At 41.7% G+C, this 144,179-nt stretch overlaps 2 protein-coding genes across 13 annotated transcripts; both read right to left on the bottom strand.

Annotated features, from left to right (window-relative positions):
- Positions 1–6,504: 6,504 nt before the first annotated feature.
- EDN1 (endothelin 1) lies at positions 6,505–15,934 on the bottom strand. The gene is made up of 5 exons (XM_035125325.3): positions 15,449–15,934; positions 13,448–13,610; positions 11,629–11,775; positions 9,161–9,268; positions 6,505–7,998 (listed from the first exon to the last, which is right to left on the bottom strand). The coding sequence occupies exons 1-5, from the start codon at positions 15,498–15,500 to the stop codon at positions 7,857–7,859; spliced, it is 612 nt and encodes a 203-aa protein (XP_034981216.1). The 5' UTR covers positions 15,501–15,934; the 3' UTR covers positions 6,505–7,856.
- Positions 15,935–30,469: 14,535 nt separating this feature from the next.
- HIVEP1 (HIVEP zinc finger 1) lies at positions 30,470–121,690 on the bottom strand. 12 transcript variants are annotated; one of them, XM_035124479.3, is made up of 10 exons: positions 121,552–121,674; positions 112,313–112,403; positions 111,311–111,440; positions 63,718–63,771; positions 53,907–59,806; positions 48,392–48,522; positions 46,582–46,757; positions 44,045–44,146; positions 33,771–34,285; positions 30,470–32,260 (listed from the first exon to the last, which is right to left on the bottom strand). In XM_035124479.3, the coding sequence occupies exons 3-10, from the start codon at positions 111,354–111,356 to the stop codon at positions 31,070–31,072; spliced, it is 8,115 nt and encodes a 2,704-aa protein (XP_034980370.2). In that variant the 5' UTR covers positions 111,357–111,440; positions 112,313–112,403; positions 121,552–121,674; the 3' UTR covers positions 30,470–31,069. The 12 variants fall into 12 exon arrangements, with proteins under 12 accessions (XP_034980370.2, XP_034980371.2, XP_034980375.2 ...); XM_035124480.3 differs by lacking the exon at positions 121,552–121,674 and adding an exon at positions 115,666–116,464; XM_035124484.3 differs by lacking the exon at positions 112,313–112,403 and having other exon boundaries at positions 121,552–121,690.
- Between the last annotated feature and the right edge of the window lie 22,489 nt (positions 121,691–144,179).

Genomic DNA, 144,179 nt, shown 5'->3' with positions numbered 1-144,179 from the left:
CTAAGGTTCACCAAGTAAAATTAGGTTTACTCCCAGGTAAGTGGCAGCCTAAATTGTGTTACCCTTACATTTCTTTTCTCAAAGATTGGTTTGACCTTTTGATCCTGACCCATGGATGAAAACTGAATGGGTTTAGAATATGAGGATGAGGGAAAACATCTGCTTAATAATATGAAAGCCTGTAATTGAATTAGGTTGCTATGGAAGTTCTGAACATTTCTGCCTTGCGAGTTTCTAGATGATGTTGGATTTTTAAGGTGTATTTTGCCGTGCTACAGAACAGCAAATTGGATAAAATGCTCTATTAAGTTTGCATTGAGCCCACTGCTCACGATGCCTTAGCACACCAACCTTGTAGCACAAATGGGGTGGGGCAACAGCAGTGATGCACAATCTCCAAATGCGGTACCACCAATAGAAAACTGATTTGTTGATTGTATATTAGTATATTAGACATAGCTGCCAAGTTTCCCCTTTTCTCGCGAGGAAGCCTATTCAGCATGAGGGAATTTCCCTTAAAAAAAGGGAGAACTTGGCAACTATGATATTAGATTGTATATTAGTCCTTGTATTTCTTCAGGAAATATGGGTAACCATGCTAGTCTTGGATTGGGATTTACTAGCTGCTCAACAATTGCTAAAAAAATAATAATACTGAAAAGGCCTAACTTTAAAGGTGTTCACAAAGCGAAAAGAGGAAGCTCTATGCAACGTGCAGCAGTATATAAAGGTCCCTCAGTTAATACACAAAATTCCCCATTGGCCAGATCTGCCCAGCAACCGAGGAACCACCAATCAGGTTGTCATAGCTATCCAATCACTCCCACCCACCCACACAGTGAGGTCAGTCCGGATGATCTCACCGCAACACGTGCCCTCTGTGAGGAGAACTCGATTTTCTATAACCTCCATGATGTTTTCAACCATGAGATCCATTGTAGGAAGTATATCAAATTATCCTAACTGACATATGAAGATGTTATGTAATGTTTCTTTTGCTGCAGGGCCAAGTTAAAAGGACGTTTTCTTCTACAGTGCATAATTTAGGTATTAATAGCTTTTTAAAAAGCAACATTTTCAACATATAAACACCACCACTTAAGCTGCAATGCACTTGGAGGGAAGTCCCACTGAATTCAGTAGGGTTTACTTCTGAGTAGACTTCTATAGAATTGCACTGTTAAAGTATTATCTAAGTCAGGCATCCCCAAACTGCGGCCCTCCAGATGTTTTGGCCTACAACTCCCATGATCCCTAGCTAACAGGACCAGTGGTCAAGGAAGATGGGAACTGTATTCCAAAACATCTGGAGGGCTGAAGTTTGGGGATGCCTGATCTAAATCAACTTTGAGAGATCTGTATTTTGGGGGGTGGGGCGTCCAAGGTGACTCAAAACCTTCCATAGCTATATGACATTTGCTTGCAATATTGCTTGTTACTGGGTAAGTTCAAGGTGTTGCTATTATAACAGCTTGGCACCAGTTTACTTGAGGGATTGCCTTACCCAGTAAGTGTCCACTTGGCTGCTTTGATCTGTGGCTGAATAGTCGCTGTTACAGGTGCTGCATGATATTAATTAGCATGGCAGCATGCCGACATCAAACAGGTGCCTTTTCAGTGCCCTTTTCAGTGTTGGCTAAAAACATTTTTCTTCAGGCAAGCCTATTTAGATATGTATAAGCTGAAAGTGATCTTAATATGTTTGTAGCTCACTCTTGATTTTAATTATAATAATTTGAATTGCTTTTTAACTAGCTGTCTTTTTCATCAATCTTAATGTTTCTTTAGAGGTGCTATTTGCAATCATGGGATATCAGTTTTGGTAGAGCTTCTATTTGCAATCATGTGATAGATCAGTTTTGTTAACTGTCTTCATTACAGTTTAATGTTGTAGTAGAGGGCAGAGGGAGCAAAAGGGGCAAAGTATAGGGGGTGAAGCTTTACCCTATGCTACATTTCTGTACCAGAAACAACAGAATATTTAAAACCAATCCCCCCTCCCCGCCTCAGCAGCTGAAATATATTTTCTCTGGAGTCAATCCTCTGGAGTCAATCCCCTTTTCAGTGTTGGCTAAAAACATTTTTCTTCAGGCAAGCCTATTTAGATATGTATAAACTGAAAGTGATCTTAATCTGTTTGTAGCTCACTCTTGATTTTGATGGACTTAATTTTCAAGTAGGCATTGGGTTATTTGAATAGCTATATTAAGATTTAATTATAATTTGTATGAGAAAAGTGCCTTTCCTCCAACAGTTTTATAAATGACACAGAACTGATTCTACCTCTTAGGTAGCAAATCGTCAATTATTTAGTTTTACTTGTTTTTACCCAAGGGTGTACTGCTTTAATTTTCCATCTCAAGCATCAAATCCCCTGAGCTAGCTTCGAATGAACACCACACATAGAGTTAGTAATTTCTAGAACAGTTGGCCAATTAAATGATTTTAGCTGATTAATCATCGGGCCTAAATTAATTCAAATCACTTTATTACATTCAGATGTGTTTCCATATTACCAAAATCCAAAGTAAGTGGAGGAGGATGGGGTTTAGATCCTGGAAGAAGTGTAAGATAATCTACACACTGTAATAAACAAGAGGTACCATGCATTGTTACCTGTCCTTAATATTTTATTTCTTCATTTCCTAAATAGAACAGCAACCCACAGCCAAAATCCAGCAACAAATGTATCCCAATAGCTCAGTAGCTTCCCCAATGAGCCAACTTGTTTTGGAGGGGCAATCGTATGACAAGTTCTGCTAGGGTGAGCAGTTTAACTGTGCAGCATATCTCTGAATGAGCCAAGAGATTCCTGGTTTAGCTTCTGTCAAATCCCCAATGCTGGTTTAGCTGAGTATATACCTATATAACTTGCTTATCCTAGCTCAGCCAGAACTGCCTAATTCAAGGCTGGCGTAAATCCCCCCAAAAGGGTGAGATGTGACCAGGAATTGAGGATTGAAGATGGATATGCAGTCATGTGACCTGGAAAAAAATGGTAGTGTGAGTTAAACTATTTTAAAGACTTGATTTCCCTCTGACAGGGTTGGGCCTCCTCATCCAGCAGCAGCCTTGGTCCTGAATGGGATTTGGGTCTAACTTTATGCTGGCTTAATTTTCACCAGTTTACTTTACACCAGTTTCTTATGCATAGTTGCTCCCTTAGGTGATTAATCTCCAATTTAAACTGTTTGCAGCCTTAGAATTTACCAAAATGAAAAGATAATTGTAACATAGCAACAGGTTTCCCTTTAAATAAATGTATGCACAACTTGTTTTTTGGTTTAAGTCTAAAGTGGTTTTTTTTTTTGAAAAATTCCATTGATGGAGCTAACCATTAAATGGAGCTAACCATTAAACACAGCCATATATGGCGTTAATATTGGTTTTTCCAGGAACATGACTCAAGATTTTCTTTTTAGATGGGAAAATACCAGTTGACCTATCTTTGTTTTTGTTATATATTTGTTATATATTTTGTTATATATTTGTTATATTTTTGTTATATATTTTGTTATATATTTTATCAGCTTCATTCTGTGCATGTTTGGAGGAGGAATGGCTACATTAAGCAAAAAAATATCAGCTATAAAAAGAAACAGCAGATTAACAAGAAAACTATTAATAGTGTCATGACACTGATGATGTCAACCTAGGAGCCAACACCATTAGAGTACACCCATCTATCTCCCCTCACAGAAACAAGAAAAATAAAGATTGTCGAGGATGCACTTATTCACCATAGTCAAAAACACTTGAGCGCACTATCAATGACACTTTCCTTATGACTTGGAGGGAAGATTTTGCTGGACTGAGCCAACTGCAATTTAGGAACATCCAGTGCTTTTTCTTCTTCTTCTTAAAATGTTTAGGGGTACTCTCATTTTCCTACTCATGTTGAAAATACTGCCCCTCAATGAGGCCAAACTTAGATTCACAAAATGTTTAGGGGTGTGCGTCCTACCAAAGAGAAAAAAAGCACTGGGAACATCACAAGAGCATCACATGGGCCGTGCCGTGCCATAATTTGGATTACTCCAACTTTGTTTGGATAAATTAAGCCCAAATCCTGTCAAACCAGTGTAAAATAGCACCAATAATTTCGCGAGCTAGGCACAGCCTCCCCTAAATGCATGCCAAATCTCACCTGAATTGCAAGAGTTGCATTTGGATTGCTGGCAATGTCGGGGTAATGGAAGAAAGGAATGAAGAGCGGGGGGAGGGGAACTCTGCCAGGTGCAGCTTCTCCCTTCACCACAGCGCTGTGGTGAGGAAAGTCTCTCCTGCTGAAATGGCCCATGAGATAGTAGAGAAAGCTGTCACAGTCTGGGCCTCCTTTCCTCTCACGCCTTCCCATTCCCTCAGGCAATGGGTTCCATGCCTTCCTCAGCATGCTTCTAGTCCCTTGCTAGGCTGCTCACTTGCTTCACCTCATGGAACCTAGTCAACTTCCTGCCAAGGCCTTCCTTCCTTCCTTCCAGCCTTTTCCAGACTGCAGGTGTAACGGTGAGAAAGGCCACACCTGTTTGAATTCTGACCTTCAAGGGGCTGTTAAAGGAGAAAAAGGAGGGAAAACAAGAATGCAGAAAAAGAGAGGAGGGAGAACTTGGGGAAGGGTCGTAGCTCAGCGAGAGAGCATCTGTTTGGCATGTGGAAGGTTCCAGGTTCAAGTTCCAGCATCTCCGAGTAAGACTGGGAATTCCCCCTCAGAAATTCTGGAGTGCTGCTGCCAGTCAGAGTAGGCAGTGCTGACTTAGAAGGGCCAATGGTTAGACTCAGTATCAGCCAACTTCCTCTGTGCAGCTCCCTGCCACTGGCGACGCAGATAGGTGGGGAGGCAGCAGTTGTGCCCTGCAGCCCAGCAGATTGTTATTTTTATTTATTTATTTGAGAAAATGTATATTCTGCTTACTTGAAAGTAGACATCTTAAGCAGTTTACAAAGGACAAGCTCAAATGTTTGTTTAAAATAAAATACTGATAAAAGCCAATAAGTTAAATAGATATAAAATCACCCACTTTAAAGCAATTATATCTAGTACAATTTAAGTATGTTAAAATCACATGCCCAGGTAGGCCTACTGAAAGAAAAAAGTTTTTAACTGAGCACCAGAAACAATACAGCAAAAGCATCTGTCTAATTATCTCTGCAGGGTGATTCTGGGTTTTGGATTCCACAGCAAGATAGGGCAAACATGCTGGCTATTTTTATACTTAAACTTTGCATATATATTTTTGAAGCTCATTTGTTTGTATTTATTTGTTATTTTGCAGGTAAGGTCAGTTGCTGAAATGGAAGAGTGGGTCAAGGGAGGAGCTTGCTTCTCCCGAAAGAGGTCACTAAATCCTATACCCAGAGATAGCTGGAGGAACTGTAACTGAAAACCTTTTAAAATTATATTTTTGTAACAATAATAAAAAGGGATCTTTTAATTTTTTAAACTAAAAATACTGAATCATGCGCTGTAATTAACGGTAATTAAAGGCACAGGTTAATCAAAGGCTGGGCTGCAACTCTCCAACAGACAGGGACGTTATTATTATTTTATTATTGTTTATTATTTATACCCGCCCATCTGGCTAGGTTTCCCCCGCCACTCTGGGCGGCTACCAACAAATACCAAAATACATTAAAATATCACAGATTAAAAACTTCCCTAAACAGGGCTGCCTTTAGGTGTTTTCTAGGTGTTTTCTAAATGTCAGGTAGTTGTTTATCTCCTTGACCTCCGATGGGAGGGCGTTCCACAGGGCAGGCGCCACTACCGAAAAGGCCCTCTGCCTGGTTCCCTGAAGCTTTGCTTCTCGCAATTGGGAGTTCAATAACATCTTTGCATTATTGCTCTGGTATAGTTGGAAATACACTAGCCTGGAAAGTAGCACTGAGCAAGAGAACCCAGTAACATTGATTCTGCTGATAATTTGTATTACAGACTGATGTTCAGTACAGACAAAATGTAGTATCAACTGATAATTTCTATTGCTTTAGAGCAGGCATCCCCAAACTTTGGCCCTCCAGATGTTTTGGACTACAATTCCCATCTTCCCCGACCACTGGTCCTGCTGGCTAGGGATCATGGGAGTTGTAGGCCAAAGCATCTGGAGGGCCACAGTTTGGGGGTGCCTGCTTTAGAGGAACAGGGAACCTTTAGCTCTCCATCATCTCTGACCACTGGCCACACTGGCTGGGACTTATAGGAGTTGTAGTCCAGCAACGCCTAAGGTTCCAGCCCTAGTTTAGAAAAAAGAGAAGTGACCTGAAAATAACTCAACACTTCTGTGTTGTGAAAAAGTTTGCCTGTTTTTCTACACAAACTGCTGTTAAAGGCATAAGAGCATCCCACACTATCCACCCCACCCCCACCCCGATCATTGCCAAGCCTCCCAATTCTTGACACAGAGCAAAGGTTTTGCTATTAAGAGAACACACTGCGTCCCTCAACTCCTGGAATGAACCTTGTAGCGTCTATAATGAAGCTAAATCACCACCATGAAGAAAGTCCAATACAGTAGTTAAAAATATTTATTTCTTATATGTTTACCTTAACAGACATAAGGCATTTCCCCCAATTTCATACAGAAATACATAAGACATGCATAGACCAATATGGCCTGTTTCAATGAATATTCAACATGGTAAATATAATGTCAGTTTCATGAGTATAAATACTGTACAATATATAGATTTAAAAATATGTCACATCATACAAAATTACAATCCAGACCTTATTCAGCAAATTGTCATATAGATAAACCCACTGCTATGAACATCCACTGCTTTCTCATCTTATTTTTAAGCCACCTGCTGCCATACAGACTCTCATTTCAAGAGATCACGCCAGTGCAGCATCTTATTAGGATATCAGTTATCCCCATCTCCACATTACACTAAACGCTGCCCGATCTCCTCTTGCATCGAGTGTTCATGCAGTTTATTGTGTTAAGCTGAACTTCATTTCTGCCGAGCTTGTGTACATCAACCCCAAGCTTGCTTATCTGAGGCTGCAATCTTGTACACACTTACCAGAGAGCAAGTCCCATTGAGCTCAATAGGAGTTGCTTCCAAGTTAAGACATAGGATTGTGCTGCAAAAGCAGAAAGCCAGTGAGATCTACTTCCCAGGAGTTTGTGCCGCCTTTAGGGTGGGGCCTGTTAAGTTTCTTTCCTTTGGAGCGTAGAAGACCATTTTTATCCACAGCCTTGAAAGTTCAGAAGGAACAAAATGGCGAGCTACTGGCATTTATGAATGATTAAAAAAATAAGAGGTTGTAACAGATGCTTGAAGGTCACACAAAAAAGTTATAACAATACTTCGGCAAGAGTGCAATATAAGAGCATTTGAGGTAGAGTTGTTATGTAGGATGTGTGTTCTGATCAAAGTAGCACAGTCATTTTCCATTTTAATTTAAGTCAGAACGTTGCAAGTCTTCTCTTTCAGATCTTGACCTCTTCATTTCTGATTTTCTTGATCCCAAAAGAGCTTGCGTTATATGTTAAGAGAAGCCTGCCAGACCAAATAAGATCACTGCTTCAGTTTTACCCTCTCTTAAGAAATGGGGCCCATATTTGCCCTTTCTGCATCTGTCAGCCCACCGAAAAAGAAAACCAGTTGAAGGGGTGTTTTTTGACCCAACCCATTCAATGGAATTCCAAGAAGATGGCAGTATTTAACTGCTTTGTCATCTGTCCAAAGGGAAGATTTATTTGGGCCCTCCTCTACTTTCAGAGAGTTAATATTTAGAACAACACTCCTTGATCTTTTCCTGGAGTGGAATGTTAAGAAGTCAAAACAGAGCTTCGGTAATGCTTTGTCAGTAATTCGTGATGACTCGAGGATTAGGGTTGGTGATCTTTCCACTAAGACGTCGTCTTCAGGCTTTCCCAAATATTTTGCTTTTGATATGTTCGGTTATGCTTCAGCTGCTTTGGTTTGTGCAGCCTGCTCTTCAGTTTGGCAATATTAAAAGATGCTTTGATACTATTACCGATGGCATCTAACCTGCAGAAACAAGAAACCATTAAATTAATTGAGAGAACATACATTCTGATCTTCCTATTCACAAGTAACCCAGATTGTATAGATGCTTGTACGTAGCAATTCTGCTACTTTTTCCTTCCCACCTTTTGAGATGTTAAACAAAACACACATCCACATATTCCTATACCAGGGTTTCCCAAACTTGGATCTCCAGCTGTTTTTGGACTACAACTCCCATCATCCCTTGCTAGCAGGACTAGTGGTTGGGGATGATGGGAATTGTAGTCCAAAAGCAGCTGGAGACCCATTTGGGAAAAACCTGCCCTATACTAATTCAAGTTGATTCAATATAACTCTAAAGGTCTGCCATATTTTATGGCAGGGACCAAAGGAATGGTAGAAGTCTCACTTGCTAAATCCCTGTGCCAGTCTGCAGTTAAAAGCAGCAGCAGTTTCAAAAAGGAAGAATGACAACTAACCCAATTTGCACCTCAATTTTTATTACGAGAATGTGCCTCCATGTACATTCAATGGTGTATATGCAGTATACTTTGGTGCCCATACGTAGAACTCTTTTTGCAGTCATCCACAACCAAGATTAAATTTATTGCGAGGGCTGCATAGGCAGGCATGATTTCTCCCCTGAAGAGACTTAGCACTTTGAAGTGCCAAACCCATTTTGGAAGCAGGATATTTACATAAATTTATTAAATGGGATTACTTTCTGCAAGATAATGCTCAACATTAATCACAAAAGTAAGAGATCAATATGCTTCAGGTAAAGTTAAAAGAGGGAAAAACACCCTTTAGGGTCACTGCCAGTCTCGTCTGTGAGAAAACTTATTTCAGGCACCATATTTGGTGCTTAATTAGATGCTTGCATATGAGCAAAATACATCTGCCAAGTCAGCCTAAAGGCAATTCAACTGAATGCAAATCTATCCGATCCAAGGTCCTGTTCCTAACACTTCCTGGTTTCCATGAAGCAGTCTGTTCCATACAATGAACAAACTGTGTAGGTAACAGTTGGGGAAATGTTATAGTGCAAAGATTCTACCCCAGCTACCAAAGACTTCACTTTTCCCAGATTTTTTAAGAGAACTAAACACAGCTTATACCCTCTTGCACAGACATTTCTTTCACTCAACCCTTTCCCCCACAGGGTATCAAATAACAATCTTACCTTCTCATTTTCTTGCTGTTAGCCAGTTGTCTGAACGCACAATCCAATCCTTTGCACCCTCTATCTTTATGAAGATTTCTCCAGCCTTTCTCTGTGGTGGACTGAGTCCTGTTTATATTTTTAAAAGGAAAGAGCAAAAGAGGTGCAGCTATGAGGACATTTGCATGCTTTACATATCATGAACAATTACATTTCTTTTTTTTACCCTAGCTTTTCTCCATACTTGTCAACACTCCAATTTTATCTTGACAAGAACCTAACAGGTATGGCTGAATGGAGATTTGAATCTTACAGTATGTGAGTCCAACACTCTATATGCCACTCTGGTTCTTTGGCTACACTTAAGCTTTTTTATAAAAAAAAATTGTGGCCTTTTACACACACACAGGTTTACTGTGTATAGTATACTTATCCTAGTACAGTAATACCTCCGTGAATGTCCGCCTCATCTAGCGTCCATTCCAGTGAATGTCCACAGCAAACCCAGAAGTACTGGAACAGGTTGCTTCTGGGTTTGCCGCTTGTGCATGTGCAGAAGCGCTAAATTGTGTTTCATGCATGCGCAAAAGTGCAAACTGCTCTGCATGCATGCGCAAATGTGGCGCTTTGCCCTGTGTCCTTTTCGGCTAGCGGCTGGGGCTCCGGAACAGATCCCGGTTGCAAAACAAGGTACGACTGTATCTAATAAACTGGAACCTAGCACTCCATTCATTATAGCACAGATGAAAGAGAAGAACAGAACAAACCGGTGGGGAATAAATTTGGATGGCATGCCTACCTGGTAGAGGATAAGGTCAGAGCGCATAAGGACTTCAACAACCATGTAATTAAAAGATCTCTCTTAAAAATTTGGACTAAATATAAAAGATTGTTGGAGCCTAAAACTCCCAGGTGGGCATCACCAATAGAAATAATCACAGTTAAAAAACTAAATTCTGGGGGAAAGAGGGGAAGTTATAGGGACCTATTAGAGGACAGAGAAGGAGAAATTAAATTAAAAGAATATGGGGAGATAAAACACCAATTAAACGGATGGTATCAATATCACCAAATTCATAGTAAATTTAAAGAACACAAACAAAAATTAGGTTTTCTGGAAGAACCCTCTTTATTGGAAAAGAACTTAATACAACCGGAAATTAAAATCATTTCAAAGATGTATAATCTGCTGTTAGAATGGGAAACTAAAGATGAAATGGGCAAGGAGGTGATGACAAAATGGGCTATTGACATAGGGAAAAGCATACAGGTTGATCAATGGGAACGCTTATGGGAAACTACATGGAAATTTACAGCCTCAGAGGGAGTAAGAGAGAACATGGTCAAAATGTTCTATAGGTGGCACTTAACCCCTGTCAAAATTCACAAGATGTATAAGACCAAAGATAATCTATGTTGGAAGTGCAGGGGGGAAACGGGGACATACATGCATGCATGGTGGCACTGTGAGGGAATTAAAAAAATTTGGAATCAAGTTTTTGAAGAAATAAAAAAAATACTAAAATATAATATAAAGAAAAGCCCTGAATCCTTTCTCCTGGGGATTATAGATAGTACAATCAAGCCACAGGATGAGACATTGTTCTTGTACGCAACAGCAGCGGCGAGAACTCTGATCGCATCCTATTGGAAACAGAAAGAAATTCCCAGCATACAGGAATGGCAGGAGAAATTATTAAATTATTTGGATTTAGATAACTTGACTAATTCAATTAGAGGTCACCCCAAAAAAAATTTCAACAAAATTGGGATAAATTTGGGGAGTACATGAAGGGACAGTGCCCCATGGTAAAGTCTTGGGTCTACTTCTAGCACCCCGTATTGAGCCAAAAGAAAATAAAACATATGGAGATGTGGGAAAGGAGAAATTCATTATCTTATTATTAGTACTATTATTTTATAATTTAAATGTTATTAATGCTATGAATCTGATACTTTATGAAATGGAAATTGAACATGTGTATTGAATTATACCTAATGGGGAATGCGGTAATAGGGAAAAATATCTAGAGAAATCTGAGAATAGGGATAAGTGGGAGTCTTTAGTGGGAGTTTAGATAACATCGTTACGGATTGTTTCTGGATGAGAATGACGAGATGAATGTATGTTTTCCCTTTTTCTTTCTTCTCTCTTTCTCTTTTCTTCTTTTCTCATTTGTCGTCCTTTATCTTTTTCCTCCTCTTTTTCCCCTTTCCCTTTCTTTTCCCAATGCACCCTTCCCCCCTTTCCCCCCTTCTTCTTTTTTTCTTTCTTTACTATTACATAATTTATATGGTTTTGTATATTATAATTTATATGATTGTGTATGATTTTGTACGTTATGATTTATATGATTTTGTATATTTGAACTTATGTTTGGTATGATTGTGATCTCTGAGTATGTGTGGACTGTATTTTAATTTTAAATCCTAATAAAGTATTTATAAATTAAAAAAAAAAGAGAAGAACAGAACAAACCAAAACGTACCAGTGTTCTTTCCCAGTCTCGCAAAAGCGTGTGCACTTCTTGTCTTTCAGGTTAGCACACTGGCATCTTCCAAGTCTTCCAAGAGGTAAATCTCCCAGTGACCGCCTTGTTCGGGAAGGACTCCCAAGCCCATATGGTACAATTCGCCTGTCATTGGAGGGAGGGGAGAGAGAGAAGAGGGAGAGAACTGTTTAATTTCACTCACAGAAATAAAAGTTAGGAGCATTGATTTAAAAGGACTCTGGCCAGACCATAGGTTGAAACTCGTGTTTGCTAATGACTTCTAACTCATATTTGCATAGGCTGGTGGAAAGAGCAACACCAGTTTGCATTTTAGCAAATGCTAGCTGCCCCAACCGAAACTTGAGGGAACCCATATTTAGGCTGACCCCTAGAGCCACTTTACAAATTTCATTTTCAGGAGCACAATAGTGTGTGACCAAGATAAATTTATGTTTGCAAACGCTGGCATCAAATATGTACACTTGTCAAGGAGACGTCCCTACTTGAAGGCAAAACCCAAGTTTGCTTCTACACACTGTGCGAAACATGTTAAAATTCAGAATTCAGTGTGCTGTGTGAGATGTGTTAAAATTCAAGATTCATTATGCATCTTCATCAGCATGCAATGAGCTCTCTCCCAATTCAAAATACTAATAAGTTGCACCATTCATGTCTATTTAGCAATGAAGCCCTCCTTCCAATTATTACACTATTAAGGCAACTAATTAAAATGCTATTGGCGATGTTAGTGCCAGATGGTGGTTTTTAAAGATACATTTCAGCACACTTATCAATGGTGCTTTTAATTATACAACGCAATTCTTTGGACAACAGCATTCCTGGCCTTTCTTTGCTAATCTCTAATGGTGATTAACCATGGTCCTTCTACACATTATGCTGAGCCAGCAAGGAGCCACAGAAAGAATTTTTGACTAGATTCTGTCTTAGCGGAATGTGCTAAAGATATTCCTCCCCCCTCCCTTCTTGGCTACAATCCAGTAACAAATTTCAGTCTAACGCTGCAAAATTATTTTGTTTCTGGGTGAATCAACTCTTTTACCCTACCCCCAATGCACACACAATCCTGAAACCAAGACAATTTAACTGGCTTTAACTTTTTAGCCATTAAGCAGCCTAGTACAAATTCTTTTCAGAAGAATTTAAAATTTGTTTAGGGCCAGGATAGCATGAAAAGCTGGAGTTAGTAAGTATGTTTATTCATAAGCAAGCCTTGTTTCATATAATGAGCCACTACTCGCTTGGAAGTAAAATGCAACCCTCAGCATTCTTCATGTTACTTCAAGTCCTCTGCTGTCATTAAGAAGCGTCCTAGAATACCCTAGGACCTTTTAAAGTTACTTAAATCCCACTGGTTTCAGGGATTGCAGTCGCAATCATTAAGGCTGCAATCCTACACACCTACTTGGCAGTAAGCCCTTTTGGACTTTGTGAGAGTTACATCTGAATCCAATATATTAGTGAAGTGATACGTTCAGAAAGCAATGCCTTGAGTTGTACTATTATTGCACCAACATGAAATGCTTTGGTGCTTAATTGCTTTTAAAAAAAATACTTAAGAGCTAATATTATGACATATTTTTTCCGGCTAGAGATAAGCAAAGTTTAAGATACACTTAGCCTTCCGCTTGGTACCAGACTGGTGCTGTGATTAAGGCCCAGAGAGAGCACCAGACAGATGAGCTGATGGAGTTACTTTAAAGGAGGTATTAGCCACAACCGCAAGCAGCAACCTCCCCGCGATGATAATAAAAAAACTGCATTAATGGCTTAGTTCCAAGGAGGAGGCAGTACTCACTCGGGAGTGTTGATCCAGATGATGTCCAGGTGGCAGAAATAGACACACTCCTTATCCATCAGGGAAGAGCAGGAGCAGCGCTTGGACCTGCGCAGCGGCCAGGGGGCGCTCGAAGGCTGCCTTTGGGCGCTCTCGGAGGCGCCGAGGTCAGAGTCTGCAGCAGCTGCAGGAGAGAGAAAGAGGAGCGCATGAGCGGCGCTTGTGCAAAAGGGGAAAGAAGCCACGAGACAGGCAGGCGTTCCTATCGGAGCTGGCCCGGGAGGGAAGGCGCGCTATTCGGAAAGGAGACGGGAGCAGCTGCCATGCCTGGAGGGCGGCTGGCAGGAGACGCTCAGGGCAGCGCAAGGTTTTTATCAGAACACGCGGCAATCGTCGTTACTGGGCTTTCTCCACGTGGCCGATAATAAAGATGCAGCTTTTTTGGCAGGCGTTATCAAGCAGAGGAAGGGGAAATCTAAGGGGGACGGAGCGCAAAGGCTTTTAAACCGGAGTGCTTCTTCTGTTTTATGGCGCCATGCAAGCTGCTGATGAGTCTTAAATCCATTTCACGCATTGTTGAAGGAACCACAGAGCCGGAGCGGTGGCTGCCTTGGGGATGCCCTCCGAGGGGGCGCACTGCTTCTGGGCGGCCATAGACCCAGTTCATCGCCCCTCCCCTCCACTCCACCTCGCTTTCCCTCAACTTCTGATCCTGCGCGACATAGGAACCAACTCCTAGGGGCAGAGGTCCCTTCGCCTCCCTAATAAAATATTTGAGGGGGTTGCCAGGGCCGCCCCAGTTGCCATTCATATGCTGTGTGCATGTGGCTTCTTGTGGAGGATCCTGCGGGACAAGACTTACCTGCCCCCCCCAAGTATTTTATTCAAGTTGGCACCTCTGGAAAAGCCGTAACCTAGCCTACTGGAAAGCAACCCTTGTATTCAGTGGGGGCTTATTCCCCAGTATGTCTAGCCTAGGCAGGGTAGGTCGACTCCTTGAATTCATGCAATCGCAACGAACTCCATTAAACGGTAGGCGAATCGAGAGTCCCTGCGTTTATTCTGAAGATGCTCACTAAAAGGGGAAATGAGATCCTTTAGCATCTTTCGAATAATCATGTGTGCGCAGCGTAGGTATAGGTATGCTACGGAGGCTAAAACGGAGCCAGAATCAGACAACTTGCGATTTCTAGGCAATGGACGGGTTGTTGTACCTTTTCATTATTATTAGGGTTTACTTCCGAGTAGGCATGGGCAGAGTCAGGCCGCTTGTAAATTTCACCGGCGGCGGGTGCCCCCCAACTGCTCCGGATGTGGAGTTTGTGGGTGTCTTTTCTACGAACGGTTAAGCGTGCCAAAGTCTGTTCAAAGGAATGGGTTTTTAGGAGCACTGAGCTCTGCAAAGGAGTGCGCTAAAGCCAGGATGCCCTTAGTCCGAAATCGCATCCAGGTTACCACCCCGGGCTCAACATGTCAATGCAGAATTATTCGTAGAGATTAAACGAGGTCGAGAAAATCTACTCGAAGGGATGAGACGGGGCATATAAAAGAAAAACCCTTTAAATAATCGAAGTTTCCCAACCACAAAACCAGTAGCGGCAGAATACTCGCTTACTGTATGCGTGGTGCACATAGCACCAAATATTTATCCGCCATAAGATCGCGTTAACTCTCAGAGGGAGGAATCTGGTTTCAAACCAGCAGCCACTCCGGGTTAACTGCCTTGTGGATCGCAGCCGAGGCGCTCCTTAACACCTTGGCAGCAAGCGAAGCGAAGAAGCCAGCGCTCAGGTAGAAGACGGTGGGCGGTTACCTGGAGAGAGTTTCAGACTAGTGACCTCAGAGCCTTATCGCTCTTCCTCGGCTAGACGCAGTCTACCAGCAAAAGTACACTCTTGACCTAGGCACGCTTGCAGGGGAACTTGGAAAAACGGGAGTGGAGGGGGTAGGAGTAGCATGCATTATCTCCCCCCCCCCCGGTGGAAAAAAGAAGAAGAAAGCGCATTGGATTCCTCAGCTTACCTGTGTGGCTGATCACAAAGAGCAAGGGAAGGATCAGTCGCGTGTAATCCATTCCGACGACTCTTCTGGTAAACCCAAGGCAAGCGAATGGAAATTCTCCTTTAAACCCCGTTTGCTCCCGCAGCAGGTTGCAGGTAGTAGCCGAGCGAATGTGCTTGCTCGCCAAGGATCCAAGGAGGACGAAAGGACTCCGCAATCCGCTAGGCAGCAGTGAGGCTGTGACTCCGTGTTGCAGCGAGGCTCCCTGCGAGCTTCTGCCTGCGCTGGCTCTCGGCGGCTCCTTTTATACCGCACCCCTACAGAGCGGAGTAAACAGCGCTCCTACTTTATTTTATCCCGAGACAATGTTATTGTGTCATTAGTCACCGAGAGGCAACGTGCAGAGCGAGATAAGGGCAGGCTCGGGAGGAAATCGCTGCGAGCTTCTGAGGCAGACGCCGTCTGGCAAGGCAGGGGCAGGGTTGCACAGGAAAATAAATACCCGGAGCAGACCTTTCGGAAAGACCGAAATCCCGCGGGCCAAGGGCGCCTCCAGTGCGCCTCCACCAGGGGGCGCACCGCCGCGGCCTCTGGTGGGCTTTGGCCCGCTGCCCGTGCTTAGAAATGGCAGTGGGGTTTCTTTCGGGTCAGGTTTTAAAAGGCGGGAGGGGAGGGAGGCCACGGGAAATTGCCCCCCCCCCCAATATATGCAAAAGACTACCTTCAATTCTGTGCATGAGTTAGCCTGAGGGAAATAAATCGCCATCATCAGTATCCTAAGCCATTCATTGATTCAGAGGGGGGAGGGGTTTCACTGCGGGGTCCCTCGAGATGTTTCTGGACTCCCATCATCCCTGACCATTGGCCATGCTGGCTGAGGCTGATGGAGGGCCAGCAAGACCTGGAAGGCCCACCCCTACCCCCTGCATTCATTAGCCACCCTTTTAACATTCGCAGCTTGCAGGGGGGCCTTGAAATGGGGGGGAGGCCTGTGGCCAGTCCCACTACTATCATGACCAGTGGTCAGGGATTATAGGAGTTGGGCTTATGCAACCTCTGGCAAGCCACAGGTTCCCTACGTTTTTAGTTCATTTCAAGGCTCCAGGTCTACGCATTGCAAACGTGCCTGGGAGTATACAGCTGGATAGTGAAATACTGTAAGAACTTTTTATGTATATATATATATATAATAATCTTCCCAGATCAGACAGAAGCTCCATCCAGTCTGGCGCCCTGTTCTCGTCAGTCGCCAAGCAGCTACCCTTGGAAACTCGCAAGAAGGATACAGAGAGGGAGCTATCTTGTCTTGGCTCCAGCATGTAGCAATCCGAGCGACACGGCCTCTGAGTACAGACAGCAATAGTTCCATTTTTAGCTAGCATGGCGAGGGGTGGGGGGGTGGGGGTCTAATCCCTGTGGATTTGTCTAATCACCTCTTAGCAACCAACGACACCAGCTACCACCACTGCAGTTTGTGGTCATGAACTCGTAGAACCGCAGAATTGTAAGAGTTGGGAGGGACTGTGAGGGTCATCTAGTCCAACCCCCGGCAGTGCAGGAATCTTGTGTCCAACGTGGGGCTCGAACCCACAACCCTGAGATTAAGAGCCTCATGCTCTACCAATGGAGCTATCCCAGATCCATAAACTATGGTAACTATGCCTGGTGTGTGTGTGGCGTACTTCCTTTTGCTCATTCTACAAGCAACTTCTTTGTAAAGGAGGAATGAGATGGAGGTAGCAACTGCCCCATTTTCTATGTGTATTCAAGACCAGAGTGGATTAAATCCAAGTCCTTTATAACAGGTGTGGTTCACCTGTGGCCCTTTAGGTGTTATTGGACTCCAGCTCCCAGGAGCCCCAGCTAGTGGTTTCAACAACCATGTGAGTTTTTGGGAGGGGGGGGAGGTTCCCCCAGTTCTGGTATATTGCAATGGGAGGTGTTTTAAATTAATGGCAAATGGGCTAAAACACTACTAAACATGCAACTACTTAAGAACATCAGAAAAGTCCTGCTGGATCAGAGCAAAGGACCATTTAGCCCAGCATCCCATTTCTCACAGAGAGAAGCCTTGCAAAGCCTGCAAACAGGACCAGAGGGCAAAAGCAGTCTCCCCACTTGTGAGTCACAGCAAATGGCATTCAGAGGCATTCAGAAGTAGTGCATGGCCAACATTGCTATTAGCCACTGATAGCCTTTGTTCTATGACTTTTTAAAAAAATATTTCAAAAACGGACAACACTACTGAATGTTGTTGTTGTTTAGTCGTTTGTCCATGGAGTTTTCTTGGCAGGGATACTGGAGTGGCTTGCCAGTTCCTTCTCCAGGTACTTAACCAAACTGCGGGAGGCAGTGCAAGACAGGAGTGCCTGGTGTGCTATGGTCCATGGGGTCACGAATAATAATAATAATAATAATAATAATAATAATAATAATAATAATATTTATACCCCGCCCATATGGCTGGATTTTCCCAGCCACTCTGGGCGGCTTACAACAGAAAAATGAAATAAAACAATTAAACATTAAAAGCCTCCCTAAACAGGGCTGCCTTCAGATGTCTTCTAAAAATCTGGTAGCTGTTTTTCTCTTTGACATCTGATGGGAGGGCGTTCCACAGGACAGGCGCCACCACCGAGAAGGCCCTCTGCCTGGTTCCCTGCAACTTGGCTTCTTGCAACGAGGGAACCATCAGAAGGCCCTTGGTACTGGATCTCAGTGTCCGGGCAGAACGATGGGGGTGGAGACGCTCCTTCAGGTACAGTATACTGGACCGAGGCCATTTAGGGCTTTAAAGGTCAGCACCAACACTTTGAACTGTGCTCGGAAACGTACTGGGAGCCAATGTAGATCTTTCAAGACCGGTGTTATGTGGTCTCGGCGGCCGCTCCCAGTCACCAGTCTAGCTGCCGCATTCTGGATTAAACAACAACAACAACAAAGTCATTTAGTTGTGTCCAGCTCTTCATGACCCCATGGACCAGAGCACGCCAGGCACTTCTGTCTTCCACTGCCTCCCACAGTTTGGTCAGACTCATGTTCATAGCTTCGAGAACACTGTCCAACCATCTCATCCTCTGTCGTCCCCTTCTCCTAGTGCCCTCAATCTTTCCCAACATCAGGGTCTTTTCCAGGGAGTCTTCTCTTCTCATGAGGTGGCCAAAGTATTGGAGCCTCAGCTTCAGGATCTGTCCTTCTAGTGTACCTTTAATTAGTACATTAAAAAAACCCATAAAGAAACAAGAGTACAGTACCTCTAACCTTAATCAGTTTTCTGTGTCATAAGCATGTTTGAACTTGCCAAGTCTGTTGCTTAATGATGTGCCATATTTTTTTTATGGTGTTTGGGGTTGCTTCCAAGATTTCTTATTTCAGGAAATGCATCTAAAATCCAAGTGAATCATCAATGCATTTCTTTTCTTTTGGAATGGATTGGACTTGCTGGAGGAAAGACTGTGCATTGGCAAAGGTATTTTTATTGCACAGCAATGTATGAATATTAGACAAGGAAGGAGGAAAAGGCATTTGTGGGTTTTTTTATTATTTTGAAAAGGGTTACATTTAGATGATGATAAATATTTTGTTTTGAAACTACCAATGGGTGATGTTGGGGCAATTTGCTAGGGGCTCCAAGAGCAGCAATAGAGCCCCTGCCCTAAGACCAAACCTTGAAAGAGGCAGTTAGTCCTTTGCACCAGTTACTACACTTTCTTCCTCTCTGTATGGCTCATTTACAGTAAATGGCTGCAAGTTCTCTCCGGTTTATCACTGTGGTATTATTCCTCCTCCACTGTCATCCCAGCTTCACATTTATATTATTATGAAATGCAATCAGGGCCTTTTTCAGCTGAAAGTCACCGGAACTCACATCCATCTCCTCTCAGGTGAGCGCACTGCCATTCTAAGAGAACGAGGGAGAAGTTTGTAGTGACCTCAGTCACCTCTTTTTCTAGAAAAATAGCACTGGATGTTCTACATGTTACATATACAGTCTTGGTTTAAGTACGCTTCGGTTTGAGTACTTTAAGTACTCCGCGGATCCGTCTGGATCGGATTAATCCACTTTCCATTACAGTACTTTCAATGGGAAAGTTCTCTTCAGGTTAAGTACAGACTTCCAGAACCAATTGTGTACTTAAACCGAGGTACCACTGTACGAACTATGCTGGAGAGAAGGCTTAAACTTCTCATCCTCACTCACTGTGCCCTCCTACCTTTAATTAGTACATTAAAAGACCCACAAAATGCTTGGGAGGGTCACAATTAGCACTCAACTATACAATCCAGTTTCTTACCCTCCTGCCACCTCAGTGCTCTCTCTCTCTCTCTCTCTCTCTGTGTGTGTGTGTGTGTGTGTGTATCCTGTAAAGTTACAAGTTCTTGTGAAGCTGGATTTTTTTAAAGTATTGTTTTGATTTGCAAACTTCTCTACTTCAGCATAACTAAGGAACCCTCAAAATTTGTAGGGGCCACTACCTTCTTTTCCAATGACCATCTTTTGCCTCAATAGCAATATGGCAGGGATGGGGAAGCTCTGACCTGCAAAACCTGTCCAGTCCTCTTCATGGGCCTCGCACACACACACCAAGTCATGCTCCCACCACCTGACTGGGAAGAAAGGGTAACAACTTTAATCTTCGTCGCAGGCTAGTTGAGAAAGTTTCGCCCAGGGATGGAAAACCTGTGGCAGCTTCAGGTGTGGTTGGACTCCAGCTCCCATCAGTTCCATCTAGTATGGTTAATGGTCAGGACGGGCAGGGTGGGATATGTAGTCCTGCAGTGCAGCACCAGAAGCCTCCTTCACTTCTAGCTCCTCTCCCACAAGGCCATTGACAACCACCTGCCCTGCAGGAAGAATCCTTCTGACTTATTACATGTTGCTGTGGCTGTGTAGGTGTGCATGGTGCCTGTTTTAACAAGCTCGGAAACATTTGTATTCTGAAATACAGGATATAAATAACCGGGGGATAAAAAAATGAATCGAATGCCTTGACTGTGGAGTGCCCACAATGTTTGGCCACTGTGGGAAATGGGGATACAGTACTGGCCTAAGATCTTTTGATCTTAGCAACTTGAACATAGAGCAATGAGAATAGTTTGGCCTGCTAATTCCTGCAGAATCATAGCTGCTGTTAAAGACACAACAGCAGAAACTGATGGAAAGGCTGCAGTCCTACGGTAATTACCCCTGAGCACCCCTTACTTTAAAATTGTTATCTGGCTGCCCAAAGATGGCTATTTCCCCCACGCCCACCCCACTTTTAATGAAGCTACTTAGCCCTTAGCCCTTGCTCCTGTGCTTTGAACAGCAGCCTGAAATTGCTGGTGTAGTGTAGTGGTTAAGACTGCTGGACTAGGACATAGGACACCAGGGTTCAAATCCCTCCTTTGACCCTGGGCCGGTCGCTGCCCCTCAGCCTACAGCCTAGCCCACCTCACAGGGTTGTTGCGAGGATAAAACAGGGAGGAAGAAAAATATGAAAGCCACCTTATGCCCCTGGCAGGGAGTGGGATAGAATGTAATAATAATAATAATAATAATAACAATAATAACAATAATAATAATAATAATAATAATAATAATAATAATAATTATAGCGACAATAAAAGATTAATTGCATGGGGGGGCGATGTGTAGGGGGGGAAACGAGGCAAAGAAACCAAAGCTCTCTTGCGTGGTGGGCAAAAGCCCAAATCTATTGTGCTCCACTGCATTAAAAAAAAAAACATTTTCAGCTGGAGAGCCAGGGGCTCAAAAGCTTCGGCCATGTGGCCATTCCAAAGTGCCATAGTCTTGTCAGTTTGCATCACTTTCAGGGGGATGCTCACCGTTTGAAAACCGGGCCGACCTCTCCTCCACACAAAAAAGTAGGCTGCCGTGTCCCGCTGCCATTTAAAAGCTCAGGCCCTGCAACGGCAACGGCTGTAATTAGGGACCGAGCTCCGCAGATGTTTGAAGTTGGAAGAATACCCATGTGCAGCCTTGCTCGCGAGGGCGGGCCTGGAGCCCGGGAAGCGACTTCAAAGCCCCGCTAATCCCGCAAGTCTCCTCACGGAGGTGCTGCAAGGAGACAATAGGTGAGAGAGGAGCTTCAATTGGGGGACAATTGGCCGGGGCGGGGGGGTCGCCGGGAAGGAAAGGACTGACTGACAAGACACCCTAATTATGAGGGGATGAATGCTCCCCTGACTTGAGGGAAAGAAAGAATGAGAGTGGTTTCAAAAAAATACCATGTGTATTATTTCGAGCCTTTTCAGGCAAACAAAGGGAGAGCGGGAAGCTCCAGAATTCAAAAGAAACACAGAGATAAGAAAGGGAAACCAAAAGCGAAGGCGCTGCGGGGCTTAGCTGCGTTGCTGCATTGCAGAGAGAGAGAGCAAAATGGCCACTGTTTCGACGGGGCGGGAGAGGTGTGGAATCAAGGGCTTATTATAGCATGTATGGTTCAGGTTTGGCTTATCCCTCTTGTCACTGTTGTAACTAAGCCTAAGTACAGGCAACCGAAGGAGTCACATGCTTCCCTCCCTCTTTCATTTCACTGTGCTTGTTTTAGAGTCCCTGTTGGGGCAGGGACCTGACATATCTGATCTTTGGAAGGTGCCATTTGTGTGTGTGTGTGTAATATCTCTCCCCCCTCCCTCTCTTTCTCTCTTATATGGGGGATAAAGAAAATAGATAAAAGGCGGTGGGGCTCCAACTGGCCTGCTTCTGCTGTGAAGTGATTGCTGCTAAATTGCAAACTATTGGAAAGGTGCTTACCCGTACGTTTCCGAGCACAATTCAAAGTGTTGGTGCTGACCTTTAAAGCCCTAAACAGCCTCGGTCCACTATACCTGAAGGAGCGTCTCCACCCCCATCGTTCTGCCCGGACACTGAGGTCCAGCGCCGAGGGCCTTCTGGCGGTTCTATCGCTACGAGAAGCCAAGTTACAGGGAACCTGGCAGAGGGCCTTCTCGGTAGTGGCACCCACCCTGTGGAACGCCCTCCCACCAGAGGTCAAAGACAACAACAATTACCAGACCTTTAGAAGGCATCTCAAGGCAGCCCTGTTTAGGGATACTTTTAATGTTTGATGGATTTCTGTATTTTAATATTTTGTTGGAATCCGCCCAGAGTGGCTGGGGGAACCGGGCCAGATGGGCGGCGTATAAATAATAAAATATTATTATTATTATTATTCCCATGGCAGCCAAGGCCTTCTGATCCTCAGAGGTCTTTTTGGTCTGCATGAAATATCTGTTTACGAGAGAGTCAAGTTCTTAGGGCCTTATCTGTCATTGTATGTCAAGAGCTATTGATGGCTCTATATCAGTATCTTTAAAAATGGGGTACAACTGCTGTGATTCTGTAACCTGTAACTTGCATTTATCACTCTCCACCTGCACTCTTCCCCCCCCCAATGCCTTTTAAGATTGCAGGTTGAAGCAGAAAAGGAGCTGCCGAAACCTTCCTCCATCACTGTGTTTGCCTCATTAGCTGAATACCCGCTTGTGTCACAAGTATTTAAAGGATGGGGCTTGCCAGAGAAAGGTTGGCATCACCAGAACTTAGCCAAATAAATGTGTTTATGGAAAGATGGAAGGGGTGGCAGGGAGTGGGGGGGGAGGAAATTGACACTCACTCACTCACTCACTCACTCATATACCATGTTTATCCCATGCCAGTGTGCTGATAAGGCACCATGTCGTTCTGAAGCTATCTGCTCAGCCTTTGAAAACCCCAGATGTAATACTGTGTTTCCTTGCCAACAAGTATGTTTCTTCCCACGCATACATTCTTGGGTGATATCTCTTCAATGCTCATTGCATTCCTCCAGGACCACAGACAAAAGGATGATATACCTCTTGTATAAGAGCAGTATCAGGCCCCTGGCTCACCCAGTCCAGCATCCTGTTCTTACAGTGGCCAATCAGATGCCTGTGGGAAACCAAGCTGAACATGACCATAAGCGCCTTCTCTCCTCCCATGGTTTCCAGCAACGTTTTAACTGTCCTCAATCTTCCAACATTCAGTTTCATTGGATGCCCATGAGTCCATGGGCGTAGCCAGGATTTATGCTGGGAGGGCAGGACTTATGGGGGGTGGGGGGCAGAACCAAGCTTTAGTCAAGTATTTTTATTTATGTCCTCCCTGGCTATGCCCATGCATGAATTATAGTGTCTGCCCTGCTTGCCGCCATTGTCGGCTGTGTCCACACCAGGGCATTTATGCGTTGTTGTGTCTATTCTTTCCATTTGTGTGCATTTGTCCGCACAAAAGCGGTTTCAGCTTTAAGCCTCTGAAACCTATATCGGTATTTCCCCTCCACGCTCATGGGCCGTGCATCTCTCATGCTTGCCGCAGGAAGCAAAGAGCTAGTTCTGCCCCCACAGCAGGAAGATAGGGAAGAAAGGAGGATGGAGAGAGCAGCAATTGAAGTTCTGGACTGGTAGACCAGCATGCAAGAGCCGCTGCATCTTTTCTCGTGGCTGTAGAGCAAGGCTGGCCCTCCAGATGTTCCTGGACTATTATTATTCATTATATACCTTTAGGCGCCAGGCAAAAACATTCCTTTTCAGCCAGGCCTTGGGCTGATTAACATATACCTCTTTTAAATGTGTTTGTAGGAGGGGGGGGGTTGGTGGTTGTGGGTTTTGTTTCGTTTTTGCATTGTAAGGCTGCCTGTAGCTATGATCTCTCTCTTTTTTAGGCCTGTGCCTGCTATTACTGTACGTTACACCTAGAAAAATCAAAATATGCTATTCAAGGGACTCTACTTTAATCTAGAATTTGGGAGTGCATCAGCAGCAGTGGGATTTGTTTACAGTGCTTTTATTGATGGGATGTGTGGCACTGCATTCTTGCCTTGCTCATATATCAGCAGATGATGGGAGAGAGGATCTGATAGGTTCCTGGGTGTTTATAGCCAAGGGCTGGTTGGTATCCAACATAAAATATATTCAGAGTAGACCCATTGAAATACAGCAACTTTTGAGAGGTAGTATGGTTTGAGAGTTGGACTAGGACTGCGGAGACCCAGATTTAAATCCCCATTCAGCTATGAAGTTCACAGAGTGATTTCAGGCCAGTCAATATCCCCCTGGAAGACCATAACACACAGGGTTGATGTAAAAAGGAAAAAGGGAATAGCTAGTGTATACGGTCATGAACTCCTTGGAGGAAGGGTGCGATATAAATGCAATTAATCATAATACTTTAGAGAAAGGCACTTTGGAGAGTGCTAAAGTACATTTAAAAGGCTTGTCACAGGGGATGGCGACATCAGACAAGCTGGCAGAATAATCTGCTCACTGAGCCTCCTCTTTTAGCAGCGGTTATATGTCTTTTGGTTAATCAGTCATTTGCCGCAGACCTGTGTTTTCAGACCCTGGGAACCTTCTTTGACCCAAACATGCACCTGGGGATTACCTTCTACCATAAAATTGTATGGTGCTAGTGCTGCTGTCAAATTGCATCTTAGATCATGCTGGGAGCCTTTAGCGGATCCCAACCAACCAGCTGAAGACCAGTAGATGCCAGGTACCACCCAGTTATTGATGCCATACAAAATAGTAGGGAGTGCTTTAAAAAAGAAGCTGCCTTACCACAAGCCATCTAGCTTGGTATTGTCCACACTGACCTGCAGCTGCTCGCCAGGATTTCAAACGGGGTTTTTCCCAGCCCTACTTGGAGATGCTAGAGGTTGAACCTGGGACCTTGCAAAGTAGATGCTCTACAGCTATTTTGCTACAACGCATTGTTGCTGGCCGCCATGCACCTAGGTGGGTCACAAATTGCCCAGACCTGCAAGAAGATCTAGGGGACAGTGTGATGGGACACATCATGGAGAGAAAGATCTCTAGTGTCTGTCCATGAGGCAGGGAACGTTCTGTCCCAGAGCTAAACATCATCCAAAACAGACCAGGGATGAGCCCTCCGATTTGTCTGTCTGGTTGATCTTGTGGTAATGGCTTTGCATGGATTCAGGTTTGCTTTTCTCCTGGAGGCCTTTGACCTTCTAATCCTCCTGAAATAATCCTCCCCTTCCCCCTGTTTGTTTTTTCACTTCAGTGCATTTTTAAGAAGTTCGCAGTTCCTTCTTGGATAGCCCTAGGTGTTTATAAGCCCTCATTGTGGCTCTTTAGCTCACACTAACTGGTAATGGGCAGGGATCCATAAGGAGCCTGATGGAAGGAAGCAGAGAAGGCTGTTCAAGGCTGTCTCTTGCAAAGCTGGCAAGTGGTTGAAGTTCTGTCCATAAATTAAAGGGATTAACTTCCAGCGCTAGTCCTGCTCCGGCAAGTAGTCTAGGAACATTGAACATAGATGTGCAGTGTGTGTGTGTGTGTCAGATTACAGCAACAGCCCCCCCCCAACCCCTAATCTTGTTGAAAATGTTCATAGACATTGCAGGCCCTACAGGTGTATAAACTGGGTGGATGCAATTAGGATCCCGTTTGTTTGTTTGTTTGTTTGCTGTTTTGCAGAGTCCCTGATTGCATGAGGGGACTGTTTAAAAAGCCTTCTACTGAACATATATAGGGCAGTCTGGGGTCCGCTGTCCTGATCCCAGTCTGCCCCCACCCCTCCAGGCATAGTCTTTGTCCTTTTTATTCTTTTTTAGAACACACTTTGAAACTTTTTTTTTTTAAAAAAAAGCCCAGAAGGCTTTTTATGATTGTCTGCTAATGCTGACTTGTTTATTTTGGGTGTATGCTGCCTGTTACCATCTGGTTTGTACTGATTATATTTTATTATCCTAGCTGTTAGCCACTTTATGATTTTTTTAAAAAGAGATAAATATGTAAATAAAAAAAGCAGGGCTTTGGTCTCTTTGATGCCACACCACCACTGCCCCGTGAAGCAATTGACCAATCACAGGGCTCTGGCTGCTCACCAGCATTCAGTAGTGTGCCCCAAACTTGTGGTGCTCCTTCCCAACTTATATTAGACAGGCACCCTCCATGCTGAACTTCAGGCACATGACTTCAGACCCCATCTGCACTATACATTTAAGGCTGTATCATACCATTCCAAATAGTCATGGTTTGCCCCAAAGAATCCTGGGAGCTGTAGTACCTTGGTAAGGGAGTTCTTAGGAGACCTCTATTCCCCTCACAGAACTGGTTTAATAATCCGTTCCTCTTCCCAGGTAACTCCTAGATACCAGGACAGATTACCACTTTATCATCTCATAAAATCCAACAAAATAATTTAAAACAAATGAAAGACTGTGCATCAGACAACAGAGGCTGCCCCACAGAACTCTTTTAGATGTTAAGGACCAGGGTAGAAAGTTGCATCTTGGCAAATGACAGAAGCTATTTAACACGGATGCTTGATGCGCCTCTGTGGGGAGAGAATTCCACATTTTGGGAGCTGCCAGAGAGACTGCACTCTCCTCCATGCTGCCCAGAGTGGAGGAATTACCAGGAGGGCACCCTCTGTCCATCTTGACATCTGAAATGGTCTACTCTATAGGGAAGGAGGTGGTCCTTCGCAAAGGACCAGACTGATGCAGAAGCTGGGGAAGGCCAATGGAGTGTAGGAGGGGGGGATTCCAATTTTCTCTCTGTTTCTCATTTTTCCAGTCTTAAATGTGGTTTTCCACATTGGTTTGTAATGTATTTTTTAAGTCAATGAAAATCCATCTGCATTTGAGTGTGGATATCTCCTAATATGCACATTTTATATGCAACTTTGCCAAATAGATCACAGTTTTACAAAGCAATTCCCCCTCAATATGACTGGAGAACGGCACTGCAAAAATTTGGAGAAGTGTGGAATTATGAAGGATGGCTGTGTTTCAGTTCATGTCTTGTTTTGGAAAACAGCAAATTAAATAAGTTCACCTTTAAAGGTGACCTGAAGCAAATTTCTCCCCCATCCCTAGTAGATTTCTACTATTGCCACTAAATTGTGCCATGAAAAGCAACAATGCCACCATATTAACTGGTTTCTCCAAATTTGAGAGGGGAAAAAGACGCACATGTATTCCAGACTGTATCTCCAGCTTTAGACTTAAAACTAATTTTTCTGGGTTGGATTCTTTCTGGAGCTTTGTGTTTTGAAAGTTTTAAAAATAATTCTCTCCCAAATGTGCACACTTAAGCCTGCAACTCCATGAATGAATTTAGAAGAAACCCCTGCTCCCCAAGCAGCTGCTAGTTTCTTGAGTGCTGCAGGGGATCTTATTAAAACGAGTACATTTACATGAGAGCTGCTACTGAGGTGCTTCTTTAATGGTTTGTGGGAAAAGAGGTTTGTGCTGAGCTATTTGAATGACCGATTATTTCAGTGGCTCAGCTCTAAGAATGACTGCCTCTGGATCCAAACCTCTTTAATGATATTAAAGGTCAGCAGATGGGGTCAGGGATATAAGAAACACCAAAGAAACGTTCATTTTTGATCTCACACCATCTGAATTGATTGGGTCTCATGTTTCTCAAGTCAGTCAAGAAAATGAAATTGCACAATAAAAAGTTACCAATCAAGATAACAACAAACACTATATGCAATAATACAGCAAAAGCAAGGTAACAACTAGGAGAACAGCAGCTAGAAGGTCAAGATGTTTGCTCAACACAACCCCTCCAGAATTGCCAGCTTCCTTTTAATTGAGGTGTTTCTCCATCTGCCTTGAGCGAGGTCCAGAGGGTGGCAGTATGAAAGTGGGCCTTTTCAGTGGTGGCTCCCTGGTTCTAGAATGCTCTCTTTAGGGAGTCATTGGCTACTGTTAGATGCTAAGCAAAAACATCTCTTTTCAGTCAGGCTTTAACTTGGAGAATTCAGATATTGTGGCCTCTTTTAGTGGATGGGATATGCTAGATTGCTTTTATTTATTTTAAAAAATGTTTTTAGCTTTTGCTTTGTTTTAGCTTGATAGTTGTTTTAATATTTGTATTATATTGTAAGTTGCTTTGAGTTTACATTTTGCAAAAAGAAGCAACATGCAAGTAAAATTAAGAATAAAAACGTTAAGTCATTATGACAAAGGAGGCACCTTCCTGTGATACAAGTGACTTCATACAAACTAAGGTTACTTACATCTTAGCAGCAGCGGTGAATCAAACAAGCCTTAACATTTGACCTTCTTGACCAAAACAAACCTTGTATTACAAAATCAAGCTAAGCATGCCTGGCTAATGAACTCATCTCGAGATAGGCTTTTCCTTCCCTGAGTGAACTCTAGGAATGCAGCATCTTTCCCCTTTTTCGCTTCAGAGGGAATCTCTGTGTGAATATTTCTACACTCAGCTGCACCAGAGTTATTCACAACTTGCTGGCCAAACCTTGCTGTCTGCCCCCAGACAGACCCATATTAGTGTAATCCTGGGAAATTAGTGGTGGTTCTTTTTTAAAATCTAAACATCTGGTAATAGTCCAGAGCATCCAGATAAAAGGCAGTTCCACTGGATTTTTGAAGTTAGATGCTGCACACAGGTAGGGCTGGATGAATCTATTTGGATACTCTTGAGTTCCTTGTTTCTCCAACCTAAAATTTGTTGCTCCACAATTTGTGATTTTTGAAAGAAACTATCATGAAAAGTAGTCAGTATGTTAGTGCAAATTTCTCCCAATAAACATGTTTTTGTATGCACTTTTGACTAATATAGTAATACATCAATTAAAAAGTGATTTTTCATGATTGTAATGCATTTTGCTTGTTATTTACACAAATATATGCATTTTACTGCCCCTAGTCTCTGTATTTTTGTGCACATTGTTTGGCTGGAGAACTACATCACAAAATTGGGAGAAGTGTGGATTTCAAAGGATTGGTTTGAGAAGTGTAAATTAGGTGGCTTCTCATTAAAATGCAAGCACAGTCACATTTCTCTACCATCTTTCTTCCTCCTCCCTTACTTTGAAGATGGGGGTTTCCTACATATTATAAGCACTGCAAGTAATGCATGCCTGCTGGAGCTATGGGAATAGAATTAAGCTAGGGACCAAAGGCTGCGTGCATGAAACTAAATCCAGGCAAGAGAGAAATTCTTCGGTTTGAATGTTCAACAAGTGCTGGAAGGGGTTCACTCCTCCTAAAAAAGAAGGATCACACATTGGGGATACCCTTTCAGACCTCAGTTGCAGCAAGGCACCACTTTATTGGATGTGTGTAATTAGCCTGCATCTTATAGCCTCAACTGTGATGCATTTTTTGTTAAAAGTGTTGCTGCCGTTGCTCTTCATGAAATTTCCAATTTTATTTCACAAAGGCGAGAGGCTGTAACAGCACTTTCTAGGATAATCAAAGATTAGGCATTAGTGGCCGATTTCCCTTACCATATTTAGCAATTCACAAAGGTTATGTAATATATGATACAGAAAGACCCTCCCCCCCCCACCTGCAGTCTACAAATCTATGTGATGACTATTCACTGTCTGCTTCCTCTGGGATACAAAGTCGGTGGGAATACATGCTTCCTACTGACTTGCATCGCTGAATGAAATAAAAAGTGCTTTCGAAATGGAAATATATTCTTATTGTCTAAAATATTCACCTGTGAAAGGCTCTTTGGAAACTATAGGGGGAGCTTGAGAAGATTAGCAACTGAAAAAAAAGGCTACAGCAACGTGGTTTTCATTTACTCTTGTGAATGAAAAAAGTGAGACACAAAAGCTATTCTTTTCTTTCTTAACCATATTTTAATTTAATAAAACATGGCTTTATGCTTCTGTTGGACAGCAAACATAAGAAAAATAACACGAAGTTTTTTTCATAGTCACAAATGTAAATATGCTTTCTTGTGACAGGCAGGCTTCAATTAAAATAGCTTTAATTTTACTTAACAGGTCCCTCAAATATGAAAATTAGGAGACTTGTGTCCCTTACAAGAAAAGGAACATTTGTTCCTTGTGATTTTTTTTAAAAAAAAATAATGGTGGAAAGAAGGAAAAATGCCGCTTCTGGAAGTTCTCTTTAAACCACTGCTAATAGACAGGTTCTTTAAAAGCTTTAGAAAATGGATGAACTAATGGTTGGGGGGAGGGCGCTAAGTGGGAAGTTAATTATTTCTTGCTGGCTCACTTGCATGAAGAAGGCACAACTTGAGCAGTGATAAAGTCAGTAAACAAATTTTTTACTGAAATAATTCAATAACACAGATACGGGAGTTTGTTTTTAAGTGTAAAGCTAAAGTCATACACAAGAAAGATGGACATACCCTTTCCCCAAGACTAATATGGATACAATAAATATGGAGTTGTACATACTCAAATCTGTACACACAAACTTCGCCCCACAGCCATAAAAATTTACATTTAACAGTGCAACATATAATTTAATCATTTATTTCATCCGACGTAAGATTTTTTTATTTATTTTGTTTTACTTACGAAACACAAGTAACTACTTGGTTTTAATATACATATAATATATATATAATTTTGACAATCTGTACAGTATTCTAAAACATAAAACTCCAAAAAAAAGGCACAATTGTCTATACAACATGTACAAAAATGGCCGGAGCTGACAAGAAACAACAATTATTGGTCAAAAATTCATGATTGCACAAAGATTAGTAATGAGTTTGTGTCAGAAAAAAAATGTGCTTTAAGTAAAAGGGAGGTTTGCAGGAAAACCTGTGTTACTTTAAAAAAAACGAAAAACAAACACTCACACACACACACACAACCCAACGTAAAACCAAAAAACCCTAGGTTTCTATTATAAGTCTGTCCTCATCGTCGCTGCTGCCGTCACTAAACTCCACAGTATTTTGCCTCTCGGGCAACCCTTTCCGCCTATGCGCTTGTCTATCTAGAGAGACAGTCCGATGTCTGGGGCAATTGGGTAAAACGTCAGAATTCACCTTCATAGGAGGCTCTGAAGCAGAAGCCTGTTCGACCTGAACAGAATTGATATTGCACTTTGGTTTCGTATGACTCTGTGAGTCAGGCTTTTCAGTGTCCAGTTTACCTGGGCTATCGTGCCGTTGGTACCCGCTTGAAGGATCAGCCTCCAAACGACTTTCAATGCTGTACTGCTGGTCGGTGGGTCCCACCTGAGGAGATGTAGCACTGGTGACTGGAGCAGCAGCAGCATCGCCAGCGACACTTGCAGGACCCTGATGTAGACGAGTTTCGGAGGCCTTGCTACTAGAAGCTGGTGTTTCTGGAATGCCCTGCCCATCTGCAGTCACAGGGCTGACCGAAGGGATTAAAGTCGGCAGTGCTATGTTTAATATTTGCAGACCTGGAATGTGCGTCTGAGGGCTTGAGTTGCTCTGAGGGGAAGGATTTGCAGTCAACACTTGTAGGCCTACAGCATTCAGCGTTAATCCCGAAGGGTGTATTTGCGGTGTGATGTTGGTGTTCGTCAGGCCTAAGATGTTCACCGTCTCCATGCTCAACGACGGAAGAGGCTGCAGGGTTGGTGCGCTCAGGCTCTGGATTCCTGGCACATTGATCTGGCCTATTGGGATGCAAGGAACAACGCTGTTCATTTCAGCAACGCTGAGATGATTTGCAGTGCCGGACATTGCACATGCTGGGTCGCCAAGTGCACTTGTAGTTCTGTGGATCACGCTAACGGCAGGAATAGTGAGCTGTACTGGCCCAGCCTGAATGGGGAGGAAAGTCGAGTATGTGGCCAAGCCAGCAGGTACCACATGGATTCCCCCCACTGGAATCATCCCGTAAGGGGTCTTGGTTTGTTGCTGCGAGTGCAAAGGGAGGTGGCTAAACAGGTGAGTCTGAGGAGGTGCTGATTTCATGATCTGTTGCTGATGCTCCTCGGGCTTCTGCAGTTGCATCTCTGGGAAAGGCGAGGCCATTGAAGGAACAACCGTGGAGGTTTGTGTACTCTGGTCAACGGGTGGAGAAGGAAGTCTTGTAGAAGTTGTGCTCTAGTGTAACAAAAAGAATATTTTAAAAACCATCAATAAGAAGATACAGCCAGTTCAACATTGTCTAGCTTTTTATTATTATTATTATTATTATTATTATTATTATTATTATTATTATTATTATTACTGAAGAAGAGGAGGAGGAGGAGTTTGGATTTGATATCCCGCTTTATCACTACCCTAAGGAGTCTCAAAGTGGCTCACAATCTCCTTTCCCTTCCTCCCCCACAACAAACACTCTGTGAGGTGAGTGAGGCTGAGAGACTTCAGAGAAGTGTGACTAGCCCAAGGTCACCCAGCAGCTGCATGTGGAGGAGCAGGGAATCGAACCCGGTTCACCAGATTACGAGTCCACTGCTCTTAACAACTACACCGCACTGGCTCTCCATTGTCTAGCTTTATTTCTTAAAATGTGAGAGCAGCCAACCACAGGAGAGTTGGGCATCCGCTAAAAAACACTCCTCCCTAAGTGCTGTGTGTTTATTATTTTTGACAGATTCTGCTGGGTCTCCTGTGTTTTAGTTCCATTTGTGGCTCTTCTGCTTTGAACATTTGGAGCATTCTTTGCCCTTGGCAGCCCAGATTGCTTCCTCTATTGGCTAAAGTACAGCCACCTTTGTTTCAAGTTAAATACAAGAAGGCCCAAACCATTCTCTCCCTTCCTCCATCCCAACACAGCTCAAAACCTCTTCTCAAAAAGAGATGTTTGCTAATATTCTACTATTGTTAAAAAAAATTACAAGTCAACCAGAATGTGCTATTTCGTTGCATTTGATTTCCAAAGAGTCACATAGGTCACATGGATATATAGCAGCTTTAAAAGTACATCTATATGGTATAGTTTTGCAGGCTCGTCGTTCTTTGCATTGCTAGCTATGACAAAATTCACACTCTTTCCCCTTCTATTGCTGGAAATGAGGAAGCTCTGTTTCCAAGCATGGGTCAAGCCTCGCTGAATAGTAGTTTGTGAGTATTTATACATATATATGGATATTTACGTAAAATACACATGGCTATATAGTTCTACAACAAAGAGTTACATGCAGTCACAGCAGTGTATTTATTGGGAGACGGAATCCCATTAAATTCACTGTGCCAACGGTCCATGGCTAATGCACAGAAGAAATTTAATCGTGCAGCCCATTTTCACTGAAATCCTTCTAGGTCAATGTACTTAACAGACTAGAACACAGGTAGCATTCTTTGCCTCCCAGCAATGAACTTGGAAGAGTGTGTGTTAATCTGCTCTACATGAGCATGTGTGTTACTCTATCAATGGCTACTAACCATGATGGCTATGTTCTGCCTCCACTGTTGGAGGTGGCATGTCTCCGAATAACAGTTTCTGAGGATTAGCTGTAAGGAGAGCCCTGTTGTGCTCATGTCCTGCTTGTGAGCATCCCATATGGGCACCTGGTAGGGTCTTTTGCAGGGTTCGAGTTAATTCTATAATTTGTGCAATTGGTGTACAGATTACATCTAATACAAGTGAAATGAATTATCTGCTCACCTTGGAAGTTACTGTCGTAACAGTAGGAGCAATAGCAGAACTTCCCAATGCTTCTTCTGGGTAGTCCACGTACATCTGATGGCATGGAGACTTGGGAACAGTCTCAGAGGAGACAGCAGGATCTGTGCTTGTTGCTCTGTCTTGCACATTTCCTTCGTTTGCTTCTCTGGGAACAGCTGTAACCAGTGGCCCTGAGCTCCTGCAGTCCGACTGCACTGTACTAAGTACCGTCATCTTTGTGAGAAGTGCTTTGGGCAGCCCATCCATAGAGTCTGTGTGAACCCCAGCAAAGCAATCTGCAATTCTGATTTCTTCATCAGCACTTGAGATCTCCTGAGAAATGTTTCTAGATGGATGATGTTGTGGGCTGGCTGAAACGGAGGGAGTGGCAGATAAAACTGATTCAGCTTGGCTGTCTTCGTCATCATCTTCGTTATCATTGTCATCGTCATCTGGCCCTTCTGAATCCTCTGCATCAAATCCGGACCGATCATAACCCAGCCGCTGCTTTTCACCTATGAGAGGGCAAAATTAAATGCACACATTTAGAGCATGATTCAATATAATCTTGTTGCCTAAAATTTAAGAGTCTAGTTATGTTTAAAAATTATAACAAGAGGGATATAGTCTTTTTCATTTCGCAACTTAACTGCATGTTAGTGCACTTACACCCATAGTCACCCCATTCAGTAGAAGGTCATCTGCTATTAGACCCCTTAAAAATTTTTTTTTAAGTGCCCAGCACAAAACCCCTGAACCTACCATAATTGTCTGTAATCTGACAGGCTTTGCCAACCTTGGAGAAGCTACTTTGACTGAAATTTTCATTCATGTCTGCCAAAAGGAAAACAGTCATCTTTTTCTAATTATTATTTCCTAGTAACAAATTGGAGGGGGGGCAGAGGGGAGAGGGCAAAGCCTTGTTTCCCCAGGGACAGACTCGAGACCAGGCTGGATCGAACAACCCCACAGTGCCTTGGACTGAGATGGGCTGTTTCCCAAAGTACTGAACAGGGGTCCAAACTCTGGTCTGTGCACACCCCAACAGGTTTGCACTCATGCATTTGTGAATATAATTTCTGCACATCATGTTTTAGCTCCTTTATATGCATTAGCTGGAACAAGCCCAAGGAAAGCCCCCTTTCTTGGTCTTCCTCCTCCTGGGTGGTTGGAAAAAAGGCTTCTATGGTGGTCAGCTTCACTTGCCACAAGCCATGGCCTATGATTCATACAAGCCATGTATGAATGAGAGATCGTGGTTTACAACAAAGTGGTTGGTTAAACAACCCAGCTTCATATCCCATGTTTTTCTATCTTTCTATCTTTTTTTGTTGTTGAACTATTTGAAATGTAAAGAACTTCTTACAATATATTGCTGTTAATAGAAAAGTTACTAAGGAAAGCAGACTGAGAACTTTGATCACACAGCAGAAATGCTTTCACACCCAAAGGCCAGGAACTTATAGATTTCGAGTAGGAACAGAATTAAGCGCAGATTTCAATGTTTACTTTTCTCCCCTACAGATTTTAAAATTAAAACCTCACTTTACCGAAAAAGAAACCCCAAACACCTTAATTCAAGCTGTAAGTTTTTATAGTTCCCAGGTGCTCAAGCTCATTCTATACAGGAACTACTCACAAATCTATTCTAGTGACTTTTTAAAGAGACCATAAAATATGGATATGTAAATGAGGGAAGGGTTGTATGTTATCTTAAAGGTGATTTTCTACAGGTGTTGCAAATTACAAACCAGAACAAGTTTCATTTAAATTGCTTGTCCTCCACAGTGTAACATGTGACCGTTCAAATGACAATCAACACATTAAGTACAGCAACAGTCTACGTGGTTCCTTGGAGAAAACAAGAAGGAATGATAAAATATTTCAATTTGAATTAGCTTGGAGGGAAGTTAAATTACAACAGGCTGGGGGAAAAGACACATGGATCCTGCACTATTGAGAAATGGCTATTTATTGCTCACAAACCTAATCCTAAATCATCTGAAATGATGAAATGACCTTTATGTATATTGCTACTTGTATCTGCCATGACAATTCTGAAAATAAGAATAATCCTTTAAATGCAGCACTGTTGGGCAGCAGTAAGTTGTGAAGCTCTCTTCTTGCTGCAGGTGTTTCCACTGATGTCTAAACTAAGCTGCTAATAATGGTGTTCGAAGACTTTGAAGCCTGTTCTTCCCTTCCAACTGCCAAAGCAACCCTTACAGCAGAGCTAAAAACATTCTGCTTAAAATTATCAGCAAAGTATTAACGGCTTCTGTTAAGCATTAGCAAAGATTGAAAAACACAGTGTTCAAGATATGGTATGTATACAAATGGATAAAGCAAATGGTGTAGTACAGTACTTATGTCTCTTATATTTTTCAACTATTTTGATAGAGCTCGCAAAGCTTTATTCTGTATTAAGGCTCTTTGCAAACCTCAATAAATTGAGGCATGCTATTTTTTTAATTTAAAAATCCCACGGAAGTGGAATCAAAACTTTTAAACACTGTTACCCTCATTTTATATAGCCATTAAAACATAAAATTACCTACAGAATATCAAAATGAAGGTGTGCAGCTACCAATAACTATTTCATTCTGTATTGTTAAAAAACATGTCCACTGCAAAACACCTGACTGAACAGCAAAAGAGCCGTGAACAAGACAAAAGAAGGATCAGGCAATGGGGAAAAAATGGCAACCCTATGTTTAGTCCTGATATATCCAGCCAAATATAACTGGCTAGTCAAGGAACATCACAAAGCGTATTCTCTCCCTGCCTGCTCCTTCATTAGTTGTATCTATATTATTTAGACCAACGTAGTGCCCTCCATAAGTTGCTGGACTCCAATTCCCAATCAGCATGGTCAAGATCATGAGCTTATGGATAATGATTGGGATATTTTATTTATGTTTAGTATAAAGTATACATTTTTAAATAAGGGGCAATGATGACAAACTTCCAGAAGAGTAAGTCAAAGAAACCTATTAGGCAGCAGCAGTCACATTAGCACCAGCAACAACGCCACCAATTTTGGACACTATCCTTTGAAGAGAGGACATGGTGTAACGCCCAATTTAGCTGATTGTAAATAAATTGGTATGTCTTCATATCCTCTAATATAAACAACATCTACTGTCATGGAAATATCTTCTCATGCATTGTTTTAGGCTTTCAAAGCAGGCCTTTTGGAATATCAGAATGGATAGTTTGGCAGCCATATCTATTCTAGAGACTGGTTTTGGTAATAAAAGTCTTTTCTTTCATACACATAATTGAATATACCTAACCACTTAAGATTACACTTACTTTTAAAGCCTACTGACCAAATTATTTATTTTGATATTATCTTTACTGCATCACAGACTTATACTGACATCTGCTAAGGAAGCCCAGACTGGGGAAAAACAAAAAGCCCCTGATGATTAACAGGCTTTGATGTTTGCCTTGAAATGATAATAAATAAAGGGCTTGATAGCTGCAGAAACTCTTTTTCATAAAAAGGAGTTTAAAGAGTTGTTTGAATGACTCCCTACTGACTGCTCTGTGCAGGCCTGCATTAAACAAGCCAAGCCCTTAGTCTCCTCCAACACTGTCTGTGCACCTGGCAGATACGGATCTCCTCACATAACTGTCTTGGTGGGGAACTGCAGCATACCCCATATCTATATCATAGGCTATTGCTGAAGCTACAAACAAACAAACCATTATTTATACCCCACCCAACTGGCTGGGTTTCCCCAGCCACTCTGGGCGACTTCCAACCGAACATTAAAATACAATAATCTATTAAACATTAAAAACTTCCCTAAACAGCGCTGCCTTCAGATGTCTCCTAAAAGTCTAGGATTATCTACAGTGGTACCTCTGGTTAAGAACTTAATTCGTTCCAGAGGTCCGTTCTTAACATGAAACTATTCTTAACCTGAAGCACCACTTTAGCTAATGGGGCCTCCTGCTGCCGATTTCTGTTCTCATCCTGGGGCAAAGTTCTTAACCCATGGTACTACTTCTGGGTTAGCGGAGTCTGTAACCCGAAGTGTTTGTAACCCGAGGTATCACTGTACTGCCAGTTCTCTGCTGCTGCTGCTGCTGCTCAAGAGTGTATCTGTACAAGATTATCTTGTAAAGAACAAATAATAAGGATCATATTCTGTTGATTTAGAGTCCATCTTTATACATATATTTTTTTAAACTGCCAAAGTCCATTTGTTAATTTACTGCTGCTACCTCTAGATGCCAGCAGCTGCTCCTCCAGGCCTGTGCACCCACTGGCAACTCTTATAACTTGAACCCCCTTCTCATTAATGTTACTGATTGCCTTCCCAAATGCATTTACATGCAAAATACAGCTGCCTTCATATCCTGCCAGCCAAATGTTCCCATCATTCAGTTCTCTTCCTCCTCCATTGGCCACATCCTTCCTTCCTTGGCCAAAATGCAAGAAAATGGCTGATTCCATACGCCTGCACTGACAATTTTAGGGGGCGGCGGTAATGTTGAGGTATGATGTAGCAGCAGCTTTTTGAAAGTCAGACCATTTCCCCTAGCCTCCTAACACTGCAATAAATCTATAAAGGTCTTGTGGACCACAATAGGGACACTAAAAGGGCCTGCTAAGTCTCCTGGGCCTTATGTTTGACAGCTCTGCCCTAAACATTAGGAAATAAGTTTCCCTGATAAGCGCCTTTAAGCTGCGATCCTTAACATACTTACATTGAAGAATGTCAAGTTCTACCAAACAGGACATTCCCCCTCAAAAATGTACACAGGATTGGGGCATTAATCACCTAATTTAGAGGAACACATAATGAAAACTTGGGCCAGCACTGTGAAAACTGATATCCCTAAGCTGAAGTATGTCACACTGAATGGTTCACCTGGCCTGACAGCATAGTTCAGAAGCCAGCATTCCAAACATAGTAGCCCTGTATTTTGGGCGTAAAGGGCATTCTTTGGATTAGGAGATGAAAGATGCAAGAGTGATTTGGAACATAAAAGGTGAAACTAAGTGGTATTCACCAATACCCAAATGGTGGCAAATCCAAAAACAAACAAAGAACACCGCCACAATCCACCCAGCCCTGTTGCCATAAATCTCCAATTCATATAGTGCTGAGAAGCCTCATGGAAAATAAATGGAATCGGTAGAAGTGTTGTTAAAAGAGCTTCACATAAATGCTCTCCACAAGCTATATTTGCCCCTTTCTGCCAACTGTCTCTGACAAACTCACATTCAAATTCTGTGCAACCTACCAAGTTTAGAATGAAAGCTATTACACTACACTGCCTTTGGCAGCGAAAATCAAACAGCAGAAATCTGAGTGTGTTGGAGACATGTGGATACAGTTGTTTTAATTTCTATTATGGTTTTAACTGCAGTCTGTTCCTGTCAACCCAATATTTTGCTACTGGGTTAGAACTTGAGAAAGGAGATATTCAAGAGTTTTATGTATCAGTGTATTTTAATAAAGCAATATTATTAACATTTTCATCCACTATGATGATGAAGTATTGCAGGAGGTCTAAAAGCTTCCAGGATACTTTAAAGTATAATTGGCTCAATAAAAATACTGGCAGCAATTCAGATAATTGCATGTGCAGCAGAATTAGATTGTTGGCTGCAAAAAAAGAACTTTGAGAGCAAAAAGCCATCCCATAGCTTACAATGGGAAAGCTCTAACTATGATCAAGATTCTCATCTTGTCAAATCGTGACCTATGCAAGCCCTCCAATATCTAACACAGTAAACTTGAGAAGGAAGCTAGTATTTTTTCGCTTTAAGGTGGAGGTCTCCTTGCAGAGTCATGAAAGTGCCTATTGGGATACTTTTCAGAATGCAATGCTTCTATTAGTCTCTAAAGGAATGGTTTGTCCACTTGTTTTAAACTACAGGTATTGTAGTGACGTTGGGATGTGGGTTAAACCACAGAGCCTAGGACTTGCCAATCAGAAGGTCGGCGGTTCGAATCCCCGCGACGGGGTGAGCTCGCGTTGCTCGATCCCAGCTCCTGCCAACCTAGCAGTTCGAAAGCATGTCAAAGTGCAAGTAGATAAATAGGTACTGCTACAGTGGGAAGGTAAACAGCGTTTCCATGTGCTGCTCTGGTTTGCCAGAAGTGACTTAGTCATGCTGGCCACATGACCTGGAAGCTGTACGCCGGCTCCCTCGGTCTATAGAGTGAGATGAGCGCGCAACCCCAGAGTCGGTCATGACTGGACCTAATGGTCAGGGGTCCCTTTACCGTAGTGACACTGTAGCCAAGGAGGAAGAGCTGCTTGCGCCTGACACCTTGGGATGCAACAGTATACAGTCATACCTCGGTTTAAGTACGCTTCGGTTTGAGTACTTTCAGTTTAAGTACTCCGCGGACCTGTCTGGAACGGATTAATCCACTTTCCATTACTTTCAATGGGAAAGTTCGCTTCAGGTTAAGTACGCTTCAGGTTAAGTACAGACTTCCGGAATCAATTGTGTACTTAAACCGAGGTACCACTGTACATACACAAATATTTGCCCCAAAATCTCACAGGAAGTCGCCAAACCATTAAAAAAGATATGGAGAGTTAAACAGCAGTCTCATCGTTCTGTAGCACAACTGTCTACTGTGTCAAGTGGAGTACAATATCATTTGACATTTACAATTTCTAAAGCTAAAAAAACCCTAATGATCAATACAGCAAAAATCCAATTGGGTCTGCTGCATTCGCAAGCTGAAAAGATGTAACCTGAAGCAGACGCAACATGAAGTATGACTGTAAACAATTTGACACAAATAAGAAAAATACTTAGAAGGGGGGTACCCCCCCCAAAACAGAAGCAATGGTATCATATCATATTGACAAAAACATGCACCAAACACACTGAACTCATGGTTTGCTCTTTGTTTATTGTCCAGGAGACCTAAACCACAAGCCTGGATTCAGATGACATTCTAAACCAAGGCATGGCTTATCTCAGCACGGTGCAATACAAGACAACTAGGGAAGAACAGAGTGGTCAAAGTCTCCACCCTGGAGGCCTAAACACTCACAAATTTTGCTAAGCCATACCTTGGTTGAAAGTTGGTTTAGAATGCAAACCTAATTTTAATGTCCTTATTTTGTTTCTTAAATTTCAGAAAGGTCAGCAAAATAATGCAGGCCTGAACATCTTTTATTACAAGCATGTAATAATTTTGATGTTCATACCCCATCGTTATGACAATGTAATTTATTTGAATGAATTAGAATGCATTTTTCACAGATAGGAACTGCGCCGTTTATATAACCACCCTAACAAAAATGTTATGTGACATGTATCCTCTTACATACTCTATTCTTCTCCAGCATTCTGGGGACTGTGCCAGTTTTCCAATTAAAATTCAGTGCACAGTAAATCCTACAGAAATCATTGCAGATGAAGAGTGCCTGGTCTACATGAAGTGGAAGAGTAGACCATACAACTCAAGACTTGAGGTAGACAATGCAATTTTTGAATGCTCCCCTAAGAAAGAAAGAAAATCGACTTCCGGTCTGCCGCGCTGGCAGAGAGGCGCAGAAAACTCGAGCTCCGAGGTTTCTGGCTTAGTGGAGGGGGGGAATTCCGTGGGGGCGACGCAGACCCCCATAGAACCCCAGGTAGAGCATCCCGGGGGCAAAATAGCTCGGCAGAGCTCCAGGAGCGACTCCTCCGCTGCCCGGTAAGCTTATAAGAGCCCCGAGAGCCAGCAGAGTTGTAGTTGCGGGAGCCATTTTGAGCACCAACGTTACCTCCACGAAGCAAAGCTCCAAGCCTACAGCCTGCAAGTGGCGGATTCTTCCCTTCAAAAAGAAGAGATTTGGATCAAGTAAGTCAAAAATTTGTGAATTGGATTGGATAATTGGCGCTGGGAGGAGGCTTAAAAGGGAAGTCAGCCCCCCCACTTGAGTAATGGACGATGCAGTAGGGCTGTGGAAAGCTCAAAAATTTTCTTTTAAGAACTTTTTTCCTGATGCAGAGTAAGGGAAAAAGATAAATTGTACATAAATCTCTGCAAAAGACTGTGATTTGACAAGGGGAAACCCCCCCCCCGTGAACTTGGAGTCGGGTCAAAGGAAGGACCGGCTAGCAGATTTTATGGTGTCACAATAGAAAGGAATGTGATTGTCTGTATGAGTCTCAGACTGAGAGCTGTAAACAAGCGAAAGAGGAAGCTTTAGAAATAAATTTCAAGGCTACTCAGTGTTGAATTTGAGACTGAATAATAAGGAAAAAAAGTAAAGAAATAGAGGTTGGATCCAGTTCAGATGGGACTTTATTCTTTTTATACTTGGAAAATATAAAACAAGGACAACAACAATACCACTTCCTGCTCTGCCACAATTATGGAGGTGGAAAGCATCAACAGGAAGGAAGAGAAGGTTCTGGACTGTGAGAAGAATGGTACACAGTGGGACTTGATTTTGGCAACAATTCTGGAAATGACAGAGGAAATTCGCAATCCTAAAGGTGTTGCAACAAGCATGGATGAGAGGATTGCTGAATTAATAGAACTGAATTTTGAAATGGATGATCCATATGAATACACGGAGGAAGAAGAGGAAGAAGAATCAGGGGAAGGAGTAGAAGAAGACGCATGCTGTGATTTGATTTTAGGGGAAATTCTGGAAATGACAGAGGAGAACTGCAACCCTGAAGGAAAAGCAACAACTACGGGAAAGAAGACTGCTGAACCAACAGAACTGAATTTTGAGATAGAAGAGGAAGAAGAAATCACTGTTTCACCGGTGGGAGGGGTGGAACAGGAAAGGGACTTGACTCAAAAGTCCCCCCAAAAAGGGAAAAACAAAAAGGTTGTTATCCCAGTGAGAGAGGGGGAGAAGGAAGCATGTGGGGGGCAGAAGGAGAATGTGATTGAAGATAAAATGTCGGGAATACAGCAGGGGGGGGGGAAGGGCTGAGCAAAGTTTGGATTGGGACAGAGCAGGAGTGGGATGAGGAAGATTCGGGGTGATTTTTATAGGTGGACAAAACACGGCCTGAACTTGGAAAGTATTAAGGAGCTGGCTGAAATCTCTGGAGACATCGATTCCAAGGAAAGGGGGTAGATTTAGTTTTGAGGGTGGGAATAAAAAGGGGGGAAAGATTTTGAAAATTAATTATGAATATTTTTGGGTAGAGAATAATGGGTAATAAAAGTAAAGAGAAGTATGAAGGGTAATTGATTAATAAGAAGTTATAAGTTGGGAGAAAGAATGTTATTTTAGATTTGGAAACTGCAATAATTAGTTATTATTAAGGAACTCAAGAAGGGGAAATGAGGAAGTCCGAAATGTTTTCCACTTTTCTATATTGAATAAGAATTATTTAAGAATAAGGTTATGAATTGGGAGATAGGATGTAATTTTATGATGTTTAACCAAGATTTGGAAATGGTAAGAATTAATTATTAACAAGGATTGTAAGAAGGGGAAGTGAAGTAGTTTGAAGAGATAAGATGTGATAATATTGTCATTTTTGCCTTTCTTATTTCTGTATTTTTTTTACAGAATCTTTTTTTTCTTTTTTTCTTTATGTAAAATTCAATAAATATTATTTTTTTAAAAAGAAAGAAAGAAAATCTACTACCTTGGAGATTGACTTATCCTTTCTATGCTAGTTCTTTACTAGCAGGGAAGTTAAAAAACAACAACAAAAGATAATTCAAAATCAGTATCCCCTCTCTCCTCTCCATCTCCTAAAAGCAAACAAATCTGCAGCCAGAAACAGCTAAGCCCATTCAATTCTGTTAACTGAGAATTCCACCACCTCATTTGGGGCTTGTGAATAAATAAGATAATTATCTGCAAATTTGGCTAATGTATTCCTCTAGACTTTTTAGATGGATGTAATCAGCCAATTGATACACATATTCCATAGTGCATAGTCCCTCTAATATGTTGTTGGTACTAGGCGACATCATTAGGTGTAGAATATATTGGCTGAATTGAGAGATAATGAACATGGGTTCTGTTGTGATTCAAATGAGATCTGGCTTCAGAGGAATCTCATACACATATATATGTAGGATCTCCTGGTACCGACACTACAGTATATGTGCATAGGGACTGAGAGGAAAGTGGGTTCCCAAATACCTTCTAGAACGTTATCATACAGGGAAAGTTAATAGGTGAGTGAAAATTTTAACTCATAAGGCCTGTTCTGTGAAAGCAATATAATAAAAGGTTAGAACAGAGGATGGGAAATATTTAGAAAAGCAAAGCAAATACATGAAAAGTTCTAAATATAAAAAACTGATTTTTTTTACCGTATTCTTCTACATCCTGATCATCTATTAATCCCACTGAGACTCCCAGATCCATGCATTTTTTGCTATGTGCCTTGGACTTCATATGTTTTGTCAAGTTTCCTTAAGAAAAAACAAACAATGCACATTTTTACCAAAACCACATGACCGTAACATTCAGCATGTCACTCTCTGCAGCCAATGACACTTGGGCCATTATTTATCTGTTATTTTATTTAAAAGGTTGACACAAAGCTTTTACAAAGCTTCCAGAGCAGTCGGTATAAACACACAAAATATATAATAGCATGTTAAAAATCATAAAATGCATTTGAAAACTTGGGAGAATAAAAAATGGCCTTGGGTTGCATCCAACTAAGTTATTGTATGGGCAGAACAATTTCCGCTCATGTGGTGGAAATCCCCTTCTCTCCTCCTCCTCCTGGGTGGCCCTGCAACCCCCAAATGTTTTGGGTCCCCCCCCCAACTCTCTGGACCGGGGGGGGGGAGTGCAAGGAGGGGAAGAGAGGGAGGGGAAGTTCAATTGTGTGAATGGAATACCTGCTTGTGCAATGACTTTGTTGGATTCAACCATTTGACTTTTAGGAAAACAAGTTCCAATTTGCATTAATAAATAGCTTCAACAGATGTTCTGCTATTTCCAACAAAAGACAACATTGTAAGAATCCACAATACCTAAGAGACAAATACTTGCTAGGCACATTCTCTTCTGACATGCTACTGTTGAATGAACACATACTAAAATGGCAGAAGATGGATGTGGTAAGAATTGATGTATTAGGTGTGTCTTGTTTCTCCCCTGGATACAAATAGCAGCTCTAAAAGATTTGATATATTTGATATGTTGTTTGGTGACTTAACAATGAATGACAGTATTGTTCAGAAAGTTAGAAAATGACTTTCGCTCAATGGCTGCAACATCCATTTTGTTAGAGTACATACATAAACACAGTAAGTTTGAGCTTGGCCAGAATTTAACCAGGAAGCTGGTAAAGGAAGGCAGCGAAGGCTACACACAAATCATTTTTGTGTGCATTAGTACATTAGATTGTACTGAGAATGGCAGTGTAATAATTATAAGACCAAATCTTACAGTGATATGGAATGCATATTAATCTACAATCGTATGAAATGTAGTTTATATTTATGTTACATATATGCCAATCTTTATTAATAATATTGACATGAGGAAAACGTCATTACGTTGAAGCCCTGATATCTATTTCATCAAAATTAAATCATTTTAATTTAATTTTTAATATTTAGGCTTATAGTTGAGCATATAAACACAAGCATGCCATTAACACCAGTGCCTGCTAAATCTGCTCACAGGATAATCCATGAGCATAGGGAGAATGATTTACCGTATATTCCGGCGTATAAGACGACTGGGCGTATAAGACGACCACCAACTTTTCCAGTTAAAATATAGAGTTTGGGATATACTCGCTGTATAAGAAATACGACCCAGGGTGTAAGACGACCCCCGAATTTTGAGAAGATTTTCCTGGGTTAAAAAGTAGTCTTATACGCAGGAATATACAGTAATACTGAGTTCCTAGTATACAGAAGAGTTGTACAATATTCATGACCTTTTATTTATAAACATCTTAGTAAGGTCAGTTCAATTAAAACTAAGAAACAAGGTGTGTGACACATCTAGAATCTGAACCTATTTGCAAAAAAATGCTATCTCAAAACCAGTTCTGAAGGTATGTCTGCTTAGCAGCTGTAAAGGTAAAGGGATAAAGGGACCCCTGACCATTACGTCCAGTCGTGACCGACTCTGGGGTTGCAACACTCATCTCGCATTATTGGCTGAGTGAGCCGGCGTACAGCTTCCAGGTCATGACTCATGTGGCCAGCATGACAAAGCTGCTTCTGGCGAACCAGAGCAGCGCACGGAAACGCCGTTTACCTTCCCACTGTAGCAGTACCTATTTATCTACTTGCACTTTGACATGCTTTCGAACTGCTAGGTTGGCAGGAGCTGGGACATGGTGCCAATTAAAACATGATGTGTCCTGGAAAAAGACACTCTTTTTCTCTTCTGGGACACATCCTTGTCCCAACAACTGGTCATGCAAACTTCACAGCCTTCACTGGCCTCATCATTGGCATCAGTCAGGAAGGAAAAGGGAAGTCAGTCAAATTCACACCAGTATGAAACTCAAAGACGGCAAATGTTAAAATGCTTTTCTGCAGGATATACTGCACCTTCCCTGCAAAAGGGCTTTTGACTGCTCATTTCCTCCCCATGTCCTACCTCCCACCTTGCCCAATCTGATCTAATGAAGAGATTTGGAGAACTTGAAAGCTTGCATTTGAGAGTGTTACATTTTATCTGGTCTAAAAAGGATATTGCCCTTACTCTAGGTTTTGGAATATTTCTTACAAGCCAACATGGTTCTCCTTTTATTTTTGCGATTTGTTTAAGTTCCCACAGCTTTATTTTATACTTCCAACACGCTTATTGGAAAAGCAACTGTCAGCAGGTTGAAAAAGAAAATCTATAAAGTCATGACAAGCTCACTTACCTTTGGTTTTGAAGGAAAAATTGCAATAGTTGCAGTGGTAGGGACGGACGTCTGTGTGTGTGCGAATATGTTTCTTCAACATACTGGGCTTTTTACAGCGTATTCCACATTCTTCACATATATATTTCCCTCTTCCTCTCCCACGAACATAGACATATTCTTCATTTGACTTGTATCTAATTTAATCAAAACATACCAATAAAATCTATAGCAAACGACAGTGCATTACAGGTCAAGACAGGTTGCACACCTAATTTCCAGACACAGGAACTACCCACCCACAGCACTTCTGTATTAACAGGATTCAGCCCTTCACAGCCTACAGACCAGGGGTCAGCAAACTTTTTCAGCAGCGGGCCGGTCCATTGTCCCTCAGACCTTGTGGGGGGCCGGACTATATTTTTATTGGGGTGGTGGTGAACGAATTCCTATGCCCCACAAATAACCCAGAGATGCATTTTAAATAAAAGCACACATTCAACTCATGTAAAACACACACTGATTCCCGGACCGTCCATGGGCCAGATTGAGAAGGCAGTTGGGCCAGATCCAGCCCCCGGGCCTTAGTTTGCCTACCCATGCTACAGACAGTCCAACACCTTAACAGCCTCTTCTGATTCCAATACAATGGAAAGAGAGAGCCACATATCATCAATGTTTTGATGGCACCATCCTCCAAATCCCTGGATGGCAGCTCCCAGAGGTTTTATATACGGTAATGTTAACTAGCATAGGTAGGTGAACGCACCCACATGAAATCACACATTCTAAAAACTGAGCAACAATATCCTAGTACTAATTTCTGGTAGAGATCCTGGTAGGAGCAGAAACCAAAGTTATAGTTTGCAGGTCCTGTTTTCTAATCACAATGCATTCCCAGGAAATCGTTCATTAGGTGACAATTTCCATTATTTCCAATGGGAACATTTCTAATCCATGATCTCTCTCCCCTCCCCCACCATGGTTTTGTCCTAAAATGGCTGCAGCCAACCAGCAAAAAAAGAGGGGGAAACTTATTTGTCCAATCTCTCCTACTCCCTGATGTGTCTGTTCTCTCTCCCACATCCCTCTCTCCATGGTTTCTGCTTGAAAATAGGTGCCATTGACCAGTGAAGCACAAACAAGTAAGGAAGGGGGCAAACTCTGGTTGTTTGAATATCTGAATCAGCCATGCATGTAGCGATGTTTGGGCACAATTCTTTATTTCCAGATAATGGAATGTGCAGATATTGAGTGTTCTGATGGCGGGAGCTGCATGTTCCTTCAACTACCACCTCCAAGTCAGTGCAGAAGAACACCATTGTCAATACCATCAAAAGCCACTGAGAGGTCAAGGAGAACGAAATGCCCTCTTGTCTGCGTCTACTGTTTTGATCTAAACCACCTATGGCCTACCACACAAGTAGTCATGATCTGGTTTCATCTGGTAAATATTTGTAGGAAATTAGTTGTTTAGAACTAAGGCTCTTGCTGTTTTGGTTTGCATTTGGGATATTTGACTCCAAGCTCACTAAAAAATCAGGTTGAAGAATTAAGTGTTAAAACACCAGGAGGGAAAAATAGCTATGTGGGTGAGAGATTTGACATCACAAGTGCTGAACGAAGGCCAGGGGTGGGAGGCAGGGGATACTGTGGAGCAAGTAATTTTGAACATACCAAGCCATTTTGGTTGTTTGTATGACTAGAATCTGGATCACGATCTAATCAGGTTCACAATAACACCTTATTCTACTGAGCTACCAAGAGATAATGACTTCCATACAAAATATTAATAAAGTATTGCATTACTTTTAGGGGGGGGAATACTTACCCTCCATCAAATATTTTCACTCTTCTTGGCTCACTTTTGGCTAAGGAATTATCATTATCTTGATCAGTGCTTATTTCAGAGTTTTCTTTATTGCTGAATTCCCTTGCTGCCTTTTGTTTAACTAATGCCCGCTGAAAAAAATGTAAATTGTTACATTTCTTATTATAAGCAGCTTAATGTATCTACCGAAGTAGTATTGCTAGTGAGTATCTGGCAAAATAGGAGTTGAAGATTACCATTTTCAGGCACAGTTGTTTATGTGTTGACAATAAAACTAAGTTTTATTTTTGTGACAATTGCTACACCCAGTTCAATATGCTCATTAGAGGGAGAACAGGAAGAGAAAGTAATTACAAAAATGTTTATATGGTTATATACTTGAAGGAACATGTGTTTATGTTTTTGTCCAGAAGTAGCCGTCTGTAAATGATTTAGGAGTTATTGGGGAGGAGGGGGGAGAGATTCCCCAATGCAGTTTTTCAAGCTTATATCTATTGCCAGAGAAAATCAACATGCCAGTTGTATAAGGAAGTGAAATATGTTTAATATACTGCATTTAGGCTACACAAATAAAAGAAACAAAAACAAGTTTGTTTGGCAGTTTTCAGTCTGTTTTACAGTTCTATAGTTTTCAGTCTAGCATCTATCTTGGAACTACTCCCAAGAACACAAACCCTGATCATGCTCAGTTCCAACCCTCCTCAAGAAACACTTTTGAATTGGGGCTACTAGGTAGCAACCGCATAAAGGTATCTTACACTCCTTCCCCTTTTGTTTATACTGTCAATATATACTGTAATCTATATATTGGTAGTAAGAATGCAGAAGCCAGTGGGAAAAACAGAACAAAACAATAATTTCCTAAATACGAGACACTGGTCTTAACCCACAAAATCCCTTGTTTTTATAAATGCAACCTCTCCCTGGGCTTGGGGATTCTGTCTGAATGGCATAGTGCAGGCATCCCCAAACTGCGGCCCTCCAGATGTTTTGGCCTACAACTCCCATGATCCCTAGCTAACAGGACCAGTGGTCGGGGAATTGTAGTCCAAAACATATGGAGGGCCGAAGTTTGGGGATGCCTGGCATAGTGTAACTGTGAGTGTTTCTGGCTCATCCAGATGTTCTATCTCTGTGTGTGTCTCAGAGACACACCTGAAACAGTTCTACGATCTGATGCAGGGGCTGTGGACTGGCATAATCAATGTGAAGTCTTGCCCAAGGTCATTATTATCATTCCCTTGGGTGTAAGGGTGCTTTTGAAGGAGCATGACGGATAGATTGACAAGCACCACTCCACTGCACTCCTGTCTCAATCTGCTGGTGGCCATCACACATAAACTACATGCTAATCTTTTCATACAATGCCAGGATGGACTTCATGCAACAAATTCAGCACAGCAGAAATTGCATAGTACAATTCCCTGGTAGTACAACAATCTGAGAGCCCAATAATACTCATCCATCCTGGATAGCCAATGACTCCCTATGCTGATAATTGGGTGTTAATATGTGCTCCCCCCCCACACAATCCAACCACTAATTATCTTCACCCTCTAAATAATAGAGAATCTTGGGTCAGTCACCCGTTTAATATTTGCTGGATCAGGGATGTGGATAGCAGTTCAATAAGAAAAACGGTTTCAGTAGGCTGAGGTACTGACTTTGATCGATCTGGCAGTGGAAATCTGCTAAAGGGATCAGCATTACCCAGGGCTTGACCTGGCTTATATTCAAATTTGTAGTCCTATGCAGACAACGTCAAGCCCATCTTGGGATTCTAGCAGACAGCACTGGCTTGTTCTCTCCCTGCAGACCCCGAAGAGGTTTATGATCAGATTGTATGACAAAACACCTATCTAGATACGAATGGGATTTCTTTTCAGAAAACACTGTTAACACTTTACATTCTAGTTGTGAATAGTTTTCTCCCCCTGCTAAGGCCAGTGACCTTGATGCAAACTAATGGAGTGTTCTGATCCAGTAGGCATTTGGTGGGCTAAAAGTGTTTCTTGAGAAGAACTGGAACCTGTTTATGTCATTCATGCTCCTTATTCCTTATAATGCCCATAAAGGACCTCTTTTGTCTTGTGATGCTTTGCCATATGAAGTTCTTTATGGTTATTATAATGGATAAGGAGCTTGGATGACTTAAATACAGTAGGTTCTATTTATGCCTTGTGGCCACTAGGTGGCAACCACATAGCATTCTCCTTGATTGATGTTTCTCTCTCTCCCCACCCCCACCCTCCAACATTTCTCTTTGTATTGGTCAAACTCTACACTGACAAGCATTTGTCAACTGAAAACTAATCCTTACAATCCTTCCATGACTGTAAAATGTCCAATTATTTGTCATTCAACAAATCTGTTGAAATTAATAGACAAATAACTTAAATCCATTTATTTCAATGGGTCTAGTCTGAGTATCGGTAACACGGGCTATCTCCCCATGGACTTGCTCTGCATCCAGCATCATAAAACGACATAAAACGTGTTTATTAGAAATCTAGTGACAATGTAGACAAGAAATCCTGGTTGGTTGGATTCAACAGAATAGGTCATCATGTATTTCCATCTTCTGAACAGATAGCAGAAAGATCACAGGAAGCATAAACCTCAAGTCAATGTAGAACACAAGCTTTTGATGCCTTGCAGCGAATTAGACAGAAAGCATGAAGTGCTAACTATACTATACATGTTGTATATTTCAATGGTATGACTTATAGCATTTACTACTGGTCACTGATGGGGCTAGCTGTGAACATCAACTGGGAACATGCTCTTTTTGCTGCTGCATAGCTGATGTCACATATGACATCCATGTTTGGGGAGAAATGGTCTTGTGGACTAAATTAGGATCCCTACTGGGTCTAATGAGGGCCATGGGCCTGAGGTTCTCCACTGTTGGACTATACCAACCAATACAGTACAGGAAATTTCATGCAACAATGCATAAACTTTAACAACACTGAGACTTACACATGGTTTCAGAAAATGAAACATCACAAAAAATGAACTGTTTATGTAAAGCACCAGTAATGTTCATTTTTACACCACCTTGTTAAGATTCAAGTAATCAGGGCAAATATTTTTAAGGGTTACATGACCAGGCTGCAAGTGTGTTACACTGACTTTTTTGGTCAACTATTCCACATCTCAAAGAAATTTGTCTTGAGCATCAATGGCTGATAACTTTTCAGGCCAATTCAGAGATGGTTATGATGGAGCACTCTCTTTTACTCAAAGTGAATTCCTTCCTCATCTGTTAAATACTGTGAACGGGACAAAAATTAACTGAACAAATGAAGCCAGTTTTTTTTTGCTTAACAAGGACTGAAGTAGGTTAAGGACCTTGGTTAAGTGAGGAACTTAATCTTCACTTCAACTAACTTTGGCTCCAACATATCCAAAACTAGTTAAAACATGAGAAGAGGTAACTTCATTCAGGAGATGATGTGTGTGAGCCACTCCTGATCTCAAAAATTATGTCTGAACAAGCTCTGCATACACAATTAAGATTTTGCCCACCCCCCAAATTCTCTTCTGCATTCATGGTCCATAGTTATAGTTTATAACTGGTTACAATGCTAAAAGTTTCCCTGTTTGCATTCTGAAAAACCCTTAAATAGTTGCAGCTGTACAATGACAACAGATTCAGAGTCTTTAAATGTGCATAGTCAGACATAAGATCTGGAAAGCTTCGCTGCAGTTCATATGCATCAGACTACCACACTTTTTTCTGAGGTAGGGGAAATTTATGTTGGACGTGTACTTGAAAATCTCTCTTTAGAATCTGAAAGATATCTGCTTTTCGTTAAACAAGTTTCGACCCTTTAGGGATGTTGAAAATATCTTACAAACATGAAACTTTGAAAATGGCAGATAAAAGAATCTTACAATTATTTTCTCGCATAGCTAGTGAGAAATTTGGCATGTTCCACCCAAACTTGTAAAAAATATGTTTATCTAATAGTGAAATACAACAAAGGCACACATTCAAAGATTCAGCATATGGCTCTGGCAGAAAAACTGCAGGTAGTTTCTGAAAGGAGGTTTTTCTCCATTTAGAGAAGCTGGAAAACAGCATCTTTTATAGATTTATTTGAAGGAGAGCTTAAATTCTCTCTTTCCATTTTCAGACTTGCACTAGAAAATGAACTAAAGACACCAATTATCAATAACTGTGTTTTACTGCTAAGATTCACTGGCTCTTGTACTCTGGTGAACATCTAGAGCTTTGTGTATGCAGGGCCTGCCCTATTCTTTTCCAAGTTAAGAAATGCTCAAAGTGTAGAATGTGAATTTCTTCTTGCATTTGTAGAGCATTTCTGGGCTTCTGGACCTTGTGTGAGGTCTGGTCATTCCTTCAAAATCTCTAAATGGCACATCCTACTACAAGGAAATACATAGTTTTAGATGCTACTCCTCATGTTGTAAGATCTGCAGGTGAAGTATTAGACTGGGTCAGAAAGTAAGAACGATGAGCTTATTCAATGGAAGTGCCACATGATGTAAATACAGTCATTGGAATATTAGATATTGGGATGAAGTAAATATAAAAGGATCATTGGATGCAGGAATTCCTTCTGTGAGCGCAAGTGGATGAATGCAAAAAGGGATTTCATTGTCCCACTAGTTTTCAAAACCTAAAAATCCAACTTTGGTTTTTTTAGGATCAGGCAGGGATTTCCATTCATCTATTCCACTGGCTTCAAAATTAATGCCCACATTTCTCTGTAAAATAAATTCTATTCAATAATACAACTCCCCCCCAAAATCTTCTCTTTTCCTTTATAAAAATTTTCTACAAGCCAACACAGTGCAGTACTATAATAAGATGTAAAAATATTTTAAAGAAAAGGAGCCCATGCATGCCTTTTGTTTCACAGACTCATGGCAAAGCAGAATGTCAATTTTGTTTTAGCTATATGCATAAAATGCCTATTGCATTTTAGTGCAACTAAAACTTTCCTCTTCTCTGAGGTTTATGTAGCTAAACCTCTTGACCCCAATGAAGTGTTCATACAGAAAACTCCTCTGCAGTTCTGACATGACAGAACACTGCTATTCCTAAAGGATCTCAAGTTATGTGTCACTGTGTGTAGGCCTTGCCCTGTGGGGAAATGAGCTGTGAAGAAGTATAAGACACCTTAACATTACATTCCATGAAATTCAATAGAGGAATTTTAAAGAATAATATTAGCTCTTCTGGGAATTTCAAGTGTCCAAACAATATCCAAAAGCTCTTTACACAATTTTTTCTGCACAATTTTTAAAATTAGGATATGGCTTTCATGAGATGTGATAAATCTCTAAAAATTTAGCTAGGTAAAGATAGCTCAACATTTATACAGTGGTGCAATAAAGCAGTATTAACAATGCACCAACAGAGTTCAACGAGTTTTCCTCCCAAATGCAAATAAGTTATCCACATTTTTAAGAGCCTACGTATATACTTTAGTATAAACACTTGAATTCCCCCCTTAAAATAAATATGTTTTATGCATAGTACCTTAAGTAAGTTGTTCTTCCACTTGCTTGAGTAGACCAGTATGTCAGATTTGAAGTTGGTACTTATTGCTAGAGTATAAGATGGTTTTCCAGCTTTCTGTTTTGAATTCAGAAGGGAAAGAGCAAGTTTTGTCGGCAAACCAAGTGGATTGGGATTGTCAGGACTGACAGACCAAGAAGAATAAACTGAAGTCTTTTGGTCATTTTGCAACAGATGCACAGGCTTCCTTTTTAACAAGTAACACCATGTAAAGTTTGTTGTAGTCTTTAGGCTTGGAAAAGATAGTCGCTGTATATCATCCGCATTCACGACGGACAAAGCAGCTCCAGATTTTGCTTGGCTCAAAACACTGGACTGCTTATCATCATTCACTTCTGGGGACATCCTCTCTTGACTGTTATCTGGAACCTTTAGAAAGGAAGTCTGACTATTCAGTGAAGTAGATTCAGCTGACTTTCTGACTGCAAACCTTCCAGTTTCAGAGATCGATGGGTTATCGTATTCTAAAGGCTCCTTTATGAGTGAAGAAGCCCCACACCGAGCAGATTCAGCTGAACCAGGCAGCAGAAGATCTGACGAATCACCAGCTCCAGTGCTTTTATCATCTAGATCTAATGAGAAACCTTCTAGGGGCTCAACTGTGCAGATCTGCCGCACTAAGAGCGGCTTTTTTTGCTTGTTAGGTTCGCTAGCCTTTACGGTCAAAGGATGCAGTGAAATAGTACCTGTAGTGCAAGCAGCTCCACTTTCATCTTTAACACGCTTCTGGTGTTTTTCCATGGCAATGTCTAAACTATTGGCTGGCGAGAGCATGCGCTTACTTGAGGCTGTGGCTTCCTGCTGAGGGAAAAGTCCACCAACTGGCACTTTCTGAATCATATTTGAGGACCCCAGGGAAGCTGAATTTTTGCTTTCTGTCTCACAAATCAAATTTTCAAACACAGATGCTGGCTGTGAACTTGGCAAACACCTCAGATGATCTTTGTGGGATTTTGGCAGCTGAGTTTGATCTTTGACTGTTGGCACTGATGCAGTGTTTATTTTACAGAGAGACTGGTTTACCTGATCCCGTGTTACCAAAATTTGAGGAAGGGGTGCAACAGCAGCCAAACCATATGATGGAATATTACTGTGAATGCGCACGGGGATGAAGGGTGCAACATGATACATTCCACCACTGCAATTATTGGGAGCAGTTCGTTGCAAGGGTGGTGCCACATATGGCTTGGACACTTTGTCATTCAGTTTAGTATGTATTTCAAATGAAGACCCAGTCTGCTCTGTGCCAGCTGCACCTGGAAGACCTAAAGGATATTGCTTTCCTATGTGCAGTGCTTTAACTTGAAGCTGATATTTGGGAGCAAAACAGTCTTCTTGCATACTATGCTGACCAGCAACCATGCTCATGCTTTTCTGAGTTCCAAGTGATGATCCCTTGAAAGCTGATTGGGAATACTGATTGAGTGAAGCTTGCTGACCAGGATGATGTAAACTAGAGCCTAAAGAGCGTTCACTAGAAGGCGGGTTAAGAGAGTTGTTGCTCTTCGCTGACTGCGACTCACGCAAAGGCTTGATGTAAGTCTGGGGGTTCTGAGAACTTGAAGACAATTCCTCGGGTTTCCCAGAGCCCTGCAACCTCTGCAAGGACACTGAAGAAATATCTGTTGCAGGACTTATTTGAAAAGAAGTACTTGATATGACATCAGGCTGATTCTTTTCTGGAGCAATATTTAAAGATATTTGTCTTACAAGGGGGCCCCTTCTCCTTTCTAACAAAGGTACATGTCCACTGCCAGAAGTCAGTTTAGAAGTAGATATCTCTAGAAGTGAGGCAGGCTTGGATGGAACTGCACTTCCACAGTCAAATGACTTGCTTCTGTAATCGGCAACTTCCATGGACGGCTGGGTACAGTTAATTTGTTCAGAAGCAGCACGTCGCATTTCTCTGAAATGAGGACCAGGCACACCAAGCGTATTTGAACTTGTAGGAATTGTAAGAAATTCCAAGGATTTATTTGTAGGCTCTGCTTTGGAAGCAACCTCATTCTTAGATACGTCATCTTTATCAAAAGAATTTGAGAAACTAGATGCACGTGACAAGCTACTCTCCCGACTGAGACTTCTAGAAAGCGTAGATTCAAAACTCGACTCAGCAGAAGAATGCTCCATTTCAGCCAAGCGAATTCTTTTCTTTTTTGGTGGAAGTTTTTCTGTGGGTAGCTTTGATAAGGTTTCACTACGCTGCGGCCAGTTAAATTTTTCTGTCTTGTCCTGATCACTGCATTGGCTTTCCTGATCTCTATCAGGCTCTTCTGTCACCAGTATTTCAGGAACCTGGATGTTATGCTGGCGAACAAGTCTTAGTGGTTGCATTGGTGCACTCTTTTCATTAGAAGTGACTTGACGTTCATGCAGCTGAACTCTTGAGGCTTCTGCTACTTGAGGACGGTGGGAGGGACTCAGGAGAGAATGTTTCTCCTCTTGAGCTATAATGGTACTCAAGGAATGGAGCTTCACAGCTTTGTTAGCATCCTGAAGGGAAACTGGTGATACCCTTTCAAATGAATCTGATTTTTCAAATGAACTAGGTCTGCTTAAGGAGTTTGTGTGCTGAATTACTGAAATCCCGGCTTGTCTTTTCAGTTCTTTTTTTTCTGGTGCCACTGGAACAGCCTGCTTCTCCCCATGCAACATCAGCTTTGGCCCCACAGTCTGCTCTGCGCCATGAGTCTCCAGCTCATCTTGTGCCAGTTTCTGTAGGGAAATACTACGTGAACCTAGAACAGCGGCAGTGTGTTTGGAGACACTGATTGTATTTCCGAGTTTGTTTTGACACTCTGACCCAGCTATGCTCTTTGACAAACTACTACTTGTATCATTTGTCTGCAGTTCATCATCATCATCCCCCACACTTTTCATTTTCCTCCTTTTTCTTATCTGAGATGTCTGCTCCCAGACACCGGTTGAAGTGGCAACTCGATAGTGAAGAATTTGGGGTTGTGTACTGTTCAAGACCGTCTTGTGCTCAGAATCTCGTATAGCTGCCTTGGTTTTTGGTCCATGTAACTCTGAACAATAGAACTTTTTGTGGTTTTCAAAGTTTTCCAGTTTTCTATATCTGTTTCTGCAAGTCTCACACTCAAACATTGTCCCTCGGCCTTGTTGTGACTTTTTTTTATCCATAGTTGACCCTTGTACAAATGATTTGCTTCTTGACATTAAAAATTCACTTGATGTGCTGCATCCATAACTTTCATCTACAGATCGTGTTTGTCCAAAAGTGTGCCCTTCACTGACCGAAGAATCTTCTATTGCTGCTTGCCGAACAAGGGTGCGAGGGTGTCCACCTTGGAGCTGTGGAGTAGCAGGTCCTGGCACAAAGACATCATCATACAAGGAGCCAATTTTATCATCGAAAGACTGACTTCCACGTAGGGGGTGAGGGGGAGGTATTACATTTGTAGGTACAGCTGAATAACTGGTAGTTGGCATAGAATTACTTCTCGTTATAGGTAAACAGTCAAGAGTTGGTACAGACAGCAGAAAAACCTGCTTTGATTTCTCAGTAGGTGTAAAAGGAGACTTTGGAATATCGGAGCTTGAGCTAGTCCTTCTACTCATAGGCTTTAGGTCAAACTGAAATGAGTCTTTAAAAATGTAGGACTTTGGAGAATCAATACTGCCTCTTCTTGAAAGGGATGTTCTCCGTGGCTTCACACTATCCAACTGTTTGTCATCCACTACAGCCTCATTATCAGATATTAACTTTGAAATGCGTTCTTCAAGTGTTTTTGTGGCCAGAGGCGGTCTCATCTGGCCAGATGAAAGCAAGGTCTTGTCAGCACAAATGGTTTGCACAACAGATGCCACAGTGGTGTTCATTCGTGGCACACAACTTTTACTTGAGTCTTTTTCGGAAGAAGGCAGTCCTTTCATAAATGGAGCTGGTGGACTCATGGTCTGATCAGCACTTTCTGAACGTGAAAAGTAGCCTGAATCAGTGCTACCTAAACTTCTGGGGCTCAAGAGACATTTTACTTGCTGATCCTGAGAACAATCTGTCGCCTGCTGTCTTTGTAGTTGTGCATGTATTGCTGTCCCTACAGGGGTCCCAAGCTGTTCCTCGGAAACGCTTGTTTCAGTTTTCTGATGTTGCTTAGCATCAGATTCATTTACCAGCACACGTGTTAAATTTGGTTTCACATTTGTTACTTTCAAGTCCCCTTGTTGTTGTGTTTTAGAAAGTGTAGAGGTGGGATCTGCTACTTTGGGGCTATCTGATCTCAAAGGAGATACATTAGCAGGGCAAACAATCACCTTGGGTAAAGCTGTCCTTGGTTGCATAGATGAGTCCTGAAATGAGGAGTCACCCAGCATATATTCCGGATTCCTTAAAGAAATGGGACTACCTTTGTGCAATGAGTCAGAATTGGAAGGTATTTTCACTACATGCACAGGTTCAATTTCTAATGATCCTTGGTCTTCTTGTCTTTCATCAGCTGTGCCTTCATCATCACTGTCACCACTTTCTTCCACATCTGAATGGATGCTAAGTGCTTTGTCAGATTCATGGGAGAGAAACCCACTAGAATCTGGCTGGAGGACAAGTCCAAGTTTGATAGCATGAGCATGAGACTTCTTGTGCTTATACAGATTGCTTTTGGTCTTAAATGAAAATCCGCAAGTCTCACAAGGATATGGTCGTTCTCCTGTGTGGGAGCGGATGTGCTTTAGGAGAACACTGGGCTTGGCACAAGCCCTATTACAATACTCACAGACATATTTCCCTAGTTTTTTAGGCTTCTGGACTTTTAGAAGGTTACATATTTGTTCTACACCATGGCTGACAACTGAAGCTATCTGGGCTGAGTTGTACAAGGGAGCTATAGATAACTGGGTGGTAGAGCTAGAGGGATGAACTGACAACGGAGATTTTGCTACTAGCTGGTTTTGAGAAAAAGCCTGAGTAACAGAGGATTGGGGGCTCATTATTGAAGAGGTTACTGCTATGCTGTATATATTCTGGACTTTGAGATTTTCCAGGTTCGGGTGTTGCACCAGAGAATTAGTGAAGCTCTGACATGGAGCAATTTGTTGGTTTTGTTGCCCAGCTTTAGCAAGAACTTGCTCTTGTGAGTGATCAGCTGAGGGCATCTGTGCTTGTTCACTCTTCCCTGATGTTGCTACATGCACAGTCTGTGAAGTGCAAGGAAGAAATTGAGATCCAGCTACAAATTCTGGCTGCACCAAAGCGACATGACTTTGGACACTCAGTGTATTGGATGTGAGACAAGAAGAGGCGCTTGCAGTTTTATTTGGTCTCAGTTTTTCTATTTGCATCCCACTGAAAGGGCACTCTTGTGCTAAGGTGTTCAGCTCAGGCTCCATAGCTTTCAGTAAGACATCGAATGCAGTATTTGTACATGAGGATGAATGACTACAATCAACAAAAGTAATACATTCATTATTGTCAGCCTTGGCTGCACTTGAGCTAGTGGAACCCTTCTTCACTGTTAAGTTTAACTGGGATGAACTGTGGTCTTCTACTGGCCATTTATTCAAGTCCAAGGATTGAGGTAACAGAGACAATTTGGGGTGCACTGAAGTCTCAGGTTTGGATGTTTTAATAGCTACCTCACTGCTAAGCACCCCCTCATTTTGTTTGTTTTGTTTCCCATTCTGCGTTGCCAAACTGTGCACTTCTTTTAGGAGCTCTGAAGTATCAGGAAGGATGTTAGACAATGAAGAAGGCTCTTCTACTTTTTCTTTAGGCTTTGCCCGAGCTGGAGTTCTCAAAGGCGATTTTGGTATTTTCGTCAGGTGATTCTCAGTTACAATCTTTTTACGTTTCACACCTTTAACTGTGTCCGTGCTCCCTCTTGTAGCAGCCTTGGAGATTTCTGTCAAACACAAAGAAATAAAAGTCAAATGGTGAGTCTGCAAATATTATCAGCATCATTTACATAGTACTTTCAACATATTAAATGTTGCCCAGTCTTTATCCACACCTTGCTACCTATTTAATACCATTCCATTTAGCAATTTAGGAACTGAGGCAGAAGATAGTAATTTGCTCAAGAGCACCTAAAGTTCGTGAGTCTGACTGAGTTTGAGTTTAATACAGCATTTCACTGAATCACACTAGTTTTAAGTACATTCTTAATTTACAGAATTTGCTTCAGAGACCCCTCTCAAACTTATTTCAGTTCTTGTACATATTAATTCTATTCCAATTTCATCATGTTTTCATTACTACTATACAAACCATTTGCTCAGTTAACTGAATTATATATGAATGAAATTCATTAGGATGAATCTTGGTCCAACAATGTTCCCTCATCTTGTCTCTGGGTGTACTCAAGAGTAACTCCATTAAAACCAATGCTTTTAGCTCATGATTAACTTAATTGATTTCAGTGGGTCTATCTTGAGTGGATAACATATATACTAGTTCAGTTTGGACACTCTGGTCCTTGGTCCCCTCCAAAATCTATTATACAGGCCCTAGGGTGATAGATTGATAGATTGTCCAAAAACAGTTTGAAGTCCATATTGTGAAATTGGTTTCATAATTTTTGACCCGTCAATATATTGCGAATCATGGAGTGTGTGGGTGTGAAAAACCGTGAAACCAGCTAATGCCTTTACATAGCTCTATCCTTATTTTGGACATTGTGATATATCACAAAGTTCAGCTGGTGATATATCGTAATGTTGAAAACCGGATATTGCCCAGCCCTACTGTTCACCTCTACACAGTTCCATCCTTATTTCAGGCATCGTGATATATTGATATATCACAATGTTTAACTGGTGAAATGTTGTGATGTTGAAAACCAGTTATCGTCCAGCCTTAATGGGCCCACCTTCAGCACATGGGTCTGTTTCTAAGCTGCTCTATTCAAATGGAATACTTCGTGAACAAGAAATACTACGGTAAAGATGGGGAACCAGTGGTTCTCCAAATGTTGCTGGACTCCCACCATCCTTGATGGCTGGGACTGCTATATTTGGAAGGCCACATTTCCCCCATTCCTAAGAGAATACAAAACATAATTCTGCAACCAAGTTTTCATTTGAGTTAGGTGGGGAAGGCAAATATCTAAAAGGCATTTGCACTTCTGGCCTCTAGACCTTTAAAATATTCACTTGAAAACATTTGATTGGAAGTTTCTTTTGTTGAGACGTCGTTGTACTCAGCAAAAATCAATGCATTCATGTATTCTTTCTTCATGTTTAAGACAGAATTGTCAGAATAGCTTTGAAAGATTAAGTGCTAAATTAAGCATACTCAGTGTGTTTTCTTCTCTATTGTCAAAACAATCCCAGCTCTGCTGGGTCTGGCACCCGTTACTGATTTTCTGAGTAGATTTCAACAGTGAGAGATTTAAAGCATATGCACTTACAAATGTTATGTTTTCTTCAAGAATCATCAGCAGAAATTAACTTCTCCATTCAGAGAAGAAGTTAAGAGCAATTATCTTGAATTAGAATTCTATGTCAATGGTATGGAAACAACTAAGACACTGAATTTAGATGGGGGAAAGGCAGCCGGGACTGGATATCAAACAAGTTGCAGGAAGACATGGCCTCAGTGAATACAATTGTGGACAACCCAATGCTTCTGAAAAGATATGAGCCCTATTCTTCCTCAGGCACAATATGTTTCAGCCTAGAAAACATGTAAAGTTGAGCAGTCAAAGGAATGAGGACTGGCTGAAATATACAGCAATATAGAGATTCACCCAACAAGAAACAGAATGGGATGAATGAAGCCTGACTGAGACAGAAGGAACAACCAGCTTGCTGTAGCCTAGGTTACATTGGGGAAACTGATACCTGTCAAGAATTTATTTTGCTTTTAAAATTAAGCTATGATCTGGGTTAGCAGAAATGGACAACAGTACATATTCATGCTTGGATAAAGCCAGTGATGTATAAAAGAAAGGATTTGATTACCTAAATACCCTTTAAAGTATTAACAAAATAAAAAAATCCTTCCAGTAGTACCTTAGAGACCAACTAAGTTTGTCATAGGTATGAGCTTTCGTGTGCATGCACACTTCTTCAGATACCTCTTCAGATACTTTAGATACTTCTTCAGATTTCATGCATGCACACGAAAGCTCATACCTATGACAAACTTAGTTGGTCTCTAAGGTGCTACTGGAAGGATTTTTTTATTTTGTTTTGACTGCATCAGACAAAACACGGCTACCTACCTGTAACTTTAAAGTATTAGTTATCTTTACTGGGCCATCACTGTTAATGTGGCACTAAATAAAGGTATTGCTGTATGTAGAGGTAGCTAAGGCTTATGTAAGTTGTGCCCTAGTACTAAAAGTGCAAAATAATATAAGTTATTCTAGGCGATTGATTTTTATTGAGTACTAACAAAATGCTGTAAGTTATATGTATTTGGAGGCGAGGCTTGCATATTGCTGGCAAATCACATTGAACTTTCTTATGCAACCCCTTTCAATGAGAGCCAGGCAATCCAGTGTCAGATACAGAGGGCAGGGTTTGGTTTTAAACCTGGTAATAATTTACAACGTAAAAGACCATAAACTAAGGGCTGATTTCACTTTTTGTGCTCTGGGACATATAACCAAGTATTCAATATATGCTGGCCCTTACAAGATGTTTGGAATCAGGGGAGAATGTGTGTCTTAAATTTAAAAGCCCTGAAGCTGTAGATTGAGCCCTTTCTGGCAGCTGCTCCAAAAGGGTTTATTTGGGTGTATGTGTGTTTTTAAAGAGACATACACAATGCAACACTAATACCCTTACGCAGAGACCTCAGCATGGAGGCCTTAGTTTCCTTCCCTTTCAGAGCTCTGCGAAAAATTCCCTGTGATGATCATTTACCAGTAACAGGTTTTTAGGAAACTTGAATGAAAATGGTCAAAATTTAAATTCCAAATCAACGCCCAGGTTTTCAAGACTGGTGGATGCTGATGATGGAAATACAAAATAATGATTAAGGAACATGGTAGTAACAACATCAACATATTCAAAGCAGCTAAAAGTATTCCAAGCCAGTTCAAAATGACGCACATATGGAGAGAACTTTAATAATTAAGAAACTAAGCTCACTGGAAGGACAGATTGTGAAGCTGAGGTTCCAATACTTTGGCCACCTCATGAGAAGAGAAGACTCCCTGGAAAAGACCCTGATGTTGGGAAAGATTGAGGGCACTAGGAGAAGGGGACGACAGAGGATGAGATGGTTGGACAGTGCTCTTGAAGCTACGAACATGAGTTTGACCAAACTGCGGGAGGCAGTGCAAGACAGGAGTGCCTGGCGTGCTCTGGTCCATGGGGTCACGAAGAGTCGGACACGACTAAACGACTAAACAACAACAACAAGTTCTTTCAGTCCATTTAGCAAGAATACTTTGAGGATAAGGTAATAAGATTGCACCATCAACAGCTGCTTAAAATTTAGGGAAGAGAAAACTATCACAGTTACCGGTAGTTTATTAGTCATTATAGCTCAGTGAAATCCCCATCTTCTTAGACATTCTGCTCCTGAACAATTTATGGTGGACAAGAACAAGGGAGGCATCTGATTGGCTACTGTGGGGAACAGGAGGTCGGAATGGGCTAGTCATCATGGTGCCCTCCAGGTGTTGTTGGACTCAGCCGCAGCCAACATGTCCAATGATCAGGAATGGCTGGCCACTGTATCTGCAATGTGAGCTGATGGTGGTCTTTCATTATTAGTATTATTTGCATATAATTATTTATCATTATTATTATGGAATTGCTGGAGAAAGGCTGCAGGAAGAGAAACAGTGGTGTGTTTTACCTTTCTGTGAGTCTTCCGTTTCATTAAGTTCTTTTTGTGCTTCTTCAATTTTGTCTAATGAAAACAAAAAATCAAAAAAGAGGGGAAAACATACTTTGATCACAAATGGTTTTAATTTCTTCCCCTCACTTTGTTGAAAAAGCACTTGTAAAGAAACCCAAAAAAACCCACCACTCTTTTTAACATTATTGAACAGTTTACCCATCCTCATATACAATGCAAACACTGTTCATTGGAGGTGTGAGGAAGGCAACCAAAATGATTTTGGCAAAATGATGGATGAACTGAAGCAACTCCCCAATGAGGAAAGTTTACAAGGCTTGGGGCTTTTTAGCTTATTATTTTTTATCATTTATTTTTATTACATTTCTATCTTGATCTCCCCCCCCCCCCAAGGAGTCTGGAGAGACAAAAGCATGGACAAAATGGTAAGTGGGGAGGGTATTGTGGGAAAAGTAGATAAGTACATAAAAGTGAAGGCCCATTAACAAACCAGAAAAAATAGTTTGCCATCTATCCACCCCAAATTTTCTGGATTATTTTCCAGGCCTTCACATCTCTAGACAGGGATATGCTTTTTCATCTCTCATAGTGCACAGTACTTCTTCACACAACACATAGTCAAACTATGGGATTTCCTCCCACAAGATGTTGTGATGTGTACCAACTTGGAAGGCTTTAAAAGGGAATTAAGATGAGCTCATGGTGGATAAAGCTATTAATGGCTACTAGTCATGATGACTATATGTTACTTCCAGTGTCCGAAGCAGTATGCATCTGAATTCCAGTTGCTGTGAAACATGAGGAAGAGAGGGTTATTGTGCAAACAACCTGCCTATGGGCTTCCTGTGAGAATAGAATCCTGGACTAGATAGGCCTTTGATCTTATCTAGCAATGCTCTTACGTTCTTAGGGAAAACCATCTTACTCCAAAAGCTTAGGCCATGCAGCCCATTTAAAACTACATTAATATTAATGTCAATTAGCGCAGCCCATTAGTGGCTTTGCTTCTGGCTACAAGTGTATGTCTGAAGAAATGGGGCTTAATGATGTATCCATGAAAATACTCAGGCTGTAATAAAAATCCAGGAGGCAGGAGTTTCATGTTAAGGAATAATCACAAAGACTGATGCTATTCAAACACATAATGTGGGTGGGATTATGCGGTGCTTTCAGAGGATGTAAAAGATCAGAATGTGACAAAGGAAAATAGGTGGTTACAAATATATGTAAGATTCAAGTGGTCTGGGATTTCAATCACTGATACTTAAACTACTGGAGTAAAATCTTCAAAGTCTTAGTCCTGAAAATAAGAGGTGTCAGAAGTTAAGGGCCCTTACATCTGGATTCTACAGGAAAATGTTACCAGATGTCAAAATTGCAAGTAAGATATAAATGGGGGGGGAGGAGAAAAACTTTAAAAGTTCTCCTCTGCACATCTTTGAAAATCTAAATGAACATAAGGTTTAAATAAATGCCTCTTTTTCTGAACAAAACAGTGGGAAACTCCTCAAAAAAGTCCCTGTAAATTTACTGGGTAAAGATCAGTAAATGTTAGTACCGTATACTTATAACGTCTCAATCACAATTGTTCTGGTACTGGCCGGAGTAACCTCAATATATTAACATACTGATCTGAACATTCACGCTGGCACAGCATCCCACTTCAGGTTATGGTACCAGCATTGTTGTAAGCATGTCCTCATTGTAAACACTTTCTGGCGTGATCCAGAACCTCATTTAATAAAAGTAATATTCTCACCCATCTGTGTTCACTGAATATTAACTGTCTCCTTCCTGGTTCTGATTATGGCAGAGAACAGATATGATGAAGAGTGGGTTAGAAATATTAGTATCATAGAATCGTAGAATGGAAGGGGCTCCAAGGGTCATCTAGTCCAATCCCCTGAAATGCAGGAATCTCAACCAAAGTGATGGCCAGGACCGTCTTAAGCATATGCGGCGCTGGGGTGCAAAGATCCGCCCGGTGCCCCTAGGGAATAGTTGTTTAGAACAGTTGTGGGACACAGGGAATCACAGCGCCAACCAACGGGGGTGCCCCATGCACAGGGCCGTATGAAGGTGGGTGCAGGTTCCATGTTGAGGGGCAAAATATCGGGTGGTACAGTCACCATGCTGTCTGCCCGCTGCCTTCCCCCCCCCCAGCTGCATGGCGGCTAACTGTTTTGGCTGTGTGTGCAGCACCCAGAACACCATGTAATGTTGTGGGTGCTGTGTGACACATCCTGTTGCGTGTGCCGAGCTGAGGGTTCCTTTGCTGGCTTTTCTGCTGTCGGCGGACACTCCCAGCACCGCCCAACGTGGGCTGCCAGCGCAGAACGACGGGGAATGCAAGCGGCGGCAGATCCCGTCCGGAGATGTTTCCTCTGCTGCCGCTTGCATTCGCCATCGTTCTGTACTGGCACCCCACGTTGGGCGGCGCTGGTGATGGCCTCCCAACCTCTGCTTAAAATCTCCAGGGAAGGAGAGTTCACAACCTCCTGAGGGTGTCCATTCCACTGTAAATAATAATAATTAGAGAGAGAGAGAGCGCACTACCATTATTTGTTGTGTATGTTTTCCAAGTGCTTCTGTCCCCAAAGGGCTCCCTTTCTCAGTGACTTTTCGGCACTCCTTGCGAAAATGTTTAGCTTTGAAGTGCCCTCTTGCCTATTACAATAAAGTGACAGAAGCTTTGTTTTGATCCAAGCCAAGGAGTATCTAAATAGTTCAGTGAACACTTCTGGAGAAACTTTATTATTTCTTATTATTTGATTTTCTAGTTGCCTTGCAGTCCCTGTTCTAACTCATCCCCATGACAACCACAGAGACAGGTTGCTATCCTTTTCATATCACCTTACAGAGACCAAAGAAGACTCGTTCAAGGTCATCCATGAAATCCCTGTCTGAGCTGGGATTTGATTCAAGACCAGGGACCAATGTTCTTTCCACATTTGCTGTATATGTGAGTGTTATAATCTCATTTCCAGAGTATGTTCACATTTATAATTTTTATTGATTGATTGATTGATTGATTGATTACGGTTCTTGACCAGCACACATAAATATGCAATACATAAAACAATAAAAGAAAAACAGTAATAATCTAAAAATAGGCAATAAATATAAGTTTTTAACAATTGTTTAAAAGAAAACTGATTAAAAGGAGTGTTACTACTTAGGGAGGTAGACTACAGCAATTAATAACACTGGGTCCTCTTTAGCTAGTCCTGAAGATGTTCTGAAGATATTTGGGCACTGCTAATTAATTAGACCGAATTTTTATGACTCTAGCACAGAATTTGGCTACCTTCGAGTTAGCGTCGGAAAGAAGCCACTCTATATAGAAATTATCCGAGCGTCCAGGTAGCTCTGCCAGTATAGTGTGGATAAGCTCGCCTCGCACCTCCTCGTAGAAGCAGCATCGCAAAAGTATATGGCCGATAGATTCCATTTCTCCTGATCCGCACAGGCAGCATCTCTCACATAAAGGGATCCATTTGTACTTCCCTTGGAGAACTGCTGAAGGCATTATGCGGTTACGGACCAAAGTGAATATGAGAGGGTATTTCCAGGTGGAATAAATATCTGGCTGGGCGGGCCAAGTATCTCCTTTCCTCCTCAATTAGAAAGTGAGGTACTTTACTCAAATCCTTCGGTCTTTCTATATCTATAATCCTCTGTTTAATAAGGGTCTTTGCTGTATTAAGATCACGTGACATAAGGCTGGATGGATTGAGGCCTATACTCAGCATCTTATTCACTATGGTCTTGGTCCAGAGGGATTCATAGTTATCTTTCACTAGCAACAGAAGTAGGCCCTGAGGGTTCATGTTAAGTTTCAGCCATAGATTACAAGCCTGCATTCACACTCTGGCCTCCACGCAGGTCAGGCCTGTTTCTAATCGTATGGCAGCGTTTGACACACACGGGGGCATTTGTAAAGCCGCTCTAAGGAATTTGGACTGTACTCTTTCGGCTGTCGTCAGATTAGGTGGCGGGATGTTAAGGTTGGCCCCAAAGAGCAGCTGAGCCATCACCTTAGCCTCATACAGTTTTAAAGCCGCAGGAATATACTGTTCCCCCCTTTGTTCTAAGAAAGCTTAGAATGGCTGTAGAGGATTTGTGGGCTGCTGTTACTGACTGTATTAAGTGGGCTTTCTTTAGCCCTTTATCATGAAAGACGACGCCTAGATATTTTAGGCAGTGGATCTGTTCAATTTTCTGGCCGCTTATGCTCCATGTATACAGTGGAACCTCGGTTTATGAACACCTCGGTTTATGAATTTTCGGTTTATGAACACCGCAGACCCATCCGGAACGGATTAATTCACTTTCCATTACTTTTAATGGGAAAGTTCGCTTCAGTTTATGAACGCTTCAGTTTATGAACAGACTTCCGGAACCAATTACACCCATGTTTCAGTTTATGAACGCTTCAGTTTAAGTACTCCGCGGACCCGTCTGGAACGGATTAATCCACTTTCCATTACTTTCAATGGGAAAGTTCGCTTCAGTTTATGAACGGTTACTCTGCGGACCGTCTGGAACGGATTAATCCACTTTCCATTACTTTCAATGGGAAAGTTCGCTTCAGTTTATGAACGCTTCAGTTTATGAACAGACTTCCGGAACCAATTGTGTTCATAAACCGAGGTACCACTGTAGTTCTTAGGACGTTTGGCGAAAGACATTGTTTTTGTCTTTTGATAATTAATAGTGAGATGGGCTTCTGTACAGTATTCCGCAAATGATTGTAGTGCCCTCCGTAGCCCAATTGGGGTATAATTTTCATTATTTTAAATTGTGGTAGAGGGGGAAAGACTGTTGAAGATTTGGATTTAATAATTAAAAAGTTTTATGAACAGTGAAAACAGACACACTACCTGTAGAGAAGATTATAGTCTGGGATAATCAAATCCAGCAAAAGGAAACCATACCTCAAATACTGATGTCCACTGTGTTTCAATATTACTGTGGGTGTGTAGGGCAGATACAATGTGACAGCATTACATATCTGTTCAAAACTCATTATACATCACCAATGATTTCTGATGGCAGTTGAGAGCACAACCCATTCCAAAGTGTTGTCACTCAAAAACAACTGGGGTGGGGGGAGCCGTTGTATTGTGATACCCGAAGAGAGCTAATTTTACCGTTATTAAGGAAATTACCTAGCCGCTCAGAGGAAACTTATGCTAAATACCTTCTTGCCAATAAAGATCAGGATATCATCAGGCCTGTTGCGAAATTCTGTTTTATAGCACCAAGGACAAGACAGGCTGTGGTGACAGTGATGGCCAGCGAACGAGTACTGATTTTAATCTCTGGCATGCAGATTTTAACTGAAGGAGGTTTATTTTTAAAGTAAATAAGTTTATAGGGAAATTTTAATTACATCCCCTTCTTCATGTGGTTGTGGCATAAGTTGTTGTTGTTGTTGTTGTTGTTGTTGTTGTTAACTTTGCTGTCTGTCTGGTCTTTGACCGCAATAAAGATTGATTGATCAGGGGTAGGGGATCTTTTCTATTCTGAGGGTCACTGTCCCTTCTGTGAAACCTTTCGGGGGCCACATGCTGGTGGGCAGGCATGAACAGCAGAACAACAAATGTAATTTTTATATCTGTACAACAAGCTAGTTTCTACATTCTCTCTCTCTCTCTTTCCTCCATTCAAATAATAAATACCGTAAGCATTATCAGAGTTCATTCTAGCCAGGTCGTGGGTTACTTCACTTGGGTTGTGAAGGAAGGCCAATGCAGGGTGTGGCCAGGGGAGAGCTCTTTTACTGTTCTTTTGAATAATGTCCAACACTTTGGTACCCTTTACCTGTATGTGTTCTAGGAAAAGTATATCAACAGCAGAGCGATAATTTCACTTCACAAGTCTTAATAATGATGCTGCTGTGCTGGTGTAGCCTTTGTAAATGTCATTTTATCTCAGCATCATTTTGTCAACTTGTGCTGAGGTTTTTACGTTGTATGTCATCTGTATTTCTCGCAGACGGTCTGCTGCCTAGTCCGTGATTTGCCATATTATGCTTGTGAGTTCAATTTATTTATCTCAGCTGAAAGCATTTAAAATCAACAGGAGCACATCAGCACAGCTTTCCAGTTTGCTGACATCAGTTTCTGACTGAACCTCTAAAATGTCAGCACTGTTGAAATTACTTCGGAGTAGTCGTTTAGAGGATTGCACCTTCCTTTTTATCCATGTAATCTCTAGACCAGGCACCCCCAAACTGTGGCCCTCCAGATGTTTTGGCCTACAACTCTCATGATCCCTAGCTAACAGGACCAGTGGTCGGGGAAGATGGGAATTGTAGTCCAAAACATCTGGAGGGCCGAAGTTTGGGGGTGCCTGCACTAGACCTAACACACACCATGACACTAGTGCTCACAATTTGAGTTTCTAAGTTTTTTGAGAACGAACTTTGGCAACCTGGCACCTTCCACATCCTTTGGACTACAATCTCCAACAGCCCTAGCCAGCATGGGTTGGTGAAGGCTGTCCTTGTGTTTCCAGCAGATAGAACAAATTACACTAGCAGTAAATAGAAACGGTAAATGAGCAAAACACATACAGTACTTCCAACTTCCAGTGCCCATATCGCCTATGCCGAATTTTAAGGATGACAATTAGCAACAAAAGGTAAAAGATGTATTGGGAACTGCACTTTCAAACTAGCAGACTAATGAGCAAAATAATTAGTCTGGAAATGCTAATTTGTACTGCTAGACAAACATTTGTTATAGTTAAGAAGAGAAGCCAAGGGAAAATGTATCCCTCCTATGTTCCGTATTTCTGCTTGTGACCTTGAATAAACTCTATACAAGAAAACATGTGGACTGCCCACATACAGCTAATTTGCAGCTGATAAGCAAGCATAATCATTCAGAGAGAATTTGAGAAAAGTGGACTCAAAAACTTGACTTATCTCTGAATCTGAAATGTGAAATGTTTTGATAACATTTTTGTTGAAACAATGACAGATGAAACTACAATTTCTGGGAAAGCTAAACAGCAACATTTAACAAGTATCTAGTCTCATATGTACAAGTTATTTAAAGCAACAAAAACAACCCCTAAATAGACCATTGGACATAGACCAGTGACGATGATACCAATGTAACTATGTTGTCAAAAGAACTGGTCTTATATGTGATCATGGCAACAAGAACAGTAATTGCAACTCAAGGGAAAACAGCTCAAAATCTTACACTGGACACTTGGTACCACTTACTCTGGAATAAATCTATAGCAGAGAAAACCATGCATAATCTGAAATTTTGGAAAGGACTAGAAGCTCCAGACACTTTTTATGTGATTTGGCATTCCTTTATGACATCACACCTGGCAAATCTGGAACTAGACTTGATGATCTGATAAAACTGATAATCTTTACATGCACTTCATATGCAACTACTCACTCTATGTGCCTATTTCTTAGTTTTGTTTCTAATCTTTTAATTTTTGTCTGCTGTTATAATGAAAAAGTTAACGAAAAAGAAAAAGAAGATAAATCACTGCTCATTCTCATTGGTTTAGAAATGGAAACTGCAGCATCTTCCTGAAAGACACTGTGTCTGTGTTAATTGTTTTTTAAAATCTGACAAGCAGCCATTGGGTAGCAACATGGTAGCAAAGAAGGTGAAAGGTCACTAGTTGAATCAATAGATTAAGACATCCGTTTACAGCACACAAGTAGCATTACGTAACGGCTTTACTTCTCATTACTGTGAGCAACTCTTATATGTTTCCCAGAATAGGATCTGTTACTATATTCAATTCAGTAAGATATTATCTATAGCAACAAATGTTTTTTATTGATAATTTATTTTAATATTATTTCGATAATATAAACTACTCACAAAACTTCAAGGGGAGGGGGGAATTACACATGATAATGTATCAATCTATCTCCTAAATGACAAGTGTTTGAGAATAATGACATCTGGATGATTCCCAGGCTATAATCATGATTCCACTTGAGCTCATAGAAGTTCTATCGTTGATTACTGTAGCAATAGGAGTGATTCTTTGGTGTTTAAGAATGCACAACCAGGATGTACATCTGTGCGGGTTCCTTCCTGTGCTTACATTTGCTAACTTATTTTTAATTATATAATAAATCCTATTTGTGAAACGACAGGAATGAATTTCCTGGTGACATTACAGTCACCAAAGCCAGGTAAGCTACCTGCAAAATGTGTAAACCAGCAAAGTAAAAATAAGCAATGTGACTTTTTTATAAAGAGCAGAAGGTATCAAAATGCACCTACAAAGGTCAGGCAGGCATCTGCACAATTTATGATGGAAAAATTCCTACATGTGTATATTAATGATTTTGTTAAGTATACAACGTCTGTTACTAAGATGGTCTCATGTCTCTGTGGTACTCAAGAGCTTGTATTCCATTAGCAAGAAGGCTGTCATGATTTGTGGATTCAAAAGCCTTCTCTATCCTATTGATAGCAGGTTTATCAGGCCCCGCATGGATTGGTAAACTCATCTTCTAATTTTTGAGGGTTCTAATTTCTGCCTTATGTCAAAGGTTCTTCTGAGAAGAGGAATAGCAGTCTACCACCTAGGTCTTAAGTATCAACTTTTGGCACCTTAATTCTTGAAGATGTTGTCCTAAGGGAGAAAATGATGTTGTTTTTAAGAACTGCATATGAAGGCTTAATTACGGTACGTTTTTGATGGTGGAGAAAATAAATTAGTACCTGTATAGTTCCATGGGAAACTGTGTTACAGTTGACCATGATCACAATATTATTACATTTTTTGCCCATCTTTCCTCCAGGGAGCTCAAGGTGGCTTACATGATTCTCCCCCTCCCCATGTTATCCTCACAACAACCCTGTGAGACAGATTAAGCTGAGAGACAGACTGTGAATGGCCCCAAATCACAGCTGAGTGGGGGGGGGTTGAATCCTGGACTAAACCACCACACTAAACTAGATTTGAAATATTTCATATGTAATTTTACATTTAAAAAAATAGTCCCCGTTGCTACTGGGTTGGCCTTTCAGATGGAGTTCATTTTCAAATACTAGCATGCCACATAAATGTGATATTCATCCATGCAGCTTCCCTTTTTCCTATAGAGAATACAACTTTGCTTTCTAATCTGAATATATATTATGCAACTTTGCTTTCTAATCTGAATATATATTATGCAACCTACTTGATAACAATCAAGTGCACATCACAGATGTATCTTACAATCCTACTAACACACATTAAAGTTACCTTGAAAACTGGCCCTCAGTTCAGTTTTATTAGCATTCAAGAACATACACCAAGCAGTCTCCAACCTTTCACATATGAAAACAGGGGAACTCCTGTATTCAAATGAATGGGGCTAGAGTCTATCAGCCCAGTTTAGGCCAATAGTAGGCTGAACACAACAGCAGGCCAAAGAAAATCCAGGCTTAAACATGCCAAAATCATAAAGTGGGAATTAAAAGCACAGACAAGCAGGTGGTTCATTTTATTAACAAAATTTGTCTCAGTAGAAACATATGTTTGGGCACCATAAGAAATATAAATATATCTCACAAATGCTTTACAGAGTTAGTTACTTTGTGATGCCTGCTTCCTGGGCTTTAGCTACAATGTGTGTTTATTAGTATAAAAAAATGATTTAAAAATCAACAGGCACTTGGCTCGCTATAGCATCAACCGGTGAGAAGGGTGGAGAACCACCCTGCCAAAATTCAGCAGAAAGGAGGGCTGAGGAGAACTGCATGTTGAAGGTGCATCACAAAGAGTCCACCTAGATCAAGTGGGAAAAGAAGGCCTAATTCTATTAATCTCATTATGGAATTTCTTAGGAAAAAAGCTTATTTCTAAGAGGAAAGTATCAGATTCACTATGATCAAAGTGGCTACCTGGCAAAGCTAAATAGTCCAGATCAAGAACCTGCCAGCTATTCTGTACCAAGGGCACTGACTATTTTGGAGCCTTTTCAGAGGAATGTTTTACTACTTCAGTGTTCTTTTTTCACCAAGGGTAAAATTGTAAATATTTGTGTAAGCTTCCCAGAGCCCTTCAGAATAGCCCCATCAATTAGTCTAAACAAGCATTTGTGTGCACATAAAGGAAGCAAAGGTTTCCATTAATGACATTTACATCTATATCTTCCATCTCAAAAGGTTCCAAATGGATATATACAGGAAAGAGTGAAAAAAAATGGTGCATCAGGCCAATATCTGTAATTTTACTGTTGTTGTTCAGTTATTGACCACCTTAAGTACAGTTTCTGTAGAAAGGCAAAGTATAAATTGTAACAAATTAAGTTAAGAAGGAGGAGAATTACACTGAGTACATTTCCCTATCCTGCTTACTATAAGCATACATAGAAAATGTTACACTGCATTTGGTCCACCCCAGATAGGTCACTCTGGTGCTGCAAACGCAGCAAAAACCACATGGGAGGCAGCAGTTATGAGTTACCAGTCTCTGCTGCCATAGCAGGCACTGTGATTCTTCAGTGGTTTGACTTCACCCCCGGAAGTATGGTTGTCTCTCAAGACAGATGTCAACAAAAATTTGATGCTATTCTTGGTAATCCAGCAAGGTGTCAGTGGTCTGGTTTGTACATAAACCATTGGTTAATAACATTGGTATGAACCTTGCCCAGCAAATTAACTATGATTTATTAGCTATGGTTAAGGCTTGCTTGTTAATCAAGGTTTGCTGGTTGATAAAATTTAGTTACAGTTAACCGTAGCTTAGCATTTTGAGAACCCGGACATCCTCCTTACTTATGGGAGCTGTCACCACTCAAAAACTACAAAAGCTGTGATGGAAGAGAGAGAGAGAGAAAATATTATTTATTGAATTTATATACCATCCTAAACCAGGTGGTCTCAGGGCGGTTCACAGAACAAATTCAAACCACTCTCAAGGCTTGACTGCTCTTGCTGCTGTTCTTAATTATTATGTGATATACAACCTCAGGTTTAACTCTGGTTAATATTAACTATGGTTAACGTTTACCATGGTGTTGTTATGTGTGAACCAGGCCTGTATCTGCTAGTCACCCAACCCTCATTACTAACAGACCATAGGGAGGGGATTTCTGGCTTAGCATTACAGTCATGTGGCTACCCCCTGGCCACAATGATAATGATATTTGCTTTAGTCAAATATGCAGGGGTTTCACATCACTGGCCACTACCTCTATTTACAGATGCTTGGTAATTGCAATCTAAACGGAGTATTTAGAATTGCACTTTTAGTGATTTGTCACAGGTTGAGGGGAAACAGATGGGATCAAACAGATGGTGCTTCAAGAATATCTTGAAACTCTCATACCGTCAAGACGCATAGGTTCTCTATTTTCAGCAAGTGCTCCCCCATTCAAGGGACTACATAACCATAGTAACAAGCCTGCTGACTAGGTACCACCCAAAACCTGTCTATACAAGAGTCCACAGAAAAAACCTTATCCCTCTATTCTTCATAATTACTTAAAACCTTGCACTATGAGCCTTTCCTTTTCTCCCCATTCATTCTAACCGGCAAATACAAATTCAAACATATTCAAGAAAGGTCCAAATGTTTGCAGAAAGAACATAAATTGTTAAGCACAAATTGTAAGGTGTTTTTTTTGGGGGGGGGGGAAACAACCCTATGGCGATCATCTATTTGTCAAGACTTATGCATTTGGTGCATTAGATTTATGCCTTTTGCTTATTCTGTTTTGTATTTGAATGTCTAGAGCACACGAAGCCAACACAGGGTCCTCTAGATATGCAACTAACCATGCTAGCTGGGCCAGAGGAGAGTTGGGAGTCCAATAATATCTGGAGGGCAACACGTTGTCTACTCCAAGCATAGGGATTCTTCATGCTTGTTTTAATTCTGTTTCTCCAAACAGGATTTCCTACACCATTGTGATAATATTTATATTTAAAAAATCAGAAGATTAGCTCCCCCCTCCCCCCATTCATACATAACACACTGACAAAATATGCTCTCTGATACCTGAACAGGAGATGGTTCACATTAACCAGAATAACGTAACTTGGATCTAAATCCAAGTGTAGTGTAGTTATTATAAATTAAGACTTCTCCCATGCCTATTGAAGCATTTGAAAAAATTGTAAACTGCATGTATAGTGTGCATGTTTTACTTAAAAGCTAGGATTTAAAGGCTGTATTTGTGTATAATACAGGAATTAAAGATGGTATCCAAAACAGACCTGACTCTGGAAACAAAGAAACCTGTACCACCTTAGATTTACCACTAGGAGTCAGCTTTGCACAGGTCAGAATGAGCACCAGGCTCTAATGTACCTAATATATGAAAAATAGTGAATAAGCTAATAGTACTGAGCATTTAATTAGAAACTTTTTACACACAATTCTGTTGTCTTCCTAGCACTGTAAAGAGATTATCAGTCTACACTCGACTGAGCTCTTTGCCAAAAACACTCTTAAATTCCTCATCTAGTAGAATTCATATGCCAATTCAGAAGCAGATCATGTCCACAACTTAGCTTAAATCTGCTTGAGACAGAATGCACAAATTTTGCTTTGAGACTAAGTAACTTGCCCAGTTACCAAACTGTGGGAGGCAGTGGAAGACAGGCGTGCCTGGCGTGTTCTGGTCCATGGGATCATGAAGAGTCGGACACGACTAAACAACAACAACTTGCCCAGTCTGGTACAGGAATAGTCCTGGGGCCAAACTGGTCATTTCAGTTGCAGAAAATTCTCTTTGCAGGGAAGAATTGGGGTGCTTAATTCTCCTGAAACTTCCCCCCGTTTCTACTTATTCCTGGCATTAGTGCTACAGATTGGTGCTGACCTCACAAACATAGGTACAGAACTTGGGGTTGGGGGCAGCATCTGGGAGAAAAAAATGTGGCAGGAATAAAAAAAATCCAGCCTTTCTCATTAGCTCAGGCTTCCTCAACCTCGGCCCTCCAGGTGTTTTTGGCCTACAACTCCCATGATCCCTAGCTAGCAGGACCAGTGGTCAGGGATGATGGGAAATGTAGTCTCAAAACATCTGGAGGGCTGAGGTTGAGGAAGCCTGAGCTAATGATTACATGCCCAAACAGTGTAATATGTAGTTTGATCTTTGTTACGAATACTGCTGCAGTTCTAATAAATAATATTTATTTATTTATTTATTTATTTATTTATACTCTGCCCATCTAGCTGGGTTTCCCCAGCCACCCTGGACAGCTCTCAACGGAATTAAAAAGCTATAAAATATCAAACATTAAAAACTTCCCCAAACAGGGCTGCCTTCAGATGTCTTCTAAAAGTCATAGTTGTTTATTTCATTGAAATCTGATGGGAGAGCATTCCACAGGGCAGGCACCACTACCGAGAAGGCCCTCTGCCTGGTTCCCTGTAACCTCACTTCTCGCAGTGAGGGAACCGCCAGAAGTGCCTTGGAGCTGGACCTCAGTGTCCAGGCTGAAAGATGGGGGTGGAAACGCTCCTTCAGGCTGTTTAGGGCTTTAAAGGTCAGTACCAACACTTTGAGTTGTGCTCGGAAACGTACTGGGAGCCAAGTCCTTGATGGCTATGTTTGACATGATGGCCAGTAAGCTGAACAAAACATTGGACCTATACTAAAACCCCAATACTCTACAAAGGAGAGGTTATTCCTAGGAAGAACACTCTTGTTCCAAAACCTATTTCCATATGAGTTTCGCTAAAGCAATAAGTTACTTAGCAGCAGCTGTTACATGAGCACACCATGAATGTATGTGTACTAGCTCTAGCAGAATCATGGATGCAAGTACATTATCCCTCAACTGAATGCATCTCTAGCCCTAACTGCCACCATAAGCATTACCACAGCCTCTGCATCTCCTCCATCCATGGCTTCAAGGTTTCTCCTCTCCAGGGGCCGATGAGCTCTGGCATCATGAACAGATATCAGAACTCCAAACATGTGCACACATAGGTAAAGGGACCCCTGACCATTAGGTCCAGTCGTGACCAACTCTAGGGTTGCGGTGCTCATCTCGCGTTATTGGCTGAGGGAGCCGGCGTACAGCTTCCAGGTCATGTGGCGAGCATGACAAAGCCGCTTCTGGCGAACCAGAGCAGCGCACGGAAACACTGTTTACCTTCCCGCTGTAGCGGTCCCTATTTATCTACTTGCACTTTGACGTGCTTTCGAACTGCTAGGTTGGCAGGAGCTGGGACCGAGCAACACATACAGAAGCATATATTTATAAATGGAAAAATAATTATTTTAAAAAACTTTGACACAGGTGGCTGAGCCACCAAGTTTCTGAAGCTGCTCTAACCCTGATCACAGCGAGCCTGAGGGAAAAAAGTAATGTAAACATTTTCTAAAAAAAGAAATGCCAGCAGTGTTGTGCTTCTTTACACCCAAAAATAAACATGTGGAATATTGTCTATTAAGTCTTATGAACACCTTGGGATAATGCATGTGACATCATCACTGATGTTGTCTGACATGCTTTAAAAAATTCTAATTAAAAATTGTCAAGCCTGCTAGAGTTGTTTCTTAGAACGGGTGATTTTATATACATGTACAGGCAAAAGTGGGACTCAAAAGCATGAAAGGCAAGTAGTATAGTCCATGACAACGCAAGATAAGCCTAAAATTGTCACAGGTTCTTCTTTGCTTTTTTTTTGTTCTTGTTGCTATTTTGCCATTTCTCTCTCAATTTCCCATGTTTTTTCTGTATGTACATACAAAATGATAACACTTCCATGCATCTGATGGGAGTGCACAAAGTGTATGAAGAAGGGGATTCTAGTGCACAAAAGCTTTTGCCACAATCTATTCGTGTTCAACGCGCCACAAGCCTTTGTTGTTTTAATATGTCATAGAGAATGCCATGCTAGAAATCTCCCTAAGATGCCTAGTGTGTGTAGGGAGCCTTTTCAAATGGGAAATTGCTCAAGCATTCCAAAGTGGTAGTGGTTCTCCAAAGGGCTGTACCATGCAATTTCCCCCCTCAAAAGTACAGATTGTTTTTTACCTTTTTCAGCCGGTCCAATGTACCTCAGACCATGTGGTGGACCGGACTATATGGGGGGGGGAACAAATTCCTATGCCACACAAATAACCCAGAGATGCATTTTAAATAAAAGGACACATTCTACTCATGTAAAAACACGCTGATTCCCAGACCATCCATGGGACTGAGAAGGCGATTGGGCCGCATCCAGCCCACGGCCTTAGGTTGCATACCCCTGGGTAACATTCTGCTGCAGTTGCCACTGAATTACCTGTGCTTCTAGAAGACTAAGATGTAGTCACTCCCTAGGAACTCCCTTTGGTTCCTATGCCTTTTTAAATGTGTTTGTGGGAAGGGATAGGGGAGTTATTTGTGTGTGTGTGTGTGTGTGTGTGTGTGTGTGTGTGTGTGTGTTTTTATTATGCATTTTGTATTTTTATGTTGTGAACTGTCCTGATATCCACAAATGAAGGGCGGCATATAAATTTAATAAACAAATAAAACATAATTAAACATCACAAGTTGGTGCTTTACAGCCTGCACAAAGGCAATCTTTAAGCCACTCTTTAGACACAGACAAAATATTGGAAAGAAGGCAGATGGACAAGGTACTTGTCCTTTTGGAAGTTTATTGTTTATTTTATTTATGAATCGCTCCCCACGAGGCATCCCAAAGCAGTGTCAGAAACTCAGATATATAAGCTAGGCTCCAAATGGCTAATTAAACCATGGTAACAATTGCCAAAATGGAATGTCTAGTTGCCATTTGGGGGCCAGTTGGCTCAAAAGTCGTATTTTTCAATACAACTGAAAATTGTTCTGATTGTGGAGACAAAATATCACAGATAGGATTCTAAATGATGTGTTGTTAGTGTGTGAAAACAGGAAAGAGTCAAGGATCCCCAGGCATGCACTTCCAGATGGTGGAAATATCAGGTTACTCATATAAAAACAATTAAAACATTTGCATTTATAAAAAAGATTTTAAAACAACAACGGCACATACTTAAAATCAATTCAAATCCCAGTTGGGATAAGGATTTTAAGAAGCTTGTTGAATGAAGAATATCTTTAGCAGGTGCTGAAAAGGCAATAAAAATGGATGTGTAATATGCATTACTGGGGAGTTCCAAAGGATAGCTGCTGCCACATTAAGGGCCTGATTCAGACATCATGCGGAATAGACCTCCTGAATAGGATGGTATATGCAGAATGCCCTCTCTTGCACAAGGCAGCAATCAGTTGTTTGTGTAAGGGATAAGGTGATCTTTTAGGCAAGACGTTAGTGACAGGAATATCATTCATCCACTAGTGGAAAGGCTCTCCTGAGAAAACATGCATTTTGATGTTTATATCCTACCTTTCTATTAAAAAAATTAAAATCAAGGCACCTATCAAACATAAAACTAAAATTAAAAACATTCCTAACAAACGAAACTGGAATTATTGGATAATATAAGTTAGAGGCCACCTTAGGGCTTACCCTATGGTTGCAATGGAGGCAAAGTAATCCTCCTTTCTCTGTTACCATTGTGCCTGCACAATTAACAAGCAGAGCTATTAGTTGTCCTGTGGACTTTGATAATATGATTGACTAGGAGCTCTTCTTCAGGAAGACATCTTCAAAATTAGGGTTGCATCCTAATCTCCTGAAAAGGTTCTTTCTCCCTGTAACTGATGAAAATGTAGGTACAGAATGACCAAATTTAACATTCATGGTTACAAAAGGAGTTAAAAGTAATTGGTAGTCCGGTATATGAAATGTGACAACAGAGTGGAAAACAGCTGGCTATGAGAGTAGATTGAAGGTGCCAATAACTTTCAACTCTTGATGGGCATTTTTATGCTCTGGCCAAAACCTGAATGGAAGACCTCAAGGAAATGCAATTTTCTATTTTATTTCCAGATTACCAAGTAGAAATCTTTCTAATGCAACTTATAAGTGTTACCATTGAAATTTAAGCTTTAGATGAACAAAACAAATGGCAACAGAATAAAAATATGAAGGGCAACAAAGCCCAAACTGATTGCTAAGCTGGACAGAACAGGATGCCTGCCTTTATTTAATAGTTTATGCTAAGTGGGTTGTTGTTGTTTTTACTGTCACTTCATTAGCAGTGTATCTATATAACCAGCAGTGTTAATTTGCATAAGCAATATATATTTCGTATTAGACTTTTTGTATATGTTCACAGCTAAAGCCAAACCAAGGCCAGAGAAGATGCCAACTTTATCTTTAACAGTACATATTGGGCTTAAAAAAACCAGTTTATTACAACATATGTCTAAGCCTTTTCATTCCTTTTACATCATACAAATTTTCTCACTCTTCTCCTCCAACTCATTCACCAGGCACACCCAGCATGAACTAAAACAGACTGTATACGCAATAAATATATGATGAAATATTATTTTCAACATGGTTCATCAGATCCTAGTTTTAAAATATTCCAATCATGTTAATCAATTAAGGACCCCTAAGCATCAAGGTGTCTTCACAGCTGTTAAGGCAGAATTTCATAGAGAATGTGCATGGAATTCCCTTCAGACAAGTCTGCAGGCTGGCAAAGGATGGAGAGAATAATCTCTCCCACCTTTACTAGCCCGTGGCTTCTCTCCTGGCCTTGGAGGAAGGGAAATAGAACGTCATTGGATTGGCCAAAGAGCAATGGATTGATCTGCAACTCAGTTGTCAGTTCACTGAACTTTTATGCATATAAATCAAGTGGGCTACTGAGAAGGCAAAGAGTGCTCCATGATTCCTCCACCACCCTGTTGCATTTCTAGTCCAGCCAGTGCCTGCTTTTTACTCATAAGAAGGGCCCACGTTTTGATTAAAAAGCAAGCAAGTAAAAAGTGTGCAGCAAGTCATTTGCGGGGGGCTAACTAGCAAGTTCCACAGATTTTTGGCTTCATCTTCTGAAGTCTACTCTTATGTTCTCTAACTCACAATTGTTTGAATGCACAAACATTAAACCAACCTACCTTTCTCCAGTCCATTGACCAGGAAACTTCTAAATTGATTAGTTCAATAAATTTGTATTTGTGAGATCATTCATACAGTATGCAACTAAATCAAAAACAGGAAATGGGTAGCACGTTGTGACAATAGGGGCTTAATATTAGGTAAAATAGGGACAAGGAGAAGAGGGTTTCTTTTATAAGGTCTTAAGGGTTGATATACTTGAAAAATTGTTCTGTTTCAGGGAAAAAATATGGTGCTACAACTAACAGCATAATTTTACATGTGTGCTTGGAAATAATCCCCATCGGATTTTGTGGGTTATACTGCATACAAAGATGCCTGCAAGATGAAGAATAACTAACACAGAGAGACACTGAAGTACTGATAATCTGAAACATTAATAAATGTGAACCAAGCTTCACAAAAGGATAAGATACACTGGTCACAATGTTCATCTGGTTACATAACTTTATCGAACACATAGCAGATGAGACATGAAATTCCCAGAAGACCCCGTTTATTAAGCTGATCACTCATTATATATTTGACTTTATAAAAATTAGGTCAATGGCCTCCCCAAATGATGATGTAATCTAGAGAAACACCTTGACCAATTACCCTTATGTGGGAGGAGATGGACAGATGACAGGGAAAGTATGCAGTTCTTATCAATTCTGACCTAGCTGTGCTGTAATTAGACTAGGACATGAAGCATTTTCTTAATTGTTCAATCAGTACCACTCACTCATCATTCTAATGAGTGTTTTTCCTGTTCCAGGAAACAGTAGTCGTACATTTTCCATATACTTTTTGCTTCTCCTATTGGTCAGAGTATGCTATATGTAATGACTCTTCCCCACCCCTTTTCTTTTGACCAACATAATTCTGGGTCATGAATAAACAGTTGGCATGGATAGAAATGTCAATCTTTATGAGAGATAATTTGGGCAGCAGTCAGTTGTGGTGATGCTATTTTAATTTAGGGATGCTAACCATGAGAAATTTGCACATTTCTCTTCTATGTGAAAGGCTAAATAAAAAGGACACCAAGTCCCTGTGCCCCACAAGTACCTTGCAAATCAGTAATAAGATCTCCAACAAACTTGTAATTTCACATTCCCCTGTATGAATTCCAACTCTAGCAAAAGAGTCAGATTTTTAACAACTAAAAATATGTACACTTTCTTTACAGAATAAGAATATTTTTGCTCACATTTATGCTTTTAATTCACAAATTCTATCAACACTTTTTCTGAAGAGGCACTTCAGAATTTGAAACTTTCGGGAGTATGTTCAGGGGGGTGCAAGAACTGGATTTCTAGCTTCTTAAAATGGCCTAGAGAATGGCAAGTGCATTGACCCAGGATGACAATATTTGTATGGTACACTAACCAGGCACTTTTTGTTTCTAAACTATAGCAAATAAATTCCCTGCAATTATTTGTTTTTCATTAGGTCATCATGTAGTCTAGGTACAATCTGTTGTTGTTTTTTTAATTAAGATGAAGTTCTAATACGTTCTGCTAGAATGCCAGAATTCACAATTTACTATTTGCTATTCAATCTCAATTAGATCTGCAGAACTACCTCTTCAAATATAATATATAACATGGACAAGGACCTTCGACAAATCCATTAAGCTTCAGAGGAACTTTGGAACTAAATCAGGAGATGTGTCATGCATTGCTTCCTTTCCACAGGAAGTATTTACTGAAATCCTACACTGTCAAAGGTCACTGTCAAACAAACAATTCATTTTTTGCTTTCAGCTGTATAGGGCTACTGCAGCCAAAAATAATTTTAAGGTCAAGTAACACAATCTTGATTTTGATCCATTTGCCAAATAACTCTCATAACCCTAGCTAATATTCAGTCAAAAATACTTAACAAGAGATGTATCCCAAGAAAAGCTAATATCATAGAACTGTGTGTCCTTAACAAGCGTTGTAGTAGAGTATCCTGGCTTTGGAAAATGTTATATTTAAAACTGAATCTTCCAAAGGTAACAATATAATACAGACAAATGAGTTATAAAAAAGGAGCTAGTCGATAAAATAAAGCAGTGCTATGTTTCATAGAACTACACAATATCCCCCATCACATCACTGAAGCAGAACAGTTGGATATTAACCTTTAAATAGCTGGAAAGAATCACACCACCAAGCACCAACCCCCACAGTATTTAAAATGGTAATATTCCTAATACTAGTTTTATACTTGAACAAGTATCTGCAGAAATGATAAATCTGATTGTTACTTAGGTAACTTGTTGAATGACAAGTAAAAGCATACATTCTGCTTTTAAACAATTATCTATTAATAATCTCAGTCTCTTTACTATATCATCCCACCATAACCAAACTGTTCCTTCACTTCTCTTCCACACTACTTAGACCATGAAATATTGCATAACACTACTGCAATAAATCAAAGAGTTTCTGAGCCACCTTCTTGCTAAGATTCATGCACCTTTGTCAACATTTATTTCATCCTTTTAGAAGTATTGTCTATTAAGATCTTCAATATGGCTGGAGTGGCAGGGCAAAAAGTAAAGCAACTTTGGGACATTTATTTATTTATTATTGTGATTTATTGTTATAGATTTTTATTCAACTTCTTTCTAGCTATAAATACCACCTATTTTACCGAGAGAATTTCAGAAGTCTACACTTGTTACTCTCCCTTTATATATATTACATATACACACTGCACAAATTCAAATATCACTTTTCACATGGAGCACTGGAAGGTTCCGTCAACAAGCAGCATGACACTATTCCACACAACAATTTTAGTACAATGAAGTCCTACTAGTGACTGTTAATATATAGACAGTGGATTAATCACCATGCATTTCACAAAGTTACACCTGCACTGTCTACAATATTTCTCAATATTTGTAGTAAGGAAAGCAAAAGCTTTCTAAATCCAGGATGAAATGCTAATATGCTTAACCTGCAGTTTCAATCACACTGGGAAAAGATCGGGCAATTAATTGTCACCAACAGGAACAACAAGGTTATAACTAATGTACAGTAAAATGCTATGTGCTCTCAAGTTTATTGCCCACCATTCCATACCTTTTTTCATCTGATTGCCACCATTCCATACCATTTTTCATCTGATTGCCATAGGATTAATTTAGTGTTTTGCATTCACTTATATAGCAAATCAAAGTGGTATGAATTTGCCGTATGCTTATGTTATACCCAGGAATGCCCAAGCCACAAGATATGAAGAACTGATTCTGATTAACATCAAAACAATTTAAAAACATTCCTAACTAATTTTAGATACACAAGGCCAGTGTTCTGTTGTTGTTTCTACTGTTACTATTTCAAGAGATAGCTACTGGAGAAAAAGGTTACAGGGAAATAATTCCCCCAGACCCATAATAATTTTGAAGGCAAGAATTTACTCATGACTGGAGAACTCAGAGCTTTAAAAAGATCTGATTAGCAACAGCTATTCTTATTCTAACGCCCAGCCAGAGCCCAAGTATATGACTGAAGAATTCAAAAAATGACCAGAAAAACTTACCAAAGCAGACAAAGCCTTCCTCTGTTCCTGCTTCCATTCATGCTACAAATCCCTCAATGACTAGCTCTTGGGCTGGCACAACATTTGCTGCACTGAGATAGTATTTACTAACAGCCTCCACATAAATAGAGATTTATTTCGGGTTACATGCACTTATAAAACTTTCACTATAGGCAATTACCAAATGTAACCTCTTACGAGATTGAAAACAATTGAACTACCATCGTAAAATCTGCAGATTTTAAAGTTTGACCATGTGACAGCCAAATCTATAACAAGTACAAGATAGAGGCAACATAGGTGTGTTCTCCTTTTCCTTATACCCACCACAATATTGCAAACTTCTCCATTTTACCCAAGGAATGCAACATTGTTTAAGAGACACCCACCAACACAACAATTCATAATCCTCTCCCTTTTGAAACCAACTCATATGCACGGCTTTATTCCTTTCCCCATTTTCTATTACAATAGAGCATTTGATAGTCACATTACCCAACAGCTGACAGGTCATTCCCCATTATCAGTGCCATAATACACCTGAATTGCCCTGCCACTTCTCATGCTATATTCGGAGAGCAATTCTAAGACGTAATCTCTCACAGGCTTAGGGATCCTAGGAATCCTCCCCCGCTATCTCTCCATGGCAACAGTAGCTACAGTAGAGACGGTCCACCTCTTACGCAAGCGAAAGGAATATGAAACACTGCCAAGAGGCCACAAATGCCAGCAGTCAAAACATTACCCTCACCCCTCCCTATTTAATTGTTGCCTTAAAGAAACAGCAATCTATTTCTTTTCACAACAAATCTGCATTTGAGCAGATGGAAGAAAGCATACCAAAAGATACTTGCAAATTAGGGCTGCAAGCACTTTCAAAGTAAATAAACCACATAAAGGGGAAGAACACTTGGGTACCAGGCGCTTCAAATCAAATATATTGTACCCTTTATGTGTGATTATAATATTAATACAATCTACTATAGTGTGTTAAAAGATTTCAAAGCACAAAACCAGAAACTGTATTTATATTTTAATTTGACAGAACAACACCTACTGAATTATTATTTCACTCCAGATGTTGTTGGTCTCTAGCTCCCATCAGCCCCAGTCAGTGTGTCCACTGGTCAGGGAGTGGTAGAGAACATCTGGAGAGCAACAGATTTGGAAAGGCTGAACTTGCAGACATCAGATGTTCTCACAAGAATTTGCCTAAAATAGAATGTGGAGCGAGAGGGAAGTCCCAATTCACATTGTAATCTACCTACAAAAGATAGCCCATTCATTCTCACCTGATGAAAATAAACTGCTCTCATCTGGCCACTCATTATCTGACCATACTTTTCCCTATTAGTCATGAGCATTCCGTTTGTTTACCACTTTAATTTTTGTGAGGGTGGAGTTGAAGCAAGGCAGTGAAGCAGAAAGGAACAAAACTGGAAAAAGAGAAGACAAAGTTGTCCAGTGTACAAGATAGAATAGAAATAGAAATACTTTATTGTCACTGTACCACTTGTTTACAGTGAGATTAAACGAGCCCCCTCCCCCCACAATCTCTCAGTCCTTGGTTGGGTAGGATGGGAAGATCCTATATTCCCATACTTAAGTTGAAATTCTGGGAGTAAGCCCTATTGACTTACTTCAATAGGGCTGTGGTGCTAACCCGGGCATCCCCAAACTTCGGCCCTCCAGATGTTTTGGACTACAATCTCCATCATCCCTGACCACTGGTCCTGTTAGCTAGGGATCATGGAAGTTGTAGGCCAAAACATCCGGAGGGCCGCAGTTTGGGGGGATCATCTAGTCCACGGGTCCCCAGACTTACCCGGCTTTGGGCCGGTGCCCGCCGCGCCGATTGCGCAGCGGGCCGGAGGGCGGGGGAGTGCGCGCCCGTGCGCATGCGCACACACACACTTACTGGCGCAGTGGCGCGCTTCCAGGTCAGAAAAATCGCCGAAAATCGTTTGTGCACATGCGTATGGGCCTCCCCCCGACCCAGAAGTGCACCGAAAATGACCTCTTCTGGGTCGGGAGAGGCCCATACGCATGCGCACAAACAAATTTCGGCACTTTTTTCCGATCTGGAAGTGCGCTGCCGCGCTGTGCACCGCAAGAGCGGGCGCCGGCAGCGGGCGGCAGGGGTCGTCGCGGGCCGGATTGGGAGGCCAATTGGGCCGCATCTGGCCCGCGGGCCGTAGTTTGGGGACCCCTGATCTAGTCCAATCCCCTGTAATGCAGGAATATGCAACTGTCCCATATGGGGATCAAACTTGCAACCTTGGCATTAACAGCACCATGTTCTAACCAACTGAGCTATCCAAGCCAGGATATATTGCATTTTAGGGATTTGCCTTGAAACAGAAGCCCCCAAAAAACAAAAACTTGTTAATAAAGAATACTCAGTTTGTTATTTTTTTTAATAAAAAAAACTAACCACAACCTGGTACAAAAGACAAAGTCATACCCAGCAACATCATTTCAATCTACCGTAATATAGACACACTTAGCACTACCAGCAGCAGTTGAAGCTTTAAGATACTGTTCGCTGCTATGAAAGATTTCATGCCTGCTATGAAAGATTTCATGCCTGCAGTGCCTAACAGTCTATGATTCACAATGACATTAACGTTAGGGCTCCCTCAGACTCTCCTCTGAATTAGTTGCTGTCATCATCAGGCATTCCAGAAATCAATGGCTTTATCAATGGCAAAGTAGCACTGCAGCCGGTGTCCAAGGCAATTCTTTCCCTCCAACATAATGATAGGCTTTTCTAAAGTTCAAAAGTAAAAAACCGGTCTAGTCAGTTAAGATCTCTACTACACCAACAGTACATAGCAGTGGGGTGGATGAGGGGTCTTTTGAGGGGGTGTGTGAACCTTATCCCCATCATCCTAGCTCCCACTGGTGTATCACTCACCCTCTTTAAAAATCAGATCCCACCCTCTACCCACTTCTCTGCCTTACATATAAAAAGGGCAGACTAGTGAACAACCAACCATGTCCACCCCAAAGTCAAATGGAATTTCAGACCCAGCTAAAAGACATTTAAATTATTCAGACACAAAATACTTAAAAGTGTTTTAAAATTCTGGTCCACCGGCTATTAAACATCCCCAAACAGAAATACAGTATACAGAAAGAAAGAATTTGGATTCTTACATTTGTTTTCCATAGTATGATTCCAAGAACAATAATCCAAAGCTGCATGCTTAACACACTAAGCAAGTCTCTTTAAAGAATATATTACATATTTTAAATATTTCATTCTGCATTGGCCATCTTTCCTTCAATCAATATACAGAACTTCTCAAATATTTTAATTGCACCAAGCCTAGCCAATTCTTGGAACTTTTGATTTGCAAGCAGCATATTTTCTTCTAAGTGTAACTTTCTACTTGAAAAAAGAACTGTTCCATGCAATAAATCTTAAAACTGACACAGAACGGAACACAACAGCACTGAGCGAAAGATTTTCCACAAGCTATGCAAATGCTTGCTTCTCAAGGCATAGGGCCGGAGACTGTTTTGCAAATTTGGTGACAAAACAAGTTATTGCTTTGCAATGCCAACAGTACTAAGAAATACATTGTAGGTGTGATTGTCTACAATTTTGCCTTTGAGAAGAGGCAAGTTACTGCTTCTAGTGTTCCCTCAGTCTTTAAGTTTGTTTATATTTCCAGTGTAGTCCACATAGTTGAACAAGTTCCCCATTACTCTTCTACATCTGGGCTGCCCGAGTGTCAGGTGCTACAAGAGAACATAGTCATGCTACTAAAAACAGCTTTCAGTTTTCACCATCAGATGTATATGTCTGTGTGACATTATACCGTATTTTAATTGGCTGGAAGAAATGCTGCCATAAGTACTGCTCCACTACTTCATCTGGGTGACAACACTAGTCTAATTGTGTGCTTTTGTCCTTTCGTCTGAATTTCTTGAAAATGAAAGCAGTGATGGGAAGAGGTCTATTAAATTAAGTTCCAGTAAAGCTCAAGGTACTCCTCCCACTAACTACAGAAATTAGTATGAGTAGCTTCTACCAAATACCCTCAGGCTATAAGAACGGGAAACTTCAGTGAAACAAGCCTTGCTTTATAAAACAAGAAATACAAATGTAAGACACTCTCAAATTGCACCACGGTGATAAATATCTAAGCAAGTGCTTTTCATTAATACCCAGGAGAAAGAGTTATCTGGTGTTTCACATAAGCAACAGATAATGGAAATAAAGACTCTGCAAAGCTCTTACAATGATGTAAAATGCAGGCTGATCCTTAAAAGCAGATACAAAATGCAAGGAAGACTGGCAAATGGCTAAAGCTCAGAGATAGAGCACATACATTATTTTCAAAAGATGTCAGGCTTGATTCCTGGCTGGGGAAGACCTCTATGAAACCCTGGATAACTGTGGCTAGTAAGCAACAGTGAGCTAGAAGAACTATGGGTCAGACTTGCTCTAAGGCAGCTTCTATGTTCCTATGAAGCATATTCTAAGAATTTTGCAAATGACTGATTTGACAGATTGCAAGTTACAACCTATAAGGGTGGATTGCAAAGTTTGGTCAGTGACTTCAATGCTATTAAGAGCTGTCTTCCAGAAAGCAACCCCACAGGCACATACTAAGTTGAAAAAGTTTACAATCTCAATTTGCATGCATCATAACCACATTGGATATTGCATTCTTTTTTGTTTGTTTCAAAACATCTGAGTGATGCCTACTTGATTATATAATAATAATTTATTATTTATACCCCACCCATCTGGCTGAGTTTCCCCAGCCACTCTGGGCGGCTCCCAGTCGAGTGTTAAAAATACAGCATTAAATATTAAAAACTTCCCTAAACAGGGCTGCCTTCAGATGTCTTTTAAAAATAGGATAGCTGCTTATTTCCTTGACATCTGATGGGAGGGCGTTCCACAGGGAGGGGGTCACTACCCGGAAGGCCCTTTGTCTGTTTCCCTGTAACCTCACATCTCGCAACGAGGGAACCGTCAGAAGGCCCTTGGCGCTGGACCTGTGTCCGGGCTGAACGATGGAGGTGAAGACGCTCCTTCAGGTATACAGGACCGAGGCCATTTAGGGATTTAAAGGTCAGCACCAACACTTTGAATTGTGCTCGGAAACGTACTTTGTGAGGAATTGTGCTACAGCCTGACTTGCATTGTTTTGCCAACAACCTTTTACTCAAAGTGTTACAAGTGTCACCTACATTCAGATACAAGTCACAATGACACAAACCTTTTGGGTGAATTTATGCAGAACTAAAATTGATGATATGTGGCAAAGATGCAATATGGAAGCAGCCATTTGCATGGAATGCTCCAAGTCTGACTGTACACAGTAATGGTTACAGGTAGGTAGGTAGCCGTGTTGGTCTGACGCAGTCAAAATAAAATTAAAAAGTGTGCATGCACACTTCTTCAGATACACTGAAACAGAAGTCACATTGTATGTATATATATATGTATAGCCTGGCGTGCTATGGTCCATGGGGTCATGAAGAGTCGGACACGACTAAACAACAACAACATGTATGTATTTTCTTTTGTGCAATAAAATTTAAAAAGAAGAAGAAGAAGAAGAAGAAGAAGAAGAAGAAGAAGAAGAAGAAGAAGAAGAAGAAGAAGAAGAAGAAGAAGAAGAAGTCCCCAGACTTCCCATCACCCCCCACCCACCCTCTGACTATACATAAGGGCCTGGTGACTTCTGTTTCAGTGTATCTGAAGAAGTGTGCATGCACACGAAAGCTCATACCTATGACAAACTTAGTTGGTCTCTAAGGTGCTACTGGAAGGATTTTTTATTTTTATTTGTACACAGTAATGTGATGAAATCACAGTCCATATCCTAGCTGGCTGGGATAAACCAGGAGATGACAAGCTAGAGTCTTGCCAGACACCTACAATGTGACAATGGATTCAGATGAATGGTCACCGAAAAAAATCCTATGGTGGCTTCACTATCACTACTGCCTCTCTCTCATTTGTTGACCACCAGTAATCCTGGCTCTAGCCTACAGCTTCCCAGAATGTTGGTGCTTAGTTGTCTCAGGAATCAGCTTTGTTCATATTCCTAGCACTGAGTTTGGTAAAAATACTGCAGCGGTGTGAAGAAAGAAATAGTCTGCTACTAAGATTCAGTACCCACAGCAAACAAAGCCATTTTAAGTACAGGTTTAATGAATGCCCAAGATGGAGCCAAGAAGAACAGTAGCATATCCTAGCTCATACTCTTACTGACTGAACTTGGGGAAGGATTGGGAAAGTAAACCCTGAAAAGAAGCGACCTACTTTGTCAACTTGTAAAATGCTTCAGTTTTCAGATCAAGCTACTACAATGTCGGAGGGGGGAAGTCTGCTCAGGCTCCCAAGAGAGATTTTGCACTTTCCAAATAAAATTAGGTACAAACTCAGTATTATAGCTCCACATACAGAGTAAATTCAGTATATTACAACAGAAAGGGAAAACTTGTACCACAGTGGAAGTATGCAGAAGCAACCTAGTATATTTCTATACCCATCTCAGACATCTGCATGCTGCCCATAATGTTAATTTATCTGGGTGACTTACAAAAAACAATAAATGGTGTGTGTGTGTGTGTGTGTGTGTGTGTGTGTGTGAGAGAGAGAGAGAGAGAGAGAGAGAGAGAGAGAGAGAGAGAGAGAGAGAGAGAGAGAGAGAGAGAGAGCTTTGCAATAGCTTCCAAGGCCAGATTTTAAGGTTCCAGGGAACTAAACAGTCCCAAAGGGTTCAGTTCAATAAAGGATCTGTGCAATCCCTGAGCTTGCCTAACCAAGCTCAGACTAGTTTCCTGATATAACAGAGCTAAAGTTTAGGCAGAGTCCCTTTCTGTAACTCCCTCTCCCAGATCACCCAAACTTCCTACAATTGCATGGACTTGTAGCCAGACACATAAAGAGTCTATAAAGTACTCTGCTTAAATTATGGTTAAGTCAGGTTGAAAACTTGTCCAAGCTTGGTCTGAGCGGTTCAAAAATCACAGTTTTTATTGGCTCTTATGGGACTGTTCAAGGACTACAGAGTTCCCAGGTGTCTTTAGAATCAATTTTGGGGGGGGCTCACGTGTTCAGAAACTGGACAGATGTCATGGGGGATGTTTTTCAAAAACAAAGCCTAAAAAACCAAATACAGTTTTGTCTTAGCTCTACTATACAGGATGCAGGCTGGACCTTCCAGTTGCCCAAGGCAGTGATGAAAAATCAGAAGAACTAGGTTAGGCATTAAAGATAGCATTTCTGTAATTCTCCCAAGGCAGCTATGAACAAAGCATGCAAATGAAGTCAGAATCTTTTCAAACACTTTCAAACTGCTCAGTCTTTAAGCAATTAAAGAAAACTATAGAGGCAAGCAACAGCTCTATAAAACCACAAATACACTCATCCTGATGTGCTTTCTTTGCAGTTCTATTCAGAATCCCATGAGGTGCTGATCTGTCTAAAGTCACCTAGTTATGAAAAACTGCCCACATGAGAACATTTTCAGCTGTGCTATCAAAAGAGACCATCAATTCACAACAAATACATTTTTTTTAAAATGGACACAAAATAGATTTATCTAATAAAACCCTAGAGACTGCACTTCTGAAAAGTAATTACCCCTATAAAGTAATCTTTAAAAAACCCCACTGACATGCTTTCCCTTATTTTCTGCCTTTCCCCCAGCATGGCAAAGGGTGGTATCATTGGTCATGCTAACCTCCACACATGATTACCATGGGACTTCAGTTGAAGATTGCCTAGAAGCTATAGGCAGCATTTTAGCAGTTGCATTTTGTACTACCTGAGATTGGATTAGCTGTTGGGAACATATATGGTATTTAACTTATGCTTAAATAACTCCACAAGCTCGTTTCAAAGCACTGCTGTTTACCCTTAAAATCCCTAAGTGGCTTGGGATCCAGGTACCTAAAGGTCTGTCTGCTTCTACATCAAGCTGGAGAGGTCCTTCTCTGGGTGCCCTTGTGATCAGGGAGAAAGCCTCTTCTGTTGTGTCATCCCATTTGTGGAACTCTCCCTGGGGAACATCACCCAACACCTACTTTGATGTCTTTTTAGGGCCAGGTACAGATTTTTTTAATTTATTTCCCCTGGGCTTTATCACCCAAGGAGTTTCTCACTTGGTCCTTTTACACTACAGTTTTGTTTTGTTTTATTGTACAGTATTTCTATTATTACTTCGTAAACTACCCTGGACATTTTTAAAATAAAAATGGTACAGAAGTCCAATACATAAACTTTTGAACCAGGAGACTAAATAGAGCCATACATACAGACATGTATGCAAACATGAATAGATTATGGAGCGCTGCTGTGGAACAATGAAACAAATAGGAAAGGGTCAGTGTATGTTATGGGTATGCTATTCGCACAGCAGTTAAGGTAGTGAAGTAATGGTGGCCTGTCAAATGTTTTTGGACAACAACTCCAGTCATTGCTGACCACTAACTATGCTCACTGTGGCTGATAGGAATCAAACAACATCTGGAAGACTGCCACAGGATCCTCATCTACGGGGTAGGAAGCAATTCACCACTGTGAGCAACACTGCCTAAGAGAAACAGCCAATGAAGGGAATATACAGGTGAAACTCGGAAAATTAGAATATCGTCGAAAAGTGCATTTATTTCAGTAATGCAACTTATTATTTTATTTTAATTTTAATTTTTACAAAGCTTTCTTTTGGAAATTCCACAGTAATAAAACAAATAATTACAAAAATACAAAAATAAACAAAAATAAACATCGCTATTACATTTCATTAATTACATTCCATTTATAATTGACCCGCCTAACAACAAATAATTACAACAAATAAAGGCTTGACATATCTTGCTTTGCATGTCATGCATCTATCTCATATATTGGTTTCACCTTTTAAGTTGCGTTACTGAAATAAATGCACTTTTCGGCGATATTCTAATTTTCCGAGTTTCACCTGTAATATTATTATGGGACCCCCATATCCTTCAATTGCATTTCTACACAAAACTCCTACGTTGCTAGTGTATGTAGGAGTTCATGAATGTACCTTCTAATAAAATGTTCATACCTACAACAATATAAAAACCCCAGAGAGTACTCTCCATAAAATCGCAGAAAGTACTCTCCAATAAATCCTTAATACATCTACCATAAAATTCCCCTTAGATCAGGGATAGCTAACCTGTGTCCCTTCAGGTGTTATTGGACTCCAACTTCCATCAGCCCCAGTCAACATCATCAATGGACAGAAATGATGGGAGTTGTAGTCCAACAACATCAGCAGAGCCAAAGGTTAGTCACCCAAGCCATAGATCATGGCTGGAGCATAAATATTTAAATTATCCAGGTCTCTCCAGATTTTATCATCCTAGTCTTGTGGGATCTGGAAACCTGCTGATGGAAGGAAGAACTGCTGCAGCATTGCTACGCATAGTCTCAAAGTGGTTGGCAGATTTTTATCTCCCTAAATAAGGCACAAAAAGGCACACATGGACCCAAAAACTCAGGCTAGGAGGTCTCAAGGCAAAGAGAAAAGAGAAATCTTGGGAAACCCACCAGCTGGTATGTAAGGGGTCACAACATCGGGAAAAATGCAAAGAGCAAAGTTAAATGAGATTTTCTCCTCCCTTCCCCTCATTCCTCTGTTTGCTTTGCTACAAAGTTCCTGTTGCATAAGCTTCTGAAGAAAAGGTCAGGGAAGTTCCACTACTTCAGCTAGGAATCATATTTTAAAAGGAAGAAAACTGTAATGACTGTGCTTAAATGGCAGGCGAAGGTCACCATTTAGAAAGCAATACTTAAATGAGTCTTGAGAGAGAGAAAATCCAACTAGGATCTCAAAACACGTAAAACGAGTAACATATTAAGGAGCAAACCAAATTGGTCTTGTACATCTAAAAATATTAACACTGAGGATGTTTTTGTTTTAAGCCAAAGACAATGGCTTGCATCTCAACTTTCCTTCCTTCCACAAACAGAACAGAGTTCACATTCATGCAACATGCCTTCCCTGCTTCCCCCTCTCTCTATGGCACCCTGCCCCATCTGCTCCTAGGGGACTCTTGAAAATGGTGAAGGGTTTACCGTGGGGACCTGCAGGTGGAGGTGAAGTTGTCAGAACCACCACCACCCTTTGCAAGTACAGAGGAGCAACTCGGATCTAACCCAAAAGTGTAATGTGGGGAAATGCTCTCTCTTACTTACACACACACACACAGGCATTATCCAAGGAACGGAGAGGACAGTCATACAAATGTCTGTGCATGCAACTCAGCTCAGCTATAAGCAAGCACACACACACACACTCTTTCAGCCCCAAGATGTGGTGTTTTGACTTTGCATCTGTTTTACCTTAACAGCTGAGAGGAAATGTCCACAAGCCCTCTAGAAGTTGTGGACAACAGTTCTCATTAGTCCCTGGCAGCATATCCAATGTCAGGAAGGATGGGACTTCATAGAATCATAGCAAATGGTTAATGAACAGCAGCTTATGATTGGAGAGGGGGTTGAAAATAAGAGGATTGGAGAGACAATTTTGTAGATTGGGATAGAGGTTGGGAGAATAGGTTGGGAGATAGGGAGTGGGAGGAGAGAGTTGGTTCTGGGTAGAAAAATCCACTTTGAGGAATATATCACAAGTTAGAAAAAGGAGTCTCTGAGCTTAGTGTGAAGGACAGTGTATGGTGTCCAGTAAGAGTAATAGCCCAGGAATTAACTAGGAGGCTGAGGCTGACCCAAGAGAAGTAGAATCGGGAAAGATACAGTCTACCTAGGTCTCATTCCAGTCAGGAGGGGAGAGATTCTTCTACAAAAAGACTCCCAAACCAATTAAGAGGGATATGGTGATCCCTTGTGTTTGTTACTTGGAGTACCTCAGGAGTAGGGTTGTCAAAGGGGTGTGTAACTGACAGAAAATACCACCTTGTTTAAGAACCAAAGTATTAAGTGGCAACAGCTATGCAACAACTGAGAAAGAACTGAAGTGAAATAACATTATAATCTGAAGTATCTTATGTTTTACCCATTTTGTGTCATAAACTTCCTTTATTTAATAAAATCATTCTTGTTTATTTGAACAAATCCTGCCTGAGACTCCAAATTATTAAGTTTTCCCTCATACAAGTCACCCACAAGATAATCTGGGGTAGTTTGTAGGAATTCGTGGAATTGGTGTTCTGTGAGGTGGGTGCACTATATTTAAGTGGGGGCGGGCCCAACTGCGCCAGGGGGAAAGTGCCGTTGCAGGGACCATGAAGGTCTACTAGTCCAACCACCTGCAATGCAGGAATCTTTTGTGCAACATGGGGCTCAAACCCATGACCCTGAGATTAAGGGTCTCATGCTCTACTGACTGAACCAACTCTTGAGATTCTGGCCCACAACATCTGGCACCACACTGGCTACTCCTGCCCTGAATTCTTGCATATTCCTCCTATCCCTTTGATTTTTAGTATTTGCTGTTTATCAGCATAGTTTAATAAGTGTTCTGGGAACCCACACTTCATTTATAATGGAACGGAATCAACTATTTGATTCAAGAGGAACTAGATATTTAGAGACAAAATTTGGATAATTTCTCAAAAATGCCAAGAGCCTTTCATTTAGAAAAGACTCTCCCCCACCTTGCCATCCTAAACTGTCTTTGTTACTATTGTCAGTGTTGAGTTTCTAAAGCCTGAGGGAGAGAACACTGATTAGTTATAGTACTGGCTCAAGAGACACATTTGCAGCAGTGTTTACTAGAAACGCAGGATTCAAATTAACATGCAGGTACAAGTCCATGACTGTATCTAGCTGCCTGTTTCTTAAACTGTGAGGTGAGCCTCCCTAAGGACGTATGAGTAGTTGCTAAGCAAAGACAGAGAACGAGGCAGAAAAAGGAAGAGAATGCAAAAAGCAGATTCCAGAAAATATACAGGGGTGGGGGGTGGAGAATAACAGAAACAGAATCTCTGATAAAAGAACATAATTAGGAGTATAAGGAACTGCATTGTGCAGTTGTCTTTCCTCCCTATTAGAGTATGCAACTGACTGCCATTGACTGTTCATCATCTTCAGCTCTCCCATCAACTACTGCCTGATTCTTTTCAATGGCAAATTATGGGAACTGAACTTGGGGCCCTTAGCATGCTCCATGTTCTCTGCAACTGGTCTAGTTGCCATGGGGGGGGGGGGGGTCAGCAGTACTTTTATTAATTTGATAAGCATGAACTAATACACAATTCACATAAATGACACATTGTTAATATCACATTTTTAACAGAAAATGTTAATAAATATTTAATTCGGTGTTTACAATAAAAATATTGCTACCATACTTCAGTATTCAAAACACTCTACTCTTTATTGTTAAACGCCTTAACATATTGTCTATCCTTAACATATACTTCCAGGCTTCGAAACATACACATTTCAGTAATCCTTGAGTGTCAGCCAGGTGCAAAAAAAAAAATGGCACCCAAACTTTTTGAGGTGATCGCAAATAGAGAATCTTTAGGCACAAAATGCCTGTGTCGCCCTGCTAGTTTTTAACCCTGAATGGGGACTAGGATCCTTGCAGGGCAAGCTAGTTAAGAGGTTCAGCCCATGTTAAGACCTGCTGAGATGAGTAACACATTTCTTTCCATGAGGAGTCCTTGTTTCAGAGTCCCCTTGATTGAGCGGTCATCATACCTGCCAAGTTGCTGTCAGAGAAATAAGGGACCGGGTGGAAATAGCAGGCCGGAAGTAGCGCTGCCGCCATTTTGGAACTGGGCGGAGCATGCTCAGAAGTGACTTTTGATGCTGCTTTGCCCAGTTCCAAAATGGCCGCCACGCAGGAAGTCGCACTGCAGCCATTTTGGAACTGGGCAAAGCAGCATCAAAAGTCGCTTCTGAGCATGCTCCACCCAGTTCCAAAATGGCCGTCGCGCCAGAATAAACCGGGGAAAACAAAAAAAAATCCGTTTTTTCAGCTAGGAACAGCTGGAAAAACGGGGATTTCTCGGGGGAAACGGGAGACTTGGCAGCTATGGCGGTCATGTCTTGCTGAATGAAGATGTCTCCTGGCTATCTGAGTCTCTGTGCATTTGCTGGAGTAGCTCCAGTTGTCCCCACAGCTAATCTTAAAACCCTTAGCAAGCTCCACACTAGGCAAAAGATTCCTGCACTGCGGAGAGTTGGACTAGATGATCACTGTGGTCCCTTCCAATTCTACAATTCTATGGTTCCATGGTCCTGATTCTGACCTTTAAATGGAATACACATCAGAGTTGTCAGCAATATTTAAATTAGCCCTGACTAGATTTCTATTTTTTGTACTAAGGCCCACATTTAGCACCATGAAAGTGCCAATTCCAGATATGTATACAAAAAAAGGCTTAAGCAAACAAGACAAAAGACAAAAAAACAAAAACATCCTTCATCTCAATGAATTAAAAGTCAATAATTTGTTTTGTATCCTTTTGGTTTGGGTTTAATTGTTTACTTGTGTTGTATCTTGTATTTTATTCTGTGAACCACTCTGAGATCTTTTGATGAAGGGCAGTATGATTGATTGATTGATTGATAAATAAATACATACATACTTACATACAGTCATACACACACACACAAACACATATTCTGTTTTCTCAAGAATTGAGAGATGGCCCAATGCAATCCCATGGCCAATCACAGCTTTTCCACAAGTTAGGGGGTCAAATCTGCAAACAAAGATTTTAATAGCAGCACATGACATTTTCCCTATGCGTGTATGCCAGGGCATGGGAGAACATGAGCACCAGGGACCTATACAAGCACTTTACACTTCCTCATGGAAGTGAGAGCTGGACCATAAAGAAGGCTGATCACCGAAGAATTGATGCTTTTGAATTATGGTGCTGGAGAAGACTCTTGAGAGTCCCATGGACTGCAAGAAGATCAAACCTATCCATTCTGAAGGAAATCAGCCCTGAGTGCTCACTGGAAGGACAGATCGTGAAGCTGAGGCTCCAATACTTTGGCCACATCATGAGAAGACTCCCTGGAAAAGACCCTGATGTTGAGGGCACAAGGAGAAGGGGACGACAGAGGACGAGATGGTTGGACAGTGCTCTCGAAGCTACCAACATGAGTTTGACCAAACTGCGGGAGGCAGTGCAAGACAGGAGTGCCTGGCGTGCTATGGTCCATGGGGTCACGAAGAGTCGGACACGACTAAACGACTAAACAACAATTTTGCCCTCTAGAACTTTGTTTGTCTCAGACACAATGACCCAATTAAAAAATGAATTGGCAGACACAGACAATCTAATATGGAATCTAACCCCTTCCTATGGAGATTATAGAATTCTCCATAATCTTTAGGCCCAGTGCTGCCCTTAAACTACAGTATATTGTACCTAGGAATATTGCATTTATTTATTTTTTAAAAGGACAAAATAGAGAGAAGCTCCATAATCAATTCTGGTTGTTGGAGGTGGGATGATTCTGATGGAGAATGCAACTGGGAAAGGTTAACCCTTCCCTCCCCAGTTGCAGAGGATACCGGTAGCAACTATCTGGGGTGCAACACCTTTCCCACATAGCATTTAGGAATGAAAGCTTTATTGCTATTAGGGGGGGGCACGGAGAAGCAACAAGGAGGGGAGGCTGTGGGACCAGACTGGCAAGCCCCACAGGCTGCATTCAGGCCACTGAAAATCCATCCCTCCCTTAGAAGCTGCTTAAGCAGCAGCACAGCAAACATAGGTTTGTTCTGCTGTTGCTAAAAAGCATAGCAGCAGACTGTGAGACTGTTGCCCAGAGTTGTTTACAGATAGTTAACCTTTTCTGGAATGACATACATTAGGATATTGCGGATCTACAGTCTGGAACAAACACCATCCTAATGCAAAAGCATATTCTTTCCTCAACTGCAGACAGGCCTTTAAGTGGCACCTCTCCCTTCTGTTCTTTTCAAGGGCTTCCTCTTCATTCCTCTCATTTCTGAGAAGATACAAAACAAGAAGCAAGTGTTTGTAGGGTTTTGGATAGCACAGACTTCTTTTGCTCTACCACATTAATGCTGGAACTGAAACACTGATTATTTCGGCTTTCCCATTTTGGAATGAGGGCTTTCCTTTGCTCCCTGCTTTTCAATCCTATATTCCCAATTCAAAACAGGACCACTGTGCTATAATTCTCCAAGCCACCCAACGCAAAGAGTTTCTACTAGTACAAAGTTTTCCTTGAATATTCAGGGTGATCTCAAAATATACATACTTATTGATTCTCTCCAATAAAATGACTGTTAGAAAGGAACTTGAGGTGCTTTCTTTGAGCCTCAATGAAGCTTTTGGACTCTCGATTTTCCAAGTTTTCATTTTAAAAAAAAACCCATAAACTATTATTGGTCAGGAAGTTACTTGGGAAATTTAAATTTATTCTCAGAATGTACTTTTTCCAATTCTCAGGGAAAGTGTTACTCATTATTTCTCCAGCTTCACTACCAACAAAGCCTTTACGATTCTCATGAGGCATGAACTGCAAAAAGAAACCACCTTGTTAAAATTTTGCAAATGCTTTTTAACTCTTTCCCCAGTGTTCTTGATTAATAAAACCACGGACTGTTTAATATTATACCTCATTTCATAACAAAATTTCAGTGGAAAACAGAAGGTCTTTGAGACAAATTGTACGCAGCTTTGAGAGATATACAGCTTATGCAACAAATCCACAAAGAGTCATAGGGCTAGCCTGCAAGACTTCAAGCTACCAATCTATTATTGGGGGCACAAGTCCTACAGTGACCATCACACTTTGCAAAACTGACTCTATACATCATACAAGACACATGCAGATATTTTGGGAGATCAATAGCACTACAGGCACAACTGCTTTGACACAACACCTGTAGGGGAAAAAGATCCTCTCATTTATATAATATTTTGTTACAGAACCTAAAAGGCTTGCATATTTATTGTGGCAAAAAATTTCATAGACTACAGCATCTCACTAGTTTACAAAAGCTTATGCAAGAAATATATATATCAGTATTTAGGATGTCAAAATACTAAGTTGTTTTTGCTGCAAAAGACTAATACAGAACCCCATGTGAAACTCATTTTACAAGTTAAAAATATTTAGCATTGGAGTTCCGCTAATAAATATTCTCTACCCACTAACTACCTATGAGATTAACAACCCCTCCTAAATTCTGGACCACTGGCACATTTAAATGTTTCACAGTCCCAGTTGACCTTGGCATTGTCTTTTGGAGGAAAAGAGCCCTCCACATATAGAAATTTAAAAGAATGCATGAAGCGTTAACATTAAAGTATCCAGTCCAGGACAACTTACATAAGAATTGATGTGAGGTAGTGGCTAGGAGCATGAATGAGGACTAGAAATACTCATCCTGTGTCTCTGCTCAGACATGCACCACTGATCTCAGGGAAGCCACTACGCCTCTCAGCTGCAGCTCTCCAGGATGACAACACTGTTATACACGTCAGCAACGTGTTTAACACTCCAGTAGTGCCCATGAAGTGCTTGGAGCTCTTGGTAAAATGAACCTGTGTTTTTTTTAAAAAAACAAAACAACAACCCTGCTCCTGTTTTAGCCCTGCATCTCAGCTCTATCCTTCCCATTGGGGTGCTATTATTCATTCATAGTGGTGAAAGAGACATCCAGTTCTTCCCAGCCCTTACGTTGCCTCTTCACACACATTCTTCTGGGTCCTGAGATCTGGCCTGAAAAGGCTCTATGAAAACAGTACACACATGTCAATATATGAAATAAAAATATTGATCCTAACAGGACTAAATATTTCCCTCCAGACTGAAGCACAGATTTTGCAATAGAGCCTAGACCTGATCCATTGCAAGCACAGATGGGGTTGCATCAAGATGTTCCACAGTATGTTCACTCCAAAACTGAAATATGTTTATACTGGAATCAGACTGCCAAAAAGAGCCTCCCTAGCTTTAATATTAAACAACCATTTTTTTTAAAGCCCTTGTCTATATAGGCTGCCAGTATACATATATATATACCGGTATTTCCCCATGTCATGACTTTTTTTCCAGCTTTTGCAATATACATGTTCTCTTTTAGCCGAGTGTTAACGATGCTAAAGAAACGTTAATTTCTAGAAGCAAGACTGGCCAAGTAACGTGACCAAAAAAACCCTGTTTGGCATACTGATCAAATAACGGCCCACTGGCACGCCTAATCCTTCAGACGATTTTTGCAACCCATTCCACAGTCCTTCCTTTGGTACACAGTGAAGAGTTCAGCCAATCCAGGATCAGTATCTTTAGTCTAGACAGCACCATGCCCACAAAAAGGGGCAGCCTTTTATTTTGTTCGGGGAATAGCACTACCCAGATTACAAGTGGCGCAACAATCCCTCCTGCTGCTTTTAGCATGGACAGTGCTTCTACCAAAGGAAACAAAATATGCACTGTAGAGACTTGCACATCATTTCCAGCCTGCCAGACACTAATCTCAATGCCACAGATGCTTCTGAGCCACTGCAAATGCTTCCACTCAACCCCAAAGCAGACAGCACACTGCTTCTCAAGAGATGAGAGTACAGTACCATGCAAAATGACAACACTGCTACCCTGTTCTCTTCCAAAAGGAGCCATCCTAGCTGAGGAGAACACCAGCATCACCACCAGGCATCCTGAACAGATTGGCCTTTGTGCATCCAGCCTCCCAGGCCGTAGGTGTATTAAATTTATAATAACTATACTGGAGAGATTTGTGCTACAGTGAAATTAAATTCTGAACGACTGCAATGAATTAGTCACCAATAATGGGCATATTCACCAATAAATGCATATTAACAATGTTCTGGTGGAAACATACAATTGTAGGATCTGGAAGGGACGCTGAGGGTAATCTAGTCCAACCCCTTGCAATGCAGGAATCGCAAACCTCTAATGGAGGAGAGTCTGTTCTTCTTGATGTTTAGTCAGAATCTCCTTTCTTATAACTTGAAGCCCTTGGTTTAGGTCCCACCCTTCAGAGCAGGAGAAAACAAGCTTACTCCATCGCCCATGTGACAGGCCTTGAAATATTTGAAGATGGCTATCATATCTCATCTCTTTCCCAGGTTAAACATACCCAACTCCCTCAACCGTTCCTGGTAAGGCTTGGTTTCCAGACCCTTGATAATCTTTGTTACCCTCTTCTGCACACATTCCAGCTTGTCAATATCCTTCTTAAATTGTGGTGCCCAGAACTGGACACAGTATTCCAGCTGTGGTTTGAGCAAGGCAGAATAGAGCAGGACTATGACTTCCCTTTATTGTGACACTATACTTGTTGATGCAGCCTAGAACTGCATTCACTTTTTCGCTGCAGCATCACACTGCTGACTAAAGTTAAGCTTGTGGCCTACTAAGACCCCTAGATCCTTTTCACATGTACTTGTGGCAAGCCAGTTGTCCCCCATCTTATATTTGTGCAGCAGGTTCTTCCTAAGTGTAGAACCTTACATTTGTGCCTACTGAAATCAATTTCATTACTTTGGGTCCAATTCTCTCTCTTTTAAAATAAGATTTTATTAAAGCTTTTTCAGAATACAATAGGATAAAAAACCTTATCTTAAAAAAAAAAAGAAACAGAAAAGGAAAAAAGACAGAGTCCTCTCTCAAAGGCAGTTCTTAACCCTTGTCCTTTCTTCTGCATCCTGAGAGATCTTCACTTCCCTGCCTCTCACTCAGGGTCCTTTCACCAACCATCTATCACCTTCCTGTCTGTGTAATCCTTGGACCCCAATAACAGTCCAAAGCAGAGGACACCAAGGGGAAAAGAAAAAAGAGAAGAAAGGAAAGGAATAAAACAAAGAAAAAAAAGAAAAAAAGGAAATTAAAATAAAAAGGGCTTTTTTATTTATTTACTTGATTTAGGGGGGCACCTGCCACCACCACCCTGACTACACCCATGCATCCTTCTCTAAGTGCTCACAGACCGACTAGTAAATTATCTGTTCTAAGACCTTTCCTGGTATTGATGTCAAACTCACCAGTCGGTAGTTACCTAGGTCTTCTTTTTCTCCCTTTTTGAAAATGGGGACATTTGCCTGCCTCCAGTCTGCAGGGATCTCACTCATTCTCTAAAAATTCTCAGAGATTACTTCTGAAAGGTCCTTTTGTACTGTTGGGTGCAGCTCAACAGGCCCTGGAGGTCTGAATTTACTGAAAGCAGCTAGGTGTTCCCTTACCACCTCTCTTCTCATATCTTTGGCTGCAGCTCCCTCCTTGCCTCGTTTATTCTGCTATCAGCAGGTATCCTTTCGGTTGAAGACAGAGTCAGAGTAGGTGTTGAGCAAAGATACCACCAAAGTAGGTAGCATTTTAACAGTTTCTCTTAGCTTCTATCTCAGCAGCCCAAATAGTTACCATTAAATAAATAAATGCAAATCAGTACATACATATCAAAATGCATACATACAAAAGGACATGACTGGGTTTTTTTTAAATGCAGATATAGTAACATCACATTCTAAAGTGAGGACTAACTGAAGATAGGATAACTTCCTGATTCCTGAATGACCAAAGCAGCAGGAATTCTCACTTTTACTCTATTTGGTTGGTTGAAAGTCGCTTTGGCTTGCCCTGGGCAAAAAAAAAGCAACTGACAAATTTAATCAATCCATCAATCATTTAATAAAATATTTGCATTCTGTCAGATGCAAATAGCATGTAATAAAAAAGGCTGTCTACTACGTCTATACAATGGCTGTTAGAAAAGATGACGGTGCACTGTACACTCAATTTCTAATATATTTAATCAGTCTGCACTTTTCATATTCCATTGCTATTTCACTCCATGTTTCCGTTTACACCCACATGTATATATAACTGCCAGCTTATGACTACACTTTATGCATCTGATGTCATGGAGTCTAGTCCACATAAGCTTGTGCCATAATGAATTTGGTAGTCTTTAAGGTACTGCACTACTCTGGACCTGATGGTCAGGGGCCCCTTTACCCCTTTACCTTTTAAGGTACTGCACTACTCTGCCGTTTATATTTGACCTTACAGACCAATACACTTAGTCATTTGTTCAGTCTCAGGGATTAGTCGGTACAACTGTGTACTTCAGTCAGAACCTTTTCGGACAGTTAGATTTCATTAACTCAGCAGTTATCTTTAGACCCAAGAAACAGCAAAACAAAACAAAAAATACTGCAAGATCTGCAAAAATCAATAAGAAAGCTAACAAATATTGGGTATAGGCTTTAGCAAGAAAATTTTGCACAATATCCTAGGACGTACAAATGGAAAATCTGAGAAATTTGCTTTCCTTCAGCTCAGCCAGTATTTTCATATATAAAAAAAGGAAAAGTGCGAATGAAGCGGAAAATGAATAGATGGGGGAAATGACAGCAGAAAATCTTCACTTCTATTTCAAATAAGAATCATTGTACAAAAATTTCTTATTAACACTCAAGTACAGTATATATTTACAGAACACACTGAAAGCAATATTTCGAATAACTGGGTATTTATATAAATTGGTCTGAATGATTCCATACTATAAATGCTATGATGTTTTCATGATTTTAAGACAAAAGGCTTAGGCTATAATCAGGATTATATACCTCACAGAATCTTGAAGAATGTGCAAGAACTTTTTAATATGTAGCAGAATTTACCCTTTCTTAACCTTAACATTAGCAAGAGATAGAATACAGTGGTACCTTGGGTTACAAATGCTTCAGGTTACAGGCACTTCAGGCTACAGTCTCCGCTAACCCAGAAATAGTACCTCGGGTTAAGAACTTTGCTTCAGGATGAGAACAGAAATCACGCACAGGTGGCGTGGCGGCAGTGGGAGGCCCCATTAGCAAAAGTGGTACCTCAGGTTAAGAACAGTTTCAGGTTGAGAACGGACCTCCAGAACTAATTAAGTTCTTAACCCAAGGTACCACAGTATTATTGTTTTAATTCTGTAAATTGGAATGGAGGCTAAGGGATAATGATTTGCCTCTGGCTATGCAGACAAACACCAAAAGCCAGAAACAACGGGCACCTCCAAATTTTACCTGGCAAACAAGATTGCTTCAATAAATACTGGTGTACATGGAAGCAAGCCTTTGGGATGTAATGGGTTTGAAATTTAGCAAATGTAAAGTTAGAATCTAAACTGACAGACTTCTGATGAAGACCTTATTGGTGAGCATAAGGTATTCCTATAGGATGGAATGTAGAGAAGTCAAAAAAATTTTGAGAGATGATATATAATGAATTGAAAAAAATGTTTAAAAGAACATTTGTAAAAAAAACCAATGCATTTTTATTAGGAATTTTGGGACAAAACCTGCCAAGGAAAATGAAGAACATATTCATGTATGCTACAACAGCGGCAAGAGTCTTGTTAGCACAAGGATTGAAGAAGGAGGAAGCCCCAATGAAAGAACAATGGCAAGAAAAATTGATGAGCTATGCGGAACTGGCAAAGTTAACATACAAACTACGAGAGAAGGACAATCGTGAAAAGACAACAAAAGGATTTGGACTCCTTGGCAGGTTTTGAATAAACATAGTAGAACATAGCATATATAAGGCAAGGATATGTACAATTTTATAACATGCAGAGAACAACATATGTAAACAAACCGGGGGGGGGGGCTGAGGGAAGTCTTGGGAGGGAGGGAGGGGAGGGTATAAAAAGGGGGGAAATGTAATTGGCTATATTGATTGATGGTATGTTTTGTTAAATTTGTTTAATAAAAAAAAGATATTCCTATAGGGTAAGGAGAAAGATCCCCAAAATATTCTAAAATACTTGCATTCAGAAAGGATTTTTAGCATCAGGGCAACTTGTAAACAAGTTGTCCCTAGTAGAGTGACTATTATTAGAAGTACTTCTTAGCAGCCTTCCTATTTTTGATATTATTAGAACAAATACAAGCTAAAAAACAAAATGTTTAAAAGGAAAAATTAAGAAAAAAATAGTGTCCTACTGAAGCTTAAAACAATCCAAGTTTTTACCTAGTCTACTTACATTCCATTTTGTTCATCTGACACACCTTCAGTTACATGTTTTCTTGGTCTCCTCTGATTAATATACCGCACACACATACAATATAGCTGATGAACTCCCTTCCCAAAAGGTAGTTGCAACAGGCAAGTTTGTTTATTAACATAATAACATCCTTAAAGCATCATAACAAACTCTTCTGTAGTTCTAAGAATTTTTGTTGATGGCATTTGAGTTTACCCTTAAGACTAAAGACTTAAATCACTAGTTAAAATTAGGAAAGCATTGCATCCTTGTTTGCTTCACTTAACAACTTCAGTTCAGCAAAATATGAACTTAAGACCTTTTCTAAAGTGTCAAGGTCCAAAATAGAGCCGTGGTGACTTTTAGGGACTGGTCTACAACCAAACAAATTTTAGCTAATAAAGACAAGCTTCAAAAGGCTGGACTGCTGGTGATCCATCTCTTTGAAGAGTCCGGTGACCCTTTACCGCTCATAGAAACACACAAGTTCGTTAGACCAAAATCAAAACCAGTAAAGTCTAACACTGCCGAGAATTGCAAGCCGGTTTTAGACCCGGCAGGTCCACGTTAGATCACTGCCTAACGCTACAACACCTTATAGAAAAATATAACTCAGGGGGGCAGGCCTCACTATATGCAGCCTTTGTTGATCTAAAAGCAGCCTTTGACTCAGTCCCCAGAACCAGCCCCTGGGACAAGCTTCCGGCCACTACCATCAATAGAAGGCTACTATATTTAATTCAGGTAGTACATTCAAACACGGCCCTCAGAGTCAGGTGCAGCCGGCTGGGGGACTTAACAGATCCCATCAAAACATTTAAGGGTGTGGGTGGTTGTTAATTAAAAATAATTTTAAAAAAAAACCATTTAAGGGTGTTAGGCAAGGATGCCTTTTGGCCCCTTTATTATTTAATTTTTATTTAAACAACATGGTAACCACTCTCCATAACCTCAACTTCCACCCTCCAAAGTTAGCAACCGGCACATCACTACTCAGCTTTACGTAATACTATCCAGAACCCCTATAAGACTTAGAAGAGCACTAAGAAAATTTGCTGCCTATTGTGAGATGGAATGCCACAAAATAAATTACCAGAAGACCAAAATTCTTGCTTCTGGGGAAAAAACAAAGCTCAGAAACTGGAAACTTCAAGACCAAAATTTAGAACAAGTCTCGAATTATAAATATTTAGGAATGGCGGTCCAGGAATCAGAATCCAACAAAATGCATACCAACTCAAATGGGTGTGCCGGAGAAAGATCTGCAAATGCTCTTCTTAAATTTTTTAGAACTCAAGGGGGGGTTTCTGTCCCCACGGCACTAAAATTATACAAAGCCAAAACACTGGCACAGCTCCTTTACGGATCCTTTCTGAGTCCGCCTCCCTCCTCGTCCATTCCCCTTGAAAAAGTGCAATCCAAACTCCTCAGAGCCCTTCTACAAATTCCCAGATAAAAACCACTTCAGTCCCTATAAAAAGCAATGCAATGCAAGTGCAAAGCTCCACTGAGGTAACATTAAGTATCAACCTGCTAAGTGCCTACGGCTAAAATCCTAATCACACTTACTACAGAGTAAGCACCAGAGCAACACAGTGGGACTTACTTCCAAGTAAGTATAGATAGCATTGCACTGAGTTTATGGAATAATGTCTTAATTCTTCAACTGGCATCATGAAGAGGCATAAATACAGTATGAGGAACCTAAATGTGACACATAAATATTAATGAAAGCAAAGGCTGTTAACAGATCCTAAAAACTCATGCAAATCTGCTTATCAGATCCAGTTATCTCATTTGATCTGCCACAATACACTGTTCTCAAAGTGGTGAATATAATCAGGATTTGAAAAATCCTAAATGCCTCAATAGACAGGTCGACTGGTAATTTGGAAATACTCATTTGACTGTATGCAAGGCTTGTAGCTAAAAATGGTACACTTGCCGCCTATGAAACGGAAATACTTTTCCAGCTCCAAACACAACGTATGTTTTGCAATGTTCCACTGACAGAGCAGACCGTGCCCCACACCCCTGTTCTCTGGCTGACAGTGCTTTTAATCCAAAAGTAAGGAAAAACTGGCCACAAAGTCCATTCCCTTCCCTTTTTTTTTTAAAAAAAAAGATGGTACAATATTCATGCCATGTGGCTACAAGTAGGTTCAAAAGCCAAAGAACCACTTCAGTCCCTATTAATATCTATATGCCCATAATATTTAACTCACAATATATAATATAAGTATATTTCTGAATGGTTCCACCCTAGGGACTTGAGGCAACTTGCAGCGTATTAACAATGCAATAAGGAGTGTGAAGTAAGATAATTAGTTGCTACATAAAACCAGGTTAAAACTACTCCACTGTTGGTTAGGCTCCAGTCATCACATACCAGGCCAAATCAGAAGTTACATTACTTTTGGAAGATGCTTGGATTCAAACTCTAGTAAATGCCCAGATACATTTAAAAGCAGAGTGCTTCCAAATTGGGGTTGGAAACCCTTGAGAGTTTTATGTAAGCTGCTGGATCCTGTGAGAATCCAGTGAACCACATCTTCACTTAAAACACATGCCTTGCTGTCCTAAATGGTTACAGATTTCAGTATGGACACCTTGCTGAAAATGTTGCCCAGGTGTTGACAGTGTACGGTGCATTGAAAAATCCTAATATCTGAGTTACAGTTACACAGAGCAGATGGCATGCCCCATCTTTATCTAAGCAAAATATCAAAAATAAGATATTATACAGTGCATAAACATTACAGTGGCATTAGAGGCACAGAGATTCACAGTTGCAAATGTTTAGAATCAGAGTGCTAATCTCAGTGAACAAATTTGGGCTCAAGTTTATACCAGGAAGATTTTCTTAATTTAATGAATGACAGCTGTAGAGCAGCATGGCAGGAATAGCTTTTGAACATTAAAGGAAGTGACTGAGAAGGTACAGGGAATGCAACCAGTACAAAACCAAGCTTTGTAGATGATTTTCTTCCATCCTCCAACTCTATTTTCCACTGCAGTTACTTAAATCAACTATCCAAAATTAATTTAAGCTCACTGGCCCTAATCTGGAGAGCTGTATGTGTGATGTTCCTAAACACTTAACACATGTTCAAGGCTAATCAGCCAGACCAAGAGGAAGAAGGATCTAATTTAGTTCCCACCCATCCAAACAAGGAGCTGTGTGCACTGTCAAAGCTGACAGTACTGAACACCTGCAACTGCATGCATGGCTACTAAATCCAGCAAGGGAAACTGCATATGTAGCCAATCATTGTTGAATGCAGGGCCAGGAAATCTTATAAAAATCCAGGTGACTTTGGTGGCATGTGTCATATCATCTTTTGACTGTTCCTTCAGCATAGTTTAACTGAAAACAGGATGGCTTCTGAAAACAGCAAAATCTTTTTCAAATGCCACAGATGCTTCAAGAAAAACCTTAAGAAAGCTTATACTCAGTAAATGTCAGGCCACACACCTATTTTGACTTTAGCAGAAACCTGTGACAATTTGGCACTCTAATAATTATGCTTTTTTAAAAAAGAAGTTATCACCAACACCAGAGAAGTGATAAACTATCCCACTATCATCAGTTAAACAGAACCTACTTCATTAACATGCATGGAAAGTTTCTACCAGTCCTCACAAATTTCAGGCTACTTACCGTACTATGAACCAGCCAACAGAAACACAGAAGAACCAAACAGATAAGGGAAAGAGAGAGAATTGGTATTTCAACTACCTATCATCCATGTGTGTAAAATGCTATGAAACTGAAGCTGGATCTAGGAAAGAGCCCATGTTGAAAGTTTTGAGTCTGTGTGTTTGAAAGAAATGGAATTTGGATTACACTGCTAAAATGTAATTTAAGTTTTTTAAGTCCACTGATTTCAATGGGTACACTAGGAATATGACTTAGATATCATTCAATGAACATTTCTTCTAAATTATTTTAAGTACAATGATCAATACAGTATCTGCAAGCATTTCTACGCTGCACTTTAGCCAGCGTTCACCAGGCAATTCACATCAACACAAGAAAAGCAATCTAATTTGTTAAGGTCTATGATGATTTGATTTGATTTGATTTTTTACAATGGTTTCGGTTTTGTGTATTTTATCTTATCAAAGCAGAACTCTTTTCTTACCTCTCAGATTTCTAGGATTTATTTGTTTTGTTCGAGGCATTCTCATCCAGTCATAGGCGGTTTTCCAGAAGTGGAGAATAGACCGAAAGCAGCTCCATAAACATGCCAATGGGGTCAGTCAATCCACATACTGGGGGGAAAGATGATAAGATTAGGTAAGGTCATAAGCAGATCTAGAACTATCATGTTGATTTAATGAAGTTACCATGGGCTGCTATTAATCAATCACATTAGACTGGGTTAAACTTTTTACACACACAAAAGTCACTATTTCATACTCACAAGTTCGGACAGAATATTAGTGGTATGCAAAAGCATTTAGAAATATATATCCCAATCAACTATCCCACCCCCCAGTATCATACAAACATTTAGAAATGCCACAAAAGGACTAAAAATAGAACTATGGCAATATTCTAGCTTTACCACTTAACATGCTTTATTTATACAATACTAAGTCACCTGCTCAAGTCAGGACCATGGTTTAAAACCACACTTGCAACTTAGCAAATACATTAATCCTGACTTACTAAAATCATTTATTTAGAACAATCCCAAACTGAGTCAACTCTTTTGGTAAGAACTGAAATAGTTCTACTTGTTGCAATTCATAAATAATGTAGTATCTGGATAGGCTAGCCTATTTCCACTGTCATGAGCTATGCCTTGGCCTTCAAAACTTAACAAATGCAACTATAATCATGCTAAAAATGTAGTAACTCCCTGCTCAATTGGGCCAAAGGGTCATCAAATCTAGAATACGCACTCCTTCCAACAAGCATCTGTTTGACAACTTTTGGAAGCTCCAACAGGGCATGAAAGAAAGGTATTTCTTACAGCATTTAAAATGTTGTGGTCCAAACACAATATTTACTATATAGACCTAATGAGCTATCCAACTCAATCATACAATTTTGTCTGGCTGCTGTTTTCCAGGGTCTCACACACTATCCCAAGAAAAGAAGTGCTGACAACCAACCCAGATATTCATAGATTGCATACCCTATTGAGCTACAGCTTTTCCTTTAAAGTGCACGTGTGATAGGTGACAACCTGTCTTTTTTCTCTGGCAGGGTCCCTGTGCCTTTAAGAGCTGCAACAAGAAGCAAGAAAAAGGTGTGATGGGGAAAGGTAGATCTGAAGAACAGAATACCCTAGCGATAACAAGCTGACAAATGAAACAAAGTGCAGTAGGATGAATTCACTATATATATTTTGAAAACAAATAATTTTCAATATTTATATACCACCTAATGACAAAGTTCTGAGCAGTTCACAAAATTTTAAAACATAAAATACAATAGGAAACAAAAATCTATCACAGAATAAAGCTAGCAACAGAGAATGACATAAGTACAACAAATGTAAAAAAGCAGAAAAAGAATATCCATGACTGGAAAATGTTTTCAACTGGCACCTAAAAAGGTCATCAGACCTCTCTGGGGGTGCAAACCCCGAAAGGGCACTCTTTTATAACTTAGAGCTAAGCAAATATTTGCTTAGAAGCACATTCATTTCTCGCTTAATACAAATACTCATTGTTTTAAAGAAGGAATACCACTCTAACCCACACACCCTGTCACAGAAACACAAGAAGAGCCTGCTGGATCAGATGGTCCCTTCTAGTCCAGCATCCTGCTCTCACAGTGGCTGATGATACCCATGGAAAGCTTGCAAGCTGGACATAAGTGCAATAGCACTTTGCTCACCTGTAATTATAATACAGGTAAAAATACAACAACAACATATATTGTGTGTAAAAAAAAAAGTCACAAGATCTCTGCTTTGTGAATTGCTAGGCTCACCCTACTGGTCTTTGGACAGCATGTTACAAAAAGTTAAGAGGGTAATAAGTTGGCTATTAAGTTGAAACAGGAAGATCTTGGAGGGAGACAGAATGTCCTTTTTGTTTTTGTTTTAAATGAATGAGGGCTATAAGCAGTCAATCTGAAAATAATCAAGCAGGGTGGCCAGTGTCTGTACCTAACAGGCACACTGTCACTAACATCATGCAACATTTATTCATGGAAAGGATTGCAAATATAACATGTATCAGACTCCTTTCTCTTGGGTGCTATTTGTTTTAGCTGGATGAACCATTTTGTTGTTGTTGTTGTTGTTTAGTCGTTTAGTCGTGTCCGACTCTTCGTGACCCCATGGACCATAGCACGCCAGGCACTCCTGTCTTCCACTGCCTCCCGTAGTTTGGTCAAACTCATGTTCGTAGCTTCGAGAACACTGTCCAACCATCTTGTCCTCTGTCGTCCCCTTCTCCTAGTGCCCTCAATCTTTCCCAACATCAGGGTCTTTTCCAAGGATTCTTCTCTTCTCATGAGGTGGCCAAAGTATTGGAGCCTCAGCTTCACGATCTGTCCTTCCAGGGAGCACTCAGGGCTGATTTCCTTAAGAATGGATAGGTTTGATCTTCTAGCAGTCCATGGGACTCTCAAGAGTCTCCTCCAGCACCATAATTCAAAAGCATCAATTCTTCGGCGATCAGCCTTCTTTATGGTCCAGCTCTCACTTCCATACATCACTACTGGGAAAACCATAGCTTTAACTATACGGACCTTTGTCGGCAAGGTGATGTCTCTGCTTTTTAAGATGCTGTCTAGGTTTGTCATTGCTTTTCTCCCAAGAAGCAGGCGTCTTTTAATTTCGTGACTGCTGTCACCATCTGCAGTGATCAAGGAGCCCAAGAAAGTAAAATCTCTCACTGCCTCCATTTCTTCCCCTTCTATTTGCCAGGAGGTGATGGGACCAGTGGCCATGATCTTGGTTTTTTTGATGTTGAGCTTCAGACCATATTTTGCGCTCTCCTCTTTCACCCTCATTAAAAGGTTCTTTAATTCCTCCTCACTTTCTGCCATCAAGGTTGTGTCATCTGCATATCTGAGGTTGTTGATATTTCTTCCGGCAATCTTAATTCCTGCTTGGGATTCATCTAGTCCAGCCTTTCGCATGATGAATTCTGCATATAAGTTAAATAAGCAGGGAGACAATATACAACCTTGTCGTACTCCTTTCCCAATTTTGAACCAATCAGTTGTTCCATATCCAGTTCTAACTGTAGCTTCTTGTCCCACATAGAGATTTCTCAGGAGACAGATGAGGTGATCAGGCACTCCCATTTCTTTAAGAACTTGCCATAGTTTGCTGTGGTCGACACAGTCAAAGGCTTTTGCATAGTCAATGAAGCAGAAGTAGACGTTTTTCTGGAACTCTCTAGCTTTCTCCATAATCCAGCGCATGTTTGCTATTTGGTCTCTGGTTCCTCTGCCCTTTCGAAATCCAGCTTGCACTTCTGGGAGTTCTCGGTCCACATACTGCCTAAGCCTGCCTTGTAGAATTTTAAGCATAACCTTGCTAGCGTGTGAAATGAGGGCAATTGTGCGGTAGTTGGAGCATTCTTTGGCACTGCCCTTCTTTGGAATTGGGATGTAGACTGATCTTCTCCAATCCTCTGGCCATTGCTGAGTTTTCCAAACTTGCTGGCATATTGGGTGTAGCACCTTAACAGCATCATCTTTTAAAATTTTAAATAGTTCAGCTGGAATATCATCACTTCCACTGGCCTTGTTACGGTATTAGCAGTGCTTTCTAAGGCCCATTTGACTTCACTCTCCAAGATGAACCATTTTTATTAATCTGTAATGCTTAGAATAGTAAAATCTTTGTAAAATGTTTAGAAAACTGGGTTTTGGCCTCCAAATCTACATAATGAACAAACTGAGGACCAGCAAAATCTCAAGGGGGAACTCTGTCCCTTGTTCCCTGAAACAACTGTTGGGAGGGGCAGCTCCACAATCATAGTAGTGCAGGGCAGAGAGTGTGGTTTTGCAGCTGGCTGCACAATTCCCAGTCTGAGGAGTATAGTAGGGATTACTCCTTTTTCCTCCTCTTGTTGAAGGGGTGAAGAAAAAAGCCCTGGACATGTCAACTGTTCACCCTTTAAATGTTTTAATTGATTGGAATAGTTAAAAGGTGAGCCAGTTATTCAATGTTATTTTCCTGGGACTAGACTGCACTAAGTTCCCAAAACTCCCTTGATGGGACTCTCTCTCTCTGTGTGTGTCCCATTACTCTGTCAACTGAGCAAGGCCCCAACCATGGAGACTCCCATAGTACCCATCTGTTCCACAGGGGTACTATGTGATGTCAACAACCTAGAACAAATAGCAATGCCTACAAATTTCAGCCTCCTACTTATTGTAACACTCAGTACCACTGGTTAATTAAGCCCAACTACTGGATCACCAACAATTAATAATAAGAACTGGCATATGTTTGCTTAACAGTAATAATTCAGGGGTGTTTGAATACAACATACAAAAAGCACATTACATAATATTTACACTTTAAAAGTAGTACTTCCGTCGGCCACCAGCAGGATCCTCCTCCCACCTTCTCTTTTCAGACTCTGGGAAAGCATAGCAGGCGCAAGACAAACAATCATTTTAAATACGAAGAGATCAGGGATCTCTTTTTCCGTATTCATTAGTTGGGGGAGGTCAAAGGGAAGGACGGGAGAGGAAACCCTGCTTTGTTTAACAAGACAGTGTTACGGAAAAGATGGAAATGAGAACGAGAGAGACGCAATGACGGCGGGCAGCCCTGTGAGCAGTACTGTTGCAAAGGGAAAAACATGAATGAATAAAGAAAGAGGGTGGAGCTTGGGAAAACCCCTCTGCAACGCTGCACTGAACAAAGCACAGCACACATGCCAGGAGGTGGAGGAGAACGAGTGCAAACCGGGACCGACCCAAGGGAGGGGAGGGATCATCAAGAATGCCTTCTCACCACAACACAGCAAAGCCCAGGCGCGAAAGCCTACCTTGCAGGATTTGCAAGCGCCAGCGAATACAAACGCACGCAGCCGGGAAAAGGACAGAAGCAAACAGGAGCGTGCACGCAAATGCAAGCAAACACAAACCTCGCCAGCCGGAGCCGCCAAGGCAGGCAGGCTTCTCCCCGGGCCCATCTCTTTCGCCACCCATCCCCCGACTCTCCCCTGCCCCGCTGCGCTCCTTATTAAGGGAGACTTTGTGGAGGGCTGTCTGCCCCCGCCGTTGCAAGCAGAAAGGGCTCAGGAGGCGGCTCTCCAGTCTTATAGCGGGGATGTTTGCACAGCGTGCGTGCGCGCTCGGGTCCCTTCTCTTTCTCTCCCCCTACCCCGCCTCCCACCACCCTTCCTGGATCCCCCAGCAAACCTGCTCAGAAGGTAGCCGGAGCTGCTGCTGCTGCTGCTGCTCTTGCTCATGGCGGCAGCGCTAGCGCGAAGGAGCACCGGCCGCGGCGGCAGCAACAGCAGCAGCTGGGAAGCTCAGCGACCCCTGCGCGGCGGCGGCGGCGGCTGGGATCCTCCTCCACTTGACAACCTCCAACACAAACATGACCCGGCGCTAAACCCCCCTCCCCAGCATCCTCTTCTTCCTCCCCCTCTCCCTCTCTCTCAGACACACACACACAGTCTTCGCCACAACCTGATTCCGCACAGACACAAACACGGCAGCGCCCCCGCCCCCACACGCGCAGGAGGAGCACCGAGATCCCTCTCTCTCCACGCAACTCTCGCCCCAGCCAGCTCCTGAGCATGTCAAGATGGGCCAGCGAGACGGTTGTCCTCGTGAAGGGGAAGTGGGCGAAATCTCATCCCCGGCAGATGCCCGAAATCTCCAGCCAGCCTCGAGCCCATTGTTCACCCTCCACACCCGTTTCTGATCCGGCGTCAGGTGGCCGCACGGCGGTGCCAGCTCTGCCCTCTCTTTCCTCGGCAGCCCGGGGCCCTCGCCAAAAGCCTCACCCAGAGAAGCCGTCGAGGAGGACATCCATTCTTCCCACCTCCCCACGCCAAGTCCGACACCTTTCCCCCACCCCCTGCGTGCCAAGCGCCACCGGCTCTCCTCGCACATTTTCACCAATACACCCCCCCACGAGCTTCTCCCTCCGTTTACCTCACCACATACACACGTTCAGTAGTGTAACGCGCGTGTCAAATCGGCTCCCGCTATCTACACAGATAACAATCCCTGCACCTCGCTCCCCCTGAGGAACATTTCAGAAATTAGCCTCTCCACACCCGAATACTTTTCCTTTCACTCCACACAGCGTCAAGTGCGAGTGCACCCACTAGTGTTTTCCTCCCCTCAGAGAGACTCCGAATATCCCGCCATTTCGCAAATACTCTACGCGGCCACGCTTCGGTAGAAAGCCGCTGTTCCCAACCTTCCTCAGGGAACTTGTAATTCCTCTGTGGGGTGCCCTTCGCCCAGCCCCACAGCGCTGACCCCCCAAGAGGGGGCTGTCCCCCACCTCCCCTCTGACAACGCAAAACCACCACACACCGTCGCCGCCCCCTCGCTTCCATCCTTCGTCTCCCCCAACCCCAAATTACTCAAACCCACCTTCCCAGCCCCCCCATAAGCCTCTTCCCCTCCCCCCTCAGCGAAACCCTGATATGTGAAGGGGGTGTGTGAGAGCGAGTGAGATACTGTTGTGTGTGGGGGGGGGGTCACACTTAGGCACTAGGTGAGAAGGAAGTCCCTGATTACAGGGGTCGGCGGGGAGAGAAGGGGAAGAAGGGGGGGCATATGTGAGGCAGACACCGTGTTGCGGGGTGGGGGAGAGATTAGGGTCTGGGCACCCGAGTTTAAGAGATAAAGGTGGGGAGGAAGGCGGTTGTAGGGACGAACAAGCTGGAGTAGTTGGGGGGTGAGATGTGGGGCGTTGAAAGAAGGGGTCAATGGGCGGGGACGCGCCGGAAGGCGAGGGGAGCTGGGCAGGTCTCTCTGCTGCTGCTTCCCCCTTTTTTCTTTCTTCCTCCCCCCCCCGTCTCTCCGCGCCCCCCGCCCCCCGCGTTACAAGGAGGGGAGTGAGGCAAGCGCGCGACCGGCGGCTGCACCTCCGCCCCCCCCACGGGAAGGGGGGAGGGGTGAAGGGAGGGAGAGGAGATAATTGGAAAAGGGGGTTGCTTTACCTTCCCTCACTTTCTATTGCAGGAAGCGGGCCGGGTGACGTCAGCGGGTCTCCCGGGCCCCGCCCCCTTCGCCCTGTCTGCCTCGCCGAGGAGCGAAAGGGGAGGGGCTTGGCAGAGGGAGGGGGAGGGGTCGCCGAGGGGGTTTCCTTGTTTCCTCACTCGGGCGCGTCGAGAAAGCGTAGAACCGAAACTAAAAAGGAAGAAAAGTTTATAACAGGAAGGAGGGGGGAGGGGGGAATTCCTTCCTAGCCCGTCCACTTCCGCAACGCAGAAAGGTTTCAGAAGCTTCTAGCGTTTTCACAGCCGCGCGCCCCGACGCTGAGGGAAGGTCTGGTTAGGAGGGTTGCTGAGCACCTTCTTGGGCTTGCAATGCCCTCTGATCAGGTGTCTTGCGGCACCTTCAGATTAATCATTGGCGTCTATTTGGGTTAGGATCCCAATTCCCACCCCCGAAAGTTTTTATTACTAATTTGTTCTGGCCGCCCCCACTTCTTTTCAACAGGTATCCCCATAGTCTGCCAGTATTGTTTTAAACGAAGCAAGCGTCTGTACTGGAGATTTCTAAACGATTAAGGCATTTAAAAAAATTAACCTGCAAACTAGTTAAAAGAACATAGTGTTTTGCTAGATCAGATTAAAGCCCACCATTCTATTTAACAAGAAAGCCACCAGTCCACGAGTGTTAACAGTGGGGAGGGGTGATTGTTTTACATGCATAAAATCTAGCATAGCCTTGGGTTAAAAGCATAGGATTCCACGCAATTTTTCAATGGCACAACATGGAGAAGAGCAAAAGATGGGAAATTGTGGAAACACTGAAACACCGGTGGGAAGCAGCAGCGTTGGGTAGCTTCTTCTGCTAGCATCAGTTATATCTAGTACACTAAAAATATTGTAACTCACCTTGAACGTTCAAGAAATGAGTGGGGTACAAATCAAAATAAGTAATAAGCTAGTATGTCATTTGATGCATTATAAGGAGAATGTTAGGATATATAGGGGCAGACAGCAGGCTAATCACACAACCCTGTGAGGCACTTATATTTGAGTTAATGCTCCCACCAGACAGCTGAACCAGGAAAGGATACATTTGTGAAGCTAAGATCGGATTAGGCCAGCAAAGATAGATGCCAAGTTTGTTACCTGTAAGGCCTTGGTGGACAGAAATTCAGAATCAAGGTGAATTGTGTCAGACCACAAGACTAACTCCCATGACTCCTGACTATTAGCCGATAGGGAGTTGGAGGGCACCATGTTGGCTAGCCCTGAAAGTGAGAAACTGTGTCACGCAGTACCTAAATGATTATGCAGGTGAGCCCTTTATCTTCTAACATGGAGCGGTCCTGCCCAACGACCACTTTGACACCTGTGCAAAACTGCAGTGTCTACACTGCAAGGTTGTCAGGTTCCGAAGTGAGAGGCACCTAGACTTTTCTGTTAGATCAGTGTTTCCCTAACTTGGTTTTCCAGCTGTTTTGGGACTACAATTCCCATCATCCCTGACCACCAGTCTGCTAGCTAAGGATGATGGGAGTTGTAGTCCAAAAAACAGCTGGTTTGGGAAACCCTGTTGGATCAAGGGCAGGCAACCTGTGGCCCTCCAGATGTAGCTGGACTCCCAACTCCCATCAACGCTAGCCAGCAAGGCCAATAGTGACATCTGATGGGTACTTTAGTCCACCCATGTCCAGACGGTCACTGGTTCCCCATTTGTGTGTTAAACCACAGCACTGTGGAATACTGTATGAAAAATATTCTGCAAAAGAAAATACTTCCCTTCCAGTTTATGTTGCTATTGTCGAAAGGGGAGGGCGCTTCCACATACTTTTAATATCCTGCTATTAGTGCCTTCCAATATTTATTCTGCGTCAGGCATATCTTAGAGACAGTAGAGTGGACCATATTCTGTTGCAGATGGTGCTAGCTTCAAATACCACAACAGAGGGAAGTCAGATAAGGCATAATTTCTGCAATTGCCAGAGCTTCCCATTATGACAGGGACCCAGGTGGCGCTGTGGTTAAACCACTGAGCCTAGGGCTTGATGATCAGAAGGTCGGCGGTTCGAATCCCTGTGATGGGGTGAGCTCCCGTTGATTGGTCCCAGCTCCTGCCAACCTAGCAGTTCGAAAGCACGTCAAAATGCAAGTAGATAAATAGGAACTGCTACAGCTGGAAGGTAAACGGCGTTTCCATGTGCTGCTCTGGTTTGCCAGAAGCGGCTTTGTCATGCTGGCCACATGACCTGGAAGCTATACGCCGGCTCCCTCGGCCAATAATGCGAGATGAGCGCGCAACCCCAGAGTCGGTCATGACTGGACCTAATGGTCAGGGGTCCCTTTACCTTTACCTTTTACCCATTATGACCACCACAACCAACCCCCTTCACACAGAGCACATGCCATGGCATTGGCGTAGCCAGAATTTATGTTTGGGGGTGCAGGACTTTTGTTGGGGGGGCAGAACCCAGATATCTGTGACTCGATTGGTCAGTTAGCTAAGGATTTTTATTTACTTAATTTAGGGGGTCAGCTGCTGCCCCCTCTGCATGGCTACGCACATGTGGCATGTCACGTTTCCTCAGACCAAAGTTCAGCTGCGCTCCTTCCCAGCCCCAGCTAAGCGGGCACAGAATCGCGCTTCGGAGATCTTGACAAGTGCACCCACTTCAGTCAGGGAAATAAAGGCTTGAAGCAGTCAAGGCAAAACCTATCTGCGCCTCCCGTCCCGCACCTTTGCAAAAGAAGGTGGGGGGAGGCGGACACAAAACCACCCAGAAAAAACTCGACGGGCAAAGTTCTTACCAAGTAAGCGGAGCCTCCCGCGCAGATGCCCGTCGCACGCCCCCCTGCCGAGGCCCGTCCCTCCAACGCAGCCACACGCGCACCCTCCCATGTATGCACATAGCTGGGGCTGTTGCTGCTGACGCGGAGATCCCGGAGGTTCCTCCTTGTTGCTGCTGGAGGGTCATGCAGGCTGCGTCCCTCCTCCTCTTCGCCGAGGCGCCTCCTCCCCCTCCTGCTTCCTTTTGCCCTCGCTGGGTTTTCCCGTTCGCTCCCAGCCACGCTTGAATCCCCTCCTCCTTCCCGTGGCAACAGACCGAGCAGGCGGCAGCCAGAAATACACACCCCACAATGCAAGAGGGCGCCTCGTGGGTGAGGGCGCGCAAAGCCCGGCTTCCCACCCCCCTCCACCGCCACCCAACCCCCCTCTCGCTCCCCTCCAGCCTCGCCCAGCCCGGGCCGCGAAACGGAGAAATAAACTCACCCCGGGAACAAAAAAGAAAAGAAAGGGAAAGTCCGCGCTGGGTCTCGCCGGGGAAGTTTTCACAGAAAACGAGCAAAGCCGAAGGCAGTCCCCTCCGCGCTTGGAAGTGGGCGTGAGAGGAAATACGAAGGGGAGGCGCCTAAGGCTCGCTTTTCTTTCTGGCTCGCTCCTACCCGCGCTTGCTCCCCTTCTTTGGCCCTGGCTGGGGTTTCTTGGCTGCGCTCCTTTGATTGGTTTGCACCCTCGGCTGTTTCTAGGGATGGAGCGAGTCGGGGGGCGTCTGGGGCGGTTTCCTTCTGGGCAGGAGGCGAGGGGCACAGCAGTGACGAGAAGTCCTTGCTAAGCAGAAAGCATTGTTATTTTTCCAAGAGGATTCCTGCAACGCGTTGCCCCGGGTTTGCAGCCGACTCGGTTGCATGATGCTAACGGTTCTAGCACTGCTTTACGAGTTATCAGATTATATGTGTGTGCGCGTGTGTGTAGAGAGAGTAAATTAATGCTGGTACATTTCCAAACAAATCTCAAAAATTACTCCGAGTTTACATTTCCCCCCTTTTAACTTGCTTAAAATATTTTATCCTATCTTTCTGTAAAATGGCCAAGGCAGCTAACAGCAGCCAAAGCCAATAAAAGGATAATTTATTTCAAACTTTCATTCTGCCCCACCTCCCCACACACAGATTTTGCATGGCATAATGTGATTTATTTATGCCACCCCGTTTAAGCCTTTGGACCACCAAACTCATCTCTTCCAGACTGCTTTTACTTAAAAGATTTTAGGTGTTGATTTTTGAAAGTGCTTCTGTTTAAAATGGTTTTATGCTAACTTACTGGAAGAAAAACCATCTTAATTGTACCTTCTCTCTATTTATAGGAATATAGGTTTACCTAGATGGGTATAATAAAGTCTGTCAGTTTCAGACATCCCATAACATCTCAACTCTCATTCTCTGGTATTTTGGACAGACTGAATTTTCCTGATACTGTACAATTAAGCATCCTGTTACCATCAATAAATGGGCCCAATCAAATCCGTAAAGGTCTATTTCTGTCCCTGCATAGAGAGCCAAGCTCTTGGCTTTGTGCAAGACCCAGCCCAGTGTTTGCATTAATCATACAAGGGCTGCTGTATTCTTTCCCTCTTGAGCTAAGCCTTTTTCAGGTGCTCCACCTCATGTGATAACCTGTCGCTCATCATATTACAGTTGGCATGCCTGCAGCCCTCTGCGTGCTCAGTCCCAACTTCTGCAGGAGCGAGCCCTGTCTACTTACGCAGCCCCCCCCCCTTGCAATTCAGAACCAGTCTTCCAGGGTTCTGAATTGTACAGGGAGCCCCCACAAATAGAGCAAGCTTCCTGCTGCAGAGGTTCAGCCCCAATGAATAGAAGGCAGGGAGAACAGCCCGATTGACAGGGAGTATGCTTCTGTTCTCATGACGGTAATCAGGCAGGAGGTGGGTTGGGCGGGGGAGAATAGGCCTCAATCTAGTCATGCTCTTTTCTGTTTTGTTGGGGAACATTTTATACACTGATAATTGTAAATCTCAAAAGTAAAGAATGAGTTCTACAACATAATTCCATTCATTCAAGAGGCTCAAGAGATTTCTCAAGGCCTTCACATGAATAAAGTAGATTAGGATTGCTCTAGACATACGATTTGAAAAATACTTCCATTCACATTTTTTGAAGTATTATGGTTCTGAGGGTAAGCTTCATCGTGTTAGGCAGCTTTGAGACTGGAGGCGGGGAAAACATGCATTTGGAGGTTATCGTTTAGGGGGAAAGACAAGGGGACAGGATAGAGATGCATAATATTACACTGCTGTTGAGAAAGCGGAGATTGTTGTTGCTGGCATTGTCGAGAGACAATGGAGTGTGCCTCTGGAGGTGAAGTCAAACTGCTGTGTTAGCAGCACCAAAATGACCTCCCCAGGGCGCAAGCCTGGGCAGTGTGTATAGAGGTCCTGGGCTGCCCAGATGACAAGACCCCCCCTCTTTGCCTCGTTGAGGTGGCCCAAAGGAAAGCAGAGCAAGACATTTGGCACCAGCTTGGCTGCAGGAGCTGCTGGAATGAGGGACTCCACTTCAGATTCGTGTAGGGTTTACTCCTTAGTCTTTTCTTCTCCTGAAGATATCCTGCAGGGCAGCAAGGGTTTAGAGTCAGCGCAAGGAGCTGCTATCGGGTGCTGCATGAGTGCTCCATCCTTAAGCAGTACTGAAAACACTCACCACCTATAATAATAATTATTTTATTGTTTACACCCCACTCATCTGGTTGGGTTCACCCAGCCACTTTTGACCTAAGGATCTTTTAAAATGGAAATGCAACATTAAAAAGTACACAAGCATTGGAATGAGGGTAGCTGTGCTGCACTTTACTATGTCAGAAGCAATATTGAAGACATTTCTATGAAATATAACCACCAGCCATACAGCATTCACAACCTCAATGGATACACTGTCTGAAGGATTGTTTCCCACCCCCCAGCAACAAATTTAGAGATGAGTGCAACAGGCAGGTTGATTTATAATTAATTTGGCATCTCAGATTAATCTTCTTGATGTCTGCTGGACATCCAGAAAATCAATCTAGGATTTTGAATTAATTATGAAATTAGGTCAGGCTCACTGAATCTCAGGGCTGATTCACACACAAATGTATCATCACTCGATTGCCCGTGTCACAGGGAAGGTGGCATCATCTGATACTCAACTTCTGTCTGCAGAAGCTCCACAGTGACACATGTATGTGGAAGTCACCTCTTGATGTTGCAGTTAGTAAGAGAAGTGCATATGTGAACTATCTCAGAGATTACATTTGCGTGTGCCTGACTCTCATCAAAAACTATCTTTACAACACAGACCAACATTCTCTTGACCCCAGTCCCACGGTTTATGGATCATCTGATGCCCTAAGAATGAAGTAGATCCAAGCATTACGTTAAAATATACAGGTAGGTAGCTGTGTTGGTCTGAGTCGAAACAAAATTTAAAAATTCCTTCAGTAGCACCTTAAAGACCAACTAAGTTTTTATTTTGGTATGAGCTTTCATGTGCATGCACATTTCTTCGGATACCTGCATGCACACGAAAGCTCATACCAAAATAAAAACTTAGTTGGTCTTTAAGGTGCTACTGAAGGAATTTTTAAATTTTGTTAAAATATACGTTTGTATTCCTTTAATATTAATAGCCTGTTTAAAAAACCCAAGACCTTACACGACATCATTTTCTCCTGGCGAAATTCAGTCATGTGTGGAATTCACATTTCTTGTTTTCCAGTGTTTTATATTTTATCTCTCAGACTTCCACTGATTTCTCAAGGTCTATAAACTAGAATTCATCTGAACTTTGGCTTTTCCTTTCAAAAGCTCACATCCATGCCCATATAGAATCTAACACAACTTACTGTACTTTTTAGCCATGGTATTTGTCTGGCTTTTGTTTGTTCAAGTTACTCAATCGACAGGTTCCTCAGCAGGTTTTGTAGCATTTCAATGCACTCAGAATGTATCCAGTCCAATCATCCACAGTCCGTACCAAAACATTAGTAAGCTATATTATTGAGATGATAATGTGTCAGATAGAGGAGAGCTGGGATGCCCAAGGATTGCTATGATAGGAGCAATTTAGATATATTTCCCCCATGAATTTTTTAGAAAAATCATTCTGTGGTATTAGCTTAAAACGGTATTTTAATGCTATACTTTCCTTTCATCTCTTGACCAGACAAACTCATCAAGTGCCGGAAGATAAAATCATTGAGCAACTCACAGAAAAGCCCAAATCAATTCTATAGAAATCTTATGACTTCAGTAACCCATCGAGATCACAATCTGTTACATCATTGATTTTTCTTCTGCATATGAACAAGGACAATGATTTTAAAGCCGTAGCAGGGGCAGGGGGAAAAATGGCTAGACTCTTCTACCATATTTGTAATTTTCATTAGTTGGGCACTTAACATAGTTGTGATAATGGAAAACATAAGGCAAATTTTAGTAAACGTTCCTTGTGAAATACCAGACATGCAGAGAAAATGCATGTTTCCTGTTACAAAATTAAACGTTAGAAATGAAAGGGTTTGCAGCCTATCTCTCTCAAAGTGAAATGCAGGCCCTAAATGGGTGTCTTGCTGTGGTCTGTCAGAAAGTAGTAATAAGCCGTTTTGAAGGGTTGAGCCTGCATGTTTGTGCCATTTCCCACAGTTTGTGTTATAAAGCTGCTAGCTGGTCTTCAATTAAATAGAGAGGGGGAGTATTAAACCACCGTACATATGTATTATTTCATTTCAGACCATCTTTGCATCCCTTTCTCCGTAACTGTTAATTTATTGCAATGATTTAGTACCCTGACAATTTTACTACACCTAACATTTACTACACCAGTAATACACTAAGCATTGCAATGGACACAGATGAACCCCACCATCCTTGCCCTTTAGGCTTCTGAATCTGATTCAGAGCTCCGCTATGCACACCTTTTATTGTTTAGCATTGTATTTTTAATAATGGCTGATATTCATTTTTTTTCCAACATACTTTTTATTAATTTTACAAAATACAAAAAACGGTACATACATAAACACCTTTTCCACCTCCTTCCTACCCACCCACATGGGTCCTCCCCTGCCACAGAAGTATCCCATGTATGTGAACAGTCCGAGATGGTCCATTTTATGCTTGGATTTCTGTCCTCCTCCCCCTCCCCTGACCCCAAAGCCCCCCCCCTGCCACCAGGGAGCTCCAGCAAACCAGGGCAGTACGCAGGAGGCCATCCATCCAACCATCTATTGTCATACCAAAAAAAGAAAAAAATAGAAATAGGAAAAAAGAGAAAAAAGAAAGGGCAAAAAAAGAGAAAAAAACAATACAAAACAGAAAAAAATTTCTTACATTCATAATTGTAAAACCATATTTTGTGGGCTTCCCCTCCCCCCCCTTCCCTGGTTTTCATCCCTTTTTTATCATCTGCAACAGTTTCTTACTTTATAAAAATACACCTTTGTATCTTATACAACTTATAAATCAATTGTTAACATTTTCATCTAATATTCAAATCACTGAAAAATCAAACTCCCATTTTGTCTTCCCGTGCCTAATTTTTACTCCCTCTATAAGCCTCCATATTTTCACATTTTTCCAAAATCCATTCACTTTTAAAACTATAACTATTCTCAGTTTAACCTTACATCCCCGATTACCGGCTCCACCCCCCCAATCCAGCAAATTCCATAATCAGCAGACCAGTTATAAACCTGTTAATCCATCCTTATAATCACAACATCACTTTCCCTTCACCCCACCCCCTGTTTATAGTCTTTTGCCATCCAGGCCACCATACAAGACCCCTGAATTTCTTTTCTTCTCTGCATATTTTTTCCTTCTTCCCTGTGGGCGTTCTGGAGTTCCAGTAATACCAATCGTGCCCTCCTCAAAGGCAGGGCACTCCATCCAACTTTTTGTAGGGTAAAGTCATCATTTTTTCCGTGGTGTGTTTCATTTTGTGTTGAATCATCACAGTCCTCATCTTCATCTTTTCCTTCCAAATCACAGTCACCATCATTGTCATTCTCACACTCATCTTTTTCAGTGTCAAAGGCTTCATCTTCTAAAAAATCATATTCTGCCATCACCATCTGAAATTGTTGCTGTAACTCTTGCCGTCGTATCTCCTCTTGACATAGTTCTATTCTTGTTTCCCACATTAAGGTCAAAACAGACCGCTGGAACTCAGGGGAACACTTTTTTGTTGACATAGTTCAATCCTGCCAAGGTCAAAACTTGTCACGTGGGGTGGAGTATGATCACAGTTTATTTTCTCGACTCCATTTTAACAAACTGTCTGCATTCTTCAAGTCTTATTAACAATAAAGTTCGAACTCACATTTCACAAACATTTAAACCAAAAAAGAAATTCCACAAGGTCCAGAAATACAAAGTCCAGAAATACAAAGTGAAATAAAAATTGACTTATAAATCCTGATCAACTCACTGGGTTGTCTGGGCTGCCGGCTCCCAAGGAAAAGAAAGGTTTTTCTTAGTCTTTACCTCTTGCTGCAGGGCACTCACAACCACAGTCTCTCTCCCCTTTCACCCTGCATCAAAGGGGCGATTCTCTTTGATGCCTTTGAGGGATCCTTTTGAATTGCAAATCGTCTGTTTACGGCTTCGGGTTTCTATTTACTGTCTCTTTTATTGCCGTGGGGGGGGGTGGCTTCCTCTTTTCTCCCCTCTCTCCCAGATCCAAATTGTTTTATAATCCAAATCGTGAGGTTACTTACAATCTTGTTTCCAATCGTTTTATTTTCGGAAGAATCCAGCGCTCTCCGCCTTCGGCTTGAAGCTTCTCCCTGCTAGAATAACGTTGCCGCTCAAAATGGCCCCCGCGACTTCTACCCTCCTCGCTCCGGAGCTCTTATTAGAGCTAGCCGAAGGGTTGGGGAGTCCGGATTGGGGCTGTGCCGAGCAAATTAGCCCCCGGGACGCCCTTCCCGAGGTTCTAAGGGGCGCAGCGTCGCTCTCGCTGCCCTCCCCACTCCTAGCAGGGACGGGCCGTCTCGGAGACGAGACGAAACCCCGCCGATCGGCGCTGGCGCTGAACCCGGAAGCCAATAATGGCTGGTATTCACCTGCAAGCAGAACAGACTGCAAACAGATTGAGGCTTCGCTTTTCTTTCCTCCCCGCCTTTAGCCTCCCATGCGATCTCCCAAAACCTGTTCTAGAGGGTCGAGGTGCCTTCTGGAGCAGAAGCAGAAGCCCTATTTCATGAGTGGACTTCCATTCACATCATGTTGGTTATCGCTCATTCTATTTTATACTCTTAGTTTGGGTGAACTACCTAGAAAACATGTTACTGGGCAGCCATACAAATATAGTATGTAAGTAATTTCCTACACACACACACACACCCCACCTTTTTATTTTTTCTAAGTTAGATTGGCTCTCAAGTTCAGTTCTGTTAACAGACAGGCAGTGCCCCACTTAAGTCAATAGGGGAAATGTGTAATAAACTTTCACCAATGCCAAAGCCACCTACCCACCTTAGCTATTGAGTTGCAGAAAACTCTGCAGCCACAGCAAAGTGGGCAGTCAAAGAAGCAGGAAGCAATGCCCCACTTTCTATCTAAACACTCCCTGTAGACTGACTAGAAATTCCTGAACTAGTTTGGCTACCAGAATACAAGAAGGCTTCCCATAGAAGCCAGGGCTGGCCCATGACATTTTGCTGCCTGAGGCAAAGGGCTAGAGGGTGATTCCTTGCCTGGTACCCTGCCCACATATACATTCTATGGATCCAGCACAACTGTGTGAAGCAAGTTACTTAGGGGGAATGGTCAGAGATGTAGATAGGGGGGCGGGAGGGCACACCGGCGTCACATATCCAGGTGGCTTCACTTACTGCGGGGCCTGCAGCGCACCCGAGCCACGTCTCTCCTGGGAGTGATGCAGTTGCTCAGGCGCCTGCAAACTCCATGGGCCCTGCCTTTGGTCACCTTGCCTAGTGGGTGGCTCGCCCTGCCCCCGGGCATGTGCACCGCCCCGGGCACCCAAGTGGCTAGCTACGCCGCTGGGCATGGTCGTAGCCATGGGGCAGGGGAGGCAGCTGTCTCCCTCCAAATCAATAAATAAAAATGCTTAACTAAAATTAGAAATAATCAGAATATTTTAAAAGCTCTCTGAGGTCACTTAAATGATGGTGTGGCACATTCTAGTGACACAACTGACAACCCAACTGAGCAATGGGTATGGCTTCCGTGAACTGACCAATTGTGTCACAGGTAGCTTGGTTCTGGAAGTTTATAATAGTTTCTGGCATTTTCTCTTAAGAGTGTGCACCTACAGGGCTTGTCTAGAAATGACTGTAAGTTTCTCACAGCCTATTTATAGCATAATGCAAAAAACCCTCAGACCTCAGCCAATGATATAGTTCAGTTTATTCAAGTTCACAATTTAGATCAGTGCAGAGCTCATAGCTAATGTTTGTTGTGAACCAGTATTTTATTTCATTATAATGTAGTTTCCTGGCTATCATTGGTGTTCAATTGTTTTGAATGGATATAAGAAAGTTGTTTACTGCCTCTCCCAACATAAATCCTGGCTGCACCCATGTTAGGGGGTGCAAGACAGGTTGTGTGGCTCATACAGTTCTATCCTACAAGAGAGGGGGAATGGCTGGGGGATGTGGGAGAAACGGGCAGGTGGCTGCTGCCCCTGCCCCACATTACCTAATGCATGAGGCAGTTGCCTCCCTCTGCCAAACGATACGGCTCATCCTGATACAAATTGATAGAAACAATAAAGGGCATGATGTGTTTGTCCACAGACAGCTTTCCAGGTCATGTGGCCAGCATGACTAAACCACTTCTGGAGCAACGGAACACTGTGGGTTAAAGCATAATGAGAAGTTGAACTCAGCATATAAGATCAATTTAGAGAAAAAGTGTTCATAACTTAAGTCCTATGTTTCATTTAGAAGCTGTGAGTGGGAAGTGGAAAAGAAACTACATTTGCCACCCATCCCTTAATTTAAAATAAAATCAAAGGACAGAACAGATTGCATAACAGCAACAAGCATACCAGACGAGGCAGTAAAATAACCTGGAAATTCCTAGCGGAAATACAGCAGGTAGAAAATTTAGGAAGCCAAAACTTAAGTAAAACCAAAAAATGAGCTGCCGTAAATTCTCCCCTTTACATATCTCTGAATGAATCACAGTAATGTGCAAGAGGAAGCTCATTTTACAGTAATGTGTAAGCTGAATGAACCCACCCAATCAGTATCAGAAATATCAAGGAAGAGGAATCTGTGGGCAGGAAGAAAGCAGCATTCTGAGACCAGCTTTTTATGAAAAACAATGGGTCAAGTAGACAAAACTATTTTCTACAAGTGTTTATGTTACGTCACCCTACAGTTGTGGTTGTGAGTGAGTGTTCACTCAATATAGCCTCTGCAAAGAAGGAAACCGTTTCCTTGTTTGGCCTTGTCTTATATATCTGTATGTATGCTTAGTAAGTTCATGTATTTGTAGGGGACTGGTTTGGCTTTTGGAGAAATTCCTGGTGTGCATGATGTTTAAATTGTCTCATGAGCAGACCAATAAAATTTCTGACATTTTCAACTCTGCTGGAAATGAGTATTTAGAATCAGTCTTTTTATAGAATAAAGTCAGGCTAGACCATTTTCCTGCAACAACTCCTGTTGGTACCTAATGCGGAGCAAGAGGAACAAGTTACACTGCCATATCTTCAGCTGAGCTGGAGTTGGGGACTGGCTGAGCCCAGCTGAGCCAACTCAGATGGAAATCTGCTATATCCTAAGCTACTCATTCCAGTGGATCTTGCCATGCGATTGCTCCCTGAGCCTCTGAGAAAGCTCCTTTCTGGGTGCTCATCTACTGCCACTTGGAAAACACTGAAAATTTATTGAAAATATGACATGACTGTATGCTGGGTTAATAGCTGTCAATATGTCAAAATACCTTTTATGCCCCTTCTAGGTGTGCTCAGGACAGGAGCACCTGTTACCCAGCCCTCTTTACATTTCCGATCAACGGGATCCTGTGGGACCGGTTAACCTGTCGCGGCAGAAGTGGCTGTTCCACAGGCATTAATACAACTTTCCATGTGATTGTAACATTTTGTGGTTATATTTTGTTTGTTTGTTTTTAGACACAGAGGAGAGACCTTAACCAACCATTCTGTGACCTTATTATGTCACATGTATCGAACTAGCCTTGAAATGCATGTCCCCTCTCCACTCTCCGAAATGAAACATGGTTTTAAAAAACTGAAATCATGAATGTTGAGAGATAGGCACTTATGTCTCATTCAAACTCATCTTTTCCCAATACAGCTAAGTGCTATTGGGTAACAATAACGTTTACCATGGTTGGAAATTTCCACAAGTGTATGGAAAAGCAGTAGGTCACACAGCAGAGTAAGATCATGTGCAGAGGTTCGGACAGAGGTTGAATATTATGCAACCACAATTTTCCTTATTGTACATCCATAACTGCCAGTTTCATACCATAACTGTAGTAATGATGTTGGACCACATGCAATTGCTTTAACTGTGCAATTATGCTCATAACCACGTGAAAATGTTTTATGTTAATAAACTGTTAATTAAAAGCAGCAGAGGGAACTGCAGGATACAACTTACATGAACTCATGAAAATATGTAACCTTTGACAGCTATGTTTCTAGGGCTGCAGCAAATTTTTGCCTAAGACATTTTTCAGGTTGAAAGGGAAGCTTACGGCAGACAGAAAATCTTGTGCACCATGCCCTTTGCTTGCTTGCTTGCTTGCAGCTTCTCCTAATAGAATACATTGTTAATGTTATGTTTACTAATATAGTCATTTTTAGGCACATTTCCTCCAATATTCTTTTGTGAAACATTGCTTGGCTGGAGAACTACATTGCAAAATTCAGATAAGTGTGAATCCAGAGGGTATGGCTGGATTTCAGTTCTCATATTATTTTGGAAAGTGCAGATTTGATAAATTTGGTTTTAAATTGGAATTGAATTGACTTTCTTCTCCATCCCCAGTCATGGCAAACTGAAGTGTGTTGATTTCAGTGTGCCTCCTTTGAGTTCGACTTTGTCAGATATCACTCGTTGTATTCAAATATTTCCACCTTAACAAGCATGGTGTGTAAACAGTTAAGTGATTTAACGACATCACTGACAAGTAAAGTCTAGAGTTCCATTATGTCATCTGCAGAATATTCATTTCCAGTTTACTCAATTTACATTGGCTATATGGTATATTTCAGTGTTTCCCAACCAGTGTGCCTCCAGATGTTTTGGGACTACAACTCCCATCATCCCTAGCTAGCAAGACCAGTGGTCAGGAATGATGGGAGTTGTAGTCCCAAAACATCTGGAGGCACACTGGTTGGGAAACACTGGTATATTTGGTTGGAGCTATTGCATTTAGTCAGTTTATTCATACTGGTTTGCCTCTGTTTTCCAAAAAGCCATCATTTCTGGAGTATGAAACAATGCAGATCTCAAGTGTAATTTGGATTGGTTTGGATATCTGGCTTAAAATTAAAAGTGCATGCTGTTTTCCACAGATCATCAAGGATGTTCAAAATTTATTAAAGCAGTTTAGCTACAAATGTGCTTTCCTATAAAATTCTATAACATTGCAAACAGTGTCATCCTAATTGAATGGTGGCTAAGCTGGAACAGAGATGTTAATGGGAGATAGTGGCCAAAAGCAACGGAAGATAATGTCCTCTGTCTCTCTCCCTGGTAATTTGTGATGTACTGAGAGTTTTCCTGCCCCTGTGTTGCTTCATGGGCTGCTGTTTGTGAGAAAGGGAAACTGGGAGTGTGTTGATGTTGGGTGTTTTACTGCATATTGTTGTGGGTGGTGGAAGGGGAGATGAGAAGATGTGGGGCTGATACTTCCTAGTTCCACCCTCAGAATAGCTGTACTCATGCAACTTACAAATGCACACCAGTAAAGGGTGTACAGTAGCAATTCATTAAAACACACAACTACAAGAATGATGCCAATGTGAAAAGCAATAATTAAGTTTAGAAATACATAGAGTGGATGCAAGTGTTCACTAAACTCCTGGGGAAGTAGATAATTTACATCCACAACCTCAGCCGCATAATAAATCCCCCAATTCAAATCTCTTTAGACTGTGACTCTCAATAGATTTCTAAAAATGTACACTTACGGAGTAAACAGAATGCCTAATGGCTTCCAGCAGCACATCAGATTTGTTACACTTATGGGAGGTCTGGATATCAAATATTCATGCCTGCAGCTCTTATGCAACACTAGGAACTTTTTCACTTGTGGAATAAATAAAAAAGTTCACCAGCTGTAGGAGATAAAGGGATTGTTTTATCTGACATGGATGACCAAGTTTTCTTATGGATTATTAATGCCGGGAATACTCTGAAGGCATGATCTAGCAAACATTGCTCTTACAGAAGTCCCCGTAATGAGGATGTGAAGACTCCTTGGCAGGTATACCCACAGCTATATTCCTAATGCAAACCAACAAAAGTAACAAATAATACCTTTCTAGCTTCATGTAAAATGAAAGACATCAGTAAGTCAGCCGTGCTGTATTTGGGGACCCTTTTGCTCATTCTGCGAAGAAGAGCCCAATCGCAAGGTCCTGCCCTGATGACAACTCTACTAAGCAGTGATCCTGGGCAGGGAAACTTCCATTCATGGTCTGACTTCAGGCACAGCTGCCCACAGTCCCTGCCTGCCCCCCGAACCTCTCACACCTTCCTTCTAGATGGACATTTTGCATTCCTCCTGCTCAGTGCTATTTTTCTAGAAAAAGGGGTGCCGGAACTCACCATGAACACCTCTCTTGTTCTCCTATAATGGCAATGGTGCCCACCTGAAAGGTGCCGGAACTGAGATCTGGTGAGCTCTGGCTGAAAAACAAAAGTCCTGCTCCCACTCCATTTGCCAGTTGGGGAAAGAATTACTGGACCCGAGTGTGCAGCTATTTAACTCTGTTGTCCAAAAGAACAAGTCCATCTTCCATAGTGAGGTTTATAACTACCACCTCCTTTCTGGCAAGAAAAGGCCTGCAAAGAAAAGCAGGTGGAAATTAAACAGCAAAATATATCCATTATCTTATTTTCCCTGCCATTAAATGAAACTTGAGGCTTCCCATAAAAAGAAGTGGCAACTTTTCTAAACCAGTCTCCTGCTGAAGCTATTGCATGAGAACAATATTGGGGAAGAGGATTGTGCAACAATTTCCACAAAATAGTTAACACTGCAGATCGGTAATCCTTCTATAATCTGAAATATTGGCTCTGTGCCAAACACTGTGCTTTCATATACCTCTGAGGAAATTGTGGCCTTTCAGTTTGTGGAAAAATAGAAAAGCTCCCCCCCCCCTCTTTCTTTTCTTTAATGAGTAAAATATCAAGCATTTTGCACAAAGCAAACTAATCACCTAGAAGAGAAGGCAAAGTATGCAAATGAATCTTTCCACATGGCTGGGCAGGTCTATTCAAGGTACAGTTGGGGACAAGAACTTGATTTTGCCAAAATGTATAACTATCTCATCCTCTCACATTTCCTACCAATAATTCAAAATAAATGATACGGTATCAGAAGTAAAAAAAATGCATTAATCTGTGCATTAACAAAATAAATCCAGGAAATAGATCAAAAGTAGTGCTTTTAAAAAACCAGGCAGGATAATATACAGGTATATACTAGCATTGTCAGGATTTTAAGCCTGAGTTGTGGACATTTGGTTTTACCAATATGAATTAAAGCTTCAGAACTCCAAAGATGTATACACACACACACCTTTGGAGATCTGAAGTTTTGATTCAGTTTGGTCAAACCAAATGCTCACAGTCAAGGCTTTTTTTTTCATCCAGAACTCACTGAAACTCAGTTCCGGCACCTCTCAGGTGGGTGCCATTGCCACTCTAAGAGAACAAGGGAGGTGTTCATGGTCAGTTCTGGCACCCTTTCCCCCAGAAAAATAGCATTGTTCACAAGTCTGGTTACTTGAAATCCTGGCATTCCCTAAAAATGAAGATCTTAAGAAGTAAGGAGACCCTTCATTTTTTTGTTCAATGGGTCAGGGGTAGGGGAAACCTATGACCCTACAGATGCTGTTGGTCCTCCCATTATCCCCAGCCAGCATGCAATGGCCAGGGATGATGGAGCTGTAATCTGACATCTGGATAGACAGGTGCCTTACCCTGATACAGCTCCCATCAGCCTCGGCAAACATGGCCAATGATCTGGGATGATGGAAGTTGCAGTTTGGCAACATCTGGAGGGCCAAAGGTTCCCCACACCTGCTTTAGGTTAATTGAGGCCCTGCAGCATGAAATAATTTAATAAATTTAGATACAAAAAAATGGAGGAATTCCAAAATGGCTGCATGTAAGGAATGGATTAGTTGACTATGACAAATAGCACACATTAAGCAAAAATGTAAGGTGTGCAAGAGGTGAGTGTGTAAAGAAGAACCTGTTAAAGACTGGAGAATTTTTGTTTTTGAAAGCAATATCATTTTGATGCTCTAATTGTTTTGTTTTTTAAAAAATAATAATATTAGGAATATTTATAGCCAATCCTTCATCAGAGTAGATTTCAGGTAGAGTATAATGCAGAATATACAACAAATTACAAAATATCAGTTCAAAGAGGATTTTTTTATATATATAAAAAAGACATCATCAACAACTCTTTGCAATATATTTAGTTTATAAATTCATGCTATTTTCCTGTTACCATTTACATTTTTGAAAAGGAAGAGATTCCTTGGTTGCTAAGTAAAGGCAAACTCCTAGCTGCCAAGTTATCCCTTTTTTAAAGGGATTTTCCCTTATGCTGAATAGGCTTCCTCGCGAGAAAAGGGAAAACTTGGCAGCTATGGGCAAACTCTAAGTGGACTCCACTGTTGCCTATATGAATACAAATATGAATATTCATGTGTAGGCAGTCTGGTGGGAAACAACCAAAAGGATAGTATCAGACTCCTCCAATCAATGTAACTCACATCAAGAACGTGGTGTGTATCTGACAAAGAATGTTCTAACCTGCATTCATTCATGCATGATTTTTTGCCTTCCTTAAAGTTGGCACATTTGGTGGAAATGCCAATGAAACAGGCCCCACTCACACCAAATATGTAATTAACTGTAGAGATAATAAATGATGTACACAGTCAAACCAAAGACCATAATATTCTGGCACAAGGCACATGCAATTTGAATGGGTTGTTAATTTCAGCACTGCATACTTTGGTATCGCTTTGACCATTGTTCAGATCACCGCAGTTGTGCCTGGTTCTGAAGAAAAAGCAATGGCAACAATCAAATCACATGCTTTCCTGCGCAACAACTGAACAGAAATACTTTCGTCATGATGACTCAGCAGGCTTTCCCATCCAACATGTTTATTCAGCATTCTTTGATTGCTCCTTTCAGTATATTAAACAGCAGAACATGCATGTATAAACTATTTATTTTGCAAGGCAGGTGGCCGGATTCATATCTCACTTGTGGCAAAGTACTTGGATTTAAGCAGAGCAAACCTATTATTGATTTACTGTGGCTGAGGAGGCATAGGTCTTGCCTCCAGTATAGCACTATGTAAGCCTCCTATCAGCACAAGGATATCTGCACAACAGAACTTTTCCTCCTCTCTCCTTCCCCAGTGTCACCCCTAAATCCATTCTGGGGTTCCCCCAACCCTCTACAGAAGGCATAGGCAAACTCCAGCCCTCCAGATGTTTGGGACTACAATTCCCATCATCCCTGACCACTGGTCCTGTTAGCTAGGGATGATGGGAATTGTAGTCCCAAACATCTGGAGGGCCAGAGTTTGCCTAGGCCTGCTCTAAAGCACATTTGGAAAGGTTGCAGAGGGAAGAGATGGAGGGAAACACCTGTTGCACAAGCAGGTATCCTTGCGCTAATGGGATGAGGGAGTTGCACACTGCCCATAGGCCTTACCGGAAGCCCCACTATGCTGGTGGAATGCAAGGTATGCTTCTAGCACAAAAGGTATCCAACAGAACACTCCGATTTGCCAGTGGAACATGGTCAAATTCCATTCCATCCCTCTGTCCAATTAAAACCCACTTTGCTGTCTTGGCAGAAGGCTGGGACTTCCCTGCAAATGGCAGAGAGGAACAGGTGTGGCTGGAGGTGAGAACAGAACAGTGACGCAAGAGGGGAAGCACCAGTGGCATCTTCCTGATACTGTCATCTACTTTCAGGAGGTGTAGACAGAGTAGACGTTTTCCAATAAAAAATAATAATAAATGACCATATTATCTAAAGAGAGGGAGCTGGAATAGCCAGAAATTTATCGTATAATACACTAAACACATCTGTGGGCCTAGACAAAACAATGCAGCTGTCCAGTGGGTTAGACAGCAGTGCAAAACAACATGTGAAAACAATATTTATCAGCATTTGAAAGACCATTGCTATTACAACTGGCATTACTCTTATACTACCCTGTTTCTCATATTTTAAGACATACCCATAAAATAAGCCATAGCAGGATTTTTAAGCATTCAAGGAATATAAGCCATACCCCGAAAATAAGACATAGTGATAGGCGCAGCAGCAATGCCGGCCGCGGCAGGAGGAGGAGGAAAAAAATAAGACATCCCTTGAAAATAAGCCATAGTGTGTTTTTTGAGGAAAAAAATAAATATAAGACGTGTCTTATAATATGAGAAACACGGTATTGTAGTGGCTAGAGTGTGACCTTGTGATAAATTCTGCTCTTTGTGTTCTTCCTCCTACCCGCAATCACTTAAGAGGGGAAGGCTTCTCCTCCCTTCACTACCAAGGTGACCATTGCAAACGAGGAATTTGAGCTCAGACACAGGCAGTCCACATTTGGTGCAATGTTTCTAAGTTTACCCATCTCCCCTGCCTTCACTTTGGAGGGGAAGGAAGACCACATGAGAAGAGGGATTTGGGCCAAAGGGTGTACTGCCTGAGTTAGGTTCTCCTGCCTCCCACGAACCCTTCAGAAGGAAGGAGAGGGCTTACCGCATTTTATCTCTGAGGCAGTGGAGATGATTTTGCTGGTCCTTACATTGGCTGAAGTAAGGGATCATTCCTTGATGGCAGGATATTCCCTGATGGTCAGCACTTGTGGGGTGCAGGCCTCTTTATATTTTCCTTTAATGATAGCAGGTATAAATCTTCTTCAACTGTTCCTTCTTCCTAAGTACTAAAGAGAAAGGAGGTTATGAATCGGATAAAAACAACAACACCTGGACCCATTTTTTCTTTTTATTTAAGAAAAAAATAGCTAGCATTTTATCGTAAAAAAAAATACCAAACAAAATCTCAAAGCAATATACAAAACAGAAACCAATCTGATGAAAACCTATTCAAACCATATTTTACTGTTCCAAAAGTAACAGTGACAGAAGCCCAGGATTATCCTTGTGAGAAAGGTCTTCAACAGATGCCAAATATTTCTCTAGAATGCTAGAACCTGTTTAAGCTGTTACTTGTGGTCACACAGGCAGGGCTTTTCCAACAGGAACTCGCCAGAACTTAGTTGCGGCACTCAAGCTGAGCGCCAGATACAGACGCTCACGAGGAGTATGGGCAGAGAGCCAGCGGAAAGCTCTTATTACAAACAGGTGAAACCCAGATTTGTTTCAACATGAGAGGAAACTGAATTCAGCCCAGCAGTAAGTTGTCCCAGTGAACTTTGCTCAAGGTGCAGTAACCAGGGGGAAACACAACACCAGTGGAAATCCCCTCTCACTAAAAGGAATGAAGGCTCTTTAAGTGTTTAACCACAGTGCTGTGTCAGAAAGAGGAATGTCCCAACTTAGCCGAGAGGATCAGCTCCACCCCGCGGTGTGCAGTGAGAATTTCAACCCTAGCTTTGCGAAGCTAGGGACCTCTGTGTATGAAATCCCGTATCAAGCAGCTTGGCAAACTCCAGAGAGGCAGCTTGGGAGACAAACAAATGGTTGCATTTCAGCAGAAGTCACCAACATCTACGAGGGGGATTTTGCGAAATAAGAGCATGCCTGACAATTTGCTGACACAATCTTAAGAGACACTGTTGAAGCAGAACTGTTACAAACAAAACTAAATGCTATGGGTTCATATCTGAATGCAAAATAAAATTTAATAAATAAACTCATCTCTTTTCTAGGTGCAATTATAGCTGCAATATTTCGGCAAAAGGTTGCCTAACACTGTTAAATGACTGTAAAACTATTAATATTATTATTTTTAAGGTGTTTTTTTTAAGGCTCTGTACAAAATAATAATATCATGTTTAAAATATGTATTTAATTCTAGGAATAGAACACATTACAATAAATGTAAGATAAAATATTGCAAATACAATATATCTAAGGCTAGTATCTCTAACACTTTCAAAGTAATTATTATCTAATAAAAATGGTCTCTGGGAAGCATTTATTGTACAGCACATCATAAAAAAACAATTAAATCATAAAACTATGAAATGCGATTTTAAAAAGCAGCATTAAGTGGGTGGGTTTCCTTAGAGTATGATTACTGATTAATGTTGTCTATCAGCCTTAAATTAGTACTTTGCTAAAAATTATTCAGCATTGTCCATCAATTAATGAGAAAAGAAATTGATTTACAAATTATTAAAGGGGAGAAAAAATGCCAGTGAAATTTTCATGGGTGGCTGCAGGGATATGTCACACATACTTCTGAGGTGGCCAAGGGTGTTTGTTTGTTTGTTTCATAAAATGTTTATACTGCTTGATTATAAACAAACAAAGAAACAAACTTTAAAGTGGTTTACAAAAAGATAAAACAATAAAGTCACACACAAAAATTTACCACCACACTTTAAAACATTCAAAAGTTAAAATACTAAAACAGATTAAAATTACGTCATCTTTCTAAGCACCTGGGCAGGCTGGTCTAAACAAGAATGTTTCTAGCAAGCACCAAAAAAGAGTACAGTGAAGACAGCTGCTTGATCTCAAGAGGCGGGGAGTTCCACAGGTGCCACCATACTAAACAACTGAGTTCTTATAAATGTAGAACGAGTGTTACGTGACACCTCTAGAAGTGCCAATTCATTCTTTCATTTCGCCAACTGAAGCGGCCGAGTGGGCACATGTAGGGTAAGGCAATCCCAAAGGTAAACCAGTCCTAAATTGTTAAGAGCTTTATATGCTAACAGTAACACCCGGAACTTGGCTCAGTAGAAAACTGGCAGCCAATGCAACTCCCCGAGCACAGGTATTATATGCTGACAGGGCCTCACTCTTGTTAGCAATTGCGCTGCAGCTTTCTACACTAACTGTGCCTTCCGGATCAAGCACGAGGGAAGCCCTATGTAGAACACATTGCAGTCATCCAGTTTTCAGATTACCAATGCATGAACTATGGTGGCAAGGCTTTCCTGGTCCTGGAATGACCGTAGCTTCTATCTTTACATCCATTCAAATATGGCGCCATTGGCTGAGTGGGACACCAGACCAGCTGATTTTCAATGGGGAGAATAGGGTGCAAAAACAAGAGTGCTTGTGGTATTTATAAGGAAGTGACAAAGTCTTACATGCCTGAAGATGAAGTAGAGGTTCTGGCAAAAAAAGAAGAAGGTACTGTATTTTAATATGGTTTGGACAGCTAAAGTTTCGAAATGGAGGACCTTTGTGTAAATACTGTCCCTGAATGCCTGTCATTTAAGAACCATATTTACTCGAGTCTAATGCGCCATCAAATCTAATGCGCACCTCAATTTTCAGAACCTTGAAACCAAAAAAAGTACAGTATATTCCTGCGTATAAGACTACTTTTTAACCCAGGAAAATATTTTCAAAAGTCGGGAGTCGTCTTATACGCCAGGTCATTTTATTAATACGGCGAGTATATCCCAAACTCTATATTTTAACTGGAAAAGTTGGGGGTCGTCTTATACGCCCAGTCGTCTTATAGGCCGGAATATACGGGTATGTAAATGTGCCATTGAATCGAATGCACACCTTTCACAACATAATTTGGCTAAAAAAGGTGAGCATTAGATTCGAGTAAATACGGTACTTAACACCCACACCTAACCAGTCTAGTTTCTCCCCCTCCCATTTTTCCAACAGCATGTTATCAGCTTTCCATATTTTTTCGCAATGGCCACATATTTTTCTGCAATGGCCAAAGGTGGATTTAGGGAAGCACGGCCAGTGCTTAGCTGAGAGGGTGCCACAGGGGGCTCTGCAACAATGACTTAGAATGGGAGGGAGAGACAATGGGGCATCAAATGTGGGTGTCTCACAGGGTGCTGCTGCAATTTTATAGCCCAAAGCCCACCACTGCAACTCCACACTAAAAAATCCCCTGCTTGTGGACTTTCTATGGGTTGGCCACTATGAGAAGAGGATGCTGGACTAAATGGACTTTTGGTCTGATCCAGCAAGTTATTCTTAGGTTCTTTTTGGTACTCAAAATTTGGCATTGCTACTGTGGTTTAGTATCCTGGATTAAAGCTCTCATTGCACCTGAACCGCTGAACATCTTTCATTAGAAATAAACTAAATGGCAGGATGTTGTTCTGTATCCCTGACACCCACACATTCACTTGCATTGCTGTGATCATTTCCTGGGGGGCTGGGAGGAAGCACTTTGGTCACATCCTCTAACCACTTTAGAGCATCTTTTGCATGGTTTTTAGCTGTGACTCACACACTCCTAAAAGTGTGGGAGGGATGTAATGCAACAGCATGTGTATGTTATTGACTCTATTTTCTTGGCATGAGAAGTGCAGGTGAAGAGACTTAATCACCAACTATGGGGGGTATGCATCAAAAATTTGCAAAGGAGGAGTGAATAATCAAATTAAGAAGATTCCCTTTTTCTTTTCTTCACGAGGAACATATTCAGGAGGTTGGCAATGCATTGTCGTTCCACTTTCCCTTCCATAAGTAGGAGAATGCTCAAATGCTGCAAACATGTTGTTGTTGTTGTTGTTGTTGTTGTTGTTGTTGTTGTTGTTGTTTCAGTTCTGCTCTTCTCAGACCCATTTTTCTTCTTTTTCACCCCTACAATCCTCAGCCTCATTTGCTGATCATTCTGATTGGCTGTGTGACAACAAGACATGCAATTTTGTCAAGGTCACCACACCATTACAACCAATGTGAGAGCCGGTGGTGGTGCAGTGGTCAGAGTGTTGGACTAATATCTGGGAGACCAGGCTTCAAATCCCCACTCAGTCATGAAACTTACTGGGTGACCTCAGACCAGTCACTCACTCTCAACCTAATCTACCTCACTGGGTAGCATAAAATGCTGTGAGAATAAAATGGGGAGGAAGAGTACTATATATGCCACCTTGAACTCCTAGGAAGAAATGTAAAAAAAAAAAATCATTTAAAAAATTGTCCAGGACACTAAGAAAGAAAATCACAGCCAACTGCATTTAACAGCAGTATGAGCAAGTAAGGCTAGGGAAAGTGAGGCCAAGGGATAATGGCACCACAAGGATGCGAAGAAGCAGTAGCAAAGGAAACAAAATGAGCAGAACAGCCTCGAAATGATTAATACTTTTCACCATTTTGTCCAAATGTGCTCCTTCCCAAGCGGCTATCAAAAACAGCGACCTGGCAGAACCATGCCCCAAAACATTTCTGAGTTCCCTTCTGGCTCTGTAGGTTTCACTAGGCATTTCCCACATAACTAGAATATTTGCAGGTCTAGGCACTTGTTTTGCTTCTTCTAATGGAAGCAGGGATTTGCTAGATGCCAGGATCAGTGTCAATTATTGTGCTTTTTCTGCAGTTGTGCAGTATTACAGGATACATAAAGTCCTGCCTTTGGCCTACAGGGGAGAAGGAGCAGTACCTGACAACGAGCCTCTGTTCCCATTGATTCACAGATGTTGCCTGGTGATCTGGTCACAGGTGTGATACAAATTTGCTGTGATGTCCGAGTGCTACAAATGCTCTTCCCTTTTGGCTTCGTTCTTGTAGCAAAGAGGCTGTTAGGCTATTGCAATCCCGACTTCGTGTTGCATTTGACCAGACAGGATCATCTTTGACTCTTCTGACAGCTTGCCAGTTTCCAGAGAACCACACAAGAGCGAAGACATTGCTGTATTAAGTGACCACACTTGTCGGTCCAAACACAAGCTGGCTGGCAGGTTTAATTTTTCGGCTGTCTCTGACAGGGCCACTTTAAGTTCTTACTGCCTTTGTCGGTTTGCATCACAGAGCTAGCATTGTTTAAATGCAGCACATTATTTCTGGCCTGTGTGATTCAGAGAGCCCAGCCACTCACACAGAGAAAGCTACAGCATGTGTATGCTACTGCCTCTTATTTTCATGGCATGGGAATTACCGCTGAAGGGGACTAATAATCAGGTACGGCAGATTTGCTTCATAAATTTGCAAATTAGGAGTAAACGATCAAATAGCTTCTTGCAGCTTTAAATCGCATGGCTCCTGCTGACTTTAAATGGGAGTTTGTGCCATGAAATAATAACATTCCTACAGTTGTAGAGCACCTTTATGCGGGAAAATAATCAAACAGCGCCGCACGCTTAACTCACCAAGTTGGCAGACTATACTGTACAGGCTTCTGTTTGCCTAAGAAAATAAAATGTGGGGGGGAGCCTACGCATAGGCATTTCATATTTGCAGGAGTGAGGGTAGTAGCTAGGCTATAAACCACTGGGAACTTGAAACACATAGCTGAAACACATACCACACCCTCCCACATTTCTCTGATGAAAATAGGGATGTCCTATTCAATAATAATAATAATACATTTATTTATACCCCACCCATCTGATTGGGTTGCCTCAGCCACTCTGGGCGGCTTCCAATATATGAAAACATAAAACATGAAACATTTTTTAAAAAAATCCTATACAGGTCTGCCGTCAGATGTCTTCTAAAGGTTGTATACTTACTTATCTCCTTGGTTTGGGGGTCACATAACTCCATACCCTCTAACATTTCTCCGATGAAAATAGGGATGTCCTAAGGAAAAGTGGGACATTCCTGGATCAATTTAGAAACTGGGACGGCATCTGTAATTCTGGGACTGTCCCTGGAAAATAAGAACAACTGGAAGGTCTGCACTACAAACTTAAACTGAGTTAACTGCCATGCCATCTTGTTAAT

Source organism: Zootoca vivipara, chromosome 8, assembly GCF_965207765.1.
Source record: "Zootoca vivipara chromosome 8, rZooViv2.hap1.1, whole genome shotgun sequence".
Taxonomy (NCBI): Eukaryota; Metazoa; Chordata; class Lepidosauria; order Squamata; family Lacertidae; genus Zootoca; species Zootoca vivipara.
This window is presented reverse-complemented; position numbering and strand designations above follow the sequence as displayed.

Bases quoted from the DNA above. Each gene is read 5' to 3' on its own strand.
- EDN1 (XM_035125325.3), bottom strand. From the start codon at position 15,500: ATGGATTACACGCGACTGATCCTTCCCTTGCTCTTTGTGATCAGCCAC. The intron at 11,776-13,447 runs GTGAGTACTGCC...CTCCAATGACAG, and splicing joins ATCTGGATCAACACTCCCGA to GCGAATTGTACCATATGGGC. The intron at 7,999-9,160 runs GTAAGATTGTTA...TTGTTTCTGCAG, and splicing joins AACAGCAAGAAAATGAGAAG to GTTAGATGCCATCGGTAATA.
- HIVEP1 (XM_035124484.3), bottom strand. From the start codon at position 111,356: ATGAGAATGCCTCGAACAAAACAAATAAATCCTAGAAATCTGAGAG. The intron at 46,758-48,391 runs GTAAGTATTCCC...TGATTAAATTAG, and splicing joins GTGAAAATATTTGATGGAGG to ATACAAGTCAAATGAAGAAT. The intron at 34,286-44,044 runs GTAAAAAAAATC...GCCCTCTCATAG, and splicing joins TCAGGATGTAGAAGAATACG to GTGAAAAGCAGCGGCTGGGT.